The sequence below is a fragment of the Suricata suricatta genome, chromosome 2 (assembly GCF_006229205.1).
Source record: "Suricata suricatta isolate VVHF042 chromosome 2, meerkat_22Aug2017_6uvM2_HiC, whole genome shotgun sequence".
Classification (NCBI taxonomy): domain Eukaryota; kingdom Metazoa; phylum Chordata; class Mammalia; order Carnivora; family Herpestidae; genus Suricata; species Suricata suricatta.
In genome coordinates, this window is record NC_043701.1 from 147,870,280 (window position 1) to 148,001,205 (window position 130,926).

Consider the following 130,926-nt stretch of genomic DNA (forward strand, 5'->3'; position numbering starts at 1 on the left):
AAGAGGGAGAGAGAGAACCCCAAGCAGGCTCCACACTGTCAGCTCAGAGCCCAACACAGGGCTTGATCTCATGAAGCATGAGATCATGACCTGGGCTGAAACCAAGAGCTGGTCACTTAACCAACTGAGCCCCCCAGGTGTGCCAGTCTAGTACTTTTGGTTCCACCGCCTCAATTCTTCATAATAATTCTGCTGTATTATCGAACAGGTTTTTGGAGCTGGTAGAAGACATTTGTTTGGAAAGCTTAAATGCTAAGGAGCTTCAATCTATATTTCAAGTATTAAATGACGGAGCAGCTACCAACAATTTCTAAATACACACCCACACACACATACACATACAGACCACAAAGATATTTCATTTCAGAGCTTATGCATTTTCCCAAAAGGTTTTCCAAAAGACATCCATCCTAGGCAGTAATAAAAACAAATTAAAGCCATACTATAACCTGAATGAAGATGCCCTTTCTTAAATGAGAAGTGATGCTTGGAAAGCCTGCCAAACATGTCCCAAAAAGATATGTAAAAGCAATTCTATGAATGCTGACTGAGGATGTTGGGCCTAAAAATGTAATTTGATCAGATGCTAGTCGTCTCTACAAAATTAACCACACAAGAAGGCTAAGATCCCTAATTTATTAAATATAATACCAAATGTGCACCAGCAGCCTCTAGTAGATGGAGTTAAACATTTACTTTCATTCTTTAAAAACCCCACATAACTTGAAAGAGATTTGGTTCTGCAGAAGTAGAGAATAAAATTTTCCTAATTCTGTTTTAACACTAAGACAAAGAAACACATTTTTAGGGAACCGTGGCCATGACTGAGGAGACACCCTCCACCAACTTACAGGCACCAGGCACCAATTCAAGAACCAGGAGACACTGTTCCCAGTATCCTCACCTGTATCCTCCTCCTCCAGACCAGCATGATCTATTTCAACTTGTACCTCTGCTCCTCCAAGGATGGCCTGGAGACGTTTTTGTTTTGCTGTGATCTTCTTTAACTGTTGTTCCTTAAATGGTAAATATTGAATACAGAAAATAGTCATGATTTGTTACATACAAAAGATAAATTTACAAGCCTTAATCAAGAACAAACTAAAACAGAAATTCCGTATATTACTATTATTAAATAGAACCTTATTTGAACGACCGCCACTTTTCTAGCAGGAAGCAGGCCTCAAGGCATTTCCATCAGGCAGGCATCCCTGTCCGCACCCACTCTCCTGGCTGGGCCGCACAGCCATCTATGAGCCTGAGTACCTAAGTTCACATATACTGACTCTCCGCTGACCTGGGAGGAACCGCTCTCCTCGGTTCTCCCCATTACACACTGGGTAAATTATTAAACTTTGTTTCTGACCTTACCAACCAATGGGCCATGAGGTCAACAGGCTGTGGAATAAGAAACATAAACACAAATGTTCAAACACTTGAAAAAGTCAGCCCCTTTGATAACCTACCGTACTTATAATTGTCCTTTAGAGTATTCTACCCAATCACAAGACTTTAAAAGGAATACAGGGCCGCCTGGCTGGCTCAGTCAGTTAAGCTGCTCACTCTTGGTTTTGGCCTGAATCATGATCTTGTGGTTCACAGGATCAAACCCCATGTCAGTCTCTGAATCAACAGCTCAGAGACTGCTTGGGATTCTTTCCCTCACTCTCCCTCTCTCTCTGTGCCCTACCCCACTCACATTCTCTCAAAATAAACAAACATTTAAAAAAAAAAAGGAATATACATTTTGATATGCCCCTTTATCCTATGTACCCATGACCCCTTTGTCTGGTCTCCCTCTGAATCACCAGAGCTCAGCTATGCAGTCGTTCCTAAGGCCTCGCCAATTAACTAGGCCTAAGTTACCTGGTTCTTCCCAAGGTCAATAATGTTTAAACACTAAATATGAGTGTGGGACAAGAAATGCTGAATATAAATGCCACGTTACAGTAAACTGTATTTCATTTTCTTTCTCTCATTTAATCTCATTTAAACGGATTTTAAATTAAATCTCATTTAAAAGTGAGAAAATCTCATTTCTCAGTGGACATGGCTTGCCTAGTCAGTTGAATATGCAACTCTTGATTTTGGCTCAGGTCATGATCCCAGGGTCATGGGATAGAGCCTTGTGTTGGGTTCCATGTGAGCACAGAGCCTGCTTAAGATTTTTCCTCTCTTTCTCTCCCTCTCCCTCTGCCCCCTCCCCAACTCTCTATACGAACAAACAAAAAGAAACACACACACACACACACACACACACACACACACACACATCAGCTATTCTCAAAAAACAAAACAGTCTTTCTCTTTGAATAGTCTAATCATCAATGGACTTTAGAAACAGAAATATACAACTGAGTTAGATTAGTACCTAAAATGGTCCAATATTTGGTTCTCACTGCTCCTGGAAACCTCAGCTCACCAGAAGCCCAAGATCAGAGGTCTCTGCACATTAATTTGCATGTTCCAACAAGAGGCCAGATGTCCCCAAAGCGGAGACCCAGCTGCCTAAAGCCACTGCGAGCTCTGACCTTTGGGCTGCTATTGTGGTGGCAGGTAAGGAAGATGGGGTGGTGAAGATAATGGACTGGTGAGCAGAAAGCAAAAGGAGGAACCGAGTCTATATGCATCCACTAGTGGAGCTTAAGTAAGAGATTTAAGGACTTTACTCACTGCAGGGGGTCAAGTACAAGCATAAGAATATCTACTAGTCAATTTGGATGACATTTTGGATCAAATGATCAAAACTAGTCATTCCCACCTACTCCAATATATTTTCATAAAGTATATGTATATTCTAAAAACTGTTTCAAACCTCCTAAGTAACAGATCTTCCCTACCCTGAAATTGTACAACCCTTAGTGCAGACCCTTCAGTGTGACTGGGTGATGAGTGGAATACCTAATGCTGGCCTCTCAGAACAGTGAGCTTGAGTGTGTGAGGGGTATGGCTGTAGCAACAGGAAACACAGTGTACACAATAGTACAAGCAGGAGCTAAGCAGAAAAAAAAGAAAATTCATACCACGCAAGGAGACTGGATGAGGCGGCATGCCAAACAGGAGCCTAAACTAGGAAGACTACAATCCTAAACATCAATAAGGCAGCACGCAAAACCAACAAGGGGGTGCTTTCTTTATGAGTATATGTGTGTGTACTTTTTAAAATATTTTAATGTTTCTTTATTTAGTTTGAGGGAGAGAAAGAGAGTTCGTGCAGGAGGGGCAGAGAGAAAATCCCAAGCAAGCTCCACGCTATCAGTGTAGAGCCTGACGCAGGGCTCAATCCTCCAATCCATGAGATCACGACCTGAGCCGAAAGCAAGAGTAGGATGGACTCTTAACCGATGAAGCCACCCAGGTGCCCCTAAAAAAATATTCTTTAACAACAGATATTAAAGGAAAGCAGCTGAAAAATTAAACATACAAAAGGACCTCAAAAATTTTTATTATACATACATGCTTCATATATTTTAACTACTTTTCAGAATACTTCATTAAATATTAAATGAACATAAATGATGACTTTTTCAAAACAGCAATACCTAATTTGTTATTTGGATTCACCTTATTATACTTCTGTCGTTTCACGGAATCTAGTTTCCTGCTGACATCTCTGTTGGTGGCAGCTTGAGGGCTAAGTTGTTCAATAATTTTATTGATTTGCCTTAGCGATGTCCTACATGACCTGAAAAAATAAGATATAGTGTCTGTTTTCCACTCTGGTAACATTTTTTTAATACTGTGAGATAAAAGAAGTGCTAAAACAATGTCCTTTTACTTGTTATTAAGTGTAAGACAGAAGAAACTAAACCAGAATGCATATTCTTTTTGGCCACATATTGAACTTGAAGGGCTGTTACAAGTTAACTGCTAAGTGTTTTCTATGATCTGGCTGATTTAAATCAGCACATTACCATCTGTGAGCTGTTTCAATCATTCTACAAGCATTATAAAGGTCTACTCTATTCAAGAGACTGTGCTAAAACAATGTGCAGTAAGTTATCCTTTTAAATGAAAAAATGCATATACATGGTTTGTTTTTATTTAAAGATTTTATTTTTTTTTTAAGAACAGTTTTAGGTTCACAGCAAAACTGAAAGGAAGGTCCAGAGACTCCCATATACTTCCAGCCCCAAACACACACACCCTTCCCCATTATTAACAACCCATGCATGGGTTTTAAAGTCCCATTATGGAAGTCACCCAGAGTTTGGAAAAGAACTAAAAATGCTTATACATTTTCTTATATAAGTCAGATATCTGTGACAATTATTTTTCTTTCACAATATTGGAAGAGTTACTTGCTATAGCATTACATTTGACAGTGTAAAGGGGGAAAAAAATCAACCTATAATACACTGCTCCTAAAATACACATCGTAGAATGGTAAACTCCCAATTTTCAAAACACAAGTTCAATCTTGACACTTATGTAATTTGCTGTTTGTATCCTTTGTGGTTTTCAGGATAAAAGATGTTATCGATGGAAGTTACTGGCAGTCTAGCCACATGTCACCATTGCTCTACTGTTAACCTGTGTTGTAACTCTGCAGCACTCCGCTGTCACCTATGCAAGCAGTAGGTCAAATGTAAAGGAGTGTCTGTTATAAGGAGTCAAGCTCCTCACACCTGGAAGTCAGAGTACGAGTAATCCAGAATACGTCCTACTCAACAGGCCAAAAGGACCCACCAAGGTCCTGGCAGAAAACATGTCCGTTAAGCTCCCACAGCATCTGTAGCACAGTCTCCCCCACTGAGGGCAGCCAACAGTCCCACCTCTCCTCTACCCCAGCCACCCCCATCCGAGACTGCACTACCCCTCCACCCATTCCTGTCCTCCTTCTTGCTTGCCTGACACAGCCTAGAACATTGGTCATGACAGGGCAGACTGGCAATGGGGAGAAAGTTCAATCTTCCACCTGCCCCACCTTTTAACTCAGGTCCAGGGCCTGTTTCTCCTCTAAACCACAAATGAAGTCTCCACGGGACTTCATCTTTCCTATAGAGTCCCAAGTAGGACAGAAGAAAGGAAAAGCAAGGAGTTGTTTCTCATTATTTCTAGAAATGCAAATCTGAAAAATTACCAAAAGACTGACACTTGGTTTAGACACAGGAAACTGGAAAGAAACTACAGGACAAGAGAAAAATGTGAGGAGAGGGCAGTGGGTATGTTCCTGGCATCCTGAGTAGGACACATCACACCTTTAGGTACACTCCTCCTGAGAACCATTTTGTGCACATGCTTGTGAGTTCTGGGGCACTCAGCACAGTACTTCTCCCCAGGACATAATGCATACACAGGCTAGTGTGAACTGGACTGGAACCCTAACTACCATATTCCGTGCTGCTCCTGAGGGAAAGGGCTAGGGTTCACATACAAGGTGGAAGACTGCCCTGACTTCATCTTTCAAATTAGAGGTTCTACCAATTTTCTAAATTTCTGGACTACAGCTATTATCTGAATTTCTCTGTCACATGTAAACACAAATTCTGCAATCAGAGAAGATGGTCCACACTCACGTGAGGTCATCCAGGACTGATCGATACTCTTTCTCTGCATCAGCAAGTTGGGCCGCACGGCTGGCCTCATGAATGGCGCTGTCCACCTGCCGAAGCACACCCTGTTCCAGCACTTCCTGATCATACACATCCACACCCAACCCCTGCAGTTCAAGGGCCTGCGCGCTCAGCTCCACCGTCTGTATCTGATGTCTGTCGACGTGCAGCAGGGCTGGCCCTCTCCTCAGAACTTCTGATGTACAGCCCTCGACAGAAGTGGATGGTCTGTTAGCAAAGGAACAAGAGGGGAAGCTTTCCTCCACCTCTGCACTGCCATCATTTTCTTGCTTGATTGTCATTTCTTGTTTATCACTGACACACTGACTTTGTAAGTCTTGCTCCTGAGTGTGACTTGAGTGGGGGATTCTTGCATTTTGCATCCTCTACAGACTATCTAAAACAAAACAAAACAAAATGTATGTAATAAGCTTTTTGGTTATAAAGAATTGATTTCTACATAGTTTCTTAAAAATTTTATAATTAAAGGGGGTGCCTGGGTGTCTCAGTTGGTTGAATGTCTGACTTCAGCTCAGGTCATGATCTCATGGTTTGTGGGTTCAAGGCCACATCAGGCTCTGTGCTTACAGCTCAAAGCCTGGAGCCTGCTTCAGATTCTGTGTCTCCCTCTATTAGCCCCTCCCCTGCTCATGCTATGTCTGTCTCTCTCAAAAATAAACATTAAAAAAAAATTTTAAGAATTTTATAAGTAAAGAAGACTGATATCTCAAAAGATCAAATAAAAATCCTCCACTTGGATAATTTCAAGTTTCCAAATACTACTTTTCTTAAAAGGGTACTAGCTATACGTATTCTTGAATTTTGATAACAAAAAAAATAACCCCCCCCCAAAAAAGAAGAAAAAGACAAATAAGAAGGAAAAAATGCTGTAGCAGCAACAAAAGACATTTGGGGAGCCAACCAAGAAAGCTGGCAACCAAAATCTTGACTGACACCCTAAAGGTATTCCCCAAATCAACTGAAGTCATTGAATGCTGCTTTCCAGGTTAGCATTTTCACTGCCTTATGGCAAAAAAATTCCCAATACAGCGACATGATTAACTGTGATATGCAAATTTAGTGATGTAAGGAACAAGCTTCTCTATGAATCTGACACTAGAAACTTTTAGGCTAAACATTTACTCTAATTAACAAAAATTCCCAACAAGACATAAGAGCGCCACTCAAATCTGAATCTGAGAAAGATTAAATACTCTCAAAAACAACCCCATTTCAATGCGCAATACAATTTGCTGCAAATCAGGTTGGTGAAAACAGGTTGGGCCTGACAATAATCCAGTACAGACAAGGAAGATCCACCCTTACATAATGATGATACAAATATAAATTACTAAAGCTCTTTTGCAAAGCAATTTAACAATATCTATCAAGACTTAAAAATGCACATGAGCAGGTATTTATTCCAGAGAAATACTCACTGTAGCATGTCAATAACTTAATACAAGCATTAAGTATTCTCAGTGACAATGATATAAAAGCCTTATAAACTGAAAAAAAAAAAAGCTCCCCTAGTATGAACACATTTACGTTGGATTAAAAAAAAATGTATATCTGCCCGTGTGTGGAGGGAATGTGTTCAAAGTGATCTGGAGATACATATTAAACCGTCGGGGAGGGGGAAGCAGAAGGCATAAGGAGAAATAAAGGAAGCTTTTATATCTTACTCCACATACTCAGGAAATCTTTGAATGAAAATGCATTCATTATATTGACTGTATAACTCTATCTAAAAAACACATCAAAAAGCAATTCAATAACCAACATCCTTGCTTTTTATTTAACTGTGAATAAACGAAGGTTTCTTTCACCACTGAAACTTTATTCATATGAAATGACCAGAAGCTCTCCCAATAAGCCCCACCGATCTCTCATTAAATAAAACCAGCCTGGTGGCCAAGCACTAGGATACAAAGATGTCAGGAACTTAGCATCATCCCCTCCAGAGTAGCTCACTCTCTAGGGGAGGAGAAACATGTGAACAACACTGTAGGGCAGGTCTGTAGAAGAGCCACCAATAAGAGGTCACCTGGATAGAGGAAGGGACAATCCATTGGGTCTAAAGCTAAAACAAAAACAGAAATAAATAAAACCTCTACAAGCTAAGATTTGAACACCTGGCCCAAGGTTTGATACACAGAACATATTCCATATTATGATGAATGGAATAAGGTTCAAAGTGTGAACTATCGTAACCCATCGTAACCCGATGGCTGGGGCTCGTCCCTGGCGATGGGCGGTACCTGTTTCGATGGGCGGTACCTGTTTCGTCTGCCCCGACCCCGACCGACCGCAGGGCGGAGGCAGGGCGGAGAATCGTCGCGGGTCCTCCTCCTGAGGGAGGGAGAGAAAAAGGGGGCAGGAGAGGGAGACGCAGAGAGTAAAGACAGAACTCACGGTTCTCAGATCAGGCGAAAGAGAGCGTTTATTCAAAGAACTGTTCTTTATATAGTCTTCAGGGGGGGGAAACAAGGAAAGCTGACCTAGGCAGGCTACAGAGTCGAATGCATATCAGAGAAGCGCCCCGACTTTGCTTCAGCAATCTTGGGGGATTTTGATCTTTTGTGTGCCTTGGCCACTCACGTCTAGCTCAGCAAGACAGTCGCCAAAGTTATTTTGACCAGGAAATGGCAATCTCCAGCCTCCAGATGCAAATCTTGTTTACTGGCTCACTCAACTGAGTGATAATCCTTGCCTGAGGCAGACTGAACTTGGCGGGCCCGGCAGTGAACTGAGTCACTGGTGAATTCAGTCATAAAAATGAGAATCCCAGAAAGAAAGCAGATGAGAAGCAAAAGGAGGGGCTGGTACAGAGCTCATAAGCCACAGGTAACATGTCCAGCTTGCAGTGAGAGATGTGAATCTGGGCTCAAGAGAAAGGTCTGGAGGAGATGTGGATGCATCAGCAGAGCGAACAGCTCAAAAAAATCTCAAGACTATGTATGACAGGTACCAGAAATGCTTTCAGAGGGTAAGACGCTAACACTGCAAAGGTTAAAAGTGAACAGCAGAGTAAAAAGTTCTTCCTTTTTTGTGCCTCCTGATTACTTTCAGAAGAAAGGATCAACTTGGTCCTCTACCATTAGCTAGGCTGCATTTTCAACACAAAGGGCAGGATTCTGGCTCAGAGCCTTCACACTGGCTAGAATGAACAATTCTGTTTTCAGAGCACCTGGGTGGCTCAGTCAGTTGGGCATCCGACTTCGGCTCAGGTCATGATCTCACAGTTGGTCGGTTCAAGCTCCGCATCAGGCTCTGTGCTGACAGCTAGCTCAGAGCCTGGATGGAGCATGTCTTCGGATTCTGTGTCTCCTTCTCTTTCTGACCCTCCCCTGCTCACGCTCTCTCTCAAAATCATTAAAAAAAAATTAATAATTGTTTCATTGTTCTTATTTGTTCTTTCATTGTTCATTTGTTCTATAATTCTTATTTCATTTCATTCCTTTTTTAGTTTAAATCACAAATCTTAGTAATATTGTAGTACAAAAACAAAATTAAAATAATGATGTTTGGAGAAAACTTCTAATAATAGGAAAGAAGCAATGGTCAAAAATGGGAAATGATATGGCAAGTTCATGAAGAAAACCAGAAGGGAGTTGGAAATAGGTCACAAATTACCTAAGTAAAAGAAGTTGCAGTGGAGCAATGGGGACAAAAACCAGAGAGCAGGGAGTTAGGTGAGTAGATCAGGAAATGGAGGCCTCAAGTAGGTAACCTACCCCTGTGGTAGGGAGACAGCTGCAATGATAAAGTAATAATGGGTTGGGGGAGGGAAATTAAGTCAAGAACAACTACAGAATGCAACAGGAGCGAGGAGCTGTATAGGGAGATAACCTACAGAGAAGGCTGTATTGGGGACAGTAGCAGGGAAAGACCAAGTATAGATGTAAACAAAAGAAACATCTTTCTCCAACTCTGGCAGAAGAATGATCTTGATGTATCTAAATCTGTAAGCGCAGAGGAGGAAAGCTGAGGTCGACCACTGAGAAAATATGCCGCAAGGTAAAAGTCTGGGCATCTCCTGAGCCAAGGGACAAAGCTGAGATGGAGGCTGGAGAATAAAAATCTGGAATAAATGCCCTATAGAAGAGAAAAGGTGATGGGGGACAAACAGTGGTGACTGGTGTAGAGGGCTCCACAAAACCATGGATTGACAACAATCCCCAAGGCTACAATTTCCTCCTTCAATAATTAACATAACAGTCCCATGGGAAATGTCACTGTTGGGGGTTTTCAGAGCAGAAGTAGCAGAGGGCAAAAGGGCATGGATACAGATGCTGAGGCGGAGACATGTTCAAGTAACTGAACTTGGGGTCCAAGCTGTGGGAAAAAAAGAAAAAGTCAGAAGGGACTGGAATAGAAAGAGGGAAGACATCAAAAAGCCACCTGAAGAATGACTGTGGACCAATGAGCAAGCTGGGAATGAGAGCTGAAAACCAGGAGGTTCTCAACAGAAGATAAAGGGTTTCAAGTGAAATAAATCATCCATTCAACAATTTCAATTATATCAGGCAATGTACTAGGTTAACTAGTTTCTGTCCCCATAGAGCTTCGAGTCTCTTGGGGAAGACATCCATTTTAAAAATTATATAAACATATAAGTGTTCACACATATAAAATGTATGTTCATATATAAATTATACACACAAATATTATTATGGTAACTGCTATTAATCAACAGGATTTTTTAGGACAAAATAACAGAGGAACCTAATCGACAGTGCAGAGGTAGGTGTGAGAAGGGAAGCTGATAAAGTGATATCTGAACCCGTATCTGAAGGATGAACAGTATTAATCAGGCCAAAAGTGGAGTGAACATTTTGCAAAGAAACGTGTAATTCCTAAGGCTGGTGAGCTGGAAAAATGAAAGTTGGAACACAGTGAAATTGTTTTACTTTATCCTACATGAATAACTGAGTTAAAGTTGCTGATAAGGACTCCATTCATTGTGCAAATCTTACAGAAAATCTTCTAACACTCTGCAAGGTTTAATCATCTGAGAGAAACAGTATCTTCATTATCCTCCCCTTAAAGCACTGGGGTTCGGTGGGAAGAGCTGAATTTTAGTTTGCATATTTTCTTGCAAACATGCGTAGCCAGGGAGGGAGTGGGGCATAAGTGAAGATGGAGGAGTCGGGAGGATCACAAAGGACCTCGGAAAACACTAACTTTTATTCCAAGTGCAATGGACTGATTTTTAAGGGTTTTAAACAGAGTGATGATGGTTATGACCTAGTTCATGTTTGCAAGAGACCACCCGGAGACTACTGTGGTGATCACGGTAAACACACGGGTGAAAAGTGACGCCAGCTTGGAAAAGGGTGGCAGTAATGACGATAGACGCTACGAAGGAAACCAAGGTTACAGTATTTATATGCGGACTGCTCAATCCTCTACCACACACTCTCACTTGACTATATCAATGCCCAAAGCGCCTGACTTGAATTTACCCAGATTCTATCTTTCAAAGAACAAACTCCAAACAGGGCCGCGCCGACCCTACGTGCCGAGGCCGACCCAAAGGTCAGAAGTTGGTAGTTTGTGGCTAGCTGACTAGCCTGCGGCCAAAGGCTGCGACTGCCCACCGCCCCAGGTGAGCGCGCGCTGCTTCGTCACTTCCGGCCACAGGTGCGCCGGCACGGAAGGCGCGCGCGGGACCCGAGGGCCAACTCTCAGCCGCCCCCGCCGGTGGGATCCTTCAAGGCAGCCAGATGCCTGAGGCGAGGCCGTGGGTGCCTGTGAGTCCGAGCGGGGCCCAAGCATCCCCTGCCCGACGTTTAGCTCAGCCACCCGAACACTCACCCCAGGGCCGCGCGGACACCCGTACGGAAATGTAGAAGCCGCCACCGCCACCAGCCGTGGAAGCCAGACTGCTGGCTGCGGCGCATGCGTCTTCAGTCGGCCGTAAGCACCACCCCCAAGCGTGACCTGACGAGCGTGCGTGGGTGGGGCCTATTGTGCATGCGCCTGGCTGCCTAGAGGGCTGCCTAGAGCAGCGGGCGTGGTCACGTAATTGGAGGGTGCGTTGCGTCCTCCCCTTACTACTAGCCAGTCGTTTGTGAGGGTAGACCTGGGTAATGATTGGCTCTGTGTGTTGGGCCCGCGCTTCACTCCTGATCAAGAAATGCTCCTCTAGGAAAGCGATTGTAGGAATTAAAAGACATGTTTCCAGAGAGAGAGTGAGCCATAAGAATATAAATGCTTGCCATTAACCGCGAAGCCCAAAGAAAGTAAGTTTGGGGAAGGCAGCCGGCTTGAGTGTCACATTTCAGTAGCCACGCGCGGTAGACGTTGTGATCCCTGATGGTCATCTGGCATAGCTGTTGGCACCCCAAAATAGGGAGAGGGCTTATGTATCGCTGTTGCCCCTCCACCTCCCACACACATGTTGGGGCTGGGACGGTGTATATTGGGCCTACATGAATATTTTCATTGCCTCCTGCATCAATCATTTAACATCTGTCCTTGTATCAAAGAGGTAAGAAGAATTTTGAGCCCAAATAACTAGGTTTTTTTGGAACATTTGAAGAAACAAAATGTCCACACTTAGGTTCAGCTGATCTTTACCCAAGGAGTAGCCAGAATGTAGCCCGACCACAGCAGCAGCTGTACCATACAAGGCAACATCACAGCCGGGGGATCCCAGTGCTGGGAGAGGTTGCCAAAGCCAGAAAAGCCCCTGGGAGTAGCAATGAATGGATCTTTGTGTGGTTTTGTGTGAGTGTGTCGCTTTGTTTTGTTTTAGGGAAGGATCTTTGGGTCCTGGGTAGGGAAGTGCCTTCTTTGTTTTGAAGCCTGAAGTCTGACAATTAAAAAAGGGGGCTAGGAAGCTACTTGATGATGCTCAGTAATAACCCCATATCTCTCCCATTAGCAAGGTTAATTTACATATGCCTCAAGTCATCTCACATGAAAATGTAACTCATTTTTTTAAAAAAGGAATAAAGAATTCTAGTGATCTCCTAAATACAATAATTGAGAATAAGGCATTGTTAGATATTAGTTTTAATGCTTGAATATGAAAGCTGTTTCTCCCAGATATATAGTGGTTCCCAACCATTTTGAGAATGAGGCTCTCTTTTCAATGAGCATTATTTTGGTGAGCCCCTATGTAACAATCAGAATTGGGACAGGAAGCAGATGGTACACTCAAACTGGGTTTTTGAGGAGAATTAATAACTTTTACAAAGATGTGGGCAGGGTAAAGAAAACAACTCAAGATTGCACAGTACCCCTGGGGCAAGCAAGACTTCAGGAGCTATTCCCATATGTTATGAGCTGGATGCATCCCTCCAAATTCCATTTGAACCTCAAATGTGACTGTGTTTGGAGAAAAGATCTCTAAAGACCCTAAAAACTTTTACTAAGTTAAAATGAGGTTATTAGGGCAGGCTCTAATCCAATGTAACTGGTGTCCTTATAAGAAGAGGAGATTGGGGCATGGACATGCACAGAGGAAAGACCATGTAAAGACACGGAAGTGACAGCCATCTACAAGTCAAGAAGTACTATGTTATGGCAGCACTAACAAGTGAACACATCAGCCCAGTGCATGAAAAGGGTAAAAGGAAGACATAGGTTCAGAAGTGAATAGTTGAATGGAGAAAAACCAGTTAATGAGAGAAATGCACCAACCCGTGGTCACTCAGCAGGAGGGAATGAGGGAAATAAATACTTTGAACTCACTACTCTTCCATTATTTCATCTGCTGCTGCCTCCCATTGGCCAAAAGCTACTGAAAGCCAAAGGGCAACGGAGCCTGTTGATGCCATTCTGTAAAAATCAGCTTCTTAGAGCAGAGGGCAGGATAGAGAGAGATGGAGAGTAGGTTTGGAGCATCAAACTGAAATATGCATCATACCCCACACAATTGTAATTATCCCTGTAGTATCCCTTTAATTTGGCGAAGGTGTAATGAAACAGAGCTACTATTAGTTCAGTAAAGCTTTTTATATGAATTTGTATTTAGTTAATTAAAATATCTATGCACTTTCTTTAAGCCAAGTTTCTCCTGACCTCTGTGGCCTGAGCGTAGTAATAAGGTCACAATAGCAGCAACAACTCATGTTGACTCCTGTTCCCACCTGAATGCTAAGTAACCCTCTTTTCACTCATGCCCTTATGAATGAATTTAGTGCCCTTATAAAAGAGGCCCCAGAGAGATCCTTCGTCCCCTCTGCCATGTGAGGACACATTTAAAAGAAAAAAAAAAAAGTCCATGAACTAGGAAGTCAGCTCTTACCAGACACTGAATCTGTCAGCATCTTGATCTCCGATTTCCCAGCCTCCAGAACTATGAGAAATAAATTTCTGGTTTTTTTTTAAACCACCTAGTCTGTGGTAATTTGTTAGCAGCCTGAATGGACTAAGGCAGAAGAATATAAGAAAGAAGGTTAAGTAACTTACTTATAATACTCATTTATGAACCTAGGTTCCTGAATGTCAACCAAAACCTCTCTCCCCTCCCCCATATCCACTCAGTCCCCAAGTTCCATTGGTTCTGCTTCCCCCTTAGGTTACACACCTCTCCCATCTTCTCCATCCCCTCTGTTCAGTCTTCTTGACTGCTGCTACCAGCTTCCTACCTCCAGTCTTATTCCCTTACCCATATACTTGCATGTAAACACCAGAGGGATTTCAGACACTTATGTTCATGGCTCTCTTCTGTCACAGATCCACCCCTCCAGGATAAAATCCAAGCTATTAACATATTATCCAAGCCATTTCATTACCCTGCCCAATCTGATTTTTCTGTCCTTTTCTTTCTGGATGCCTATGCTCAACATTTAAGGAAGTATTTACTATTCTAATTGTGATGTGCTGCCGTCAGCTGGACTGGCTAGAAAGCCCATTGTGTGTGCCTCTTCCCAACTGTCTCAGTCTGCTCAGGCTGCCATAACAAAATACCATGCACCGTGTGGCTTACACAACAGGTACGGACTTTCACACAATTCTAGAGGCTGGAAAGTGCAATTCAATCCTGGTGAGGACTGTCTTCTGGCCTTGCAGACAACTACCTTCTCCCTGTCCTCATATGGTGGACAGAGAGTTCTGGTGTCTCTTCCTTTTCTTATAAGGGCACCAGCTCCATCAGATTAGGAGTCACCCCACTCTCAAGTCCTTATTTACCTTAAGTACTCCTAAAGGCTCTATCTTATAAATACAGTCACATTAGGAGTTAGGGCTTCGAAGTGTGAATCTGTGGCCTCACATACTTTCATACTTTAACCTTGAAATTGGCCGTGTAGGACTATTCACACTACAGATATCGCCAAAATCTGTGAACCAAGGGCTTTGGTAGGAGGAGGACAGTTTATCTTTTCCCGGAATACCCTGACTTGTTCTTCTCAGGCCTATGTGACTTTGCACATGGGTCTCTCTTCCTGGAATTCTCTCACCCATTCCAAACTCAGCCCAAAGTTTCTTTTTTCTGAAGCTTTCCCTGACCCTCTAAACAGAATTAGGCCTTTGCATCAGCTTTGCACCCGGAACCAACATTTTTGATATCTCTACTGTAGCACTTATTACTTTGTATTTTAATGCATTTTACATTACAAGCACTTTTACTGCCCTGACTGTAAGCCAGATTTTGTCCTGAGTGCTTTACAAATATTAACTCATTTAAATATGACCAGAATTGTCATTGTGCCTTTACTTTCTACCTAGTGTTTAGTGTAGGAAACTCTTTCCCTTCCCTTACAAAGCAGGACTAAGTTGACTCTCATTTTCAAAACTTCAGTGTATTTTCAGTGCCCCAATTTTGTTCCCCATCCTCCATAAACATGGAAAAACTAATGAAAACAACAATAGAAATATACTGGAAGTGCATTGAGCACTGTCCAAAACTGATAAATCTAAAAATAGCAGTAAAAGCATATTATTTAGAATTATGTGAGCAACCCCTACAAAAAAGTAAAGTTAAATATATATTGAATAAATGAACAAATAATTTTAAAGGTGAATAATATATAACAATGAACAATGGTTATATGATTCCATTGAAATATATACGTGTATATGTGTGTTAATGTGCATGTGTGTATACAGTAGAGGAGTCCAGTACAGAGAAAAGTAATAGTTTCCCTACTTTTTGGTCACACCTCCACCATGGCATTCTATGCCATTATCTTTCTTAGTCTCACCATTTCATATATTCTGCCCAACTTCATCTTTGCCCTGACTTTTTCTCAAATCCCTCCCTGATTAATTTTAGGCACTGCTCTTTTCCTAACCTTTTAGGGCCATTTCAGTAATCTTCAGCAAACATCTTGCTCTCCAAATCTGATCTATAAAAGAAAAGAACAGGAAATCTTGTCATTTGCAACAACATGGATGGACCTGGAAGGTGTCATAATATCATATCTGATAAAGGACTAGAATCCAGAATATATAAAGAACTCTTCCAACTCAATAACAACAACATAATCAATTAAAAATGGGCAAAGCATTTGAATCACCATTTCTCAAAAAGTATATGAATAAATGGCCAAGAAGCACATGAAAAGATGCCCAACATCATTAGTCCTTTCAGAAAGGCAAATCAAAACCACAGTTTTTTTACATGTTTATTTATTGGGGGGGGAGGGGCAGAGAGAGAAAGAATCCAAAATAGGCTCTGCGTTGACAGTGTAGAGCCTGATGCGCAACTTGAACTCATGAACCATGAGATCATGACCTGAAGTTGGATGTTTAACCAGCTGAGCCACCAAGGTGCCCCCAAAACCATTTTAATTAGTAGTTGTCAAGGGCTGGGAAAAAGGGAAGTTGGAGATTGATTTCTAGAGTACAGGTTTCTTCAGGGGGTCATGAAAATGTTCTGAAAATTAGTAGTAATGGTAATGTTTGCACAACACCAACTTTCATACTTTAAATGGGAATTTTATGGCATGTGAATGATATCAGTAATACAATTTTTTTAAAGCTCTAGTGCATTGGGGCTTGATTTTTTTTTTAATGTTTATTTATTTTGAGAAAGAGAGAGAGACAGCAGAAGCAGGTAAGGGGCAGAGAGAGAGAAAAAGAGAGAAGCGCAAGCAGACTCCATGCGTGGAGCCTGATGTGGGGTTCAATTCCACAACCCTGGGATCATGACCTAAGCCGAAATCAAGAGTCAAATGCTTAACCGACTGAGCCACCCAAGCACCCCTGAGGCTTGAATTCTTGTTTTGGAAATCTCGTGACAACTGCCATTTAAATAAGCCAAATGGACATTAGGTTAACTCAAGACGTGTCAGTGAGGTCATCCTAGACCACTCAGTCTCAACTGAGAACGGGCCTTTGGCTGACCTCAGGGATCAGCAGAGCTGACTCAGACCAGAGAAATTCCTCACTGACCTATAGAATTGTGAGATCCAAAAAATATTGACTGTGCATGTTCTGAAGTACTAACTAACATGGAGAGTGGCCCAGAAGGCTGTCAGAATGCTCAGCACCAGAGATGTGGAAAACAACAAGATCGCTCCCTTCTTAGGACTCACCATACCAGAGAGGACCTGTCATTTACACAAAGGTACAGGCAGTTCACAGGTCACTGCACTGTCGCCTTTAGAGTAAGCATACCCACAGGGACTCCAAAGACTGCACAGATAGCTGATATTCAAAGGAGATGCAGGAACGAGCAAATAGAAAGAGAACCGTTCCTCACCCATGGAGAGCAGGTGGCCCTTAAGTGGGGCCCTTCCGTGCACTGCACCTGTGCCAGGCCCGATGGGCACAGACACCCGGGGCCGGGAGGGGTGGCTGAGAGGGAGGGAGGCCACATGCTTTCCTCTGTCAGCAGCCCACTGCTTCTGAAGACTTGGGCAGAGAATCATAACACTCAAAATAAGCTGCATATTTACCTGCAAGGACACAAAGGTTTTAATCCCACATTTGAATACTGGCCAGATGTGACCTGGGTAATACTGTCTGGCAAGAGACCAACTTCTCTTTCTCTCTACTTTCGGGAACAGAAAAAGAACCTGAAAAAGCAAAGTTGGTAGTAATGTTTATCAGAGTGGGGAAGTCACATTTGTACATTGCTAAGTTAAAACTGGACAATTCAGCCTATTACCTTCTGACACTCATTTTTCTCTCCCTAGTATGTGGTGCTAGTCATGTGTCTGGCCCTTGGAAAGCAGAAGAATAAATGTCTGAGTCTTTGCTCATGTCCTGCTCCTTGGTGGTGATGGATATTCTACAAGTCCTCCATGATTTAGCTCAATTCAGCCCTTTCATAAAGCCTTCCTGACATCCAACTTCAATCTGCAGGAAATTCTCCTTGTTCTTTGTTCTCAACTTCAGCACAGTGCCACACACACACCCCCCCACACCACCGCCCAAGACAGCTTTGTAATTGGCTGGGTCACTGTCCGTTTCCCAAGATCTCAATCTCAGCTGCTCCTGAAACCTTGACCCTTTCCCTCCAGGGACACAGATGTCACTCTAAGCCTTGTCCTCTCTCTGAGCCGCAAGGACTGTCAGGTGCTACAGATAAAGAGGCCTGGCCACAGCCTCTCAATGCTGCAGCCGCTTGGGGACCACAGATCTCAAAGCCAACAGCTGTTCTCAGGCCGGAGAAAGTGGTGAAGCTTCAAAAACATGCTTCCTCCAGCCTGGCTGAGCCCCTACCCACAACCCACCTCATTTCTGTGAGGTCTGTGTTTAGAGACCCATGGATTCCTCAAGATGCCTTTTTAAGACTTCCTGCTCTTGGCTTGCAAATTGTTAATCAGTTTGTGGCAGCATAAATAAAATTAGAGGGTTTAATTAAAACTAATGAATGAGTGAGCGGAGACCAGCCTGGCTGCTTTGCTCTCTGAGCCTCGGAGCAGTAAATAATGAAAGTGTCACACAGCGAGTGAGATGTTTTAGCAGAAGAGTAGGGCCAGCAGAAACGAGGCCACAGAGAGCTCCTTCACCCAAGATGCAATTTGCAAGTTGGTGGAAACCCTATTTTTGTGTGTCTTATTAATTCTGCAGAAACTGCTCCAGTTTTCTGGCCTTTCCAAAAAAAAAAAAAAAAGGAGGAGCAGAGTAGCACACAGGATGCGCATTCTCTGTGTGTCCTTGGCCTGTGCTTTCGCAGGGCACTCCTTCATGTCCTAGTCCTTATGGAGGGGAGCCGGGGCATGACAGGCATTTCTGGGGCAGGGATCTGGAATTCTGACATTCTCAACATGTGGGACATAAAAGGGAGAATTGTCCTACATCTCACTTGACTTTTTTTTTTTTAGTTTTTTCTCACATTTATTTATTTTTCAGAGGCAGTAGAGAGTGTGAGTGAGGGAGAAAGGGAGACACAGAATCTGAAGCAGGCTCCAGGCTCTGAGCTGTCAGCACAGAGCCTGATGCGGGACTCTAACTTGCAAACAGTGAGATCATGAGCTGAGCTGAAGTCAGACGATTAACAGACTGAGCCACCCAGCTGTCCCTATCCCACTTGACTTTTGAATGCACTCCTAAAGATTTGTGTAGGTTCAAAAAGAAACTATAATTATTTGGGCTTATACCTGAACTCCATGTAAAATAAAGTCCTTTTTGCAGAATTTCACTGAGGACATGCAACCCACTGTGTGAATGAGGTAAGCTAGGACTTTGCTTGGCAGCATTTTAAAAGTCACATTCTGGGGCACCTGGGTGGCTCAGTGGGTTCAGTGTCTGACTTCGGCTCAGGTCATGATCTCACTGTTTGTGAGTTCAAGCCCCACGTTGGGCTCTGTGCTGACAGCTCAGAGCCTGGTGCCTGCTTCGGATTCTGTATCTCTCTCTTTTTTTTTTAAGTCACATTTCCAGTGGCAACAGCCCTCTTAATGTCTGTATCTCAAGTATAACACCTACATCAGTTCTCCTATAGCCTGTCACTTTAAGGCAATCCCACGTACAGGTACAAGCATGTTACTATTTGTTTGAGTCCAAGTGTAGGCCTGCCCGGGTATTTACATATTGAAATGAATATTATCTTATTATGAATTACTTCCCTTGTATTTTACCCAGCTAGGGCAGTATGCTGATTTTTTTTAACTGTGTGTAGGGGACGTGAAGAAATATTTGTTACAGAAACTGGTACAGTGGGGGCGCATAGGTGGCTCAGTTGGTTAAGTGTCCAACTCTTCATTTCAGCTCAGATCATGATCTTGCAGTTCATGGGTTGGAGCCTCGAGTCAAGCTCTGTGCTGACAGTACAGAGCCTACTTGGGATTCTCTCTCTCCTCCTCTCTCTGCCCCACCCCCACTCACGCTTGCTCCAGCTGTCTGTCTGTCTCTCTCTCTCTCTCAAAAATAAATAAACAATAGAAAAAAGAAATAGATGTTTTTGATCAGATGAGTTTGATATTTTGAGAACGACTGCCCTTGCCAATATGTGAATATAAAGATGGTCAGAGAACTTTGGAGAGTGTACTCTCACTGCGCCTTCCGTTCCTTGTCCCCACCACCTCATCAGAGCTCATTCAAGTTTGAGGAGACTTCCTGAAGCCAATTCCCAGGCCCTGGAGCAGCACGTCAGCCTGGCAAGGAGTGCCAGGTCTAAACCCTTCATCCGGCTGGCTGCCACACTCAGTTCCTTCCCCAGCGCTCTCCCCACATGCCCTACACCCACTCCAGCTTCCGTGACTCTTGAAGAAGCCCAAGTGTTCTTTACTTAGTTTTCCTTATTTTTCCACTCACTATTATGTCCAGAAGTTTGTAGCTGTAGAGGTGGGAGTCCCAGACCGGGCCTGGACACCAGGACAGTGTGATAAGCGAGGATTCCAAGATGACCCCCAGGAATCCCTGACCCTGCTGGATACGTCCTGCATAGTCCCCGGGGCTGTGAGGGTGCTCGGTTTTACCATGTGAGCAGGTTATGTTATACGCCACAGCTGACATTATGATGGAGAGATTTTCTCTATGGGCCTGATATGATCACCTGAACCCTTTAAAAGCAGAGTGTTTTCTTTGGCTGGTGGCAAAAAGGGAAGTCAGAGATTCCCAATCTGCCACTGACATATCCAACCTGTGGACAAGGCCACATGTTGAGGAATGCAGGTGGCCTCTAGGAGCTGGGAGCTGCCTCCAGCCAACTTCCAGCACGGAAACTCAGTCCCACTGACACCTTGATCTTCAGCCCACGCTGCTCTGCACAGAGTCATGGTTTCTTGGTTGTACTGTGCCAGACTTCTGAGCTACAGAACTGGCTGATAGTGGGCGCTGTTTAAGCTGCTAGCAATTTGGTAATTTCTTGTGCTGCGATAGAAAATTAATGCAGACAGGCACAATTTTCCCGAGAACAACGACGCGAGATACTTGGAGAGGGATCTGAAAAGTAGTACCTAAGAGGAGTTTAGGTCAAAGCCTGGCAGAGACAGAAAAGGGTAGTGCCTGGGCACAGGCAGAAACCAGAGGCCAGGAAGATGGAAGGTCCAAGTAGTGGTGGAGGTGAGGGGGTGGAAAGACCAGCCTAGTATATACCACACTGACAGGGTACAAGTAGCAATGGGCAGTTCTCTTTAAAGTGTTTCCTTTGAGGGGCACCTGGGTGGCTCAGTCTGTTGAGCATTTGACTCTTGATTTCTGTTCAGGTCATGATCACAGGATTTGTGAGATCCTAGCCTGAGTTGGGCTCCATGCTGATAATGTGGAGCTTGCTGGGAATTCTCTCTCCCTCCCTCTCTCTGCCCCTCCCCTGCTCACTCTGTCTCTCAAAATAGATACACTTTAAATAAAGTTTAAATAAAATAAAATATTCCCGTGTGTGTGTGTGTGTGTGTGTGTGTGTACACATAACAGCCTTGTTCTAGAAAACTCACCACCAGAAAGTAGTAAGAAAAACCCAGAAATCCCAACCTTGACAGACAACCGTTGTCAACTTTGGTTTACACCCTTGGGGTATCTATGCAGTATGGAGGGAAACAATCTGACACAATAATTACAATTAATTTTAGTTGAAGGCTTTACACATGGTAACATTCGATCCTTTCCACACTTAGGAGTACTTACGTGTTCATATGTGCTGATGAGAAGTATAGTTCTTATCCCCATTTTACAGCACATTCACTGAGGCCCAGAGATACTGAATAATCTTCCCGTGGTCACCTGCTGCAAGCCTGGATTGGAACTCAGGCAGATAGACTCCAGAAGCCGTACTCTTAACTGTTACCTCTCTCCTGCCTCACGTGAACAGGATTTTACAACGGATGCAATTACACAAACCGCTTTTCTCGGTAAAATGTCCTGGGCGGTGTCCTAAGTTGGGTCCCACTGGAAATGATCGGGGAAGCGGAGATTTGTGCGTGGGAGATTGATGGAGAACTAGGGAAATAAGATTGGGCAGAGGGAAAACTGGACCACAGTTTAGGGTCAACACGGGTGTTGGCTCGTTCTACGTGGAGGTTTGGTGTGGGGACAGCCCTCCAGATAAAGCACGAGGGCACTACATTTTGCCTTTGCCCTCAGGACACAACACTGTTTTTGATTTACTGTCTTGCTTCGAGGTAGGAGGCCAGCAGTTTCAGAAACCCCTAGCTGGCCTTCTCTTTTGCAGTAGCTCTTACTCCATAGGCCAAGGAACCAGTGTGGGCATTTTATCAACCATCAAGTATATGCAACCCAACTATGCATTTGGGGACACGGGAAATAACCACCAGTGAGTCTTTCCATAAACAGTGTTAGCTTAGTTGACAGGAGCTCCTTTGTCCAATGTCTAATGACTGACTCCTGCAGTCACCCAAAGGGGAGCCTCCATGCCACGGCCCAAAACATCTACAAAGGGCCAGCCCAGCTCCCGGACTCTGAAGGAATTAGTGCTGCCTTTCTTGCAACTGCGTTTCCAGTTGAACCGCCTCCCTCTGCTTGCTTCCCTCACTTCCATCGTGTGCAGTTACCAAGCGTACTTCCCAATAAATTTCCTCCACCTGAGAGTCTGGTTCCCAGGGATCATGACCTAAAACAGTCAGATTCAGAAGTGATTCAAGGAAGCAGACTCGAAAACAGAGTCTTAGGACAGCAAGAGCCCCATAACTGGGCCAGGAGGAGTAGACAGTCCCTCGGATGCTCACTCAGACAATTTTTAAAGCTTTCACCAGTCGTGCACTGGAATGGGACAGTGGGGACAATGGGACAGGTGCAATGTCTCGGGCTTCTGGGAGGTTCAAAAGAAGTAGTGATCATAAAGACAAGGAAATTGGTTGGCTCTTATTAGGTGCGCAGATTGCATGCTAACTTGGTGACTCATGGTTAAGTACTCGGTCTTTGTTAAGACCCAGTAACAGGCCAAGAGCTATTTCTCAAGAGGAGAGTAGTTATCTGTGGAAGAGGGCAGGGCTTTGCCCCCAAATCCCAAGGTCGTTCTTCTCAATTTGCCCATAGGGACCTGCCAAAGGCTCCAAACCACATCCCGATCTGCCACTCACACTTCAGGTATTTAAAAGTCTGGGTTTTAAGAAACAGAGAAGATAAGTATGGCACTTGTTTTTTCACTTGATTAACAGCTGCTTCCATGATCCGTAAATAATACTTAAAAATACAGCCTGATGCTTATAACAGTGTGAGCACAGACCACAGTTATAAGACCTGCATATGTGTTCCGTCCTTACCCAGCCTGAAGGCAGGGATAAAAAGAACCCATTTTACCTCCATATCCTCCCTGCCTAATAATGCCTCAGATATGATTCTGTTTAGTGTTTATGAGATGGATGCATGGGATGCTGGCATGAGGGGTCCCGGGGGGGGGGGGTCTGTCTGCCAGGGTTTCCTCCCACCTCCTGGGTCTAGCACACTCTTCTTGGCTTGGAGCAGTGGTTCTCAAAGTGTGGTGTGAGATACACTCGCATCAGCATCATGGATGTAGTTGTTAAAGGCCAATCCCCAGGCTCCCATCAGGCCACCAGAACTGGAATCCCCAGGAGTGGGCTGGGAACAAGCCCGTCTCCAGCTCCTTGGCTCTTGCTGCATGCGGGGGGCGGGGAGGGGGCTGCGTTCTAGAGCTCCAGACAGAGGAGCCACGTGTGAATCCTCCTCCCGGAGGGAAACCCCTCTCCTCCTTCCTTCTCATCCTCACTGAGACCCTCCCCTGTTTGGTGGTTTCCTTTCCTCACATTTACCCCACCTCCGGGTTATTTCCCTCCTATCACACCAGAAAAACTATGGTGAAGTCCAGGGGTAACAGAGTTCACAAAGTTACAATATGTCACCACACAGGAAATGTGGTGTTTATTTGCGGCTGGCTGTTCTGGCCTGACTCAGTACAGAACTGATACAGGTAGGGATCCAGGGAACAAAGGTACAGAAATTAGCAAAGGTCCCAGGGTAAATCCCAACTTAACAAAATAACATTCAAGAAAAAAAATGCAAAACCCTCTCAAACAATTAATGCCTTGGGATCACAGCTTTAATTTAAAAATTTTAAATCCTTACTGGGGATGGGAATCACAGCCAGAGTGGTATGCAGTTTTTTTCTGACGGATAGAGGCATTGAGGCCTTTGGTCCAGGGGAGAAAATGCCAGACTCAGCAAGATTCCAAAGTGGAAGCAATTTGGAAATGGTTTGAAGATCAATTCCCTGCCCAAATGGTCTAAACAAACCCAAACCAGAGCTTTGTACACAAACGATTAGAAATGAAAGCAAAAATTTCGTCAAAACAAAGGTGTGTGTGCAACATATTGGCCCCTTGGTGTCATTTGAAGGAAATTAATGTGGAGGGCCAAAGAGATGGAGTCTGCAATATGCAATGCTCCAGAGACCTGCCTGCGATTTTGTTCCTAGTGTAGCAGAAATAAATGCTCCCAGCAAACCTTCAGGGAGAAATAAGACATGTGCATAAGTAAGATTAATCAGTAAAGCTAGCACAGACCTAATGAGTCATCTTTGACATCATAAAACTTGAAAAATACAAGGTTGTAGCTTGTCAGATCTGTGCATGCTCAGAAGAAGCAAGATGGGGGCTGCCCAAGTGCACAGCTGTGGGCAGCTCTGGAGCATATTAGGACTAGCAGAGCAGAAGAAATAGAAAAATGGCTGCTTGGGAGGTTATTGAGCTACTGTAGGTCTGTTTCTATGGATAATTGGGGGGTGCTGCAGTGGAAAAATCGAAGGTGTGGGGAGTGCTTATGCACCTTCTACCCTCAGGAATCCCTTTCCTTCCCTTCACACGGAGCTCCCAGGGAGACCGTGTTTTCGTCCAAACACACCATCCACCAGGATTTCCTGGGATGCAGCAGCAGCTTCTGGGAGACTGGGGAGAGGAGGGTCACAGAGCATGGCCAGGACGGGACCTCCCTAGGGCAGGACCTTCAGAAGTCTCCAGCCCCCAAAGAAAAAGGTTTGTCACAGCCTTGTGACTAACAGAGCTGCTGATTCTCCACTCCCATTTGTCATCAGATCCTGCTGGCCGCCTCTTCCAGAATTAGCCCCTCCTCTCTGCTGTGCACCCACACCTGCTCACACACAGCCTTACTTCCCTTGAGCCTGAAAATCTCTTCACGTCCCTCTCTTTGCAGTCTGATTATCCCTGGACTCAATCAGGAAGAGGATGAGGGCTGTGTGCTATCTTTATAAATCTCAGGCCGTTCGGGAAGGTAGCCTCTGCCGCAGGTTTCCCATTCCTGCCCCCCTTAGCCATCAAAATACCAAACCTCCTCCTCAGGGAATCCTGGTTGCATGGCAAACCAGACCATGGCCTCTTGACCATACATTCCCCTGGTACTTCCTGGTTTGGAAAGCTCCTTTCAACACCCAAAAAGCTGAAATCCACCTTTTCTCTGTTGATGGATTCCACGTTGATGGTGGACCGTACACCCCATCAGTCCTAGAGAGTCCCTCCGTGGTTAAAGCCTCCTGAAGGAACAGCCAGGTCCCTCTGCTATGCACAGCGGGGTTCTGTGGGAGCAGGGTCCTCCCTGCGGGCACCACACCAGGTCACTCCAGCTCTGGCATCTGAACTGGCACCTTGACCTCTCCAGTCCTCTGCACATTCTGCCAGCCACGCTGTGTGTGGCTAGATGCCTGGCTTATTCCACAAGACTCAGCTGTAGTACACAATGTTCTGGGCACACAGCACCCCCACGCCCACTTCGAGTGGCTGATCCTGGAAGTCCTCAGCAAGTGCATCAGATCAGGTTCGCTTTCCTGGACATGCACACACTCCCTGTCCATCCATACAACTAGAGGAGAGGTTTCTGGGATGCTTCCTCATGACAATCATTGAATGTATAAAAAGGCACTGACTTTGAGGCCATATGACAACACGACTAGCCTGACGTCCTGGCTCAGTCATTGATGTGTGCCCTAGGAAAAGAGTTAATATCTTAGAATCTTGATTTCCTCATCTTTTATTCATTCAATGACTATTTACTGTTCCTACTGTGCATCTGCTCTGCTCTAGGCACTGAGGAGACAGCAGCAAGTAACAAAGATACCATCTCTGCTCCCCTGGAGCTGAGAAAAGAGGTCTGAGATAGAAAGAAACTTAAATTTGGAAGTCTTCAAGTGGTGGATGGAAAGTGAAGTGAGGAGATCAGACAAGAAGGCACTGAAGCAACATATAAATAGAAAAGATGGATCAGCGTGCCTGGATGGCTCAGTCCACTGAGCATTCAACTTCAGCTCAGGTCATGATCTCACAGCTCCTGAGTCTGAGCCCCACATTAAGCTCTGTGCTGACAGCTCAGAGCCTGGAGCCTGCTTCAGATTCTGTGTTTCCTCTCTTTCTGTCCCTCCCCTGCTTGCTCTCTGTCGCTGTCTCTGTCTCTGTCTCTCTGTCTCTCCCTCTCTCTCTTTCAAAAATAATAAACGGTAAAAAAAATTTTAAGAAAAAAAACTCTAGTCCCCAACATTTACAGGTCAAGCATGACAAAAAAACAGCAAAGGAGACTGAGAAACGGGTAGGAGAAAACATGGGAGGGAGAAAATGTCACAAAAGCCAGGAAAGAGCGTTGTTACCTCAGGAATTAGGGAGTGGTCCGTTGTGTTCACAGCACCCATTTCATAGTACTGCTTTCAAGCAAAAACCCCTATGGGCCATGCCATGAATGTCCACCTTTTACTATTAAAAGTTCCTATGTTGTCTGCCTCTCATGAGGCTCCCATGTGCCCCTGTGGGCCACTGTGTCCCAAATAGCCAGTGATTTTATAAAAGGAAGAAAAATCACAGGACTGTTTCCCTCAGGACATCCACAAGAAATTGTAGTGATCCTTGGGTAACAAGAAACTTTCAATGAAGTGACCCAGAAAATTTAAATGAGAGAGGAGAATGGAAAGAGAAATGAATATATCAACATCATGCCTGAGAACTAGAATTTTCACCAAGGATGCAGAAAACAAAGAGTAAAGGATTATTCTAAACCTCATTAAAACACTGAGACCAAACATTAGTCCTGATTGCACTTTGGTTGATGAAATAGGTTATCTATAAACAGTCGGGTTGACAGAGATGTCAGTAACTTTTGGATCTTTTGTAAAAGAACATGCAATCTGAAACCATTATTTCAGAAGGTGAAATAGCCCAGTCATTTCCAAACATCTCTATTGTTTCTCCATGTCTTGAACAAACCACAAGAAAAGGTTCACAACAACAATCATGAGCTTTAAGTACTTGACTTGTGTCTGTGTGTGTGTGTGTGTGTGTGTGTCTGTGTGCGCGCACACACGCGGGAGAGGGAGAGGAGGGAAATTCACAAAAGAGTCAAACTGTGTCTTTCACTCAACTTTTTAAAAAAAGTTTATTTATTTTGAGAGAGAGAGAAAGAGAGAGTGAGATCAAGGGAGGCACAGAGAGAGAGAATCCAAAGCAGGCTTAGCACTGTCAGTGCAGATCCCAATGTGAAGCTTGATCCCATGAATGGTGAGGTCATGACCTGAGCTGAAGTCAAAAGTTGGATGCTTAGCTGACTGGGCCACCCAGGTGCCCCTAAATTGTTATTCTTTTTTAAATAATGCAGATTCTTTGCATTCTTATAGATCCCCAGCTAGCCCCAGTGTATGATCTGTTTGAAAGGCCATAGGCACCTGGCTGGCTCAGTCAAAAGAGCATGTGACTCTTGATCTCAGGGTGATAAATTCGAGCCCCACATTGGGTGTAGAGATTACTAAAAAAATAATAAATAAAACTCAAATAAAATAAACAAAAGGTCCAAGGCCGAAGATGAGAACTAGTAGCTGGTTTCTACCTCTTCCTGATGCTTACCTGACCGCCACCTTGGGAGGGGGCACAGAGGTGGCCGTGGAACGGTGCCACCAGGTCAGAAACTTCGCAGAGACTTTGCGCTCTCATGGCCTTGCTCCCCTTGCTCCTTTGTGAGATACCACAGAGCTGCCTGGTTAGTTGTCATGCCCACGCCAGCTCTCTGACTGGGTCTCAGTCGGCTTTTTCTGTTATTACACTGGACTCTAGTGACTGTCCAGTGTTCTCTAGCCTCTTCCCAGTCTTCCGTTCTCAACTTTGTCACCCTGTGCTGGTCCTGGCAGCTCAATTGGACCATGTTCTGCCTTTAGCCAACCAATTATTCACTAACCTATACACAACACAGCATCCGTCCACCCATCCTGTGGGCATTTATTGATCACTTTTTCTGTTCCAGATCCTATACTTGATGCTAAGAAGTCAGGCATAATGAGAAAACCAGAATAAAACAAAACCAGATTTTGAGAGGAAGTAATAAAGACCATATTCACCTCCCCAAATGGAACAGCCAAAAATCGAGTCAAAATTATTTTAAAACAACGGATTTCAATACATTGGACACCAGGCAATGAAATATAGAGATTCTTAAGAGGTGGCAAAAAAAAAATCAAGATAACCCCTACACTTGCCTCAGCTTTCCACCTTGAGACCATTTCCAGGCTGTAATACAAAGAGGAGGGGTCCAAACAGAACCAGAAGACTGTCTGATTTGAGAACACGGAGCTGAGAATCTGGGACAACAAAGGCAGCTAAAATTTAGAGGGCAGAATACCAAAGAAGAATGAGAACCACATGGATGTACAGACCTACAAAAAGTCTCCGTTGAGTGTTTAGCAGAGTGTTGACCAGCATGTTTGTATAAGGAAATTACCCAGGCCTAGGGAAAAAAACACCCAAAAAGATTGGAGGGAATAATGCCTATGCTTACATACTGGCTGGAATAGTGCCTGTTCCTACCAGACAGACTGGAAAATCTCATAATTTCCAGAGAAGTGCTCAGGATAGTCTTGTCTCATAATGCCAAATAGTTAACCCGAGATTGAGTACTGCTCCAGACCCACCAAATAAATCATAAATCAAAACTTAAAGAATCAAACTGTCTCCAAGTAAATTATACTGCATCCCAGGACAAAGCTCAGGAAGATTTATAATAATAAAACATACTCAGCACCCAAGAAGGCAAACTCATAATGTCTGACATTCAAAGATTACCAGACATTCAAAGAACAGGAAAACATGATACATAATGAGGATAAGAAAGTTATAAAAAGACCCAAGTTAAATTTCTAGGATGAAAACTGCAATGCGCAAAATGAAAAATACAATGGATAGGATTAATGGCAGAATATAAATTATAGGGAAAAGAGATTAGTGAACTTGTAAACAATAAAAGCAATCCAAATTTAAATGGAGAAAAATGAACTATAAAAATGAAAAGAGCATCAGTGAGGTATAGGACAAATTAAAAAAAAAAATTTTTTTTGAGACAGAGAGACAGAGTGCAAGCAGGGGAGGGGCAGAAAGAGAGAAAGACACAGAATCAGAAGCAGGCTCCAGGCTCTGAGTTGTTGGCACAGAGCCTAATGCAGGACTCAAAACTCACGAACTGCAAGATCATGATCTGAACTGAACTGAACTGAACTGAACTCAGATGCTTAACCAACTGAGCCACCCAGGTGCCCTGAGTTACAGACAACTTCAAGCAACCTCATCTGTGTGTGACTGGAGTCACTGAAAGAGTGGGGGAGCAGAAAACATTTGAAAAATAATGGCTGAAAAGTTTCCAAACTTGATGAAAACAATGAGCCCGTACATCCAAGAAGCTTGACAAACCCAAACACAAGAAATATGAAGAAAACTACACCAAGACATATAATCAAATTGCTCAAAACCAAAAAAACAAAAACAAAACAAAACAAACAAAAAAAAAAACGAGAGAGAATCTTAAATGCAGAGGAAAACAAAAACATGTTATGTACAGAAACACAACAATAAAGGTAACTAAAGATTTCTCTTTGGAAACAATGCAAGCAGGAGCACAGTTGAGCAACGTTTTAAAGTACTGATAGAAAAAAAAATCAACCTAGATTTTTATACCTAACACAAGCACCTTTCAAAACCAAAGGTGAAATACTTTTTCTGACATAAGAAAGCTTAAAGAATGTATCATGAGCATATCTGCAATATAAGAAATGTTAAAGGAAAACCTTCAACCAGAAGTAAAATAATATCAGATAGAAATCTGAATCTATACAAAGAAACAAATAATGTCATAAAAGGTCATATGAATATGGCTACATGTGTAAGACTTTTTTTTCTAATATTTAAGTTGATTTAAAAGATAACATAATTTAAACAAAAATGATGATAATGTACTATAATAATCATAACATATGTAATGTATATGACAATAGCACAAAGGCTAGGAGAGACAGTAAATACACTCTTATAAGGGTCTTTATCCTATATTTCTGAGTTTATCAGTCATTCCAATATTAACATTTGGGACCAGGAAATTTTCCATTTCACAAATTTTTCATTTCCTTTCAATGCACTTTCCTGTGCATTGAAGGATTTTTAGCAGCATCCTGTCTTCTACTCACTAGTGTCTAGACATTGCCAATTGTTCTTTGGAACACAAAATTGCCCCCAGTCCAAAACCACTGCTGTATGTGAAATAGTTTAATATCACTTGAAGGTAGACTATGATGATTTAAAGACATATACTATAAAACCTAGAGCAACTACAAATATCACAAAACAAAGAGCTAATAGGCCAACAGAGAAAATAAAATTGAATGTTAGAAAACATTCAATCCAAAGAAAACATGAAAAGAGTTACAATGGTACAAAGATAGAATAGGTTAGAAAACAAATCATAAGATTATAGACTTGAACTTAAGCACATAAAAAAAATCACATGAAATGTATATGGTTTAAACATCCAGTTAAAAGACAGAAATTCTCAGACTGGGTGAAAAAGCAATACCAAAACTACAGGATAAAAGAAATGCATTTTAAATATAAAGATAGGAATAGATTAAACATCAAGGGGGGGGGGATACATATCCCAAGACAACACTAGATGAAAGAAGAGCTTTAGTTGGCTATATTAACATCAGACAAAAATGACTTCAGAACAAATGATGTCAGGAGTGGAGAAGGTCATTTCATAAATATAAAGGAGTCACTTAATCAAGAGACCAAATCAATCATAAACATTCATGATTCTAATAAGAGAGCTTCAAAATATATGGAGTAACATCAGTAGAACTTTACTGAGAAATGGATAAATCCACATTGTACTCAGAAATTTTAATACTTCTCCCTCAGTAATTGAAAAACCAAGCAGACAGAAAACCAGCAAAGATACAGTAAACTTGAACATTTTCAACCAACTTGACCTAGTTGACATGTATAGATAGAATGCTCTGTAGCACAGTATTCATTCTTCTCAAGTGCTCCTGGAACATTTACTAAAACATTCTGGGCTATAAAATAACTCTCGGTAGTCCATTTTATTCCAGTGCAACAATCCTGTTTCTGAAGTTTTTTTTAAGTTTATTTATTTGTTTATGAGAGGCAGAGAGAGAGCGAGACGGAGGATCTGAAGCAGGCTCTGTGCTGACAGCAGAGAGCCAGATGTGGGGCTCAAATCCACAAACCATGAGATCCTGACTTGAGCCAAAGGCAGACTTTAATCCACTGAGCCACCCAGGCACCCCTGAAATCATCCAATTTAAAATTACCTTCGGGGGTCCCTAGATGGCTCAGTCAGTTGAGCGTTTGGCTTTGGCACAGGTCATGATCTGGCAGTTCATGGGTTCGAGCCCCGCGCCAGGCTCTGCTGACAGCTAGTTCAGGAGCCTAGAGCCTGTCTTCGGATTCTGTGTCTCTCATTCTCTCTGACCCTCCCCTGCTCTCTCTCTCTCTCTCTCTCAAAAATAAATAAAACATTTTTTTAAAAATAAAATAAAATTACCTTCTACTTCAGTCCCTACCTGTTCCAGACTGAGAACTTACAGGAGGCCTGGAAGATGAGGTTCACAAAGAGAAGAACATAGTCATCTTCAATATTTCCTAGTTTTACACCCACTACAACCAATGGCTAGACTATGTTGAACCAAAAGGGAGAGATAATTAACAGAAGGCACAAAATGCCTGGTCATCTAGTAAAAGTGACCCCTGAATACCAAATATGTAATCGCCAATGTGTTCTCTCATTGGGGGATTGTGTACGTTCATTGGTGGTCCCTTTCAGGAAGAACCATCCTCTTCTGAGCCCAACAGGGGTGTGGAGAACAATGCCTCCCCACCCCACCCCCCAGAAAAAGACTGGATCCTTGGAATCAGGAGAAGTGTCTCTCTTTCACCTTCCCGCAGACTGCGACCCAGCTTCAATCATGAAACTGGAGCATTCATTCTCAAAGTGTGGCTCCAGACCAGCAGCTTCCACATTGCCTGGGAATTTGTTAGAAATTAAATTTTGGAGTGCATAACAGAAAGAACTAGAAACCCTTAAGAGTGGAGACCAAGTCTGGATTCAGGGAAGCCATCCATGATTCTCTCACACCGCAGTAGCTGCCATTTCCCTGGTGCTCAAAAAACAACTTCCACTCCCCACATCTGAGCACCTATCCCACAGATTCTGAGTGGCACGGCCAGGATCTGGATGTCGATTCAGCGTGAGATCAAGGGATGTTGGTTCATAAGTAGCAGTGCTTCCTGTTGTCCGTCCAAGGACCCACGGAGAGGAGGGGTTAGCACCTCTCAGCACAGCCATTCTGCTTACAAACAGCCCAGCTCAGTAGCTCACAACAGAAAGTATTTATTTCTCCCTTCAGGTGGTGGGCATCTGTGACTAATCTGGAATTGGTTAGGGTTGGCTCCAGACTAGGACAAATGTCACTGGGGCACAGTCTTCTCACGGAAGAATACAGAAGCACAAGATTCTATACTACTCCATGCAAGCACATCAAAGCCTCTGATCACAGTTCCATCGGCCAAACCTCACCCCTGGGTGGGCAGAGAAATACACTGGTACAGAAAGCCGTGACTAGAACGGATGGGGGAAGACAGTGTGTAAATAGCACCGTGAAACACAGAATTCAACAAAGAGGTAACCTTGCCAACCCCACTAGATGGTGGGACTGTGTGAAGAGATATGCATATCACACACTTTTGTTGACCTTCCCCTCGCACCCAGCACCTAGCTCAGTGCTCTGCTCATGGTGTGGTTATGAAAGTAAAAGATACTTTCAGACAAGGACAGATGAAGCCCGGCTTCCTTATTTGGGAGACTCACTCCTCACGGGCCATCAAGCATATCTGTTCTTTGAAGCCCAACCCCTGACCTTCTCCCGTAGTAGGAAACCCTCTCTAGAACCTTACAGGAGGGGCTGGGGGTGGTCTATGCAAGGTCATGGATCAGACTGGAAACCTCAGAACACAGAGGGCCCAGAGCAGCAATCCCCAAGTTATTTTTTTCTAACACACCAACACTTATCCAACATTTAATCCCTTAAAATGATTCTCAAGAAAAATAGAAAGGCTTAGTGATCAAATAAATTTAGAAGACACTAGATTAGGGGCACCCGGATGGCTCAGTTGGTTGAGCGTCCAACTCTTGATTTTGGCTCAGGTCATGATCCCAGGGTTGTGGAATCAAGCCCCATGTCAGACTCTGCGCCAAGCAAGGCGTCTGCTTGAGATTCTCTCTCTCTCTCTCTCTCTCTCTCTCTCTCTCTCTCTCTCTCTCTCTCTCCCTCTCTCTCTCTTTCTCTTCCTCTGACCTTCTCCCCCACTCACGCTCTCTCTCTCTCTCTCTCTCTCTCTCTCTCTCTCTCTAAAATAAAAGAAGACAGTTGATTAGTTAATTAAGGTTTCCATGAGGTTCTTCAGTAAAATACATCACAAAAGTAATAGTAAGACTTCCAAATCCAAACTTAACTTCATTGAATGTAGCACAGGACCCTGTTCCTCATTCTCAATCTGAAATATCTTCAGAAAATGATGCACCCACTTCCAGAAGTTGAAGAACTTAGGGAATTATAAACTAGGCAAGCCAATGTCAAATTTCAATCACTAAACAGTTGAGCATTTAGTGTCAGCATTTCCCTAAGCCTGAATAAAATAATATGGTCCTTGCGACGAGATACCTAGGAAAATGCCTTGGCTGGGGCTGAGCACAGCTGGGAAGTGATTCTCCCTCTCCTGGGGAAAGATGGACAGAAGACTGTCCCTTTCCCTTCAGCAAAGCACACCCATCAAGACCTCTGTGTCTTCTGAAGGAAGAGTGGTCTACCAATCTGCTCTGAGGGAGGAGGACATGTGTCTTCTGCTTCAGGTAAATGTGTGAAAGCCCCTTTCTTTAAAACCCTGCTTGTTTTGTTTAAAGATCAGTTTGGGGGCGCCTGGGTGGCTCAGTCGGTTGGGCCTCCGACTTCGGCTCAGGTCAGATCTCACGCTCGTGGATTCGAGCCCCGCATCAGGCTCTGTGCTGACAGCTAGCTCAGAGCCTGGAGCCTGCTTCTAGTTCTGTGTCTCCTTCTCTCTCTGTCCCTCCCCCTCTCATGCTCTGTCTCTCTCTGTATCAAAAATAAATAAAACATTAAAAAATTTTTTGAAAAAATAAAGATCAGTTTGAATGTGTTACATGTAATAAAGGCATACATAATTCATTTTTAAAGACCTGCTTGCTTTGATATATGTCTTAAATAAATTAGGGAAAGAACTTGTTTCTTTATGGTCCAAATAGAACTTTATGGTCCAAAGGGTTGCCTCTGGGGACCTACAATTTTGCCCCAGAGAAGGTGATGTTGGTCAGAACAATCCCCACTTTTTGCTGAAACGGCTGCCCAATTGTCCTTAGAGGGGCCTAATTAAGGCTAAAGGAAAACCCATTCAGTCCTTCCACCCCAGCCTGTGGCCAAGCAATCCCCCCACCTGCTCTGCAGACCAGGGCCATGCGTGTGGATTGTCTCTGAATCCGAGCCATCCCTGTAGATAATGCTTGGATGGCACGTGCTGCTGTGTATGACTGGGCACACAAGAGTGAAATGGTTTCCAGGTGGTACCCTGTTTCCATTTCTGGGAGAATGAAGCGTCAGAACATAGTCTAGCCTGGACAGGGACAGACACAGCCTAGGCCTTCGCAGATCCTAGAACACCTGTAATGCTCCGAGGGCTTTACAGACCTCATCTCACTAAATCCTCAGGAAATGGCAGGTCAATAACTCAACCAAGATCACACCAGCAAATGGTGGATCCTAAATTCAAAACTAGGTCTTCCTACTCTGATGATTTCAGATTTCCTGGGTCATCTCAGAAAGAGGTCATTTCATAATCCTGAAATTACCCAGACAAAGCAGAGCATTTTGACCCTGCCACATTTTTTAAGTTTACTTATTTTTGAGGCAGAGATAGAGCATGCACAAGTGGGGGAGAGACAGAGAGAGATAGAGATTCATAGAATCTGAAGCAGGTTCTAGGATCTAAGCTGTCTGCACAGAGCCTGATGCGAGACTTGAACTCACAAACTGTGAGATCACAACCTGAGCTGAATTCGGACACGTAACCGTCTGAACCACCCAGGTGCCCCTAACTTTGGCCACATTTTGATCAAATTTCCTGCGGGAGGTGGAATAAGTGTGTTAAAAATAGTCAACACAAAATACAAATGGTAAAACAACATAGATAAAAATTGTAATCCATTAAAGAATTGATTAGTCCTCCCCTAAAGTAAATTCACGAAGGTAGAAGTTATACTGGTAAAATTGGACACAAATTATTAAAGCCCAGTGGACTAATAAAATCTTCATAGAGGAATTCACAAAGAAAATAATTCATCCTAGTGAAGATATTTTCAGTGATATAAATATTAAAACCAAGAGCTAGTGAATGGATGCATAGTTGACAGTGAAAGAGGATGCCATTCTCAAGAGTCACCAGACGGTGGCAGCAAAGACCAGTAATGGACTCAAACTGTCCAGGTCTCAAAGTAGTCTCAGAACCAGCAGCCTGTTCAGGAACGGTCTAAGATAATTTCAGGCAAGAGCAAAGAAAGCCCTGCTGGAATTTGTTAAAAATATAGATTCCCTTGGGGCGCCTGTGTGGCTCAGTCGGTTAAGCGTCTGACTTCGGCTCAGGTCATGATCTCATGGTTCATGAGTTAGAGCCCCATGTCAGGCTCTGTGCTGACAGTTCAGAGCCCGGAGCCTGCTTCTGATTCTGTGTCTCCCTCTGTCTGCCCCTTCCCCACTCATGCTCTGTCTCTGTCTCTCTCTCTCTCTCTCTCTATCAAAAATGAATAAACATTAAAAAAATACAGATTCCCAAGCCCACTCAGAAACTGGTGGGACCTAGTACTCTGCATTCTAACAAGCCCTCCTGGTAAGTCTGATGCCCACTCCGAAAACTGCAACCAAACACGAGTCAGTTTCATGTGCCGTCCTGGGGCATCCCTTCCAGGGAGGGGAGACAGAGAGTAAGCCCAATCTGTAAACTATGCGTGTGAGGATTCACACTGGAAGAGAATAAAAGCAGCGAAGGGGGATAAGAAGCGCTGGGTGCAGTGTTAAGCAAGGTGATCTGGGAAGGCTTTGTTAGCAAATGGATTACTTTCCAGAGAGAGGGGTGAGCACATGCAAAGGACCCGAGGTGGGAGGAATAGCCGTGCACCTGCAGAGGTAACCGTGGGATCTAGACCACGGGGCCTGGAGGCCACTGGCAGGACCTGGTGCTGATGTCTAATCATCAGAGGGAAATAATTAAACAAATGACATAGTTCCCCTAATAGATTGCTGGGGTTTCTTTTTAATTTTATTTATTTTTATTTTTGAGAGAGAGATTGAATGGAAGCAGGGGAGAGGAGAAGAGAGAGGGAGTAAGAGAATCTCAAGTGGGCTCCACACTCAGCGTGGCACCCAATGCAGGGTTTGATCCCACAACTGGGAGATCATGCCCTGGGCCAAAATCAAGAGTTGAACCCTCAACTGACTGAGCCATCCAGGTGCCCCAGACCGTCAGTTTTTAAAGGTAATAACTTTGGGTGTTGTCAGTGGAAAGTGGCACCTCACAGTTAAGAGGAATAGAATGTGGCATCACACTTGGAGAAAGCCATTTGGCTTTATGTACTATGAGATGTACAAATGTCCTACTGTTCGGAGGAGTCATTCCACACCTGGGACTTTACCGTTAAAAGACAAATACCATACAGGATTTTATACTGTTCCTTTCAATTAGAACAGAAAGCTAGTTGGCTCCCAGAGCCTTGGCACACAGCCCCTCTAGTCCCTGGGCTTTGCACTCCAGCATCTCACCTGCTTCCCACCCCCAAGGCAACCTCCCACCTGCAGCACCTGCCTCGGGGTATCGCCTCCGTCTTCCACCTGGACAGCACTGCTGAGTGTGCCTCTACCCCCTGACCTCTAGCCTGGGACAGCCCATTCACACTCCACCCCTGTTCAGGAAAGAATTCTCTCTCTGTCTCCTTCCAAAATTCCCAGGACTGATCTTGTAACTGGTGCATCTCCATCCCTCCTGCAAGGGTCTGAAGTTGGGCCTGTTGGACAGAGGCAGAGAGGACAACTTGGGCATCTCTCACTCCCACCACGAATAAAGGATCTTATCTGGTGGTCTTCCATGTGGGGGTATAACCTGGACCCTTCCTGAGCCCCTTGGAAGTGCTCATTGAGTCCCAGGGCTCACTGGGGATGGCTGAGGAGGACTATTCAGAGCAACGCCGTGCCCTGCTGTTCTCTTTCTGGCCACTAGAGGGAGACTAGAGGCTTTCTGAGCCCATAAACTATGCAGACAAACTCACACAGGAGGCGGGAGTTTGCTCATATCTGAGATCAGATCATTCGGTATGCTATCAGATGGCATCCGAGAAGTTGAAGTGAGGAAACGGTACCTGTCATCCTGTCTCTTGTCCATTTACAAACCCACATACTGTCCACTCGTTGTTAGCCTGGCCAGGCATGCAGCCTGCTGATGGCCAAACACTGCTCAGGCCTCACAGGACACGGGACACAGACACAGTCCTTATAAGAGATGTGTTCATTTATCATCAAGAATTAGCTTGAGGGGTGCCTGGTGGTTCAGTTGGTTGGGCATCCGACTTTGGCTCAGGTTTAATCTCACAGTTTGTGGGTTCAAGTCCCAGGTTGGGCTCTGTGCTGACAATTCAGGTCTTGAGTCTGCTTCAGATTCTATGTCTCCCTCTCTCTCTCTCCCCCTCTCCTGCTCACACTCTGTCTCTGTCAAAAATAAATAAAATTTAAAAATTTTTTAAATTAAGAATTAGTTTGAAACTAGCATCTTAATTGCCTAAGGAAACAATACTCTGGTTAGTCTTCCTGACACTCAGGGCTGATCATGTTTTCAACTGAGTCAGAGCGCCTCGCTGTCCTCCCCACAGCTGCCACTCTGGCTGCCCAGTCCCCACACACCCGTGGAGAGGAGGCCACATCTGCAGCTACAGAGTCCCTGTGGCCCTGCCCACGTCACCATCTGGAACTCCAGTACTAGTCGGGGGGTCCCCTCTCCTGCTCACATAGCCCTGAGTCAGGCCTCGCTCTGGACTTGGACCCATGTGGCCAGTATGGTCAGAGTCAGGGTCAATCAGGGGTGTCCCTGGCCACCTGCCCACACCTCATGGGGCCAGTTTTTTCCATGGCAATATAGTTTTTAGCTCCAGGACATCACCAGGAGTGTGAGGAATAGAATTCCCAACTTTCCAGCCCAGACTTGCTCTGTCACCGAGACCTCCTCTCGGGGCCTCATCTTGGCACTTGGCCACAGAGCAGGCCTCTGAGGCTCTTCAGATGTGTGTTAACATCTTCATGCCTCAACAAGAAGGGGTCACTTTCCTCCCTGCAAACACCTGCAGAATCACTTTTTATTCATTTGTTCCACGTGCAGACATGGTGCCCGCTGCTGGGGACATAGTGGTGACACCCAGGGGGTTATAGCTCACATACATGAAGCATTGGCCATCATCAACTGTCCCTGGCATCCCTGCTCGATCTGATCCCCGGGCTCCCTCCCTGAGCATGGCCCATAGGTGAGGAGGGGATCCTGATGCCCCTCACTTGGGCACAAGCTAACTTCCCTCTCACTCCTGGAAATGCAAGAGCAATGCTCTGGACAGAGGCACCCCAGAGCTATAGCTCAACCCTAGAGGGGAGATGATACTCTAGCTCTTACTTTCCTGTTGGTCACTTCCCAAGGCTGTGTAGGGAGCTGAAACTCACCCCTGCAGTGGGCTGTGTGTGGCCTCCTATCTATCACATTTGCACAGCCCCTGGAGTCCTGATCCATCAGCAAAGCCAGATTTGTGCAAGTTGAGAGCATGGGCTCCAGGGTCACCTGCCTGGGTTCTAAGCCTGGCTCGTGCTTCCTAGCTGTGTGCTGTGTCTCTCTCTCATCAAATATGAAATGGGAGAAAGTAATAGTATCAACATGATACGATTGTTGTGAGGAATAAGTGAGGCAGCACAAACTTTTCAAGCCTCAAGTCACCATCCATTTGCTGGTTATAAAACAAAGTTAGTGGGTTGTGACCAGCACTTAATGTAACTAGAGTAGAAATAAGAGTACGCCTCATTTTGGGAAGTAGTCACTATATACATCTATATGTGTGTGTGGCAGAAACCATTCCCAGATGTTTTTCTTCCTGTGAGGCCCCTTTGTGGGCTTGGGAGATGTTAGATGGATTAAATACAGGCTAAGGTGGGGAGAAGACATGCAATCAAACCCTAGAATCCCTCTTGCCAGTGCCAGGGTAAAGGTATGTGTACATAGGCCAGGTTGTTCCCCGTGGTTAGTGATCCATCTTGCTGGGGAACGTGGACAGCAGTGGGACTGGGCATGGCAAGGCCCAGGTGTTCTGGGTAGGCAGCCAAGTGCGCGTGGCAGGGAGTGTTAGTAGAAGCAGCATGAGGAGGACCTGGGCACATACACGGAGAGTCTTGAAAGCCATGGCTAGCTTGTGAACTTGGCCATAGGCAATGGGAATTTAAAGCAAGAGGATGACCAGTTTAACAAATACCTATGAAGTGACTACTGTGGGGAAGATTTGTTTTTAAAACTTGACTGTGAGAGCAGTTAAGGGGATCAGGAGCTGGCGGTAACACCAGAGGCAGGGGCAATCTACCAAGAGGCTACTGCAATAGTCCTAGCAAGAGATAATAAGGACAAAGGTCAGAATGTCTCAAGAAGGAGGAAACAGGTATAGCATCTCTGCCTGGAGTTGGATGGTCCTCAATACCTGGAGGAGGATGGTAGCCATGACCCTGCACACAGGATTTGTGGGACAACAGTGCTTTGAAGACCACAGAGAAATGCCACAGGCCTCCAGAGAATGGAAGCCACATAGCCAAATGGATAAACCCACGGACATGAATCAGACAGCCGGGTGACCTTGGCACATTACTCAACTCCCTACTCTGCCAATTTATAAAATGGGGCCCAGAAGAGGACTTAGCTCATAGGAATTTTATTATATTGAAAGCTAATAATGGTAAAAGCCTTTCACAATGTCTGGTATAGGGCCAGGGCTCCCCTTGGGGCTGTTTGCTGACCTCTCTCTCACATCACGGACACGCCTGGAAAAAGCCCTGGCAGCCAGCCTGGGAAAGGACAAACTTTTGGCCACTCAGACACAAATCAGAGAAACCGGGCTGACTTTGTAGTGTCCCTGCTCCCTTCCAGGCCCATGTTTGAAACTCAGACCCATCCGTCCACAATGACGTGGAGGCTCAGGGTGGCAAGCGACAGGCAGGCCCTGAAGGGCCAGCATTCTTACCAGAATGCTTCTCCACCACCTACACCAGGGGCCCTCTGAGAAGGAACCTATTTTCAGAGACTTTAAGATGAATGATCTTGAACCAGTGGCCACACGACCCAAGCACAGGGAGTTTCCACAGTTCTCAGTGAAGACGGTCACTACATACCCATTCAGAATAATTCCCTCCCACACAAGCATCTCCCTTGGATTTTCACTGAACCTTTCTACATGCAGACAGTGCGCTAGGAGCTGGGGATATACTGACGCAGCATGCGTCCACGAGGGACATCTTCTGGGGTAGTCCTCTGCCCTCGTTCTGTTCAAGGCTCCGAGGTTTCCCCGCCCCAAACATATACTTTTCAAGTCTGAAAATCGGAGGGACCCTGAATGATCAGTGCTTGTTGTTCTGATCAAGATAAGCCTCTAAAAACCAAAAGGGATGTCTGGCAGCCTTGGTCTCTCTTCCTGATTTTCCCAGTCATGCCAACCTTGACTGTAAAATGTAGAGTTTCCCTTAAATATCATTTTGCCTACCCGGACTGGTCAATCAGGGGAGTTTTCAGCTAGGCTCAGTATCGGTGTGCCTTAAGGCAAACCTGCTTCCTGGCAAATCTGCTTCCTGGCTCTCTCCAAGGTACATCTAGGGCATTTTTCAGGTGCACTTTAGCTTTTCCCTAAGTATCCCTCTGTCCATTCCAAGCTCAACACAATTTTGGCAAAATGAGGAAGCTTATTCTTTTCAAAAGCGACACACAGGCGAGTTCTTCCATTGCACAGTCATCTACGGGGTGTTGTACCCCCCCCCCGGCGCTGAGCGCAGCAACCCCCCCCTCCCCCAGCCTCAGACCCCACCCTCTGGCAGAGGAAACAGACACGTGAACACACCCTCGTAATACAGGGTGACAAATTTAGTGATAGACACATGGTTTTGGCACAAAGAAAAAAGGAACTAGTTTTGTTTGGGGAATAGAACAAAGAGGCTTGATTTGACCACAACAGGTACATAAGAATCATCCAGACAGACAGGAGGAGGAATAACTAACAGCAGCATCAACTTACTTCACAAGGAACCTGTGCAGCATTGTCAGTGCACTTATTTTATAGATGTATTAGTAAGGTTTGGGAAGGATAAGTAACTTGCAATTAATGTCAGAGAGTTAGAAATTTGTAAATAAGTGACAACTGTATGCTTTTTAAAATGACAGAACCTAAATCCAGAGCATTTGAGTAGATGAGTTCAAAGTTAGACAGGTAGAAAGCGATGGAATCAGGAATGAGATCTGGGTATCATGCGGAGTTCGTGGAAGTAGATGGATTACAGGGGGCCTGTTAAGTCGAGCTAAAGAATTTGGACTCTCTACCATTGATGAGGAGGAGGCTGTGAATAGTTTTAACTGATGTTTTAACTTCATATCCACCCCAAACTATCCTGCCCAATAAATATAAACCATAAATTCTAGTAGAGAAGAAGTAACAACAGTTTTCAGCCACAGTGGACATGTCCAAGGGAAATATATTTAATCAAGTTATTCTATTTAATAGTTATATTCTACATAACAAACATTCCTACAACTCAGGAAGAAAAGAACATACAACCTAATAGAAAAATGGGGAAAGTGACAGACAATTTATGAAAAAAGAAACACAAATGGCTAATAAACATAAGAAAAGTTACTCAGCCAATTAAAATAATTATCTGACTAAAACAATATTGAATGCCATTTTTCTCCCATTAGATTGACAAAAGGGGAAAAGATAAAAAAAAAAGAACACACATTGCTAGGGTGTTGGGACTTGTGTACTCTTATACACCACTTGTGGGTGTATACATTTATGTAGCTGCTTTGGAGGGCAATTTGGAAACTTCTTTTAAAACTTAGAATGTGCATAAACTGCTGGGACTGGCCAAGGTGTTTGTATATCTCCTGAGGGAAGTACGTCTATCCAAGCATGAGGAAATCCACTGCAACATTGTCATGCCAAACATTAGAAATAACCTAAATGGGGATGATGGGGATGCCTGGGTGCCTCAGTTGGTTAAGTATCTGACGCTTGATTTCTGCTCAGATCATGATTTCATGGTTCGTGCATTCGAGCCCCACATTGGGCTCTGTGCTGACAGTGTGGAGCCTTCTTGAGATTCTCTCTCTCTCTCTCTCTCTCTCTCTCTCTCTCTCTCTCTCTCTCAATCTCTCTCTGCCCCTCACACACACAAAATAAACTTAAAAAAAGAAATAACTGAAATGTTTATCATAGGGAGGAAATAGCTGTAAACATGGGGTATGTTCATAACAAAAAAAATACTACATAGCAGCTAAGAAAATTGAGTTACTTTTGATGGACTAAAGAGGATATATTCTTTTTTTTTAATAGTTTATTGTCAAATTGGTTTCCATATAACACCCAGTGTTATATGGAAACAAGTGCCCCCCCTCCATGACCATCACCTCCTTCCCTTTTCCCCCTCCCCCTTCAGCCCTCAGTTCATTTTCAATATTCAATAGTCTCTCATGATTTGTGTCCCTCTCTCTCCCCAACTCTCTTTCCCTCTTCCCCTTCCTATGGTCCTCTGTTTGGTTTCTCCTGTTAGACCTATGAGTGCAAACATATGGTATCTGTCCTTCTCCGCCTGACTTATTTCGCTTAGCATGACACCCTCAAGGTCCATCCACTTTCCTACAAATGGTCAGATTTCATTCTTTCTCATTGCCATGTAGTACTCCATTGTGTATATATACCACATCTTCTTGATCCATTCATCAATTGATGGACATTTAAGCTCTTTCCGTGATTTGGCTATTGTAGAAAGTGCTGCTATGAACATTGGGGTGCATGTGCTCCTATGCATCAGCACTTCTGTATCCCTTGGGTAAATCCCTAGCAGTGCTATTGCTGGGTCATAGGGGAGTTCTATCGATAGTTTTTTGAGGAGTCTCCACACTGCTTTTAAAGAGGATATATTCTTGAGTGGAAAAGGAGAGAACTGCAGAATGACACATTTATAACAACCTTTATGTTAAAATATACATATTTAAACATAAAGCCTGCTTACATTGCATTTTATATGTGTTCATAGATAAGTCTGGAAAAGAGTTTAGAAAGATTTTGGAAAATACTCATAAAAACAGTTAATGGTAGGAGCTTCTGAGAGGGGGCAGAGAGGACCAGGATTGGGGGCCCACAAACAAATATTCATAACGTTGTAGTTTCTATGAGTATCTCTATGAGGAATTTCTACTTATGTATATTTACATGATTATTTTTCATTTTAACAAATGTAGAGTTAGATTGAAAAATCACTGACATATCCATTTCTATGCAAAGTGTGTGGCTGGTGCTCTGCAGAGTGCATGACAATCAAATCTTGTTTTTAGACACACTAGGTAGATAATACCTTCAAGAAGCTCTCAGGCTGGCAGAGGGCAGGAGGAATAGGTCCAATTGTGTGGGATAAATTCCTGAAGAGGAGTAGAAAAATGCAGTAAGAGTCATGGTGGGGGGAAGGAGAGAGTGTTTACAATATATTAGGAATCAGGGAAGCATTTATTGCAACCAAGGAAATGCAAAGCAAGGGGTACCTGCATGGCTCAGTTCATTAAGTGTCAGACTCTTGATTTCTGTTCAGGTCATGATCCGACATCATGTGATCAAGCCCTACCAGGGGCTCTGCACTGAGCATGGAACCTGCTTAAGATTCTCCCTCTCTCTCTCTCTCTCTCTCTCTCTCTCTCTCTCTCTCTCTCTCTCCGCCTCTCTCCTTCTCTCTCTTAGGGAGAAAGAAAGAAAGAAGGAAAGAAAGAAAGAAAGAAAGAAAGAAAGAAAGAAAGAAAGAAAGAAAGAAAGGAAGGAAGGAAGGAAAAGGAAGGGAGGAAAGAAAGAAAAGGAAGGAAGGAAAGAAGGGAAAAAAGGAAGGAAAGAAGGAAGGAAGGAAGGAAGGATGGAAGGAAGGAAAGAAGAAGGAAGCCAAAGCTGGACATGGGCTAAAAGGACTGTTGGTTCAAAGGTGTAGACGCAGGAGCTTCAGGGGTCTCTTAGGGAAGACAAGGAAGACAGGAAAAGTTGGGGACTCATTGTGGAAAGCCACAATGCTGGAAGAAGCTGGAGTCCAGTCCCAAGCAGCAAGGGGCCCTGCAAGGTCTGTAATCACATGGGAACTTCCCTGAAACTTTACAGAGAAGAAGTTTGGCATCCATGCATAGGTGGATTGGCCAGGTCAGGAGGCAAAGGACCAACTAGGAGGTGACTGACTTCCCCAGTGTGGGGGAAGATCAGGTTTAGGGGAGGATTAGGGGTCTGGGCAGGAATGGTCTCAATGGAAGAGGGAAATGAACCTGAGAGACTCCTTTGGTTGGGATGAGAATACAAGAGAAAGCAGAAACAGAGTGATTTTGAGGCCCTGCTTCCGTTTCATAAGAAGTGTCAGGAGTCAGGAGGAAAACAGGTAAGGGCAGGTTTTTGTCTGAGAGCTGTAGAGAAGTGTTCCAAGTCCTGCTCACAGTACAGGAGCGTCAGCCCCTGTGTTCCCCCATTGGAGCCCAGATATGCAGTGCACAAGACAGGTCTGGGTCCTGAGGATGCACTAGCCAAGGGCAGGCAGGCGGGCACGTAGTCCTCCTGGCTTCTAGCCACCAGACTCACAGGCTTCCAGGAAAGGCTGACAGGGACTGTTCTGTTCCTTTGAATCTAAGAATATGTGATGGAGGAAACCTAAATTAATTAAGTGATTCTGAGGCCCTGAGGCCTTTCTGAGGAAGCAAACAGGGTGAATAGTGAGATCAGGGTAAACAGCACCCCCTCCCCAGTACTGGAATTCAAAGAGGCTTCTGAGCTTCACTGGAACTAAGCCTGCACTTAAGTGCTTCCAGGGAGACAAAGAAATAATAAATCAGAAGCAGGTGCCCCGCCCAGACGCTGCCACCAGCACCATCAACCTGCTTTCTCTACAGAAACATGGTCATTTCGAGTCTCTGAGCCCAGATGTCTCAGTGAAGGACAAAATGGCATGGCCCTGGAATTATCTTGGCCCATGACTTTCTTTACAAGATTCCAGGATGGGCTGATGCCTTCCTCCAAAGCAGCACCCACATATACAACTCCCTCAAGATCCACCCTGGCATACACACACCATACCTCACCCAGGCACAGCTACAGGAAAGCTATCCTTCCACACCTTCCTCAAGCTCCCATACACCACGGCTCCCCAGATCCACAGCAAGCAACACTGGGACACCAGTCCCAGCTTGAGGAAAGGGCTGTGTTTAGCAGACAGAGGCCACAACTGTATCCAATGGATAAAGGAGAAAAAAGTTGTCAGCAGGAAATCACCAAGCTGACTTTATCTACACAAAACAGTAATACTTAAGCTCCTACTAAGTATCAGGTGTTGAGCTAGATAGTTTCCCATAAATTGACTCATAATCTTCAGCCACCCTGGAGTAGGACAGCATGCCAGTTGAGAGCTGGATGCTGGAGCTAGATAGCCTGCATTTGTTTTGTTTTTTGGGTTTTTTTTTGTTGTTGTTGTTTAGCTTTTATTTCATGATCATAAATTTCACTCTGCAATCCAGCTAAACTTGGATGGGGGTAAGGAGGACATGGACCCACAAAACTGCATCAGGAGCACAGGGATTCTAGGGAATTCCGAGCAGAGGGGGGCAGAGGGGCGCTCTCCCGAGCTACAGAAGCCTGCATTTGAATCCTGTCTCTACCATCTATAAACTCTCTGACTGTGGATAAACTACTGCCCCTCAGTGTCCTTGCCTATGAAAAGGTAATATGAAGTTTGGTAAGAGTACTAAATGAGCTAATGTTTGTAAAATGTTTAGAACAGTGCCTAGAACTTTCAGACACATAAGTACTTCTATGTGTCTAAAAAATAAAATTTTCCTTTACTCATTTGACTTACACTGAGTAGCAGATAGGTACTCTGTAGCAATAGTTCCTATATCTAATTGAGAAAGGAGAGAAGAAAATGTTACCCTTTTCTCCAACAGAATTGGATGAGTTCTCTTTTGTCTGTAAGTTATGATCAAATAGAGAAGTCTCTGGAAAGGAATTTACCAAGGGTTCTATTGAAAAGCAAGCCACAGACACAGGAAGACAGGAGGAGCAGGTCCTTTGTGTTAAGGCTGGTTGGCCAGTGGAGGAACAGGGACCAGGACCCTGGACAGCTCCCCGCCAGCCAGGGAGGGGAATCTGCCCAAGTTCTGCCAAGGCTCAGGCAGAAGATCCTTTACTCCCTGAGGTGCCTGGCCCCTAGTTATTGGGGCTGCTGATGAAAGGGGGGAGGGGATTGCCTTCTGAGCTGGACGTTGGAGGGTGAGGGAGTTTAGTGTCCCAGGAGCTTCCTTACGAACCAGCCAAGGACCTTCCTCCTCTCATGGAGCTTGATCTGTCCCTCTCCCCTACACTGCCAGGGTGTGGCCGCCCTTGCAGATGGAGTGGCAGAGGCACAATGAAGCACAGGGAATAGGAAGGCATCATGAGGATCACAAGACATGTGGTTTAAATCCAGCCTCTAATGTTGGGATCTTGGGCAAATGAACTGGTTTCTCTCTGCCCAGCTTCCTCATCAGTAAGACAGGAGAAAGAACACCTACACTGCGCCAGGACTGAGTGAGATTAAACAACACAGCACACATAACACCCTTGGCACAGAATCCTCAATAAACGAGTCTGTTTCCTGCCTTTGGTGATGGAGGACTGGAGAATTGGGCATGATCTCAGAGATAACTTGGCTCCATGCTCAAGAATAGTCACGATTTATGAGGGCTAGTGGGCTGGGAGAGGTGTCTGCACCTTGAAGTTCCTGGGAAAGTTTCTTTTCTGTAAGATTCTGCTAAGTTCTAAGTTCTTCAGCCACTAGACAGAAAAGCATCTACTTTAAACTCTGTCCTGTTACATCAGACAGGGCAAACAACATATGCATAAATAACAATTGCTCTGCAGGCTGGAGGACTGACTCTTTATTTTTTTACTTAATTTTTTAAAATATAATTTATTGTCAAGTTGGCTAACATAAGGTGTATACAGTATGCTCTTGGTTTGGGGGATAGATTCCCATGATTCATCAGTTACTTACAACTATCCCGTGCTCATCCCTACAAGTGCCCCCCTCAATGCCCATCACCCCTTCTCCCCCTCCCCTGCCCCTCTGCCCATCAACCCTTTGACCGTCTAAAAGCCTCACAATGGGAGAGTCAGAAGAGACCAGAGGTCTGCTTTGGGAAGCTGGAGCTGGTGTACTGAACTAAGAAGATTATGATCTGCTGAACGAGAAAGTATAAGCCACCCACACAGGGGCAGCACATAGCCCCCCCGCCCCCACCCCAACATAAGAGCTCTCACTCTGGGAAAGCGAAAGCCATGGGATCACCTCAATTGAAGGTGCGATTTCAACACACACATACAAAGAAGGTAGAGTCACAGATTTATTACTTACAGATCTCAGAAGCAGGGGAGAGGTTGCAAAGAGCAATGGGGGAAAAGCAGACCCCTGTCCCAGGTCACCAGTGAGCAGGAGATAGAGTAGGATAGCACTTATAATAGTACTTATTATTTATAAAGTGGTTGGGGCAGAGGTGACTAACATTTTGTGGGCTTAATGTTAAGTGGTTGTTTTTAAAGGTGCACCAGGAAAAGCCAAGTGGGAACTTAAGTCAGAAATCGTAAACTCAAGTCTTTTTCTAAATGTCCAGATTCTGGAGGTGCTTGGGTGGCTCAGTTAGTTAAGCATCCAATTTTGTCTCAGGTCATGATCTCATGGCTCATGAGTTTGAGCCCCATGTCAGGCTCTGTGCTGACAGCTCAGAGCCTGGATCCTGCTTCAGATTCTGTCTCCGTCTCTCTCTGCCCCTCCACCTCCTTCTCTTTCAAATATAAATAAACATTTTAAAATTTTTAATTGTTTAAATGTCCAGATTCTAGGTATGAGTAGGGCTATCAAACTGTAAAATGCCTAGGTACTTAGCAAAGCAAAAGTTGTTTTTCTCAAAAGTTGGTTTTCCTCACCCCAAAGTCTCAAACCCAAATGGCTGGAAAACCAGGTAGGTGACATAAATGTGCAAAATCAGTTGGAGGGACACTGTGATAAGCTGGAGAGTGTGTGCTGACTCAAGGCCTTCAAATAAAATGTAAAGTAATTCTGTCACCCAGAAATGCCCTTCTCCAGTACCCATTTCGCCAGAGAATGCAGTGAGGGGGCTTTCCTCTCAACCCTTACTTAACAGAGACAAGGGCTGGAGTTCAGAGAGAAACTGTGCCTTGCCCAAGGTCAATCAGAGCCAGATCTGTCCCCATACGGGAACTTTTTTCCTGTCTCAGAGGGCAGGTTGGCCACTGCAGAGCAGGTGCTGGAAACTCCTTAAGGGGAAGAGTTTCTCCTCCTCTCTGGGGTGCCTGGGCAGGTGGAAAGATTGAGTAACAGGTACCAAAGCCGCTGGCTGTCATCCTGACACCATGGTCTCTATCGCCTTGTCCCCCAGCCATCTCAGGGACAGAAGCAAACTTCCCAATGCTCTTGGGCCTCCCATCAGCTAGGAGAGAACCTGGAATCACAATGCCCATCTAACCACAGGACTAGACAGGAAGCCAAGGTGTCCCTGTACCTTTTACCTGCTCTTTACAAGACCCACTACCATGAAAGGAAGATAAAAGAACACATTTTACAGTTAATAATGACAATAGCAAGCATTGCATTACATCATTCTTACTGTGTTACGGGCAGTAGGCACAATGATTACCCCATTTTACAAGAAACAGGGGGACAGAGAGGTGAAGTAATTCCCCGAGGCCCTAACTAGTAAGTGGCAGAGGTGGGGGGAATCTCAGTCATCTGTCTCTAAAGCCCAAGTTCTTTGCACTGCATCACCAGTGCCTCCCTCAGGGTGGGGAACACGGTAGAGAAAGAAGCTGGACCTAATGCTAGTTTGCTTTTGAGATCAGAAGAATGGGAATATTCCTCTCTGATTCTGGAAAGGACACACTGTAATCTCAACAACACAAGTCTCCCAATCTCAGCTGCCTCAGGGCCTTTCTCCTGCCAGCCTTCAGACTGGAACACGGATTCCGTGTGTCATCTAGGGTCAACGCTCTTTGGGGGAAACACAATAGGCCCAGCGCACAGCCAGGGCGGCTCTGCCGCCAGCCTGCAGAGAATGGGGTGTCTGAGCGGTGCAGCCTTCTTGGCAGATGAGCCTCCCTTAATCCAAAGATGCTTGGTCCTGCGTGGGAGTGGGCGCCGCACCCACTCCCACGGGCTTTCTTACAGCTTCCAAGAGAGGACCCCGGACATGTTACTCCCAGAGTCCACTTGGGACTTGGAGGCAGTTCTGGGGTTGGGGGACGGGAGAGAGGGTACGGAAGGGGGCGGGACCTCACTGAAACCGAGGCAAGGACTTGTTCTAGGGCTTAGAGGCCGGGAGGAGTTAGAATGGGGAGGGGTCGGGAGGTGGGAAAGGAGAAGAGGCGGAGCTGGGGAAACCCGGACAGTTAAAGCTGAAAGGGGGAGTACTGGCTGAGAGAGGGTGGCGAAGCTGTAACGGAGGGTAGAAGGGGCCAGGCTGATATTCGGGGCCCCGGGTAGGAGCAGGGTGACTTCTCCCCTCGATCCCCAAAAGCTCATAGTCAGGGATTCTCTACTGTGACATTCTCCCGAAGGGCCGGTCTGTCGGAACCTGGCCCAACAGTCTCCGAGTCTCCCCCTCCCTTCCCGAAGGTGGAAGGGGCCAAGGGGGTGGGGCCAGAGAAAGGGTTGGGGGGGATCTATACCCGGCCCCCCACCAGTCGCAGCCCCACATTCCAGCTGCGAGAACAGATGGACGCAGCTGCGGCTCACCTCGGGGGCTCTTTGCCGGCTGTGCGCGGAGATCCAGGCTGAGGCGGAGATCTGGAGTCCCCGGCGCCCTCCTCTCTAGCAGGGCTAGGGGGTAGGGGGAGGGCCGCTATGCGACCCTCTGGGGCGGGGAAAAGAACGGGAGAAAACCCCTCGGGCCCTAGAACTGAGAGAGGGCGGGGGAACAGACCGCCTGCTCCTCGCGCGGTGCCTCCATCCTCCAGGGCTTGACCAGCACTCTTCACACCAAGACCCCTTTCTAGGGTTTCCAGTCCTGGCGCTTCTAGGAAGGGGACCCCTGCCCGGCCGCGCCCCGCCTCCGGCCCCCGCCCAGCCGACGTCGCATTAGCATGAGCGACGCAAGTGGCCCGGGCACCACTCGGGGGCCGAGACTCGCCGCGTCACAGCCCCGAGTGGAAAGGAAAAAAAGAGGAGGCGGAGGAGGAGGAGGCAAGAGCCGACGCTAGGGGAGGGGAGAGCGGCGGCGGGGCGAGCGAGCCAGCGGGCGGGCGGCAGCAGCATGCCCTTCGGTCCGCGCGGGCGGCCTTTCAACGCTTCGGGGACGGCGCCTGGCGAGCCCGAGGCGCAGCGCGCTCAGTCTCTGGCCCCGGCTGCTCGGCGCGCCCACCTTCCCTGACAGCCCCTGAGCCCAGCAGCGGCGCGTCCGGGCTTGGCTGCGAACAGCCGGAGGCGTCTCGCCGGACAGGGTCTTTGCCTTTCCCGGGACAACGGGCCATGAGCCCAGCGGCCACCTGAGACACAGGGGGCGCCGCGCCGCGCGGACCGCGCCCGCGAAGTTCCGTGCGCTCGTCTTTGCACTGCAGGGCGCCCGCGCCCGGCCCCGGAGGAGGCGTCCTCGGAAGAGCCGCAGAGTAGAGGCAATGGAACCCGCGGCGCCGGCGGGCCAGGCCCGGACGGCGGCCAGCAAGCTGTCGGAGGCGATGGACGCAGTGCTGCAGGATCCCCGGCGGCAGCGGCGCCTGGTGCTGGTCATCGTGTGCGTGGCGCTGTTCCTGGACAACATGCTGTACATGGTCATCGTGCCCATCGTGCCCGACTACATTGCTCACATGCATAAGGCCGGTAGGCCCACCATGAGCCCCAAAGTGCACACCCTACAGGCGTCCACTCCAGCCAGTGGCAGTGACAACATGGGCAACACCTCAGCGTCCCCGACGGAAAGTGAGGACGTGAAGATCGGGGTGCTATTTGCCTCCAAGGCCATCCTGCAGCTGCTGGTGAATCCCCTGAGTGGGCCCTTCATTGACCGCATGAGCTACGACGTGCCGCTGCTAATCGGTCTGGGCGTCTTGTTTGCCTCCACAGTGCTATTCGCGTTCGCGGAGGACTATGCTACGCTCTTCGCTGCACGCAGCCTGCAGGGCCTGGGCTCGGCCTTTGCGGATACGTCCGGAATTGCCATGATTGCGGACAAGTATCCTGAAGAGCCGGAGCGCAGTCGCGCGTTGGGCGTGGCGCTGGCCTTCATCAGCTTCGGGAGTCTGGTGGCTCCACCCTTCGGGGGCTTCCTCTCCCAGTTCGCGGGCAAGCCTGTGCCCTTTCTGGTGCTCGCCGCAGTTTCGCTGCTCGACGCGCTGTTGCTGCTTGTGGTGGCCAAGCCGTTCTCCGCCGTGACGCGGGCGCGAGCCAACCTGCCGGTGGGCACACCCATCTACCGCCTCATGCTGGACCCTTACATTGCCGTGGTGGCCGGGGCGCTCACCACCTGCAACATCCCCCTTGCCTTCCTCGAGCCCACCATCGCCACGTGGATGGAGCACACGATGGCGGCGTCTGAATGGCAGACAGGCATGGCCTGGCTGCCAGCTTTCGTGCCCCATGTGCTAGGTGTCTACCTCACCGTGCGCCTGGCGGCGCGCTACCCACACCTGCAGTGGCTGTACGGAGCACTAGGGCTGGCAGTGATCGGCGCCAGCTCGTGCGTGGTGCCTGCCTGCCGCTCCTTCGCGCCTCTAGTGATCTCGCTCTGCGGCCTCTGCTTCGGCATTGCGCTGGTTGACACGGCACTGCTGCCCACGCTCGCCTTTCTCGTGGACGTGCGCCACGTCTCGGTCTACGGCAGCGTCTATGCCATTGCCGACATCTCCTATTCCGTGGCCTATGCTCTCGGGCCCATTGTGGCGGGGCACATAGTGCACTCGCTTGGTTTTGTGCAACTCAGCCTTGGCATGGGCCTGGCCAACCTGCTCTATGCACCTGTCCTGCTGCTGCTGCGCAACGTCGGCCTCATGAGGCGCTCCCGCTCCGAGCGCGACGTGCTGCTGGATGAGCCACCGCAGGGTCTGTATGATGCTGTGCGCCTGCGTGAGCGCCCTGTGGCAGACCCAGACGGCGCCCCTCGAAGCCCTTCGGGCCCTTTTGACGAGTGCGAGGACGTCTACAACAATTACTACACCCACAGCTAGCAACCCAGCTACTCCCCCAGGCCATCCCCTCACCCCACCCCCCAGCCCCTGGGTCAAGGTGGCTACTCTGTGAGAGTACTGGCCAGCTTAGGCTCAGGGCCCACCCCTCCAACGAGTATCCTACACTCTCGCCGGTCTTGACTTGTCTGCCAGGATCCCCTCACTTTGACCCTTACTGTGTTTCCCTCCCTCTCGTCCAGTGGGGCGTGGAGCACGGAAGCATACAAAGCGATACACTCCTGGCAGATAAAGAGGTGCGCGAGCAGCCACCTCGGGGCTCCCCAGTGTAGAACCCGTGCCTCTGTCTGTCTTTCCTTCGGTTTCTCTCAGTGCCAACTTGGCCCCCTGCACCGCGGTGCTTCCGGCCAGAATCAATAAACTATATCTGTTCGAGACCGAGTCTCTTTACTGATGAAGGTGGGCGGCCGGGCACAGGGCCAGGGCAGAGGGAAGGGCAGAAGGGAGGGCTAGCTGATCTAGACCGGATGCAGCTCTGAGGCAAGCATTTGGGAAGCCTTTGGCTCTTTTGTTACCTGGTAAAAGAGATATGAAAGAAATAAATCCAACAAGGCTCCCACCCTCGGACACCTTGTTGTACACACTCCCTAGGCTCGCGACAGCCCCTCCCTCCCAGCCCCAAAGCAGCGCCCCAGGGCGCCGCCCGGGGGGCGCCTCAGGATCCGCTCCTACCGGGTACACTAGGCCCCGCCCCTTGAGGACGCAGCCAGTGTCAGCCACTGAGCTCTGAAATGCCTGGGGTGGGCTTCCCTTGGAGCCCGGCATCCTGCCCTGTCCAGGCTCCAGTGAGGAGTAGGGGCCGAGCTGTTCCGGGTGGAGGTCCGCACACAGAGAAAGGCGCTTGTGTCGTGTGTGCTCGTTAGAGAGGCTCTATCCTTCGAGGAGTGGGGGGACTTGATGTGTCAGCTGTGTCCTGGCCGTGCGGGTCAGAGTCGTGCCGGAAGGGGGGGGGGCCAGTGTGGGAGCTGGTGCCAACCCCCCACCCTTACCCCCACCCTTTCCCTGGCCTTGATGGGAGCAGCTGGCCAAGGTTGGCAGAATTCTCCCCACCGGAGCCACAGGCATCTCCCCCGCCCCCACTTGCAGGCCACTCCCAGTCCTGGAGCCTGCGGCCTGATGAAGGTCGGAAAGCCCTCCAACTCTGGCAAGGAGGGGCAGCGGAGTCGGGGTACGCCTGTGTGTTAAACAATGCCTGTGAGAGTCTTCACTGCTGGCGTGTGCACGGCTGTCCTCGTCTGTGTGTTGGGCTGTGTGCGTTTGTCTGGGCAGGGTCTGTCTTCGTGGGTCTGTCTGTGTTGGTACGTGAGGATTTGTATCTGGGTTGGGGGAGGAGTGCTTTGTCTGGGAGGGGTGGCTGCCTCTGGCTGCGTGTCTATAAGCATCCCCAGGCCTGTATCTCCACTCCCTCACCCCATAGTGCCAGCCAGGATGGGGTGGGAATAGAAAAGGAAGGAGGACCTGCAGTGATCAACAAATAGGATGATGAAGAAGAAGATGATTTTGAAAGAAGTTGTGATATGGTTTGAGCCTGGCCTAGACGGCGGGGAGGGCAGATTTCCCCAGACAAAACCCTACCCAGGATGGTGCAGACGCAACCGGCGCTAGGATAATGGAGTTGAGAGAGTGCAGGGACTGGGGATGGCTGGGCGGGGGGCAAAGAGCAAGGGGGGGGGGCAATGTTCAGCACGCCCTCCTGGAGCCGATTCTGCTCCCCTTACACAAACTAATCCGGGAAGCGGTCGGAGCCGGGGCTGGGGGCCGGGAAATGGGATCGCGGTAGGGAGCCGCGGGGGCGGGGGCAATGAGGAAGAACGGGAGAGACGGGGTGGGGCTGAGGGAGGGAGGAAAAGGGAGAGAGGGGAGGGAGGAGGAACAAGAGGAGGGAGAAGACAGGAGCGGCCGGTTCGCCGGCAGCCAGTAGGGAGGCCGCTGGGACTCGGCGACGACGGAGGCTCTCAGGTGGACAGAGGCCCCCACCTCCGTACTGCTGACGCGCCCCTGGATCCCTTCCGGCTCATACTCGCGCCCCCAGTCTTGCTTGGTGCTGTGGAGCGGCGGCAGAGGCGGCAGATCCGAGGAGGGCAGGTGAGAAGGGCTGGGCTGGAGACCCGGTGCGGGGAGCAGAGCGCAGGGACCGGAGAGCCGTGGAGGAAAGCTCCGTCCCGGGACCGCGCCGGGTTCGAGAGACCCCAAGATCCTCGGAATTTTCCAAGACCTGGACTGAAGCGGCCGTCGGGGAACTGCCAGGAGCCTGGGATTCCGCGGCTCTGGCTCTTCCCCACCGGGAGTGGGGGGGAAGGGCTTGGAGACACTTGACCATCAGGCTCCGAGGCTCCACGTGGGTATCCTCACTTCTCTCTTCTCCTAGATCCCCATCTGCTAAATGCCAAGGTCTGCACTTTCTGTGCCCAGTCAGGGCGTTGGCAGGTCTCACCCACCCAGATCCTGGGGCGGGAGGTGGGGAAGAGCCGCAGGTGGCAAGTATGAGCTGGGTCCCAGGGAGTCTCTAGAGAGCACGAACTGCCTGTGTTACCTGGGCGGAGCTGGGATTGGGCCTCCTGGGCAGAGCAGAGACCCCTCCTGCCAGCCTTCGGAACCTATGCTGGTGGCAGCAGAGAGTGGAGGACACCAAATTGAGACAGATAGAAAGATACACACACACATACACATACATCTCAGAAAAGCAGCTGGGTGCCCCACAAGGACCAGGCCCTCCCATTTGGTCCCCAGGAAGCTGTCTCTGTTCCAGTCTCACACCTTCCCAATATATGGGGTTTCCAGCTGCACTAGGGCCTTTACCAACTTGACCTTGCCCTCACCGATCTTTCCAAACTCTGTGGTGCTGGGATGGCCCCTAACTTGGATGCTGCTGCTTTTATTTTGCAAGGAGTGGGAGCAGCTACTACCCTTCAGGGAAGATCTAGGGACCACCTAGTCTGTAGCATCCTAGCAGAGTGTTTGCATCAGTTCTATATTCCCTGGCTAGCGCTGCCAGGAAGCCCCAGGCTCCTCCATTCTGGAGCCTGATTCATTCATCTTTCTGGATGCTCTGCCCTTGGGTCAACTGTGCCTGGACCCTAGCTCCCACCTGGGCTGTGCTTGCCTGAGGATGAGTGGGGTGGGGGATAAAATGGGCTAAGCATCAGCTTTCCGCTCTTGGAAGAGAATAGGCAATGGGTGAGTAGAAACCATGGGTGCATGGCCCTGAGGCTTATGCTTAGGGCATTCTCTGAAGGTAGAAAGTAGCCTTAAAATAGGCCTTTGCCCACTCTTATCCTTGATCACTTCTACTGTCACTTAAAAATTAATACTCTTCTCTCCATGTTGAGTCAGCTGGCCCCTAGGAGCCTGGACTGTGCAGCTGCCCTGTCTCATCTCCCTCAGCATCCCCATGCCACCTGCTCTAGGTGTCTGTGAACCAAAGTCACAGTCCGTCCAGCAGGCTCCAGGATCCTCCACCCCTACCCCTGCCTTGGCCAGAGACCATGCTCCCTGTCAGCCCAGAGTGCTCCTGGAGCCCACAGCTTTAGAGGACCTGTATTCATTTACCCATGCGTTGATGCATGCATGCATTTCTTTTATTCAGCTACCCAGCACTGATCCTATTCCATGCTAGTCATGCAGCTAGGTCCCAGTGCTGAAGCACTGAACACAACAGGAGAAGCTCGCAGTCTAGTGGGAAAAAGAGGTTTTAATCAGCAAAACGGGCATCTGTTGGGTCCCAGGCAGAAACAAAGCAAGTGCTCAGTCAATAATCCCTTATGGATTTGGAGTGAGCAACCCCAGCCCTGCTCCATCCCACTCTGCTCTGGGGTGTTAGGTTGCATTTGGGTGACAGTCTTATGGAGCAGGGACCAGTTAAAGGCTCACTCTAGACCCCACTCTATCTCATTTGGGGACTCAGAAAGGACACTGTGGTCAGGGGGGCTGGTCCAGAGATTGGGAGATTGGGAACCAGGTCTACAATGAGGCCCTGTGTATTTGGGGCCCATGTCTAGTTCTAGCCCCTTCACAGGGTGAGGCTGAAGTGTCAGGCTGTGGGAGGTGAAGGGTCCATGCAGTTCTATGTGGCTCTTGTGCTGATGTCTCCCTGCTTCTTGGTCCCTAGGTCTGCACCTCTGCTTCCCCAGCCAGGAGTCACCAAGATGCCTATACTGGAAAAAGCTCCCCATAAGATGGCAGCAAAACCTCCCAGCAGTGAGGAAGAGTCTGTGAGTGACTTTTGGAGCTCTCTCTCATCCCTTTTCTCCCTACTCACACAACCTTGCTTCCAGATTAGTCCTATGTGGGATTAGCCCCCAGCCCTGCATTCCCCTGGGCATGAAGCCGAGGCTTCAGCCCTGCCCTGAGCCCACTGAGGAGCCTAGGAAAGCTTGGAAGGGCTGGGAGAGGTTTCAGGGGATGTTGAAGGAATTCTGATAGCCACCCTTCCTCACCCCCAAGGCCAGGAAGAGAGCTTGACCCTGGCCAGGTACTCTCTCTTCTCCCAGGGCTTTTCCTCCTCCCCAAGTTCCACTTCCAATGGCTTTGAGGCCTGTGGAATTGCCTTAGGGCGAGGCTGAATTCTCTACCCTAAGCCAGGTCACATCCAGCCCCGGCTACTGTTACTAGTTCAGCCCTGGAACCTTAGGCACCATCTCCCCCCAGTGGTTTAAGGCAAGGCCACCCCTCTTTAGATAGGCATCCTCCCTCCTCACCTTCCTAAGTGATGGAGCAGCTTTTCTGCTCTCTTGAGTTATTGAAGTGCTGGCCCCTCTGCTACATTTGTCTTCTTGCCACTTCTTTACCCAGGGCGTCGTTTGAAATCCTAATCAAAACGTTTTGGTTTCTACCCATGAAATTGTTCACTATGTTGTCCTGACCTTTGCAGCCAACAAACATCTCTGTTGCTGAGTCTTGTCCATGGCATGTCCCTCGCATTGAAGTGTGGCTTCTTTGAGAGCAGGCCTTTTCCTTCCATTGTCCCTAAGTCCAGTCCAGGGCCTGGCTCACATGAACTTCCCAGGAAATGTGTACTGACCTGGGACTCTAGTGTCCAGAGACCCTCATTAGTACACATCCTTGCCTCTGTTTAGCCCCAGGTGTTGGTCAGAAGCCCAGAAGAGTCAGGGCAGGAGGGAGCCCCATGGGTGTAAGACATGTGAGCAGAGATTTCCTGCCTCATTCCATTTTACACTTCGCTGACTCCCCACAACTGAGTCCCATCACACTGTCAGAGCCCTGAGGAAGGATGGCCTGTTTTTGGCGGGAGCCCCAGCGAGGCCTGCTGGCACTCTTGGAAAGGCCACCTGGGCTGGGCTTTCTGCAGGTACTTGCCCACTCACCCAACACACAGGCCTCCAGACCCTAAGAGAGGGAAGGGGGAGCTAGAGCAGCTGAATGGGGGGTGGGGGGTCTAGACATGGCTTTTGTGAATTGGGATGGGCAACTTGGAATACTATCCAAACCACCCTGGTCGTTGAGCGTTCCCAGGGGCAAGACAGCCCATAGTTGGCACCGACACCCTCCTCCCTCCACCTTGGGTAGTGAGCTCTAAAGACAGGATCAGGCAGGCAAGAATTTCCATTCATTCATCAGCAAAGGCTCCCGTGGCTGGTCCCTGTCTGCCAAGGGCTGCTTGGGGAGGGCTCCAGCCCATGCAGCAACAGGAGCAGAGCAGAGGCAAGCTTCGAATGGGCCCCTTTACTCCACAGCCTGCCAGGGGTTGAAGTTCACTGCCGCCCCTACCCTAAGAGGAAAAACCCCAGAAAGAAGGTGTCTCCCTACTGTCAACTTTGTAAACTCTAATTGGTAATATGAAAAGCCCTGGTTTCCAACTGTGACTAGCTCAGTGAGGAAGAAAAAGAAGGAGGGAATGGGAAAAGGACCAAGAAAACAATCTAGGAGGAAGGAGCAGAGTGGATGTTGGATAAAGACTGATTTCAGGTCCCAACTCTGCCATTGCATTGCTGGGTGACCATGGACTAGTCTCTCTACTCTTTGGGCTTCAGTTTCCTCATCTGAAAATAGAAGGAAAATCCCTGCCCAGGCTCAGCCATAACATGGTTGAACACAAGCTGGCAAATTAGGAAGCACGGTGCCCAGAAAGGGGAGACATTGGTGGAGAGTTCTATTCAGACTCTCTCCACATTTTGAGGGTCCCCAGAGATTATGAGTTTCCTTTTAGGAATCCCTTTTAGGGGGGGACAGTAACATCATAACATTTTATGACATGCTTATCTGGGGCCAGTGGTTTCTCCCATTTAGTTCTGTCTGTGCTCCTCTCAGGTCGGGATTGTCATTCATGTTTTAGGATTAGGAAGCTGATGAGACTCAGAATGGTTAAGACAGGAAGAACATCCACAGCACTGCCTGTCCTCCCTCCCCTCCCCATACCCACATGGAACAGAATGGTGCTCCCTGGCTTTCAGAACTGGGAAGGGCTTAATAAGGAGCCAGGGCATGAGTCACCTTCTCAGGAAACAACTTGCAGAATTCTGAACTATGCCTCCTGCCGTCTTTTACCTGTCCAAATCTCTCCATTAGTGTTACATCCTTTGGGTCCAGACATCATCCGGATTCTGAAGCCCCAGCTGGAAACAATTTCTAAATTAAGAGTGATCAGCAGCCAATATCAATAACAGATCGGTTTCATCTTAGACCCACTGGGCTTAAAAGCACTTTTCACATAGAATCTCTTTGATCCTATGAGACATGGAGGTTACTATCCCTATTTTACAGGAGTGGAAACTGAGGCACAGGGGTGGGGTGGTTTGCTTAAGATTACAAAGCTGGTCAGCAGCAGGCTCAGTGCATGAACCCAGGTTTACCTGGTGCCACCATAAAGGTGTTTTCCTCTACACTTTATCCCCTCCTAGGAGCAGGGCTGGGGTACCAGAAAAAAACAGAAGCTTCCTAAGTTCATAATTCTGCAGAGCTGAGCCCTGGAAATAGGCAAGACCCAGGATGTAGAACAAGGATAGGGTCAGATGGAGACACACTCTGGGGATCATCTCGTGGACAGGTATGGACCCCACACCAGAAGAGGCATAGCAAGTGAACTCTCTCTTCCAGGAGTTGCCCAAACTTCCAGTGCCCCCACTGCAGCAGACGCTGGCCACTTATCTGCGGTGCATGCAGCACCTAGTACCTGAAGAACAGTTCAAGAGAAGCCAGGCCATTGTGCAGCGGTTTGGGGCCCCTGGTGGCCTTGGTGAGACCCTGCAGCAGAAGCTCCTGGAACGACAGGAGAAGACAGCCAATTGGGTAAAAGTTGCTGAGAGGGAGCAGACTATGGGATGGGGGAAGACAAGGGGCCCACAGGGTGGGGGGCAGGGAGCAGACATGAAGACAGGGATTTGGATGAGGGACAGGTAAGTAACAAAGATGGACAGATGAAGGAATAAGGATGAGAGGAGAAACGGGGACGGTAAGGGGCAAACAGGATGTGGGATGGGAGATGGGGATGGGGACCAATGAGGGACAGATGGGGGTAGAGGTGAGGTGCTGGGGAAAGGCAGGTTATATACATGGAAGACAATGAAGGTTGGAGATGGGAAACAGAATCAAAAATGGAGGACAGATGGCAGACAGGGATAGGGATAGACATGTGGCAATAGGGAAAGAAAGAGTACAGAGATGGAGACAGGGTACCAAGATGGAGGCATCAGAGGATAGAAATGGGGCAATAGGGAAAGACAGGGTACAGAGATGGAGACAGGTGGGGGATAGGGATGGCAGACAGGGCTGGGGCAGCAGAAGATAGAGGTAAGTTCAGGGAAGCAAAGAAAGGTGAAAAGCAAGAACAAGACATGCATAAGGATGGGCAGGGAACAGGGGTGAAGTACGGAACAACCACCATGGGAAACGGATAGAAGGGAGGGATGGTGTGGGGCAAAGATGAAGGATAGTCATGGTGGACTGGAGAGCACACAGGCCCTAGCACATAACTAAGACTCTGTGTGTATTTGTGGAATAACTGAATGAAGTGCATGATCCAACAAAGTGTCTCAATTGTCCCTTGGGGCCTCCACAATGGGACTAGGTGCTCTGGAGAGGCAAGGTGCCTTTGTTCAGAGGGGTGTGTGTGACTTTGGGGGAGGTAATGGCGCCCCCCCATTCTTCCCAACAGGTGTCTGAGTACTGGCTGAATGACATGTATCTCAACAACCGCCTGGCCCTGCCTGTAAACTCCAGCCCCGCTGTGATTTTTGCCCGCCAGCACTTCCAAGATACAAATGACCAGCTAAGGTGAGGCCACCATGCTCCTGAATTCACAGCTTGAGCATCTGCCTGAGGTCCTACCAGGAAGGAAAGGTCAAAGCTTGTGCCTTGGCTGAGCTTTCTGAGGCCAAATGCCTCTGAGACAGAGGCCGTCCAGGCCGCAGGTTCAGGAAGTTGGTTAGATGAGACTGCAACATGAGTGACAAACACAGGGTCTTCCTTGGAACATATTTATTTGAGGTGAGGTGGGCAGTAAAAGGAGGTCATGGGCCTCCAGGTGTCCCCATGGCATTCTTGACCTGGCTGAGGCCCCGGAAGGAGGTATGTACCTCTGACCATACCAGTACTTGAGGTTTGGGCTTGTCACTGGGACACGCTGCACCAGGCTATCTAAACAGAGGCTCCAAAGGGGGTGGAAATGGTTCCTTCCTGCCAGCTGCCACCGCCAGAGTCTTTGCCATCTGCTGCAATTTCAGGGCTCACTGAGCCACGGGAATGGCCTCTGGGCCTACTGATGTTGATGGGGGAGGGGGGGTGTTTACACAGGGATGTGGCAGAGAGGAAAGGTCTCCCTAAAGGAGTCTCTTAGAGCCAAACCCAACTGGCATAGCGACTGTTCATAGAGGAAAAACCAAACAAACAAACAAAAGAGGCAGGGCCTACCTTGACCTCTGGGCAGGGCTCAGCTATGCTAGGAAGACCCCCATCACCAACTTCCTCACTGAAGACTAGCCCAGCCAACTGCTGGTCAAGCATCCTGCAGCCTGGCCCTCCATGGCAGCAGGAAGTATGCAGATGGATGGATGAACAGCTTCTGAAAACAGTTCTCCAACTGCTTGCAAGAGGACATTTTTCCTCCTTAAGCCAGGGTCATCATCCGTGGGCAGTTAAGATGACATGGCCCTGTGGCACAGTTCTCTGGTGACATTTTTCCCCTGGCACTTGCTTTCGTTTTCATTTGCACTGAATGAAATTGACTTTTCCCAGGAGACTGGATTTCCCCAAACACAGGCTCCTGGTCCCATCCAGCCCCAACATGGGCCTGTCCTAGAGAGAACCCCACCCCTGACCATCCAGTCTTCTCCTGCCTGCTCGGTGGCCTCTCCTGGCTTTCTCTCCCTCCTCCTCCTCCTTCTCATTCACCTTGTGCTCTTTTCTCCTCCTCCCAGTTATTTTCACAGGATCATTTTTAATCCAAGGCTTGTGAAGGACTGACAGCATGATGAGGGGGAGGGGTTAGGAAGGCAGCAGGAATCCCATCAGATTAGTGCACCACTGAGTCCTGGCAACTGGAGGGTGGTCCTTAAGTTTGGGAGAAGGGAGGTGGAGGTGAGGATGAGGAAGGTTGGAGAGGGGGAAGGAAGCTGAGCCCCTGAGAGGAGAACCTAAGGCTTCATCTCTCTCTCTGCAGGTTTGCGGCCAACCTTATTTCTGGTGTGCTCAGCTACAAGACCCTGTTGGACAGGTAGGATGGGGCCCAGCCTGGGAAGGGCAGAGTCCTGTTTTGGCACAGCCTGTTGAGTCATCTGTCTCCCTGCCATGCTAGCCAAGGAGCAACCAGAAGACAGAGACCTTGCCTTTTTCCAGCCCTGTGTTCTTGGCTCAGGTCGTAGAGCATGTGGATGCCCCCTGCCCCAACTCCTCCAGCATCAGGATAACCTTTACCCCAGCAGACCCAACCATTAATGGTTCCTCTTCCTAGGGTGAGCACTGTCCTTCCTAGATCTTTTTAAAATTCTCCCCCTTCCCAACCCACACGCTCCTCCAAAATGAATTTGCAGAAAAATGGTACAAAGGTACAAAATACACAACCACATATTTTATTTTTACCATAGATTCAATAGACATAAAATTCCTCTGTCAAATTGCTGAGAGCTCCCGCTGATTCCTACAGTTTGGTGTGGCACCTGCACGTTGAGCAGCAGGGCGCTGAGACGCCCTACCCTCACTCTGCTCCAGCTAATCTCAGGGCTTCCTCTTCCCCTCAGGGCTCAGCTCCCATGTCTGGCCTTTGTCACCCTGTCTCATTACCCAAAACTCTCCCATCTGTCAGCTTGCTGCTTGTTGTCTATGCTCCACCTACACATCCCGGGACCCGTGCCCCATTAGAATAGGAGACGAAGGGGTGCCTGGGTGGCTCAGTCCATTAAGCGTCCAACTTTGGCTCAGGTCATCTAATCTCATGGTTCATGGGTTCGAGCCCGGCATCGGGTTCTCTGCTGACAGCTAGCTCAGAGCCTAGAGCCTATTTCAAATTCTGTGTCTCCCTCTCTCTCTGACCCTCCCCTGCTCGTGCTGTCTCTCTGTCTCTCAAAAGTAAAGTAAAAAACATTAAAGAAAAAAGAATAGGAGACTCATATTTTGTTTGCCACTATAACCCCAGATCCCAGAAAGGTGCCTGGCACGGAGGAGAGCTCAATAACATTTGTTGCCTGAAAGGGAGGGAGGGAAGAAGGAGAAGGTGAGATGGAGGGAGAGAGACAGAGAGAAGAAGGAAGAAGAAGAGGAGAGGGAGAGAGAGAAGAAGAAAGGAAGGACAGAGGAAAGAGATAGACGCAGAGAAAAGGGAGAGAAAGAGTGGAAAGAAGTGGAGGAAGGAAGGAAAGAGGGAAGAGAAAGAAGGAAGGAGAGAAGGGGAGACAGAGAAAGGAGAAAGGAGAAGGATGAAGGGAAGAAGAGGAGGGAGAGGAAGAGGAGGAGGAAAAGGTCAGGGAGGGAGTAAAGAAGGACACGAGATATGCTGAGACCACAGGAGAAAGAGAACTTTCTACCTTGAATTTAGAGAAGGCTTCTGGAAGATGTGATGGAAGAGTAGGCTCTTGAAGGAGTGGAAGGAGTTTTCCTGAACACATTAGTTGAATGCAGAGGTGGGGTGAAGGCAGAGGTGATCAGGCAAAGATCAGCAGAAGCGAAGGCGCGAGGACTAAAATGCAAGCTCTGCACAGGAGTGCCTGAAGCGGGAGTGAGGGAAACTATGGGAGGCTTGAAAAAAACCCTGAGGGTGTCCATGGGCCATGGAGATAGGGCACGGGCCACTGCTTTGGAAAGTGGGGAATACAGATCTTTTACTGCCATTCTAATGCAGTTCTGGTTTTTGTGCCCTGCTTTGCTTAATCAAATCAGGTAGAAGCAATTCTAATTCCTTGCCTCCCTCTCTGCTCTTCCTCTCCAGCCACTCCATCCCCACCGACTGTGCCAAGGGCCAGCTGTCAGGGCAGCCGCTCTGTATGAAGCAATACTATGGACTCTTCTCCTCCTACCGGCTCCCCGGCCACACCCAGGACACACTGGTGGCCCAGAAGAGCAGTGTCATGCCCGAGCCAGAGCATGTCATTGTGGCCTGCTGCAACCAGGTCAGCGGCCCCCTCTCTGCTGCATCTCAGGCTTGGGGAGGGTGCATGAGTACTTATCCATTCCCGTTTCACCAAGGGTCCTCAGCCCTCATTCAGAGACAGCTAGCTGGGACAACATGACCCCAAAGTGGGGTCTCTTGACTCCTACTCAGTCTCGTTTCTCTCCATGAGTTGGCTTTTAAGTACAGGGAGAGTCATCAGTTGAGAATGACTTAATGTGGGCTCTCATATTGGCCCTGACCAGCCAGGTCAACTCAAAAGAACTGCCTGGATGTACGGAGACCCTGCATGGCCTCAGAAACTCCTCACAGGAAGGCCGTGGCCTTCCTGGAGACCACATGCAGACATATGGGCAGCTTGACAGACTGACTGTCAGACCTCCATGTCCAGGCCATAGGCTCAGCACTTACACGTGTACACCCCACCTGGTTCTATGGTAACCTTGCAGAGGGACTTTGAAATCTCCATCTGACAGAAGAGGAAATGAGACTTAGACAAATTGGGTGGCCTGTCCCAGGCTGAGAAGGTCTCCCAGTCCTGGCCAATGCCCCATGCTCCATCTCCTGCAGCTCAGGTCTTCAGACTGTTCCGGGAACCAACAAGGACTCATGGGCTCCCAGGGAGCCTGAGGGCTCCTGACCCCTCACCAGTGCCCACTAGGAGACACATTCTGTTTATTGAGCCTCCACCTCATGATTTCATCTGAAAAAAAGCGGTTTTGTTTGGGATTTGGTTGTGTTTTGGGTTTTTTGTTTTGTTTTGTTTTGGTTTGGTTTGGTTTTGGTTTTGGTTTGGTTTGCTTTGGTTTTTGAGTTTTGGTGGGGTTTTTTGGTTTTGTTGTTTGTGTGGTTGGTTTTGCTAAAACCCAAGATTGACACCTACCCCAGGGATTCTCCTGCTATTTGTGCTACAATGGTTTCTTCATGGGTTCATCTGACATTTTCAGTTTAAGATAGAAGCTCAGCAAAAGTCTGCCATCCTAGGTTAGCTGTTCCCACTGGAAGCCCACCTGACAGTTTAGCCACAAACAAGAAACTTTCTCCATTTTCATTCAAAAGTCAAACTCAGCATTTCCCAGTCCCCACATGCTACAGTATACACCCATTTCAGAAATGCTCTCGGGACTCCTGTTCAGAACCAGGCCACATGTGTGCTGCTCAGGGCATGAGACCAGGTACTCATCCACCAACAGAAAAGGGACTTGACTTGGCGCTAGTTAAGACTTTTCACAAAGTAGCTTCAAAGCTACTGAATGATAGTTCACAGGCCTCACATACAAAGCACATGCTTGTACACATGTATATGTGCACACATAGAGATAGAGCATTTTGTGTGTTGTTTTTCCATTTTAATCTTCCTCTGCTTATTATTTCCTGGCTTGCCTTTTTTCTCCACTCAACCAGTGTGTTTTAGATCTATCTCTGTAGCTGTATATAGAGCTAGTTCATTCCAATTGATGAGTCTATTCATGAGTCGACATACACTAGACAAATAAACTCACTTAGCCATTACCCTTCTGAAGAACACTTACACTGCCTCTACCATTTTGCTTTTGCAAATAAGGCTTTTCTGCCCACTCCTTCACATATCATCTGGGCATGAGAGGGTATGTTTCTCCAAGCCTAAGGCTAACATACATATTTATAAGAGTAATTGCTGAGTCATAAGGTATTCACATTTTTAGTTATGATAGACACTGCCCTGCATTAGCAAGTGTACCAATTTATGCTTAATTCCTCACAAACATAATGGTTTTGCATGAAGTAAGAACCATACAGGTTTTAATTTAGCTAAGGTTAATCTGGTCTTCTTTGATTTGGGGAAGCTTAGAGTCCAGCACAGTCGACAGCATTTGGGTTAGTCCCCAACATGTGACTGTTCAGAACCCTCACATACCTTGGGCCTGAGGATCCCCTATCTGTACTCACGTGTAAAGGCTCAGTGAAGGCCCTTCTTCTTGGGCCGGCTGCCATGAGTGACGTGTTTGACCTGTTTCCCCCACAGTTCTTTGTCTTGGATGTTGTCATTAATTTCCGCCGTCTCAGTGAGGGGGATCTGTTCACTCAGTTGAGAAAGATAGTCAAAATGGCTTCCAACGAGGATGAACGCTTGCCTCCAATCGGCCTGCTGACGTCAGAAGGGAGGAGCGAGTGGGCTGAGGCCAGGACGGTCCTCGTGAAAGGTTAGCAGCAGTGCCCAGCGCGTCTCCACGCTCATCTCATCCTCATGCCCATTGGCTTCCCTTCCTCCAGGGTTGGGCACCATGCCTCATCCCCATTTGCCATAGCATGGGGAGCTCAGGCCTCCCTCCAACTCAGGACACTACAGCAAGTCAGCTGAGGCATCTGGAAGTCACAGGCACGTTTTGTACCCCCGTTTTTCATCTGACGATATTCTAGATTCCTGGGTGAGGCTGATGAGCACTGGAATCCTGGGAATATTGGGGGAGGGAAGGTTTTGAGCTGGAGGAAGCCTGGCTACAATTAAGCAGTTGTGTTTTATTGGTGGGCAGGGATCATACCCATTTTAGACGTCTGAGTCACTGGGAGAGCTGTCACATGGAGATTTGGGATGGAACATAGCTCTGAGAGCATGGCTGGTTGCCTCCTTCATGTAATTTCTTAGTCCTAGAACTTTTCATCTTCAAGCTGACCTATCCTTTTGGCTGGCTTGCTGCTTTTATGAAAGTTTCCAAGCATTTCCATAAGAAAGCTGGTGATAGTCATAATAATTTTCAATCATTCTCTGGAAACAAATTTTCAAACCTAAAGCCAACCTTATTCTTGGGAATTGGATGGAGTGCTTTCCTTTTTTGTCTACATTATGTGGACCTCCGTCTGCCACTTAGGCTCTCATTCGGCCAGATGTCCATTCGGACTTCCTGAGTGTCTATCACCTGAGGAGCTGGGCTAGGCCTGGAAAGTCTAAGAGGCAGAGAGGATGAAGCCACTGCTCTTGAGCATCCCACTGAACAGGGAAAGTGGAGGCATGGGGGAGCAGGTTCAGGTATGCAATAAAGCAGCATCTACCCATGTAAAGCAATAGAGACATCCGGTACCAAATAAGTGCTCCGGGACCTCAGCGAGGGGAGGGAGCTCCTCCACTTGGGAGGCTTTTGAAAGATTTCATTGAAAGAGGTGCAATCTGAGCAAAGCTCTCAGATGTAAGTGAGAAGAGCAGGAGGGAGGGATAGCAGGCCAGCTGTGGGCAAAGCCAACTGCCCAGCAGAGACATGCCTGCCCTGCCTGGTTCCAACAAGGAGACCAACCAGCCGGCAAAGACGGCCATGCTGGACATATTGAGAGAATGAAAAGGTGGTAGGGCCTGGGTCTCTGGCACTACATTTTAGGCACTTGCATTTTCTGATCCTTCTCCTTAGAAAGTTCTTTGGCCAGGGTTAACTGGCTCCTTGAACCATCCAGAGCTCAGCTCAGGTGTCACTGGCTCAGACCCTCCTAGTGCATGCCCAACGCAGGACACTCTGTCACTATGTTCTATGTTCTGACTTTGCTTGCATTTGTAACTCTCTGAAGCCAGCTTCTCATCTGTTTGATGCATGCTGATTATCTGCCTCTCTCCCCTAGTCTATGAGTTCTAGGGGAACAGGGGCCTTATCTGTTTGGATTAACTTTTTAATCTGCTGCGCCAAACACAGTGGGACCCCAAAGATATTTGTTAAATAAAAGAATTAAGGGTTACTAATGATACTAGGCCCTCGGCCTATTGCCTACCTACCAGTTAATTCTTTTTCATTCGATCTTTGGGTACCCAAGGAGTGCTCAGTCCTAAATCAGGGGCTGCATGGGCCACAGGAGGGTATGAGAGCTGACCCCATTCTCACAGACCTAACCACTAAATTAGGGAATTAATAACTTGTCATTTGAAAGTGAGTTAATTCCCTCAGGAGACCATAGTGTAATCAGATCCTACCCTCCTTCCCTCCAGGGACAGAGACAGGCATCAAACAATTGCCTCTGCTTCTAATACAGCTTCCACTTTATTAGCAGGCCAAGCTATCTCCCTGCAGGACTGACCAGCATTGCCTTGAGGTTTAAGTGCTTGGGCTGTGCTAATTGGACTTAATTTGTTAATGGCACTTGATCTGGCTTTCTGAATGGAAGTGCTGTTTCTGAGGGAAGTGTGACAGAAAAGAGGGGCCCACACGCTCTCCCTTTGGAAATCCAATTAATCTGGTTAGGACTGACTGTGTCATCTGCACAGCAGGAAACCAGTCCTTCACAGAGCCCTCCCCTCTGGAGCATCCCCTACCCACAGAAAGGAAGCCATTTAAGAAATAATTTCAGTATAGATGTAAAGATCATGGCAACTTGGACTAAGGTTGAGAGTAAAGATAGAAAGACATGGGTGAGATCCAGATATATTGCAAAGTAGAAGTAACAAGGAGGAAAAGAGAAGTGAGAATGGCTCCTAGGGTGTTTTTTAAATGTTTTTTATTTATTTTTGAGAGACAGAGAGAGACAGTGTGAGCAGGGGAGGGGCAGAGAGAGAGGGAGATACAGAATCTGGAGCAGCCTCCAGGATCTGAGCTAGCTGTCAACACAGAGCCTGACGCGGGGCTCGAACCTATGAACCGTGAGATTAAGACCCGAGCTGAAGCCAGACACTTAACCGACTGAGCCAGCCAGGTGCCCCCAACTCCTAGGTTTTTGATTCAAGCAACTGAGTAGATGGTAGTACCATTCACCGAGATGGGAACCAGTTTGTAGAAGTGGGTGCAGAATGAAGTCTTTTCTAAGTATGTCAGGTTTGAGATGCCTTGAGTCATCTAAGTGAAGATGTCAAGTTAGATCTATGTGTCTGGAGCTCAAGACAGAGGTCAGTACAAAGACATAAATTTGAGAGCCATCAGTGATATTTAAAGTCATGGACCTGGGTGAGATCATCTAGAAACAGCAGAGTGGGTCCTCGAAGGTCAGGTAGAGAAAGATGCAAAGAGAATTGAGAAAGAGCAGCCCATGAAGTCAAGAGCAAATCCAGATGAGTCACAAAGATCCAAATAGAAGGAGGAAGCGGCCAACTACTTGGAATGCTGCTGATAGCTCAAAGCAGAGCTGGATGAGAGGGGACTCAGAGCTTGGCAGCCCTAAGTCATTGGTGACCTTCAACCAAGGTCAGGCTGCGGAGTAGGAAGAATGAATGGTTGTATGCTGATGAATGTGATCCAACAGCAGGAAGAAATTGTTGATGAGATTGTCAGTGAGTAGAATCAGTTAAGTGTGGATGACTATTTTCAGACATTTTGGTATTAAAGAGGCAGAAAAATGGAGCTGTTGCTGAGGGTTGATGGGGGTCAAGGAAAATGTCTTTAATGGGAGAGGCAAATGCGTCATTGTATGTAGACAAGCGTATGCAAGTACTTTGGTAAGAGAAATCATTAATGAGGACAGAAGAGAGGAACAGAGGCATGAGATTTTTGCAAAGGCAAAATGAGATGTTACCGAGAGAATAAAAGGCTTTTGGTTGGTACTGGGAAAGCCAAAAGCTGGGCCTGTGGTCCATGGGTCTGTAGCTGTGGTGGTAGGAATACAAAAAGGTTCCTGACTTGTGGCTTCTGGTCTCAGATCAGTAGAGCTATGGCCTTGAGCTGAAAGAGGCAGGATGGGATTCTGAAGACAAGAGAGAATGCATGAAATAACATCTTGGAAAACTTGAAGAGATTTATGGACTGTGTTGAGCTCATATCTGAGGGCTTAGAGGTCATACATTGTAAAAGAAACTAATTAGCATTGTTTTGCAATTTTTTCCCTCACAACATTCAGCTTCTCAGGTTCAGGCAAAGAGAAAGGGGGTTACCAGGTTCAGCCAAGGTAGGAGAATATAACCAAGGGAGAGAGGGGGAAGATATGGCAAGAGAATGGTTACAGTGTTGGAATCTCAGATGAGTAAGGAGGTGTAGTAGTTTGCTTGGGCCACCATAACAAAGTACCACAGACTGTATAGCTTAAACAGCAGAAATGTATTTCTCACAGTTCTGAAGGCTAGAAGTCTGAGATCAAGGTGTGGACATGGTTGGTTTCTTCTGAAACCTCTCTCCCTGTACTGTCAATGGCCATCTTCTCCCTGTATCTTCCCAGGGTTTTCCCTCTGTATGCATCTGTGTTCTAATCTCTTCTTAGGAGGGCACCAGTTATGTTGGGTTAAGACCTCATTTTACTTTCATTACATTGTAAAGACCCCATTTCCAAACACAGTCCTATGCTGAGATATTGGGGAATTAGGACTTCAACTTGGGGACTTTAAGAAGACACAATTCAGCCCATGACAGGAGGAAAGTAAAAGACAGAGGTGGATGATGGATAGTGGAAATAGGTAGTGGGGTCGATGGTTTTGAGGAGTCAGTAAGATAAGACATATTGCAGAAGGGGGAATAACAGAGCATGTGAATCAGAAAGTCAAGAGTGTGGTCTGAGTGTGGGAGGCTTGAAACTGAGACTTCAAAGGGGGGTCCATTCCTGGTAGTGATGAGTTCCCAGGTGTTCCACATCCCTGGGAGTGGATGTTGAGGTTGGACTGCCAAAGGTGGAAGATTGAGGGACTGAGAGAGGAGGGTCCCTGTGAGCTGGGTCCTCCGTACAGGTGTTCAGGCTGTAGGAAAGATGGCTGGAGCAGTTATGGGGAGGAAGAAGGAACCAGGACCCCAGATCTACATGACGGGGACTTGTGAAGGAGTCAGGGGAACACAGCAACGGGAGGGTGATAATGATGAGGGTTGGCAGGAGAAGTCTAATAGCTATGGCTTCAAAGGAAAAGCAGAGAGGAGCTGTTCAGCATCAGGAACAGGGAGAAGAAAGCCACCAACCCCATCTGTTCCTGAGGTGCATGAATGTGAAGGAAAATAGTCTCCTGTGAGAGGAGACAGGGAAGTGGTTCCCTCAAGGGGTGCCCCTCTCCTCTCGGGGCAGAAGGTAAACAGACACTTTCAGAAGAGATTGACAATGCAAGGGGACCTGCCATCACTGGCCTGACGTCATAAGGGTTCAGAAAGGGAGAGAGGTGGGGGGGGTGAGGGATGAGCCCATAGAGGGGACACTAGAGTGGAAGGGCAAAGGAGTGCCAGCGAGAGACCCAAGAATGTTGGCGATCATTGCAAAGAATGCTCCCAAATCCTCAACTTCTGGGGAGGTACTCTCCCGGTTCCAAGTGTGGTTGTAAGGACTGAGGTGGGGATCTGACCGGCCCACAATAATATCACCATTAGCACAATGGAAAACCCGAGTCCCAAGGTCTCCACCTCCCTTCCTGGGACCTGGGCAGACACCAATGCCTGTGGGCACTGGGCCCAGGCAGGTGCTGCCCAGCAGAAGGCTTCAACCAAGCTGAGATCCTCTTGTCATGGTGGAGGTCTGGACCAAGGCACCTGAGCTCAGACAATATCTGCCCCATAATTCTCATAGGGCCAACTGAGGCCCAATGGGGCAATTGATTTTATCAACCTTCTCTCCTTAGAAAAAGGGACCCTGATCCTTCACCCTGCCCTCTAACCAAGACAGCTCCCACTGCCAGCCCACAGGCTCCCCCATCCAATCCTCTGCTATGACATTGAGAGGGTGGAGCTCACAGAGGAGGGAAGTTAGCTGTCTGTCATAAAGCCCATGCTCCTTCTCTGTAACCCATGTTCCCACATCCCCTAGACACTGCCCCCAGCGCTTCTCACAAGAGATCTCTGAGAATGTGGTACAGGACAAGTGTGTGTATTGTGATCTATGTCTTCAGCCTATTCATCTATAGCCAACACAGAATGCCCTCCTGGGGGTCCAAGAGCTGAGACCCGGCAGGACCATCACTGACCCACGGAAGCCTGAGGTCTTTTGGGGGAGACTGGAATAAACAGAATTGTTAAGACAGAATAAAACCAAAGGAGTGTTTCCAACAGGAACCCAGAGGGAATTTGGGGACCTCACTCATCCCATGTCTTAGCTCAGGAGGCTTCCTTTGCCACTTGGGACATGAGGCTAAGTCCAGGTGGGTGGAGGTTGGTGTGACGGGGCTGGCCGACAACATCAGGATCATCCAGGAAGCCTCTTAAAAAAGATTCTTGATCCAGGGATTTTGCAAGGGGATAAAAATGAGACCAAGGAATTTGTATTTTCTTAAGTTTATTTATTTATTTTGAGAGAGACAAAGATAGCGAGAGCAGCGGAGGAGGGGAGAGAGAGAGAGAGAGAAAGAGAGAGGGATTGAATCCCAAGCAGGTTCTGAAATGCCAGCACAGAGCCTGAGCCTCACAGACCCCAGTGTGGGGTTTGAGCTCACAAAACTGTGTGATCATGACCTGAGCAGAAACCAAGAGACAGGTGCTTAACCAACTCAGCCAGCCAGATGCCCTAGGAATCTGAATATATATTTTTTAAATGGTCTTTGCACCACAGTTTTCTTTTTTTTTAAGTTTATTTATTTATTTTGAGAGAGAAAAAAAAGCACACAAACTAGGGAGGGGCAGAGAGAGAGGGAGAGAGAGAGAATCCCAAGCAGGCTCCACACTGTCAGTGCAGAGTGAGACACAGAGCTCGAACTCATGAACCGAGAGATCATGATGTAAGCCAAAACCAAGAGCCAGACAGTTAACCAGCTGAGCCACCCAGGCGCCCCAGGAATCTGTATTTTTAAAGCACCTTCCCATGCAGCTCAGATTGGGACCAACTTCTGCAGATATTAGCAGCTCCTATGCATGGAGGTCCCCCTTGATGCTGGTCTTATCCTGGGCCCTTTCTGTCCCTTGCTGCTTTCAGTTTTCGGTATAGCCTTTGAGGTGTCATAGGAGGCTGTGTCTCCAACAGGCTGAGGTAATCTTCACCCTTAGAGGTGGTCAGCGGTGGAATCAAGGCATCTGTCCCCAAAGACTGAGATCCTCAGGGCCCAGCAGTCAGGGTGGGATTTGGGGCCTCAGGAAGGACATGCGTAACCTCTCAGGACCTCCCTTCCTGCACAGCCCTGAAGCTTTGGCCTTCCTGAACCCAGGAGGACCAACACTGTTATCCTGGTCTGGAAATTTAATTACACATTCTGCCCTGAGTCTGGAAGACTACAGTGCTTGTCAATTTGTAGGAAAAGGATAGCCAAGTCAGAAAGCCCACACCCCCACCCTGGTGCCCACTGGCTTTCCTGGGTGCTGCGTGGAGATCCTGTGAACAGACTTTGGGCAGATGCTTCTGTTTACACAGCGCCGTAAATATTTATCCCCAGCAGCCAATTAGAGCTGAGCCGCTGCTTTCAAGGAGGGAGCTGACAGAAGGCGGCTGCGTCTGGAGAAGGCCTCAGTCATGGTTTACAAGAACCACTTGGGATGGGCATTTTGCTATTTAAATATTGTCATCCAGAGATAGGCAAGTCTGCTGATTTTAAAACCAATTACACATTAGCAGTAACAGCCTCTCTGATTTAATTGGCCCAGAAATACCTCCTGGGCTCCCAAGCTGAATGCTGGTTTTCTTCCTTGGGGATAGGAGGGGGGTGTTGCCATGGCCATCATCTCCTGCCCACAGTGGAAACATGAAGGCTCCTGTGGATGAGGACATCCAGACAGGGAAAGGCACGAGGTCAGGGGCAAGAGGCCTAGGCTTGACCTGGCCCTCCCTGCTGTGCCTTGGAGCCTGGCTCCCTAGGCCAGGACATGGAGACGGTAGCCCTGCCCTGCAGACAGGACCTAGGGTTTGCAGCGAGGCTACAAAGCAGGTGGTCTGGTGCCTGGCACACAGAGACTGTTCGCTAAATGATAATTCTTATTCGATTTGGGAAAACACTCTGGGGATGGTTTGTCCAAGGCCCACACCCTTTCTGGAAAAATCTGATGAACTGCAAATGGGCACCTGTTGAACGTTCATTTGGCCGGTGACAGTGACTCATGCATGGCCTTAGACTGAATGGTCTGTACGCCTTGCCTCAGAACCCTAACCCTTATTAACTCCAAGGTGCCCTTTTGCTTCCCCTGGGCTCCCCACATTCCACATGCTCTGTATGCTCACACTTAGACACCCTGTTCTTTCCTTTCTCCTCAGATGCTGTCTCTCTGCCTCTCACTTTCTGTTCTATGATATTTGGGGTACAAAGCAGGTGGAAGGTGTTTTTTTTTTTTAATCTGTACTTCTCAGCCCACCACCCCTCCCCTTATTCTGGAAGTGTGATAGCTTTTTAAACCGGCCTCTGGGGGAAGGGTGTTTCAAACCCAGAAGAAAGAGCTATGCTTGGTTTTTGAGGGTTTAAAAAAAATTTTAACTAAACTTATTTGGGAATAGTTATAGATGCACAGGTGCTTGTAAAAAATAATCTCACCTGGGGGCACCTGGGTGGCTTAGTTAAGCGTCTGACTCTAGGTTTCAGCTCAGGTCACGATCTCACAGTTCGTGAACTCAAGCCCCACACCAGGCTCTGCACTGACAGCTTGGAGCCTGCTTGTGATTTTTCTCTTCCCCTCTCTCTACCCCTCCCTGGCTTGCTCATGCTCTCGCTCTCTCGCTCTCTCTCTCTCTCTCTCTCTCTCCCTATCAAAAAATAAAAATAATCTCACTCGTACCTTTTCCCCCCTAATGCTAATATCTTATAAAATTCTAGTACGATATCACAACCAGGATATCACAGCCCACTTCCCTTCCACCCCCTCCCTCCATAACCCCTGGCAACCAGAATCTGTCTTCATTTCTGCAATGTAATTGTTTTTGGAATGTTATACAAATGGAATCATATAGTCTGTAACCTTCTGAGACTGGCTTTATTTCACTTGGTATAATTCTCTGGAGATTCACATTGTCCCATTCTCAATAGTTCATTCCTTTTTATTTATTCCTTGGTATGTAGTTAATATCATTCATCCATTAAAGGACATCTGAGTTGTTCCTATGTTTTGGCTATTCACATAAAGCTACCATCGTATATAGTAGCTATAAACTATATAGTAGTTTATATGTTATAGTATATTGATATATAATTATATATTATATAGAATTATATTTATATTTATAGGTTTTTGTGTGATTATAAGTTTTCATTTTAGGAAAAATGTCCAGCAATAAAATTGATATCTGCATGTTTAGGGGTTTTTTTAAGTGCTTATTTATTTATTTTGAGAGAGAGATAGAGAGAGAGCACTAGGAGGGGAGAAGCAGAAAGAGGAAGAGAGAGAATCCCAAGCAGACTCTGCACTAACAGTGTGGAGTCTGATGTGGGGCTCAAAGTCATGAACTGTGAGATCATGACCTGAGCTGAAATCAGGAGTTGGATGGATGCTTAACCTACTAAGCCACCGTGGCGCTCTGGTAGACTGACCATTTTGTTTTATGTGATGCCCCTCAATGTCTCTGGTAATTTTCTTTGCTCTGAAGCTTACTTAATCTGATATCAATACAGCAACTCCTGCTTTCTTTTTATTAACGTTTGCTTGATATATCTTTTTCCTTTCTTTTACTTTCAGCAATCTATATCATTATATTTGATGTGAGTTTCTTATAGATAGAATATAACTAGATGTCTTTTAAAATTTACTTTGTCAATGTCTCTCACTACAATTATTGATATGCTGGGATTTCATGCTGCCATTATTTTTTGTCACCTCTGTTTTTCAATTTTTGCTTTCTTTTCCTTCCTATGGGTCATTTGAATATTTTTTAGAATTCTACTTTGATTTATTGTAATGTTTTTAGTGTACCTATTTAGTTTTCTCTAGTGGTTTCTATAGGTATTTGTGTGTGTGTGTATATATATATACATATATATGTATATAATTTATCACTGTCTACTGGTGTTGAAGTTTTGCAAGTTCTAGTGAAATGTAGAAAGTTTATCACCTTTTATTCTCCACTATTTATAATTATCTTAAATATTTCCTCTAATATAAATTTAGAGCCACATCAGGCAGTGTTATAATTTTGCTTCAACAGTGAAATCTTACTTTAAAAACTCAAAAAGAGAGTGAAAATTTATTTACTACAATATTTATTCTTTCTGCTGTTTTTTTTCCCTTCTTAGTGTTTCCACCTTCCTTTCGTTATATAACTTCCTTTCTTTGGGTGGAAATTCCTTTAGCTTTTCTTTTAGGGCAGGTCTGCTGGAGAGAAATTCTCTTAGTTTTTCCTCATCTAAGAATGTCTTGACTCTTGATTTCCCCTTCCTTCCTGAAGGATATTTTTGTTAGATATAGAATTCTGGGTTGACGGTTTTCTCTGAGTATTTGAAAAAGATTGTGTCAGTTCCCACCAGTCTTCATGGTTTCTGATGAGAAATTAGATAGTAATTTAAATTGGTTTTGTGGGGGGCGCTTGGGTGGCTCTGTTGGTTAAGTGTCCAACTTCGGCTCAGGTCATGATCTCATGGTTCACAAGTTCAAGCCCCACATCGGGCTCTGTGCTGACAGCTCAGAGCCTGGAGCCTGCTTTGGACTCTGTGTCTCCCTCTCTCTCTCTGCCCCTCCTCCACTCATGCTCTGTTTCTGTCTCAATAATAAATAAACATAAAAGACATTTTAAAAATGTCTTCCTATAGATAAACCATCATTTCTCTCTGATTTCAAGATTTCTTCTTTGTCGTTAGTTTTCAGAAGTTTGACTATGATAGTGTCTTGATGTAGGTTTTTTTTTAAATTTATCCTCTGTGGAATCAACTGAATCTTGAATCTTTAAGTTTACGTCTTTTGTCAAATTTAGGAAGTTTTTAGGCCATTCTTTCTCTGAGTACTTCCTTGCTCTGCTCTTTTTCCTCTCCTTCTGAGACTCCAGTGACATGAATGATAAGGTCTTTGGTCCCACAGATTTTCAGTATTATGATGATTACTTTTAAAATATTTGTCACATAGTTCTAACATTCCAGTCATGTCAGTAGTGGGCATATACTGATTGTCTTTTTACATTCAAGCTGAGATTTCCCTGGTTCTTGGTATAAGTGATTTCCTACTGAAACCTGGATGTGTTATATTGTAAGACTCTGGATGTTATTTATTTATTTATTTATAAATTTTCTTTTATGCCCTTATTTTATTTTGAGAGACAGAGAATGAGCAGGAGAGAGGCAGAGAGAGAGGGAGAGACACAGAATCTGAGGCAGGCTCCAGGCTCTGAGCTGCTTCACAGAGCCCAATGCGGGGCTCCAACCCACAGACTATGAGATAATGACCTGAATGAAGTCAGACGCTCAACTGACTGAGCCACCCAGGCACCCTTCTGGATGTTATTTAAACCTTCTGTTTTTTATTTTTTATGCCTTTTTATTTTATTTTTGAGAGACAGAGAGACAGTACAAGCATGGGAGGGTCAGAGAGAGAGGGAGACACAGGATCTGGAGCAGGCTCCAGGCACTGAGCTAGTTGTCAGCACAGAGCCCGACACGGGGCTCGAACCCACGAACCGTGAGATCATGACCTGAGCTGAAGCCGGATGCTTAACTGACTGAGCCACCCAGGCACCCCTAACCCTTCTGTTTTAGCTGGCTTTCTCCGAAACCACTCTAGCAGGAGCAGTGGGTGGGTGCTGCCTTGATACAGTCAGGTGGAGACAGAAGTCCAAGTTTCTCATGAGACCTATATTCACACGTTACTTGTAGTGGGAGTAGGAATTCACAATCCCCACATGTTACCGACTAATGCTGTGTGTGGAGCAATTGAGGTGATAGATACTGCCCAATGGAAATGGATGTCCCGGCTTCTATCTGAGACCATGCCTTCGCTGATACTCTCAGAGGCTGATATGCTTCAGTACAGACTGCTGATGGTAGAAGTCTAGGCTCCCCACTCTGCTTTTGTTGGCACAGAGGAAAGTTACTCCATAAAAGTTTTCCTGTCTTGCTAGTATGCCTCTTTCCTGGTCCTTTGGCTAAAGAAAGTAGGCTTTTACTAGGGTTTTTTTAATCTACATTTGTTTGCGTTTTATGTTATTGGCTATTTGATATTTAAGGTAAAGCCTGGAATACTTAAGGTAAAACAGAAAACCCAGTGTATTCATCTGAGTGGCTTAAACAACATAAATTTATTTCTCACCATTCTGGTGGTTAGAAGTCCAAGGTCAAGGTGTTGGCAAGGTTAGTTTCTCCTGAAGCCTTTCTCTTTGGCTTGCAGATGACCACCATCTCACAGCATCCTCAAATGTCTTTTCTCTGTGTACACACATCTCCGATGTCTCTTCCTCTTCTCACAAGGACATGGCCATATCGGTGTAGGGCCTCACTCTTATGACCTCACTTAACCTTAATTATCTCACTAAATAAGACCTCATCTTTAAATACAGTCACATTGAGGGTTAAAGCTTCCATACATGAATTTCAGGGCAGATGGGACACAATTTAGTCTGGAACAGCCAGGGAATTCACCATCATGTTGTTCCTTGGGTCCTGAGGTCCCCAGCTCATCCATCTGTCTCCATCGTTCAGAGTCTTCTTATGTTTGTTTTAAATAGAATATGCAGGGTTTTTAGTAGAAGGAACAGGGAAGAGTCCACTCAATGTTTCTGCAAGCAGAAGTCCCTCCTTTTGAGCTCATTCAAGGGGATTTTGTAACTCAAGTCAAAGCAGTTCTGCTGTGCAAGTGCCAGGTCTTATTGAGCAAGAAATACTTTTGTTGGACTTTTCATAACCTTTGGGAACTGGGAGCATAACGATCATTCTATAAGCCATGGAGTAGAGAAGAATATGGGATGTGTGATAGCAAATTTCCATCCCAAAAGGAGAGATAGCCCCTTTATCTAGGCAGAAAAGTTGCTCAGATGGAATTGATAAAGGTTTAGAAGCTTTAAGCCTCGGAAAAGGAGCCCAGGGTCTCCATCTCCCTAGACCACATGAGGCAGGACAGTAGGGATCAGACTTGAGCCACCTTCCCAGAGGATAGACCAGAGAAGGCAAGTGTCCGAAATAGAACAGTGTGTGTGCATGTATGTGCACAGGGGGAGATGTTGGGGAGCAGCGCCTGAGTTCTGCAGCCCTCCACGACGGAGGTGCTCTGTTCTGTTCATTTTTGCTCACTTTAGTCACAGTCTGTAAGCTTTCGGTCTCCAACAGAAGCTCCGGGGCCCTCCAAGGCCTTGTGGCCTCTGGAATTTCCGCGTCACCGAAGCTGTCAATTCCCCAGGCGTGGGTGGCAGAGCTAGCTCCTCCTATTACTCAACTCTGACTTCTCACTATTAAGCAGGGGCTCCTTGAGGAAGATTGATTTACCACATTAAACGAACCTCCATGTGCTCAATGAGAATGTCACAAGACAAACGGCTCCTGCCGCATGCCTCCAGTCCACCGCCTCCCGTTTCCATTACATTTGGGCCAGAGTCATGGTGGATGGGCTTGGGGGTAGTTCATTTTCTGCCTTACACGATAAACTTGTCAGCCTTTGACCGATCAGCTACTTGTATGCAGGGAGTTCATTTGCAAGGCCACCTGGCATCCCAGCTCTGCTGTCCTGCTCCCATCTCACCCTGTTTAATGAGCCAGGACCTGGTTACTGTTGGTTGGTGCTGAGCTCTGGGGCTCTGCACAACCCGCATGCTCAGCCCCTCCTCGGGGTCCATCTCTCTCTTTCCTGGAGGCGGCTGTAGCCCTGATGCCTGGGGAGATGTCTCTGTCTGTTGCTGGCTTCTTGTCCATCTGGGAAGGAGTGCGCAAAGCCTCTGCTCTCCTGCCCAGAGGATGTGTTAAGCCTACGCCCCAGCATCCTGGCTGAACAGGCCTGCCTTGAGTTTCCAGGGGAAGCTATAGCCTGCCTGCTCCACTTTAGGAGCCATTCTAAAGAAATAGCTTTGGGGCTATTTCTAAGGAAATTTTAGTGTAGGCAGATACCCAGCCTGGGCTCTCAGAGCTCATTGAGACATGGCCAACAGGGCCAAGGTATGCAGCATTGGGGCTACCCATGGCCCTTTACCTGGCCTCCAGACCCACACCCTCCCCAAGCTTCCAGGCATCCTAGACTCTGCTCTGATCATATCAACCCCAGCCCATGATTCTTTGGTGGCTCCTTATTGTTGCTGAATGAAACCCATGCTCCGGATCTGTTCCCAGCCTGGGCATTGTGGTTGCATGCCTGGGATCAGGTCTAGTTCCCTCCGTTTACTGGGTGACCTGATATAAGACATTTAGCTTCTCTGTGAATGGGGATGATAAAAATGCCTATCTCCTGTTCATCAATATAAAGGCTTCAATAGATGCCTGGCACATAGTAGGTGCTCAACAAAGGTTAGCTAATAGCATCACTTTACTACATTCTTCAGGCTCACCTACATCTTACATGCTTTTACCTATAATCTGGGGGTAATCTGCTTACCCACAAGCTCCACCCATAAGCCTGGGTGTCTACACCCCAGCCCTCAGAACCTTTTCCAGCACTGTTATCTCCACTTGACATGTTTTTCCCTTCCTCTCTGCCTACTTAAATTGGATCCCAGCCTGGCCAAGGCTTCTCCATGCTCTGAAGTCACCAGCCAGCCTGGGAGCCCAAAGGAACCCTCAGAACAGTCTCCTAGGGCAGGGCTGGGCACCAGAGCCATTGGCCAGGGACTCCTATTGGAGCAGAGAGGGGCGGGGCTGGGAGCTTTGCAAAGGGTAAGTTATCCCTTCCCTATCTCCATCCACTCCCCACCTCGTATCATTGCCCCTTCCCATGAGGCTTCGTGCCCCATGGGTAGTGGTTTTCTGACCCTCAAGGGGCCATGGGCCTTTCCTGTTTGCCAGATGGGCTCCTCCAGGCTCCCACTCTGAGCTGTGTACACAGATTTCAGCCTCACTGTTCATGTACACTCAAATCCACTGCCAGTCATGGACACTTTCCTGTGCCCACCTGGACTGGGGACCCAGGCCTCACCCTCTGCAAGCTCACAGACATGGGAGAATGGATCAGCTCAGGGTTTCTGGAGCTGGACTGGTGTGACTGCCTGAAGCATAGGGAGGTCTGAGGTCAGAAGCATAGTCTTGTGCTATAGGGTCATGCAGAGTGCAGTAAGAGACAACAGGTATAGAGGGGACTGGTCCAGCCTTGAACTCAGGTGCTATGAGGCCAGCCTGCTCAACTGAGCAGAGGCTCCTTGCCTGCACTGAGCAAGCAGCCAAGCCAGCATGCTCTGAGTGTGAAGGGTTCTGAAGCACAGGAATTCTGTCTGGGCTGCACGCCCCCCCCCCCCTTATCAGGCACAGGACTAGCCCTGTTAAAGGATTGGGGAGCTTGGGAAAGGTTTATAATAAAGCTTTGATAGGCAGAGTAGGAGAGGAGCCCTCATCCAGGGACAGCCTATGCTATGTTGTAGAGATGAATGAGCCCAGATGTCTAGGGAATAGCAGGAGGTATGAGGTCCATGCAGGGATTCAAGGGAGGTGACCCCAGAAAGGTAGCATGATGAGCCCATGGGGCTCAAAGGGCTATATTTAGATTCAACCTTGTGGGCAATAGGAGTCAGTTCAGGCTGAAGAGGGTAACCCAGTGACAGCACCACACTGGGGAGTAGAGAAAAGAGCAATTCCCCAGGGCTTAAACTGGTAAACTCTTAGATCCTCAGGACATGGCCTAAAGCCTGGAAGTTGATCAGACTCCAGGAAATTCCAGGAGGCCATGCAGAAGCTAATGAGTCATCTTGGCCCCATTGAGATCAAGAGGGGTTCTGAAAGTGCAGTGCTCTCTCCAAACCCTCATCTAGAAAGGAAGTGGGGAGCAGATGACCCAAGGATGGGCTGGCTTGCTTGTCAACCTCCTTCCCAGAGTGAGACTTGCTGTGAGAGGAATTTGCAAGAATTGGGAGGAAGGGGATGGGTGGGGACTGCAGACTCTCTTCACATGAGATTATGTGTGGACACCTCTAATGAACTGGAGAAATCACGTGGGCAGAGCAGGAAACACCCAAGTGGCCTTGACCTCCATGTGCCCAGGACAACAACCCCACTCGGGGCTTGTTGCTCTGGGGTGGGGGAGTGAAGGTGCAGCCCAGAAAGGTTGGGGTGAGGCCAAGAGCCAGGAGGAATAGACAGAACCATATCAAGGGCCCTAGCTGGACAGAAGGAAGGACAAGCTACCATTGGCAGCATCAGGCTGTGTATGGACTCAGCCTCCCATTGACTTAGGGAAGGTGCTGTTGGCCTGGCTCCAACCCACAGGCAGGACCTGGCTGGCAGACAGAGGCTCTGGGGAGACCTCGAACCTTAGGGTGTGGAAGCCACACCTGCTCCCACAATTCCCTGGACTTCAGAGAAACAGATTCCAGAGGGCTCTGAGAGATGATGGGCATAATTTTTGGCTTGAGGCTCTGGAAGAAGAGAAGCTTTCAGAGCCAGGGGCTCTAAAAGAGAGAGTACTGACCCAGCAGTAAGTGGATCCCAATAGGGAAGGGAAAGATAGGAGCAGAGAGGTATGTATGGCTGGATATATAGAGAGCTACGTGCTTCAGCTTGAGCTGACTACAGGAAATAGAAGGACCAGCACTCAGGACCAGGGCCTGCCCAAGTGCCTGTCTCGATGGGACAAGAGGGAGGGGCATCCTGACTGTCATCTTGGAGGGCTCTTCAGCCCCCAGAATATTTCTCTCTGACAAACAGCCTCCTGGACAGGGACCTCAAATTTCAATACCTACAGGGATCAAGGGGATTGAATGAATGAGAGAGGACTATGATAAACCAAGGGTGCAGCTTCTCAGCTCTACCTAGTTCTTGTAGCATGAGAATGTGAACCCAACATCACCAGATGGTATAAGTTAGGATTCGATTTGGCCATATGTGACAGAAAACCCAAAATAATAGTGGCTTAAAGAAAACAGGTTTCTCTCTCGTGTACACCAGAAGTGAGCCATCCAGAGCTGACACATGGTGCCTAGGGTTCTTCCATCTCACTGCAAGGATGTAGCCTCAAATCCATATGGTCCGAAATGGAGGCTAGAGGTCCAGCCATCACTCCCATGTTCCAAGCAGTGGATAGAGGAAAGTGGGAAGAGGGGCAAAGAGCACATGCTGGTTATCTTTAAGGAAGTCTCCTAGAAGATGTCACATTGTGTTGCTAAATGCTGTTGGCAAAATTTAGATGCACAGTTACCCCTAATGGTAAGGGAGGCTGGGCAATGTAGCTTAGTTCTGGTTCTCCCTGTGCCAAGCTAAAAGCAGGCACTCCGTGACTAAAGGGAGAATGGACATTGCCATCTGCGGCCAGCAGTCTCTCCCACATGGTGCCCCTTTGCCTCCAAATACCTTGCACCCCATCTTCCATGCACAGAATACTGTGGGACTTGGAGGGAGGGGTAACTCTGCACCTCATCCTGTTACAGCATCCAACCCAAAAGTCTGGATAGAGGAGGCAGTGGCTGTCCAGGTCAGCTCATCTGGCTGGCTCAGCTCTATTCCAGGAGAAACCCCACACCCAATGTCCCCCATGGAGAAGTCAAGCTGCCTTGGTGACACTTCTCCCACACAACCCAGTGGCTTTTAGCCTATTTGTCCTGATGAGTTCCACACCCCTGAAATGGCCCCAGTGGGCTCACCTGGATTTGGCTTCAGGGCAGCCCGGCCCTTCCCTGTGCCCTCTGCATTGGGATAACTGCCGAGGTGGCAGGGGGCAAGGAGGGCAACATCTTGAATCCCTCACTTCAGCTTTCCATGTGAAACTGACTGATTTTTAAATTTCAGCAACGAATATTCAAAAATCATAGTTCAGGACAAATAAACCTGACTATGTGTCAGATGTGGCTCTCAAGTGCCATAGTGGGGTGGGAGGCTTGGGGGGGGGGTATTGGAGCTCCTCCCCTGGCAAAAGCTGGCCCGAGGGTCTAACATCCGTGGAGAAGGTCCCGCATGAGCTCCCACATCCTGGAAGGCAGGGCCAGTGACCACCCATCTAGGGGGAGAACTGGTCACAGCTGAAGAGTGAGTGGGGCTCTTGCAGAGACCCAGAGAGTCAGCTGGCTGCTGGTGTTCGCACAGAAGCTCAGGACAGTCTGGCTGACTTCACCCCCTGCCCGCTGGGGTTTCGAGAGGGGTGGGGACTGGCTCAAGGGGTGGGTGTCTTCCTGTGATATGTGGGGCTCAATGGAGGGGACCTCAAACCTAGGGTTTGGGGAATAGGTGGTAAGGTATTGTTTGCCTGGCCTGCAGACTCCACCAACCGGGATGCACTGGACATGATTGAACGCAGCATCTGCCTGGTGTGTCTGGACGCCCCGGGGGGCGTGGAGCTCAGCGACACCAACAGGGCACTGCAGCTCCTTCATGGAGGAGGCTGCAGCAAGAATGGGGCGAACCGCTGGTATGACAAGTCCCTGCAGGTAAGCCTCCCCAGTGGCGTGGCCAGGGGGCCCGAGCTGGCACATGGTCACATCTGGCAGGCTCGCTCGCTGTCCTGTGTTCCCCAGGAAGTTGCAGTGGGGGCCAAGGGAGCTGAGCCCCTGGAAATGTGCCACTGGCCGGTGTGAGCCCCTGGACTGGCCAGGACGCTTCTCAGGAGCAAATGCCCAAACCCAACTCAAACCCCTAACCTTCCTGCAGCCTGTGCCAGGCATGTGGGACCTCCAAGTCAGACCTGGGGCTTGCTCCCCATCCTTCTTCACACACTATAAGGTAAGAGACATCCCAGGGGTCCCACTGAACACATCCTCAACACATTTGGCACGCATCATGTCCAATGTCCAGAGAGGCCAACTTTTCCAAATCTCTATCACTCTGGCCTGGCTGTTTCAACACACCTCCCTCCATCCCTGAGAAGTAGAACAGCCCAGCATCTCCACAGGAGGGAAGTCATAAAGTGAAATAAAGCAATTCATATATTTTTTGTTCACATGACATCAACCCAAAATCAAGACATTCACTTGGAGTAAAATACTCATGCAAGTGTGGATGAAGTGGGGGTCGGGCCATTCCCTCCTGTTTCTCCATCCTTTTTTTCTCCAGGCTATCACTGAATCTAACCTTGTTTATTTTTAAAATCACCCCACTCTCACAATGACCATGGTAAATACCAGCGATCTCTATGCTTTGGGCTAACATTGCTCATACTGAGAAGCATTTCTAGGCAACATCTCATTTTTCTCTTACTCTGGCCCCTCCATCTGGTTATGCTTTTTATTGGTTTGCATATTGATTCTGCTATTTCTGATGAGTTCTCTTGCTGTGGCACTGGCTGTCTTAGCCTCCACCGGTGGTGCTAATGGCTTGTAATCTTTCATGGAGCAGCTGTGGGAATGAAATGATATAATGGATGTACAGGACCGGAAACATAGCGAGCCTCGGGGGTGGTTTTTAAAAAGCACTGTTTTCCTCCCTTTCTCTTAGTGACAGGGATAGAAACTCACTAATGCGTGAGTGGGCACAGCCTTCCCTTCCTGCCTCACATGGATGACTGTGCCTACCTCTGGGCTCTTTTTGCAGGCAGGACAGACGATCAGGTGAGCTGGAGGACCCCAAAAGGCAGGGACCTGAATTGAAAGGATTAAGAGCTGTCTCAGGACAGGAAAGCAGGGGACACTGGGTAAAAGAGAAGAGAATCTGCAAGGTATGAGTTTTGAGAAAGACAATGTGGGAAGATTGAAGAATGGGAGGAAAGATTCGGGTCACCAGCACGTCGTGTGAGACATGAGGAGAGTCAGCTCACATGTAATTGAGAGTTACAGCACCCTGGAAGAGTATCTGTAAAAATCAGTAGCTTGCGTGTTTCCTCGTTTGTTTTTGGACGGTGGACCAGACTCTCTGGAGTGCGATGCCGTGCTGAGCCGCTGTGGGCAGCTCCACCTTATCTGGGGTCTTTAACCATCAGGTCTCATTCTCCTCATTATTTTCTCCCAGCACTTCTATATATGCTGAGTGTGTCCTTTTTCCAAGTCGGCTAAGTATAGTCTTGGTAAAATCTTCACAGTTCATGTAGACCTCTCCTATACCTTCTCTCTAACCCTCATAGCAATTCTGTGAACTGGGATCCATTCTAAATGGGAGCAAACTGAAGCCAGAGAGCTGAAATGCCTTGTTAACTGTGGCCCGGCTGGCAGGAGGCAGTGGCAGACCTGGAATCCAAGTCCCTGACTCGAAGCATAGGCAGCAGGGAGGGAGTATCCTCAGAGCACCTTTCCTTCACTCCTAGCAAGAGACTGTTTCTCCCTAGGGGATCCGCACACCATCTGAATTGGATCATTATCTTTTAGTCACTCGTTCAACAAAATCATTGAGCACCTACTCTGGGGTAGACACTGGTCTGGATCCTGGGAATAAAATCAAAGGTGGCCAGACACACAGCGTGGACTCAGACACATAACCACACAAAGCTGTACAGGCTTGTGGCCTCAGTGTGCACCGTGATGGGGAAACAGGGCTTAATGGAAGCTGAGGGAACTTGCCCACGACCTGAGGAAGGTATGTACAGCTTCAGTGTGAGCTCTCAGGGATGCCTGGGCCACTTCAGCCAGAGAACCTTGGGCACTACCTTCAAGGCCCAGAGCACTTCTGGGAAGGAGGTCACACAACAGAGCTGCCTTGAGGCCCGCATATTTCTCAGGTCATGGCAATTTCCAGAAGCATTCTTTTTGGGGAGATGTTGTGCTTTCGTGTCCTTGGAGGAGAGTCTCCTCCAGGTCACCTGGCCTGGAGCTAAGAGGCCAGTTTGAAATGCAGACACCACTGGACATGCCCTCACCTCTCTCTTCTCATTGCAGTTCGTGGTGAGCCGAGACGGCACCTGTGGCGTGGTGTGCGAACACTCCCCTTTCGACGGCATCGTCCTGGTGCAGTGCACAGAGCATCTGCTCAAGCACATGTGAGTCTGGGGGCGGGGCCCCTTCGCACAGCCGTAGAAGGCAAAGCCAGACTGCCAAGGGGCTGCCGAGCTAGGCCAAGAAAAATTTAGGTGTCCATTCGGGGGGCTGCATTCGTCTGGAAAGTGTCTTAGCAAAAGATGGATTTGAAAACGAGCTTGACATCATACACTTTATCTGCCACGGACAGAGCCGGGCATACTGCACAACAGGTTTGGGGCAGTTAGGAGAAAGCTTGACAAAGAATTCTCAGCCAAAAAAGAATGCCTGCTTTGGCCCAGCGAGGCTCAGAGCAACACCTAGTGCTGTTCTGAGTCAACACTGGGCTGACTGTTGACCCAGCCGGAGGAGAGCAGCTCCCACGTCCTTCCATCCCCTTGGGCTGTGTCTCTTTCCTAGCTTCCAAGCTGGCCAGGCTGGGTGCTTCTCTATCCCTTTAAACACAATGACTCCTCTCCTCTCTTCATGGTTTGCCCATTCTCTCCTTCCAGAATCTTCTCTGTGAATCTAAGTTCTAAATCCTTTCCACGATTTAAGAACTCTTTAAGATCCCTAAAAGCCCTCATGGACAAAACAACACAATTTGCTTCTTCAGTTTCCCTCTTAGGGTTTCATAAATGTCAGTGGTGGAAAGCAGTGGAGTGGGAAAACATGAGAAAAAATACTGGGCTCTGGAGCCTGGCAGACTGGCTGGAATCCTGGCTCTGCCCTGTGCTCATCTAAGTGGCTTTGCTGAGCCTCAGACTGTTTCCGGGGACAGCTCGTGCCCACTGAAACTCCAGCAGCTGAGAACCGAGCTGCCGGCAGCCTGCAGCTCCCAGGGCCTCGGGAGGTCACCTCTCTGTGTCTGCAGGGTGAAGAGCAGCAAGAAGCTGGTCCGAGCCGACTCCGTCAGCGAGCTCCCGGCCCCCAGGAGGCTGCGTTGGAAATGCTCCCCGGAAATTCAAGGCCTCTTAGCCTCCTCAGCAGAAAAACTTCAACGGTACAAAGTCCAAGTCTCTTTTAGGGTGATGCTCTGGAGTCATCCTGTGCCCACCCTCACCACAAACCCCTCCCCCTGGGGTTAATGAGGCAGTCTGGAAGTTTCCAAAGACCCCAACTCTTTTGCCTCCCCTCGCCCACCCCCACTACCCACCCCCCAATCATGGAAATGTATTCAAACTAAAGGGGAGTTATAAGTCTCGGGGAAATAACCTTGCTGGAGTATCCATCATTTCCATAAAATGCAAATATGAAGCTATTTTTTTGTGGGTTTCACCTGACTGAGCAGAGTCAAGGCAGGGAAATCACTCCCCTGATTTGGTGTGGGGGAGTAGTAAACAACTGGTTTGAATAGGTCATTTGAATCCAAGCTATTTTGATTTGCTTGCATTTACACTGCAACTTGACAAGGAGGCCTTTTTCCCCAAGGGGAGGGAGGCAGTCCAGACCCTTAACAGGACCATGCAGGAGGGCCTGGGATAGGTGTGGGCATCTCTGGGTGGGCCAGTGCTAGAATGTGGCAAGTTGTGGAGTGAGCTGTAGGCTGGCAACTAGGTCTGGACCTTGGTTGTTTATTACCTCATTCGCTAAGCAAGCATGATGCATTCATTCACTCATTCATTCATTCATCAAACATGTGCAGAACTCTAAAGTGTGCCAGGACTATGGAAAGGCTGAGGACACCAAAATGAACATACCCCAAAGCCTGCCGTCCATGCTCCCCCAGACTTCCAGACCAAATGTCCAGTAAACCCCCAAACCAAAATGTGTGCCACAATAAAATGCCAAAACCAGAGAAAGGCATACATACCTGAACTCACAGAGGATACAGGAGTGGAATTCTACCAGGACATTGTGAGACGCTCTGCAATGGTGGGCTTTGAAGGACAGATAGGAGTTCGTGGTGCAGGCAGAGGAGAAGAGGTAGAAAGGCAGCTTGTTGAAGCTTGTACAGGTTCCTAGAAGATCCGGGCAGGCTTGGAAGCCAACTAGTGAGAGAATTGCCAGAACTGAGGCACTAAAGGGAAGTTGAGGCCATATTGTGAATACATTGCTCCTCTTGTGTTATGGGGCAGGGAAGTTGTCCTGCAGTGGTGAGGAGCCCCTGGAGGGTTTTGAGCAGGGGGATTCAGGGAGCCAATGAGGAGACTGTGGGAAGAGCATGCATGAGCGGGACACCTCATGGCCAGGCTCAAAGGGTAGAAAGGACAAGCTACTGCAGGCTGCCTTAGAGAGTGACTGGCTGTAGGGGGAGAGCAAGAGAAGCCCTGGGTGTTCATCTATAAATGGTGCTGATCTCTCAACCTTACGGGGTTGTTCTTGGAATGAGCAGGCCTCTAGGAGAGTGAGTTGGTGGACCAGCCAACCTTGGGTGGAGAAAACCCCTACTCACTTTCAGAGATCTGAGTGGGGCCCCCAAGGTTCTCTTTCCAGAGGTGGGGAGCCAGGAGAGGCCTGAGGCTGGGAAAGCAGCGGGAGCCTCAGGGGTCCTGAGCTGCCTGTGGAAGGGTCTGCGTGGGCACAGCTTGGGCAAGAGGCAGCCAGGTGGCTGTGTGGCCATGAACTCAGCCTGTCCAGAGACAGGCTAATGGGTTGGACTGAGGGGTGAGTCTCTCAAAGTCCCCGGAACCTGCCATGGCCCCACTGAGAGCTGAGCTCCCATGAGGAAGGGAGAATAGTTCAAAGAGGGGCAGGCAAAGGACACCTGCGTCCTGAGGAAGTACGTGAGTGGGGGCTTGGGGTTGCCTGCCCAGGGCTCTGTGTTCACATACAGTCATTGTAGACCCTGCCAGATGATATTCCAACAGCAGTCAGCCCAGACCCCAAGCTCATGAAGGAAGATACTGGTCATTCGGGGAATGACAGGTACTCAGGGGTCTCAGTGTAGCGCCGGGGAATCTACTTGTTTCTTGGACAGTGACCCACGGGCAGTAAGGACCTGGGTGTGCCACGGGAGGCTCAGTAGTAGTTTCCGGGCTTTACAGTCACCAGCCAAGCCCAGAAGAGCAGCCCTTGCTGGTGCAGCCGTGACCAGCAGGGCGGCCCCAGGTCTTTCCTCTCATAGAACAACAGGGAAGAGTCTCTGTGAAGAGACATGCCTTACAGCCATCTGAGAGGCTCTTCCCTGGGCAAAGGTGGTGTGCCCAGTCTGGCAGAATTGCCAGGATGCCAAAGAATCTGAGGATGGGGGACACAGCTTCCCAGACAGGTCACATGAATGACCTCCTTCAGAGCCGCTTCTGTGGGCAACCGGCTTCTAGGATTTTGTTTGTGGGCACAGTTCTCCCTGCCCATGCAAATGTCTCTCAGATCCTGTGCCCCCAGCCCCTCCCCCACTGCCCCTGCCTGGCCAAGCCTCACCTTCAGCTCAGAGGAGCCCCAGTCTGGCGTTCTCTCTGCCACTTCCATATGTCAAGGCCTGTCTCTGACATCCGGCATGTTCCTGGTGGGCAAGGACTGTGTCCTCAACTTCCAGAGTGCTAGGGTGTAGACCCTGCTTGAGCAACTTGGTTAGACTCTGTGGTGTGTGCATTCCATATTGCACATAGCAGCACCTCTTTTTTTTCTTCCACAGAATAGTCAAGAATCTCGACTTCACTGTTTATAAGTTTGACATCTTCGGGAAAGCATTCATTAAGAAGCAGAAATGCAGTCCTGATGCCTTCATTCAGGTGGCCCTCCAGCTGGCCTTCTACAGGTGAGCAAAGCCTGCTGGCAGAACGACTCTGCCCAGGTGGGCTGACGGACAAGCTGCTCTAGGCTCTAGAGTCTAGAAGCATCCTGGAGGGAGGAATGACTCTCTGCGGGCCCAGGAGATGGGAGGACCAGGGCAGGCTGGCTTTGAAAGGAGGTGCCATCTGACTGGGATTCAAAGTGTGAATCCAGTCTCAGAAAAGAGAAGGAAAAGCATCACAGTCAGGAATTTGCCGGCACAATGGCCCAGGTACACAGAGCTCCAAGGGCCAGAATGCTGAGCTATCAACGCAGGTGATGGAGGCTGATGCCTCCACCCTCTGCCCTCACCCAGCCTCTAGCTGTGCCCTGTTCCTTGATAAAGACGTGGAACCAGCATGCCCCTCGCCTCCACTGTGGGTCACATCAAAGAATTTGAGCTCATCTTTGATTTGTCCCTGTCTCTCACCCCCCACCAGTGACACCACTAGGTCATCCTTCAGGTGTCTCTCAGACAGCACCCCCCCCCCACTGTCCCCACCCCCTCTTCCATCTCCATCGCATTTAGCTCCTCCCCAGCCCCCATCATCTTAAACAACAGCTTAGCTGAAAGCACGCTCCCCCGGGGTCTCTGCTTCCACTCCCATCTTTGTAAAACCATGAAATATGCAAATCAGATTCTATCACCACCACCTTGAACCCTCCCAGTGGCTTCCCACCATGTTTAGAACAAAGTCCAGGCTTAGAAAGGCTCCCTGTGAACTAGCCTCCACTGAGCCCTACTCCCGAGCTCTCTCCCTCCTCCAGCCTTTTGCTCTGGCTGTGCCTCCGCCCACCCACCCACTGCCATCACCAACCTTCACATGCCACCTCCTCCCTCCACCCCAGTCTCTGCCCTGGTGTGAGCCCTCAGAGGCCTCCATGACCCCCTTTTCTAAAGCAGCCCTCGCCACCCAGCTCTCTACCCTATCCCGTGTGTCCTCTTTTTCTGTCATGGCAGTTGTCATTCGTGTGAGCTACCTTGTTTGTTGATTTGTTGATTTTTGTTTTCTAGCCTGTCTCTCCCAAGCCTCTCACATACCTGGCACAGAGTAGGCATCAGGGGCCGCGCCACAGACATGAGAAGACACGACAGGAGTTTTATCTGGGAGTGGCACAGTCAAGTCTGAGGCTTAGAGAAGTCTGCGGTGGTAGCTCTCTGCTGGGGGAGGGGTGAAGTGAAGGTAGTAAGGGAGTAAGGGTTGAAGGCAGTGACCCAAGCAGTCTTTGATAAGAGGCTGAAACTAAAATGCAAAGTGGATCATCCTGAAGACGAGCCTGGCTCCTGTAGGTTCTAGTGCTCCTGGAGGAGCACTCATCAACCAGCATAGGCGATAAATAGCACTACTCCACCAGGACTTGCTTGCATTTTGCAGTATATACAGGGAGCATAAAGTGACCTGTCACAATAAGGCCCAGGCAGGGATTGACAGTCCCCGTGTGGACACAGCATCCCAGTTTCCCCCAGAGGGGTGGTAACTCACAGGGAAGAAAAGTGGCTGCGGCCACTCGGAGCACTGGAACTACTGGGGAAGGCTGATGTCACCCCACACGAGGCCTGTGCTTATTATGGGGACAAAGAGACCTCGCTGGCATTGAGCTGAGGCAGGACCTGGTGTCTGGAACCACAGTCACCATTCTGATACTGGCACGTGGCTTAAATGGGCCATGTGGTCAGGGTCCTGCTGGAACCACAGCCAAAGACACTGGCAGATGTTACTTCAGAGAGCACTTCAGACCCAATGCTGGGAGGGGGCTAGTGGACCCCGCACAGAGCTCCACATTCTCCACCCTTAATGATCTTTGTTGCACTGGACGTGGCCAGCAGTGGATATGGCCAGAGGCTCCTTTAGTAGCCCAAATAGGATCTGCTTCCCATGGAGAACAGTCTTCAGAGTCTAAACCATAATCAAAAAAATGTTTTAATCTGCCCCTAGATTCTGCAGAAGCCTGGAAGCTGCCCAAATTGGGGTTGATCAGTGACTAGCCAGTGATGGCATCTACTTCTGTGCTCAGCCTGGTGTTTGCCTCCAGGGGCCATAGAGATAGAAGAAACTAGCTCCCTGCCAAAGTCCTGTCTCCCAGGGAAATGAGACCTAAGTGTACCGGAAGTTGATTGACCTTCTCACCAAGTTATAGGGCCAAGCACTGTGCTGAATCAGACTTGGCCTTTCTCCCCCTAGAGTTCACCCCGCATGGGAGGTACATGCCCTGACAAGGCCAAGATGCAGGACCATGACTTGTGTGTGACTTTGGGCTGTCACTGCCCCTCTGTGATTCTGTGTCTTTCTCCTCCCCACCCCCAACACCAAAGACTTTACTGACTGGTAAGAAAGATGTGTGCCAGCCAGGTATGCAAGCCTAGGCATGCTCACGGCTCACATGCCTAAGGAAAGGACTTTTCCTGGCTGGTGTGGGAGTGGCTCCCGTCCCAGACATCAGGATGGTGTCCAAGGGTCCCCTGGCCCCGGACCAGCGGGCCTGTGCAGCAGTTTCTGCTCATGACCACTGAAGCCCCCTCCCTGCCTCGGCCCATGGGTCACGCTTGAATTGTTCTAAATAAAACAGGATTCCCTCAAGGGTGTGAATGATTAATTGCACAGTTATTCCATTCTGTGCTATTAATCAAACACTCATCAGATCTCGAAGAGAATTCTAGGTTTCCCACCAGACTGGGAAGTTTTGAGAAGTTACCAGTCACTTCTTTGTTTTATATCCACACAGTGTCACCAAATGTATGAAAGTCGTATTAGCGACTCCCCGGCACTCCTCTTTGGGAAATCTCCTCCAGAATTCTATTAACATTAAAATGAAATACTATGTCACATAGAGACAGGACTGTAAAAATAAAGCCTGCCGAGGCCATTTTTCTTTCAGCGTTTATGGTTTCCTGAGACTGCAACCGCGGTTCCCATTCATCTTTCATCTTATGCAGGCTCCACGGGAGACTTGTCCCCACCTATGAGAGTGCCTCCATTCGCCGATTCCAGGAGGGCCGCGTGGACAACATTCGGTCGGCGACTCCAGAGGCACTGAGTTTTGTGAGAGCCATCACTGACCACAAGGCCACTATGCTGGTAAGTCCTGCTCTGTCTAAAGAGTCTCCAGCGGGAGAGGGGAGGGGAGGCGGGGGGAGGGGCGGCAGAGAGGCAGCTGTGAGCTGGGTTCCAGGACAACCACCTCCTGCAGCTTGGCTGTCACTGAGTAGCCCCATCTCTGGTCTGTTGACAGGCTTCAGAGAAGCTGCTGCTCCTGAAGGATGCCATCCGAGCCCAGACTGAGTACACAGTCATGGTGAGTGAGGTGGCGCCCCCCTCAGGTGAACTCATGGCTGTGGGCTGTGCCCAGAGCTGGGCCTTCAAGAGCAGGGTCATGGCACAGGACATGGGTGAGAGCTGGCCCAGCGACTTGGCCAAGGCCACGCCTCTCAGACCCTCTTTTTTCTTAGTTTTAGAACCTAGGTAACACAGCACTCATTTAATCTTTATTTATTTATTTATTTTTTAGAGAGACAGAGCACAAGTGGGGAGGGGTATAGAGAGATGGGGACAGAGAGTCTGAAGTGGGCTCTGTGCTGACAGCAGAGAGCCCAATGCAGGGCTTGAACTCACAAACTGCGAGATCATAACCTGAGCCTCAGTCGGACACTTAACCTACTGAGCCACCCAGGCGGCCCAACACAGCCCTTGTTTTTACATGGATTTTACAAGAATACAATGAATGGTCTTTGGAGGAAAAGTGATAATAATAGCACCAAATGTGTTATAGCACGGTAGAGTTTATACAAGAAAAGTTAAATGTGAGAGATGGTGGCCAAGCTTGGCAGACTGGGGTGGCTCGCCCACCTTGCATGTTCGCAGGTGAGGCAGTATTTATTCCCACCTAGGGCTGGTTTTGCCTTCTCGTTTTCTATTTATTCATATTGCCTATGAATGAAAAGTCTTGGCTGAAAACTAATAGTGAAATCAACATTTTAAGGGGAGATGTTCCCTTATTTAGAGAAATGGTTTCTTTCCCAGCATGGCAGGGCCATCATTTGCATACAAACAACAGAGGATAAGCTTGCACTGGTGATCAATATATTAATTGACCATCATTCTGGGATACCTGGGTGGCTCAGTTAGTTAAGCATCTGACTCCTTTTTAATTCATTTGCTTTTTATTTATTTTTTTAATGTTTCTTTATTTTTGAAGGAGAGAGAGGCAGAGCGTGAGCACGGGAGGGGTGGAGAAAGAGGGAAACACAGAATCTGAAGCAGGCTCCGGGCTCTGAGCTGTTGGCACAGAGCCCGACTAGGACCCGACTCGAACTCACAGACTGTGAGATTATGACCGGCGCCCAAGTCAGATGCTTAACCAACTGAGCCACTCAGGCAGCCCTATTTTTTTTTTTTAATATGTATTCATTTTTGAGAGAAAGAGTGAGCATGAGCAGACATGGGGCAGAGAAAGGCAGGGACAGAGGATCTAAAGCAGGATCTGCGCTGACAGTAGAAAGCCCAATGCAGGGCTAGAACTCATGTACCATGAGATCATGACCTGAGCTAAAGTCGGATGTTTAACCAGCTGAGCCACCCAGGTGCCTCACCTCTGACTCTTGATTTTGGCTCAAGGCATGATCTCACAGTTCGAGTGCTGCATCTGGCTCTGTGTTCACAGTGAGAGCCTACTTGGGATTCTCTCCTTCTCTCTCTGCCTCTCCTGCTCTCTCTCTCTCTCTCAAAATAAATAAACTTTTTAAAAAAAAATTTAAAAAATCCTCTAGAGCATTGCCCTAGGGTTCCACTGTGTTAACTAGTTTAGGTTGATGGAAACAGCTAAATAAGAGACGGAGTGGTAAGGGGAGAGCTATACAGATGCTTTGCAGGTGAATCCGCCTGGTTGGCGACGCGGGGTAAGGGACAGAGGAAAGAAGCAAGGGTGGCTCCAGCTCCCCGGCAGGGGTGTTTGGGACTGGTCGTGGAGAAAGGACATCCCAGTGAAGGAGCAAGTGTGCTCCAGATGCCCCATCACAGACTCTCACAGCACCTTATGCTTTTCCTTCAGCACGCACACCCCCAGCACCCTGTGGCTTGGGCACATAGTGGGTGCTCAAGTACGAGTCCTTGAATAAAAAAAAGACTGAGCGATGAATCATTCTACTCATTACTACTTGTGACCTTAATCCAAACAATCTGTTAAATCAACCCCAGTTGCTACAGTGAGCTTGAGGCAGTGAAGACGGGTGGGTGGCTGCTGCAGAGAGCGGCTGCTTCTATAGATCTACTACCAATCAGCAATGAGACAGAAGTAACCAGAGAAATTAGAAGTATGCCCACTTCATAGATGGGCTCAGAGTTCCTCCCCTGTGTCCCAACAAGACACGTCTAAAGTGAGCCAAGGCTGTATAACATGTCCTTTTAACATATAATTAGGTGCATTGGAAGAGACGGGGGCCTCTGAGTCATCTTAATGCATTCGTTCTCTACTGATAACAAACAGCTGTCAAATCCCAAAACGTGCCTAGTAAACTTGAACAAAGTTCACTGTGATGGAGGTTTCCTCCTCCGTGAGGCTCTAACAGCTAAGTGGGCATCGTAAATAACTTTGAACCCCCGAAAATTTACAATCACCCTGATGTGGTCCCAGAGGTCACTATTATGGGCCAGAGGTAGCCCCCAAGTCTCCATCATCTCCCATAATTGCCCCAAATAAACATATAATCCAAGCAAAATTAGTGTGCATGCTACACACGCCACCTCAAGTGGGAAAGATATGAAATGAGTGCCCCGCCCCACTGCCCCACTTCCGGCCATACCACCACTTCTGAGTTCCTCTTACATAGAAATCCTGGAGTCCCCACTGCTATTACCTTATCCTTTTATAAGAATTCAAGTGTCTTATGATAAAAAGAAAAAAAATCTTTCTTCATTCAACCAGCTTTCCCCTTGCAAACATCAGCAGAGCCTCTGCTAAGATGTCTAGTTTCTGTCTCAAAATGATTTCTCAGATAATAAATCCTGTTTAGTTAAGCTGATTCTGGGCCCATGAAATAGCAACCAAGATTTAGGAACAGACCTTAATGTCCTCTATCACTCATTCATTGGACTTCTGCTGGAGGATAAAGTATTAGTTGTGGTGAGAGTCTGCCCAGTGATATCCCAGGGCCCCCCTCCTCACCTCTCCACGGGGCCAAGCACCCATCCTTCTCCCCAGACTCCTCCCCTACCTAAGAAGTTACTGGGGATGGCCTGGCCCACCCCTTCCATTTAAAGCAGTGACCATGCTGGTATCGAGAGGTGAGGGATACTCAGATCATAGACCTTTAACTCAGACATGCTCATGTTAGAACTGAGCCTGCTCTGGACTCACCCTGTGCATGCAGGAAGGGTCCAAGGTACAGAGGCTGAGTAGTAAAGTGGTCAGTCCTGGAGGGCCACCCATGTCCGCTGTCCACAGCAAGCCCTGGATAAGTGCAAGCCTTGACCTTGCAGTTGTCATTAGCATGGTGGACTAGAGAGAAGGGGGAGGCCATAGGAGCCCATTCTCATGTCCTGTTCTTTGTCCCTCACTGCCCAGGCCATAACAGGGATGGCCATCGACAATCACTTGCTGGGGCTGCGGGAGCTGGCCCGGGACATGTGCAAGGAGTTGCCCGAGATGTTCACGGATGAAACATACCTGATGAGTAACCGGTTCGTCCTCTCAACCAGCCAGGTACAGCCCTAGTGCAGCTGTCGCCCAAGGAGCCATTTAGTATAACCAGTTCGTTTTCTAAAAGGCCACTTAGTGTAACCAAGTGACTACAGCACACTGGTTGGAGTCAGGCAAGTCCCAGCCCTGCTTCTTACAAGCTGTATGACCGTTAGTAAAATGACTTAAACTCTCAGAGTGCTGGTTTCCCCACCGCCTAAATGGGTGTAATCATGGGTGCCACCCTGGCACAGGTGGACTGGATGGGGACTGGTGCCCTAGCCATTATGCTTATTACCTTTCCATCTGTTACCGGAGGGGTGGTGTTCCACCATGATGACCACAAGATCTGATGCCCAGTAGGTCTAGAGTGACTCAACTAGAAGCAACGATGTGGGTAGAAAGCCGAGCCAAGTGCCTGGCATGGACAGGACCCTCTAATCAGGTCACAGTCATTATTATAAAGGTCTGTGTGACCAACAGCAGGTGATAAGCTGCCAGGCAGCATCTCATCACTAGTGCCACGGGCTCGTTGTGTTGGAGGGCCATCATCAGAAAGACAGAATGAAATCCACTAGAGAAGGCAACAGTTTAGGAAAGAAAACAACCCCCCAAACATCAGTTTACTAAAACTGCACCTTATCGGCTAAACGCTGGACATGGGCAATAAAAGGGGCTGACAAAGTTGTGTCTGAGGATAAAAGCCCATTCAGTAATCTGATTTTGTCATTACGGTAGTGAGCTCACAGACGTAAATAAACAAGGGCAGGACACAACAGCATAAATTCTTCAGGAAACCATCCACGGGCAAAAAGTGCTTTGGAACAGTTTTACAGCCTTCGCCGTCGCACGGCAAATTTATCTCACAATGAGGTGACTCTATTAGCAAGACTAACGGTTGGTTCTGCCCCATTAAAATGGCCGATGCCATTTTCTGAAGGCCCAACTACAGAGCCCCAGAAACCTCAGGTTTAAAACAAACCCCACTCTGCAGGTGCTCAAGAATGTGTTTTATTTTCCCTGTAAGACCAGAAAATAAAATTAATTTGGGGTGTGGTGGTTTGGTGTTTTTTTTTCCCTCCCAACTGGAAATGAACATTTATGGCTTCAATGCCTTCAGAGACACATTTTCCTGATTTGTGATCCTGATTACAAAATCTCAGCACTCTGAATTCAAAATGTATTAGGTGCGTAACTAAAACTCCAGTTTCATGGCAATCGTTGAAATGTCCAATGCTGGGTAATTGTGCATGGCAGGGCCGTGGGGAGAAAATCAGACCAGCCAGGCAATACTGACAGTAATTAAGGATGGGGGGGGGAATCGACAAAGAAGACAGGCCAGATTTCCTTCTGTTCATAAATGACTCTCTCCGGGAGCTAGACTCCGGGAAGTCTAACTGTTGGGTGCCACCAGGGTGCCATTGAGTTAATTACCCTGATTGCCTCGGTACCTCAAACAGCCCCCTGGTGAAGGAAAGACTCAGCCTGAGCCCCAGCACAGGTCACTCTGGGAGATTTTGACTCCCCAAGTACAGCAGACTTCCAACCAGGGAGTGGCTTATGGACCCTCTTCTTCTGATACCGTGCGGTGAGACGGGTTTGTTTTTATGACTCTGGCTGTCGCCATCCATGCTGAAGCAATTGGTTCATTTGGTTAATTCAGTCAAACGCCCAGGTGGGAAAGAGAGAAGCAAATATCCCGTCGAGGCCTCCAGGGTGTTGAAACGCCCTGCATTCTAGCAAGTTCAGGGGTTACATTTCAGAACAAGCAGCTTCTGACCTGTCCTCTCCTCCAGGTGCCCACAACCATGGAGATGTTTTGCTGCTATGGTCCCGTGGTGCCCGACGGGTACGGGGCCTGCTACAACCCCCAGCCGGAGAGCATCCTTTTCTGCATCTCCAGCTTTCATGGCTGCAAAGAGACCTCTTCGACTAAGTTTGCAAAAGCGGTGGAAGAAAGCCTCATGGAAATGCAGGACCTGTGTAGTCCACCCCAGTGTACGGTGGGCAAGCCATTGGCAACAAAAGAAAAAGCAACAAGGCCCATTCAAGGGCACCAACCTTGACTCCTGCCTGCCACTAGGTTTCACCTCCCCAAACCCAGCATTCTGCCGCTGCTAGACCCTGCCAAAGCCCTGCTCCCCACCCCCTTTCCTGCTTCCAGTAGCTCCTATCCTCCAAGCCCTACACAGAGACCGCACTGAGGCATCACACAAAGCAGGAGTGTTAGGAGGAACGTGTCCCTCATTACTCATGGAAATTGTCGTTATTTACCAAGGTGCCCTCTGGCCTGTGTACTGGAAAATAAGACTGCCTGGCTCTGAGGCAGCCTCAATGAGATGGCGACGTCTATACTGCCTTCCCTCCGTGGTATCAGAAGCTTAATGTTGGTGTTTGCTACCCGAGCAGGACCTAGTGCGTCCAGGTGATATTTCCGTCCAACAAAAGAATGAGCCACCCTGTTACATGCAGTGTACCTACATTAATCATGAAGAAAGAGGCTAACTCCAGGTCATTACCTCTTTTGGGGGAGGAAGATTGGGGGCTTTGTTTTCAGATTCACAGCAATCTGATCATGGCATCCACATCCCCGAGGATACTGCCACTCACATTTTTTCTAGTTCCTTCCCCCTCCCCTTCACAGGAATCATGCCCTTATAGGTGGCCTGCCTTCTAGAGAAGAGAGAGGGTTGCTTTGGGGTTTTCTGTTGTTGTTGATTTGTTTTGTTTTGTTCATCTTTTTAAAAAATGTTTAATGTTTACTTGTTTTTGAGAGAGTCAGAGGCAGAGAGGGAGACACAGAATCCGAAGCAAGCTCCAGGCTCTGAGCTGTCAGCACAGAGCCCAACGCAGGGCTCAAACTGTTGAGCCCCAAGATCATGACCAGCCTGAGTTGCTTAACTAACTGACCCACTCAGGCACACCTTGTTTTATTCATTTTTAAGAGAGGATTTTAAGAAAACCACCATATAATTAATTTCAGAAAATGATCTCAGTGATCCAAGCAGGACACCTGCAGACAGCTGGGCTTCTTTATGTGGAGGATGTTACCCAGGGATTCTAACTAAACCCCGTGTGGAGGAGTGCAGAGGACTCTCCCAGCCCCCAGTGAGGAGGGCAGGTGAGGAGACAGCTGGTGTGGAGTAGGGCCAGGAGGAGGGAATGGCTATATCCAGAGCCAACCCTGATGGAGGGGCACACCATGCACAGAGCCAGAGTTTAGGATGTTCCAAGAGGTTGTGATCATCAAGAAGATAGGAGAGAGGCACTTCCTGTTGGGGAATATTTTCATACTAAGTCTAAAATAGCAAGGGAGTGGGAAAGCAACACTGCAAATAGCTGAAGCAGCCTATCTCTGTCCAGAGGAAGCACAGAGCTCGGCTTTCACCACTAACTTCTCCTGTCCTACTAGTGAGAGACTCCTGAAAACACCCCTCGCCCCATTCTCACTGTGCTCTGAGGCATTCTGAGCTCTGCGCTCTGGCCCAGGGACCCTGCACATGTCCCTTTGGACAACTGTGCAAGCTTTCTGCACTTTGACCTCTATTGAAGTAGGCAGGGCTGAGATGGGGGACCTTTGTTCAGCTCTTTGAAAACACAAACAGCCCCAAAGGGTAAATTCCTTGAGCCCTGGTTTTAGATTGAGGATTTCTAGTGGATGATCTGGGAGACTTTGGCATTGCCCTTCAAAGCCTCTGGTCTGTAGGTGCAGTCCTCCAGACCTCCACCTTCCTGCTCCCCTTGGGAAGGAGCAGCCTAAGAGTCCTGGGAATGTCTGGGGAATTTCTGTCCACCTGATGTAAGTTGACCCCAAACCACCTGTCTGTTATCACCAAACAACCACAGTAGGGATGAGTTCTCTTCTGATTTCCCTCCATGGATTTCTGGACATTTGATTTTTGGGGTCTGGCTACCCCACTGACCTTGACCAAAAGACCTAAATACCCAGAGACTCAAGTCCCTCCATCATCAAATGGGGACAAGAACGTCCCAAGTTTGCAATGCTATGAAGATTGCAGATCGTGTCTGTCAAGAGCCTTGCACAAGCAGGTGGCACTGGTGTCCATTGTCAGGGTGATGTTACCCCAGCAGGCAGTGCTCAGGTGAATTTATTTCAAACTTTTTACACTGATTTGAAAGAACCAAACTCACATCTGTCATTCTTTGAGCATATGGAAAGGAAACTGACTCTGTATATTCAGATATCAGCCATACACGGTGAGGGGTTAAGAAGTGCTGGGTTGTGGACATGTGGCAGGAGGGAACACCTCCTCTTTCTGAGGAAGAATCTGGAAGCTGGTCTTCCCCCTCCAAGAACAGGTGGATGCACTGAGTCTTTATGCAAAGGCAATGCTGAGCCATGGCCATGGGCATCTCTGGGGGACCCTTGAAATGGAGACTGTTTCAAGCATCCCCAAAGAGATGGAACACAAAATCTAGAGATAGTCATTTCAGGGCAGTGATGCATAATAAAAATGCTTGTGGCCACCTTACAATACTGCTAAGTTGCCAAAATATATAAAGTTGACATTTGAGTTCTATTTTTATAAAATTGTTCTAGATTTATGGCAATATATACATGTGTATTTATAGTCTTTCAATTTTAAGTTATAGTTTTGTGCTTTAAAGAAATATATGTATGACTAAAGAACTGTATATTGAAAGCACTATATTCAAAAAATATTTAAAGACTGTAAGCCCGTATTCAATAAAAAGTAGTGCCAAGAAAGATGGTGTTAGCCATTGTTTCTACCCAAAAATGCTATAAAAATTTTGTTGTAAATTCTGTGAACGGGGTCAGTGATTCATTTGGCATGGTCTGAGGTCTGTCCGCAGCAGCAGTGGATGTCTGAAAGGTACAGGAACCAGGAGAGAAAGGGAGGAAGGAACTTAAGTCTCTCCTACTGTGTGGCATGGGGAGAGGACAAGGGGCAGAGAGACTTCCCGGGCTGTTTGTGAGCAGGTTGGCAGAAACAGCCAACCACTTAAGCCTCCACAAACATGCATAAGACAGAATGGAGTGGGCAGAAAAGCACCAGGCTCAGAGATGGGGTGCCTGGACTATAAATCCAGTTCTATCTCTAATTTGCTGTGGACTTTGGGGATGTCACTTCACCTCTGTGGCCCTGTTTCTTCATCTGTGAAATGGGGATGTGGATTTCAGCACTACCCACTTCCAGGACTGTGGTGAGATGACATACATGGTCCTTGTTTGAAAACTTAGAAAGTGATGTAAAAATCTCTCATTGCATGCTCATGGCTACATGCACACAGGTTCCTTCACCCAGCACAGCCCAAAGATACATTCCAAGCTGCGAGATTGCCTCTGCAGCCACAAAAATCCACAGAACCAGGACTGAGATTCCAAATGCTTTCAAATCAGAGCCTAAAAGGAATCTTAAGTGTCTGAATTTGTAGAATTGGGATGCAGAAAAGGCATTATCCAAAAAGATAATGGCTAAGAATATTCAAGGAGAAATGGTGGGATTAGGAACAGGATCAAAGTAAGGTCAGCTTGCTCTTATTTATCACATAGATCACATATGGCCCTAAAATAACAAGATGAAGACAGCAGAGAGACGACTACAAACAGGCAAGCCAGCCCCCAACGTATAAAATAATGCAACCCCTCGTTGTCTCTGGAGGTTCTGTGGGGTAGATGTTGGCACATTTAGCTAAAAAGGCACACGAGAGTCCCTCCCAGGTTCACAAGAACAACCAGAAGTTTCCAAACTAATCCTTGGTAGCAGGGAGGACCAGTGTATTTCATTCCCTTTATAAATTCAGCTCATCTCCCTCCTTTTATAGTTCTCTGAGTTTTCCTTCCAAGGAGGCCTTTTGAGTCTGCAGGATAAACAATATGCCAGCTCTGGGAAAATCTGGTCTCATCTCACATAAGAGAGCCCGTCTATAGCTGTTCTCTCTGTTTCCTAAGGGCTAGGTCTCTCCTTGTTTTATTCCTTCTGTTTCTTCTATCTCCTTGTGGGATTTCACTTCCTATTTCTGTCCCTTATGTGATATTGGACCCCAAGTTTCTCTCCTTGATCTCTATTTTTTTTATGTTTAATCATTTTTGAGAGACAGAGCACAAGAAGGTAAGGGGCAGAGAGAGAGGGAGGGAGACACAGAATCCGAAGCAGGCTCCAAGCTCTGAGCTGTCAGCACAGAGCCCAATGTGGTACTGGAACCCACAAACCATGAGATAATGACCTGAGCCAAAGTCAGACGCTAAACTGACTGAGCCACCAAGGTGCCCTATCTCTACTTCTTATATTAGGGAGCAGCAAACTGGGAGACTGAACTGATACAGAAGGGCCCCTCTACCTATAAAAACATATGCACAGGGAAAATTCTTTTAAACATATAGTCCAATTCAAAAGAAAGAAAAGGAATCCTCACATTACAAAAAATTTAAAAAAGCAGAAGAATGTCGAAAACAGAAGAGTGAGCAGGAGTTAAAGATGTGTCAGACCAGACACAAACCCCAGTGGCTAACAGCAGGGTTTACCACCCCTGCAAGTTGAGAGAACTTGATCTCAGCTCATGCAAGATGGGAGATGCAGCTAAACTCCCTGCACAGAATCAGAACCTCAGAGCAGTGTCCCAACTCTAACAACAACAAAAAGAAAAGAAAAGAGAAAAATCTAGAAAAACTCTTCCCATCAGCCCAGGGGAGCATTGAGGACCCATGCCATTCACTTCACTCAGGGCTGTAGATGATGGAAAAAAGACATCCATGAGAAATTAAACTAGAAATATGTGCCTTATGTAAATGTGGAGGCTGTTTATACAACTGATTTGCAAAGCAGGAATTCTAAGCCAATAATTTTTTTTTTCCTGGATCAATAAGATCCAAAGGGCCTTGGCAGAGTCCAATATAAAACCATCTTCCTCAAATGTGGAAACACCAAACACCCAGAGAGGAAAAACACTTTATTAAAGATGAGCTCACAGTCAAAAACAAAACAAAACAAACCACCCCCCCCAAAAAAAACAGCAAAAGAAATAGTTCACAAGAGGGAAAGAAGCAGATAAAGCAAACAGGAGAGTTAATATCACAAAGATTGGAGAGAAAATATGACTCAGACAGAAGCTGTAAAATAGGTATGTTTAATATTATAAAGAAAGAAATAAAAATACAAGGAAGATACATGTAGAAGTTCAGGAAGAAGAGATTTGGAAGAATGGAGGAAAGCACTATTCAAAGAGAAAATTGTTAGGAATATTCCAGAATCAAAAAAATACGTTACTCTAAAATCCTTGGGTCAAAGAAGAAATAAAATGGCAATTTAGAAATACTTAGATCAGAATGATAATAAAGATACTACATATCAAAATCTCTGGGATACAGCAAAAGTGATACTTTGAGAAAAACTGATACCTTAAAATAGTTACATCAGAAAAGAACAAAGACTGAAAATTGATGAGCTAAATGTACACTTGGTACAGCAAGTGTACTTTTTTCTTAAAAAGTAAGAAGAGGTGGGGCACCTGTGTGGCTCAGTCGGTTAAGCATCTGGCTCTTGGTTGTGGCTTAGGTGGTGATCTCGCAGTTTGTGAGATGGAGATCCATGTCAGGCTCGTGCTGACAGCATGGATCTTGCTTGGGTTTCTCTCTCTCTCTCTCTCTCTCTCTCTCTCTCTCTCTCTCACTCGCTTACTCTTTCTCTGCCTCTCCCCATGCACATGTGTGCGCACACCCTCTCTCTGTCAAAAATAAACTTTTAAAAAAAGGTAAGAAAAAAGAGCTAAACAGTAAACTCAAATTAAGAAGCTAAGACAACTATCAAGGAAGGAGAAAACATAAAATAACAGAGAAGCTAAAAAAAAAAAAAAAGAAGCAAAAGTTGGTTCTTTGACCACATGCTCATGTTCTGTGGAGGCCAGGGAGCTTAGCCGGTCATGGCCAGGACAGGTGCAGCAGTCGGACTGACCATTGCTGCTGCAGGATTTGCAGGCTGTTATGTTTTGCAAGCCATGAAACATGGAGCTTCAAGCAAAACAAATTTTTTGAAGTCTACCAAAATCTGCCTTTCGTGGTGGCTATGATAGAGGTGCATTTGAACCCAAAATGACAAAATGAGAAGCACCATTAACATTAGGCATAAGCCCTACTGCCAATAAAGGAAAAATAAGAGATGCTTGTTGAAGTGTCCTTTGAAATCACCCAGACTAGAGAGGATCTTCTTATATAGAAGCCAAAATGAAGAAAGCTAAAGATTTACTAGAATGTCAAGCTTAAGAATGACATAAATGTGTAATGAATTTTAAGTTCTTGTTAGTTTATGTAGATGAGTGCCAGGTTCTTATAATGAAATGCCTCAAAATTACAAGCTTTCTAAATGATTTAGCACAAGCTGAACCAAAGCTTTGGTATAAATTTCTTCTTTGAATTTGAGGATTTTAAATCAGATTATAGAATATTTGGAGATTCTGGAAAACAGTGTGGAGGTTCCTCAAAAAATTAAAGATAGAATTGCCCAAGACCTAGCAATTGCACTGCTAGGAATTTATCCAAAGTATACAGGAGTGCTGATTCAAAGAGGCACATGCACCCCAATGTTTATAGCAGCACTATTAACGACAGCCAAAGTATGGAAGAGCCCAAATGTCCATCAACTGATGAACATATAAAGAAGATGTGGTATGTACACACACACACAAACACACACACACTGGAATACTACTTGGCAATGAAAAAGAATGAAATCTTTGCAACAATGTGGATGAAACTGGAGGGTATTATGTTAAGCGAAGTAAGTCAATCACAGAAAGACAGATATCTAATGATTTCACCCATATGTGGAATTTTAGAAACTTAACAGATGACCACAGGGGAAACGAAGGAAAAATAAGATACAACAGAGGAGGCAAACCATAGGAGACTCTTAAATATAGAGAACAAATTGAGGGTTTATGGGTGTGGAGGATTGGAAGGGTAGAGAAAATGGGTGAAGAGCATTGAGGAGGCACTTGTTGGGTTGAGTGCAGGGTATTGTATGTGAGTGATAAATCATTGGAATCTACTCCTGAAGCCAGGACTACACTGTATGTTAGCTAACTTGACAATAAATAAGTAGGATAGATAAACACATACATACATGCATACATATTTGGAGATTTAACACTCAGTAATCATGGATAAATACAATTTGAATAGAAATATTTTTCATTATTAATTTAGCAAATAATCTGCTACCTACTTTCAGGCAAAATGAGTGACTCTCTGGCTTTCAAGGAACCCCCAATCAAATGGGATACTGACAAACTGGTAACTAAAATACAATGTGATAAATATATATATTTTTTAACTTGGTTCTTTGAAAAGAATAACAAAATAAACAAGTCTCTGGTAAAACCAATGAAAACAAGAAAAATTCAGAAATATATAATATAATTAATAATAGGTAGATATAACCATAGTAGACATTATAAAGATAACAAGGGAATATATCAACCACTTTGTGCCAATAAATTTGAAAACTTAGATAAAAATTCTTAGAAAACTATAACTTACTAAAACTAATAAAAGAAGAAATAAAATTTCTGAATAGCCTTATAAATCTTAAGTTAAGAGAAGTAGTAATTTAAAATCTTCCCACTCAGAAAAATAAGTATGGGGGTGGGGGTGAGGAATGTAAAATGTTATAGACATCGCCTACTAAACGTTCAAAGAAATGATCGTTTTAATTGTATATAAAATCAATAAGGGAATATTCTCTCTTTGTATAAACTCCTTTATTTATTCTCTGAGTCTAGTATAACTTTAGTATTCAAACCAGAGTTAGATATCCAATAAAGAAAAACTAAAGGCCCATTTTCCTCATTCATAAATATCCAGAAATCTTAATGAAACTATAGCAAACAAATTCTAGCAGTATATTAAAAAGATAATGCACCCATGACCAAGTCAGGTTTATCTAGTAATGCAAGATAGTTTAATATTAGAAGATGATCAGCACCAGGTGATATATAAAAGTGTTGAATTATTGTATAGTACACCTGAAACCAATATGACATTGTCTGTTAACTAACTGGAATTAAAATAAAAACTTAAATAAAAGAAGATAGCTAAATGTCATCTACCCATGAACATGTTAAAGAATAAAAATATAGGACCATTCTAATAGATCACTGAAATTGCATTCAGTAAAATTCAACAGTCATTCATAATTTTTAAAAAGTCATAGTAAAAGGAATTAGAAAAGAACTTAGTTTGACATAGAACATCTACATAAAACATACAATATACATCATCCTAAAAAGGGAAATGTAGGCTAAAAGGAGGATATGCACTATTTCCACTTCTATTCATCATTACACTAGAGGTTCTAGCCTGTGCAACAATAAAAAGAAAGCCTTAAAAAAAGAAAAAGGAAAAACTAATATTGTCTGCAGACAAAGTCATTGTCTACATAGAAAATCCAAAAGAATCTATATATAAATTAACAGAAATCAACTAAAAAGATCAGGATTGCTTATATAAAATCAACATATAAAGTCAATGTTGTTTTATACACCAGCAACAAACAATAAAATCACAATACAAAATACATGCTATACAATAGAACCCAGCAATAAATTTAACAAAAAACATGAAGACCTATACACTGATAATTACAAACTGCACTGAAAATACACTGAGGAAAATCTAAATAAAGGAGAGGTATTTCAAGATCATGAATATGGAAGCCTCAGAAAGATGCTAGTATTTTCTACATTGGTTTCTAGATTCAATGCAACTCCAGCAAAACTTCCACAGGGGGATCTTCTGCCTCTGACAATGGTAAACTAGCTAATTCAGACTGAGCAGCCTACAGAAGACATCTTTAAAAATCTGGCATATATGTTTTTAAAAATCTTCTTGAAATCATAAAAGAGCTAGCTAGATCAAGATCAGGGAGAGGATGGGAGTAAGTAAGCATAGCACTGGAGATGTTTTTATTCTGGAGCTGTTCAGTGATCTTGAATAGGCAACTAGAAGGTACGATGCAGTGTTTGTCTTTGCAGCATTAGGCATATAAAAATTGGAGCCCAGCACCACTGGGGGGAATCCTGGCAAGCCACCACCCTCACTGGGGCAGATATGAGAATAAAATATAAATGAACCCAACTCCACCTGGCCTGCATTCTAGTTATAAGTCATCTGGGTGACTCAGATGACCATAAGCCCGGAAGTCATATTAAGATGATCCTGGGTTGCTGGTGTTACTGGGAATTGGCAAGCAGTGAAGAAGAAAAGAAAGTCTTCTACAGAGGAAGATAACATCACCCTTGGCCTCAAACTGTTCCTACAGATAATTTTTCTAATACCATGTCCAGTACACATTTAAAGTAAACCAAGAGCTCTAGACAAAATAAGCAGACACTAGTAGAAATAAGAACAGAAAGAGAAACATGGGGTCTCCAGATAGTGGAATTCTCAAACACAGATTATAAAATGAGTGTCTTTACTATGATTGAGACGAAAACCTCAAAACCAAAACATTTGGCAAGAAACTGAAAACTATAGAAAGTGTTACAAAAAAGTAAATTTAAAAAAGGACCAAAGTAAAGTTCCAGAATTAAAACATAAATAACTGAAGAAAAAAAAAAACAACCCAACCATATTGATGGCTTTAATAGCAGTTAAGATACAGCTACAGAGAAAATTATTAAACTGGATTACAGGTAAAAATGAATGAATGAATGCATACATACATATATAACCCAAAAGAAGATCGAAAAGAGAAAAACACTGAAGAAAAGAGACATGAAGAATACAGTCAGAAGGTCTAACATACATTTAACTGAAGTCCCTAAAAAGTGAGAAAATGGGACCAGAAGCAATAGGTGGAGAGATAATGACTTATATTTTTCAGAAAACAGATGAAGGACTTAACAAATCTCAAGCAAGATAAATAAAAAGAAACCTGTACACACACACACACACACGTGTGTGTGTGTGTGTGTGTGTGTGTGTGTGTGTGTGTGTGTGTGTGTAGGCACCTTACAAGGGTTTCCAATGCATCCTATACCACTGAGTTGCCTTGGAAGGTTACCTGGTCCCTCTGGGTCTTAGTTTTGTAAATACAAAGTACAAAATACAAACTACTCCATAAGGATGGTAAAAAGACTAAATGAGATAATATATGGAAAGTATTTAGCATGTCACTTGGCACATACTTTCTGTAACTAGCTATAAATGTTGGCTCTTGCTATTTATAATTAACGCTTGTCATACCAAGTAGAAATCCTGCATTTACCTGGCTGTCGCCTCCACCTACCACCGCACCTTTCTTGCACCCCAGTGGTGGTGGTGCAGATACCCAGAAAAGAAGAATCCTCATCCTTACCCCTGACACAGGCCTTGGCAGGGGACTTCGGGTGGAGTAGCCTCAAGTAGCCTCCCTTCCCGCCCTGGCTCCGCCCACCCCGGCGTGGCCACACCCTCTCCCAAGAGCGTGCTGAGCGGTTGCCTAGCAGTGTGTGTTGCGCTTTGGCCCACCCTGGCGGCTTGGCTGCCATGCCGAAGAACGCGTTAGTCATCGTGCGCTACGGGCCATACAGTGCAGTGGGCCTGCCTGTGGAGTACCGCACCTTCCGCCTAGAGGGCCTGCAAGGTGGGCAGCCGAGCGCCATAGGGACACCTAACTGCGTGTGCCCAGGTGCACCCGGCCTCTGAGCACCGGTGCAGGCGGTACCCTCTGCCTATACCTCCTTCCTTCTGCAGACCCAGACTAAGTACCATAACCTCTGGAAAGTCTTCCCTGAGCCTCTACTTCCCCAGGATGATCTAGCATCTTCCTCTGGTTTCCACTGCTTTGAAATAGGAGTGGAAACAAACATGCACTGCGAGCCCACTGAGCACCAGGCAGTTTACACAAATTATTTGGATAGGAGGGATTCACGTAACCCTGCTTGAACAGAAGATCAAGAATATTAAGTGACTTTTCCAAAGTCGTGTGGCTGGAAAACGGTGGGGAGTCTACACTTCCAGCATTCAATCATGCAACAACCTCTACTGAGCTAATATGTGTTGGACACTTTTCAGGTACCAGGGACTTACTGGCAAACAAAGATATATGTCCTTAAAATGACCTTCTCATTGTTGACTACTAGTTAACAGTTGTGCTGAGCCTCCAACAGAGGGATGTAATCATAGTGGGGCCTGCCACTGGCTATAATTGGAGGGAGAGGGGAAGATCTGGAAAGGTTTGTTTGCTGAAATTATACTCGAGTTGAGCTTTAAAAAGTAAGGAGGAAAAAACTAGGTAAAGAGAAAGAAGAGCATGCCAGACAGAGAAACTACAAAGGCTGGAAACATGAACAAATGAGGTAGTTGTTGAACTGTGGGAAGGATGAGGCTGGAGAGGTAGTCGGGGCAGATCCCGCACGGCCCTTTGCAAGTTTCAGGCAGGGGGATAAAGCTGTGACTGTCTGAGGAGAACAGAGCAGAGGGGGCCAAGAATGGAAGCAAAGAGACAAGTTAAGAGACTCCAGGTGGTCCAGGAGAGAGATGAGGGTATCTTGGGCCAGGACAGCCATAGAGGGGCAGTGGATTAAAGTAAGAGGAAGGAGATGGGAGGCAAGGGTCAGGAGGATGTCCTCCAGATCCAGTCGGCGTCTGGCTTGATCAAAGGGCTGATGAATGGGGGTGCTCTACACTGAAACTGACGACAGACAACACAGATGGACTGTAACCTGGAGGAACATGCTCCATTTTGACTGTATTAAACTTCATGTGTTTTCAGCTATGTAGATGGAGGTACTGAGTCAGCTCTGCAGTTCTGAAGCTCAGAGAAAAAGTCTGAGCTAGAGATAGAATGGTCTGAGTCATGGACTTGGGGACAACACATAGAATGAGAAGAGAGCCCAGGCCTGGGCCTTCCGTCTTCCGTGCTTTCAAATGCTCTAATTTCCCATCGGAAACTTCTCACCAGCTTTCTCTCCCTGGCTTCATGACACTTATTGTATGTCTCAACAATCTTTTGCCCAGACAGCTATGCATTTTTCATTTGCCTGTGCGCTGCCCACGGCTTTTCCACCCTGTGTGAGTTCCACCCTGGGTGAAACAGACGAGGGCCTTGTGCCAGTCCCTAGGTAGCCCCCGAACAGGGCAGAACAGACAAACACGGAATCTGCAAAACATGATTTTCTCTGTTCCCTCTAGACACGGGGACCAGGGCCCACACCGGAGTCAAGGGCTATTACCTTCAAGGCTGCCAGCAAGGGAGGGAAGAGGTGGGGCAAGGGCAAGTAAAGATGCCACAAAGCTGTCTTAGCATCTTAAAGTTGCCTTGGTCTTGACCCTGTATTCACTCTTTTGCCAACTTTGACTGTTTTCCAGAGTTCTGACAAAGTTTGTTCTGACAATTTCTGTGTTTTTTTTAATGTCTCTGTGGAGGAACGGGAGTGGGAGTACCCACTCTGCCATTTTGCTGTTGCCTGCAGACCCTTTTTAATTATGTTTCTTGCTGCTGCATAATCAGCATGACTGTTTCAACTAGGTCATTTCCCTACCAAGAATTATATTAAAGGAGAACGCACAAAATAAACATTGTGTTATAATGTACAAATTACAAGTATTGACGTAGGGGATACTTCCCATCCAGTTTGTACACAAATCCCATGGACTCACCTGGTCACCGCTGGTCACTTGTCTCCTACTTGTGTTCTTGGCACTGTTGGCAGAGAGAATGGCATGAGCAGAGACCAAGTGCAAGGACTCTGAAGTCCAACCAATCTAATTTTGAATTGGTCTCCACTATTTAGTAGCTCTGTGGCCAAAACCAAGATCAAGTTATTTCACTTTTGCAAGCCTCAGTTTACTTATTTGTAAAGTGGGAGCAGATCCCTGCCTCACCGATGTGAGATTCCAATGGGAAAATGCACACAGAGTCATGAATACCATACCTGCGCATAGTAAATAAGCATTTGTTCTTATTAAATCTGGGCACAAAGTTACTAGGAAGGGAAGGAGGGGGCCGAGTGGGGCATGCTGGGAAGCATGGGTCTCACTGTAGGGTGCTATGCAACAAGAGAGTCAGACCTGTATTACCCTTGGCAACAGAGGGCCAGCGAAGTTTCTTGAGCTAAAGAATCATGAGATTAAGGATGTGCCTTAAGAAGCCAATTCTCAGGGAAGAGATCTGGGGAGGGAAAGTGAGAGAAGATGAATTATTAAGAGATATTAAGAGGTTAGAAATTACATTCTGAAATTCAGGGGGAAAACAAAGGCGGATTTGAGTCACAAGTAGTTATGAGTTTGAATAATGTCTATGTGCTGATGGCTTCCAGATTTCTCTCTCCCATCAGAACCTCTCCTTGTCACTGGGGTGTTTAGTAGGCATCTCAGACTAACGTCTGAAGATTCTAAACTGGCATCCTAATACCCACCCCAAACTAACCCCTCTGTGTTCTCTCCCTCTCAGTTCACATAGCTCTGTTCTTTCAGTTACTCAGGCCAAAAACTTTACAGACAACTTTCTGTCCTCTCTTTGCTTCACACTCATCAGACACCATCATCTCCTGCCTGGATTAGGGTCCTGATGTCTCTACTGAGCTCCCTGTGACCACCCTGTCCCCTGCAGTCCGTCCTTAGCACCTAAGCCAGATGATGCCTTTAAACTTGAGTCAGAGCATGGTCTGTGCCTCCAAGAACATCCTGGTGGCTCCCAGCTCACTTAAGAGAGAAGCCAAAGGCTTACAGTGGCCTACAGGCTCCTGGTGTCCTCCCTGACCTCATTTCCTCCGTCCCCTCTGCCCTCAGTCACTGGGCTGCAGCCAACGCAGAGCTCCTCACTGCCCTTGAATACCCTAGTGCACTTTGACCTTGGGGCATGGCAGCTGCTCCACCTGGAATGCTGTTTCTCCAGATTTCTGTAGAGTCCTCACTCTTCACTCCCTCGCAGTCTCTGGGTGTTTCTCAAAACTCACCTCTATCAACAGGCTTTCCTTGAGCATCCCCATCAAAACTGTCAGCACCTCCCTCTGCCTCTCTCTTTCCTATCTCCCTTCTTTCCTTTTTTAAAAACAATTATGTTTTTACTTATTTTTGAGAGACAAAGAGAGACAAGCATGAGCAGCGGAGGGGCAGAGAGAAAGAGGGAGAAAGAGAGAGACAGAGGGAAGGAGACACAGAATCCGAAGCAGGCTCCAGGCTCTGAGCTGTCAGCACAGAGCCTGATGTGAGGCTTGAAGTCATGTGCCATGAGATCATGACCCATAAGTTTGAGCACACTGTTTATCTATGCCCTCATTAATCACAAATTCGTCTTTTTCTAGGCGAAACGAACACTTCACCTACTTGCCTCATTATCCATCTCTTCTCCTGGGATGTATGCTTCAGGGGAACTAGGATCCTGGTCTGTCCTGTTCTCTGCTGTGTCCCAGTGTCCAGAACTGTGCCAGGTATATCTTAAGGGCCTAAACATTAAATAAATAAAATTAACCTGAATGGAGCTGAACACTGGATCCACAGGAGGTAAGACGTGGGGAGAAATCAAGGAAAAATAGAAATCAAGGAAAGACAGAGGGACAGTGGCTCCTCTGAGGGGCACAGAGGTAGGAAAGACTCCAGAGACAAAGGAGGCAAGTGAGATGATGATATCAAGAAGAAAGTGGCTAATGGGCACCAAACTGTTAAATAGGAGTCATTTCTTTCTTTCTTTTTTAATGTTTTATTTATTTTTGAGAGAGAGAGAGCATGAGCAGGGGAGGGTCAGAGAGAAAGAGGGAGACAGAATCTGAAGCAGGCTCCAGACTCTGAGCTGTCAGCACAGAGTCTGACACAGGGCACGAACCCACAAACTGCGAGATCATGACCTGAGTCAAAGTTCGATGCTCAACTGACTGAGCCACCCAGACCCCTCTATGAATGATTTCTAGTAAAGGCGAATTCGTGGTTAATGAAGGACGTAGAAAAAAAAGTGTGCTCAGAGACTGGGAGAGGAAGGCAAAATGGTACAGAAACTTTAGAGGCCAACTTGGCCATGTCTTAAAATGTAACTGTAGACTGTAGAATCAAGCTATTCCATTTCTCAGTCTCATGTATATGTAAACTCGCACATGTACACAGAGGCATACCCAGGAATGTTTCCTGCAACGTTCTTGCTGATAGTGGATAATTGAAAACAATCGGAGAAAGAACCAGCTTGAATACATTGTAGTACAGTTGTCACATGAAATGCAGTGCACCTGATTCATGTATATACTGACAGATCTGGATCACCACGACTTGATGAATAAGGTATATTCCTGAAATCTTCATACACTGTGATCCACCTTCCATTGAAAATGACAAAGAGGGGCTCCTGGGTGGCTCAGTCAGCTAGTCTCCAACTTTGGCTCCGGTCATAATCTCACGTTCGTGAGTTGCAGCCCAACATCGGGCTCAGTGCTGACAGCTCAGAGCCTGGAGCCTGCTTTAGATTCTGTGTCTCCCTGTCTCTCTGCCCCTCCCCCACTCATGCTCTGTCCCTCTCTGTCTCAAAAATAAATAAAACCTTTAAACAAAAAAAAAAGGAAAGAAAATAACAAAGAGAGGGGGAGGAGGAAGAATAATGGGTGATTTAAAATGTTTTGCCCTATAATTATAAAGTTTTTAAAAAATCGTGGGTCTGCATTACATTTATAATCTGATAAAGTTTTATGGGGCGCCTGGGTGGCTCAGTCAGTGAAGCATCCATCTTCCGATCAGGTCATGATCTCACAGTTCATAAGTTCAAGCCCTGCATCAGGCTCTGTGCTGACAGTGTGGAGCCTGGAGCCTGCTTCGGATTCTGTGTCTTCCTCTCTCATTGCTCCTCCCCCACTTGTGCTCTGTGTCTCTCTCTCTCTCAAAAATAAACATTAAAAAATTTTCATCTGATAAAATTTTCGAGTTTAAAATAGTTGAGGGTAGTTTATTTTTTTTTTCCAGCAAAAGTGCTTTAAAGAAGTAAGAAAGGAGATGAGTCAGACTGTCAATTTACTAAGAGGGGCAGGAAAACTGTGTGAGCCGCTGAATGTGCTGATGGTAGTCCATCTCTGAGAGCACAGGGCCAGGAGAAGGTGGGCTGAAGCCTCCATCTGCAGGAGGTTAAGATGCAGGGAGAGATGAGCAAGCCGAGGGCACAAGCAGCTCTTCTCGCAGTAGGGGAGGGGAAGGAGTATCTTGAGAAGATCAAGGGTAGAATTTTTATGGTTGAAGGAGAAAAGCATTGCAAGGCATCAGCAGGTGGTTGATTTTTAAAGTTAGTTTGTTTATCCCTGAATGATAATTCATATAGTACCAGCAGCCAACATTCACTGAGGGCTGGCAAAGAATGCCGAGGTATTAGCAAAAGCAAAGCAGGGAGTATCTGGTCTCCCCCCTACCCACCCACTCTGTTCTGTCTCCCACTCCTCCCACCACTTTAGAATCAATACTAACATCACACTAAGCAGAGTGGTGCATTCAAAGTCCTCTTCTGTAAAATCTACATCTGAATTCTATATGTTTCTTTAAAAATCATAGCTCTTTATCATTTCCCAAAGTCCTGCTGGCTTTGGAAATATGCCTGATATTTCCTGAACTTACTGCACCTTAAGGAATCTGAAAATGTTTGTTCTTTCTTTATTACCCACAAATTATAATAGTTCAGCAAAAATGTCTCTATTATGGCCTCCATATTAATGAAACTAAACTATGCAATGTTTAAGAAAAAGTCCTAAGTGATCTCCTGGCCAGGATTGCTCCTTATCCACTGGCCCTAGGTCTGCCAAATGAGCTGCTAAAGGGAACTAAAAGGAATTAAAACCAACCTATAAAAATTGGAACCACGCTTATTTAGCGACAGCACCCTGGGTGCCATTCTCCCATCCCTAGCAATGCGTTAGCTGCGCACATTAACGGTCATCGGCATTGCCTCTGTGCCGAGTAGAGGAGGGGGAGATGTCTGTCTGTCTGTTTGCCTTGACTTCCTAACTAGTAGAGTGTAAATTACTCCCAGATGGTGCCCAGTTCTCCGGCACTGAGAAAGGGGAGGCTTTTCCGTGTCCCTTCAGTTTACCCAGATCCCCCTTGAAGGATGAGGTGCCACTTCAAAGAGGCAGGCATTCTGCGGGTGGCCCTACAGCTTCTGTTTGATTTATGCTGGAGTTTGGCTGCCGCCTTTGGAAAGACTTTGTTGCAAGGAGTATATTTATCTGACCTTTCTTTGACTAGACAACCCCACAGCAGCTCGTAGGAAGGAATGGGTCCTCCATGTGGAGAGGCGGCATTTGGACGAGCTGCAGGAATTCCGGTGCCTCTCCAAGTTTGATCCCTTAAGCCCGCACTGACCACCCCATAGCTGGGCTCAACACACCCCGACTGATGAGAAGGGGGCAGGCACCCTGCGAGGGGATACATGACGTGAAGTCTGGGGTGCCTCACTGCTTTAATAAGAATCAGACTTAGGTCACTCAGGATCCAAAAAAGTCATTGGAGATTCCCAGCACCATTAATGAGTTTGTTTATTTAACAAGCTATACTAACACTGGGCATCTGGTGGCGTTGGGTGAGGGGATTACGGTCCCTGAGGAGATGTCCTCCCAGGCTTTGCGAACCACGTAGAAAGTGAAGTGAGAAGTGGTATGTGTGCTCTCTTAAGAAGGTCTCTCTGTAGGGCTTGATTTGCCCAAGTATGAAGTAGACTCTCCAATTCCAATAACCCCCAATTCCACAGGGTGGGTTATTTGGGGCATCACATCCTGTTTCTTAGATACACCTTACCACGAAGGAGTGCTGCCATTCTCATAAAAGAAACCCCAATCCCAGATGTTATGTGAGACTCAGTCAGACAGAGCTCTCCCCTCTGGGGAAAGGAAAGGTTTGTGGCCCGCTGAAGGGTGCACACCTTCCCAGGGTGTGCAGAGTCCCTCCCCACTGACATGGTGTCACAGTGAGCAACTCCAGACACAGCCTGTGCCTCCTTCTCTCCCGAACCCCCAGGCCTTAGAGAGTTGCTGTTGTGTGTTAGTTGGATAGAGGTAACACCTTGCCTCCAGAGATGGGGTAGGACAGAGAAACTGTTTTATTCCTGAGTTCTTCCTATCAAATTAAAGTACATTTCCCAAGAACATCTTCCGACAAGCAAAGCCAAAGTCCTGGAGGCCAAGTTGCCCCCTCACTCACTTGCAACTTTTCCCTCTCAGGCTACACATCCCCTCTCCTGAGGGGGTGCTGCTGGGAGAGTGCCCGATTCCCAGAAATCTCTGCCTATAGACTGCCTTTCTGCTTCCTGGAATGTCCACTGGCCATGCCAAACTGCATGGACTGCTTCATTTCAACAAGGCATTAGTCCAAGCTGAGTGTCTTTCCTCCAAAGATGTTTAAGACAAGACACTTAAATAGGATACAATAACATAAATATGCTAGAAAAAAAGATGCGGGTGTTCCGTAGAGAGAGGCGTTAGCCGACGCAGGGTCAATTAGGGCTCCCGCTGGGTGCCCAAGGAGCACTATCTTGTTAATGGAGATCCTCACTGAGTTACTCTCTGAAGTTCCTTGACAGAAGTGAAATTAAAATCACGCAATTAAAATGTTCACAGTTGGGGCTGGATGTTCTTGAACTGATTGAAAGAAGAAGAAGTGGACATGCCAACATTTTGAACCAGCAATTGTCTCTGTAATCAAGTGCAATTAACTGACATAATTGTCTGCTTTTCTGCACATAAGACTGATTGCAATGCTAAGACTTTCAAAAAATAATTTGCCCTTCATTGGGTTCCTCATCCCAACTTAACCAAAATTCTCACTGATGCATGAAGATCGCACACTGACTCTACTACCAATGTTATAGGGTGAAAACTTCAGGAGGATGTAGGGCAGACCTGTTAAAGAAAACAGAATTCCATGCTGTTCATGCACATCATTTCTCCTAAACTCCTACACTTTTGTGTTTCCACAATAGAGAATAGATCTAACGACATTTCCATGGCTATCTGCAGGGAAGTGATAACCACAAAGCAACTTCCAAAGGTGTGAACAAAAATTCAGTTCATTAGCTTTAAAAAAAAAAAAAAAAGAATTTTGTTTCTTCTTATTCTAGAAAATCTGGAAAATACTGGAATAATAAAGACAAAGAAGTTTCACATTCTTACCAGAGAGATGACCACTGAGTATTTCTTTTCTTTTCCTATTATATATACATCAATTAGTAGTGAAGATGTATTTTCACATATGCAATACACGTATCCTGATTGTACATATTACAAATATTTTACTTGCTATTAAAAAATTAATAAACATTTTTGAAATGTTCAAAAAAAACCCCTCATCCTATGGACCTACCACCTTCTTACAATTAAACAATAGGTTACACAAAGTATTTTCTATCATAAAACTGCAGAAAGGAACCGCTCATTACAAAAGCCTGCCTGTATTTCTGACTTTTTTCCTGAGAAGACTTTCTTACAAGTGCAATTTCCCTGGCCAGAGTTCATTTTGTAATTCTGAAATTTTGAGGCTTGTACGGCCAAATTACCTCCAGAAAAGTGACCAATGTATATTTCCAACAACAGAATAAGAAGTTACCTAATTCCTCCCATCTCCTCCAACATTGAATATAATCTCTATAAGAAAAGTTCAAAAACTCTTCCTAGAGACATCCCCTCTTTTCACACATCCTATGAGTCTAGGGCAAATCGCAACCTAAATCTGAATTGCTCAGGTCTCTGGCTGTGCCAGCATTGGGTGGGTACTCAGCAGGGCAATGGAGTTATAGCCATGGACAACTGGAGAGTGAGCCTGCTGCTGGCATTCATGAGAACATCCACATCGCAGGTTAATCTAGACCCTGTCCCCAGGCCACCCACACCCCCTTCCATCTTTTCCAGCTGTGTTGGCCAAAGATGGACACAAAGTCACCCTACAGAAGATACAAGACTGGAATGTAGTAGAACTCGTGGTGAATGAAGAAGTCGTCTTTTCCTGCAACATCAAAGACCTGGAATTTGGTACGTCCTTCAGCGCTGCTCCCAAGCAACATTTTGCCTTCTCGGAAGTGTGCTCAATTTCTAGTTGAAGTGGCCAGTGGGTTAGGATCAGATTCAAATTCGTCCTGACCCAATTGGTTTCTGAGTCTTGAATTCTTACTCAAAGCCCTGTGCTCTGTGTTACATGAGTGAGCACATCCTGAACCACACAAAATGTTTGATCCTCCTTCCCAGAACACTGGACACAAAAGAGGGACAGAAGGAAAAATTAAGTTTTAGCGTCAGATTTCAAATGATGTAACAGGCACTTAGGGGTAATAGGTTTGGGGGGGGGTTTCCTTTTTATTTTCACATTTTAACAATGTGTGTTTTATTATTATTTGTCTTCAAAACAGGTTTGTTCCATCTGATTATTCTACCTAGGTTTGCTATCCCCGCAGTGCATGGCATTATCAGTGACATTCTAGGGATTTCATTGCCCTGGAGAGCTTCCGGCCTCACAGGCTGGCATCGCCCATACCACACTCTGCTCAGAAGTAAAAGCTTTTGCTTTTATTGCTCTGTTAAAGGCTAGTTAACAATTTACCGGACTATGTACTATGAGACTTGTCTTCTGGTGGAAATCATGCGTGTGTCTTACATGACATGAAATTCTACAGAAAGCTGGTCAAAGGAAAATTGTATCTCTTTCCCTAGGAGGTGATGGTAAACTAGACCCACTGTGTGAAAAGGCCAGGATAGCCGTCCTAAACGCCTACTGATCTCCTACCTGGACAGGCCCTTGTCTGAGGTAAACAAAAGCAGTCATTCCAGGATCCTGGGCTCTGTCGGTCCAAGGTAATGTCAGCCTGTCCTTCAGCATGCCCACCATAGGGTCTCTCACCTGGGTGCAGGCGAACAAGACCCCCCCAAAAATAATAAAAGCACGTCATCATTTGCAGCGTCTTTCAATTTCAACCCACAGGGCGAGACCTCCAATATCAGGTATGTGTTGAGCTGAGGAAAATGATAAAATGCAATCTAATAACAGAGAGCCATCCTGTACTAATAACAGAGTTTGCCAGGAGCATCTGAGATTCCATTTTCTAGTAAGGAAAGAGCTGGGAACAGGTAAAATTAAAGATTTGGTGGGGGGAGGGAGGGAAGAGAGTGCTCCTTGAAAATCTGAACCCAGAATTAATGTTGGTATCTGGAAACCGGGCTATTTCTACAGGTTGATTTCTTGCTTCTGATGCAATACTATTTTAAGTGTTCATATACCTAAAGTCAAATCGTTGGTTATTCTTCACAACAAGAAAAGTATCTGGCCTGTTTTGCATTCGCCTGTCCAACAAGCTGTTCAGAAGAAGACGGGGAAGACCCCAGGGCAGACGGGTAAAGCGGCTGCTGGGCCCTCTGGAGAAACACACAGCCCTGCAGGGTTAAAGAAAAACGTTGGTCACAGGCATTGTAAAAATCAGCCATGTCAGAGTGACATTCTTTGTACGTTCAGGTCCTGTGCACCAAATTTTAGCGCCTGTTCTTAGCGGTAGAGAAATGCAGATATCGATCTAATGACGTTAACTGTGAAGTCATGGTAAAAACACATCACACCTTGTAGGGGAAAGATGGGTTCCTTCACAGAAGACTCTGGGCGCCCTGGTGAAAGAGAAGGGCTTTCAGGGCCTCAGCAAGGCCACCAGCTGGCTCCTGCGCAGCCCCCTTGGGGAGGCGACCACTCTGCTCCCTGCGGCCTCACTGCACCTGGGAAGCCACCCTTCCCATAACTCCAGGTGGCCTCAAACCTGCACCCCAGAACTTCAAAGGCATCTGGGAGGCGATGAAACCACCCGTACAAGTTCTTTCTCGCGTGAGGAGGTGGGGGATAAAATTTTCATTTTCAGCCCAAGCAGCACTTACCAGATTTTGTTCAGAGATTACAATGCTCCAGGATTCTGGAAATACTTAATCATCCTCACTGAGAACCTGAGGCTAAAAGAATTCCCCCCTGGCGTCTGGTGCCCGTTCTCACACGTCTTCTAACCCTAGCTTTAGTCTCTCTTTCTCAAAGATCTGTTTAAGTTAGTATAGATGAAGAATTCTGCTTTCATACATACATTTTACTCTAAGAGAAGTACATTTTCACTACAGTCAAATGGAAAAAATACAAGTGGGGATAAGGTATAAATCTGATAACACTTTGGTATATTTCAATTTGAGTTTCTTATATTTATGTTTGAATATTCATTAAGAGATAGATATAGGGGTGCCTTGGTGGCTCAGTTGCTTAAGCGTCCGACTTTGGCTCAGGTCATGATCTCACAGTCCATAGGTTTGAGCCCTGTGCTGGACTCTGTGTTGACAGCTCAGAGCCTGGAGCCTGCTTCAGATTCTGTGTCTCCCTCTCTCTCTCTGCCCCTTCCCCGCTCATTCTCTGTCTCTGTCTCTCTTTCTCAAAATAAAATAAAGACATAAAAAAAGAGATAGAGAAATTGATTTTATTAAGTTGAGACCACGTTGTATGTACCTAATTATGTATCTATTTTTTAGCTTAGCATTTTATGTTGACCCTCTTCCTGAGGGACTAAAACATTTGTCCAAGTATTCTATCATGAAACAGGAAATTTCTTCCTCCTTGAAGAGTGATTACCACTTTCATTAGCATAACTTTTTTGGCTAAGAAATAAAATGGCAAGCTTTCCCATCGACATTCCATGCAATAACTTCAGCTCGAAGGACTCTGGCCTTTCCTCGGGCTCTGCAGCCCCCTGTTGGGCAAGGGCCCCACCAAGCAGCTGCCTTGCCCTCCTCTGACATGCACCTCCAGCTTGTATTTGTGCCCTCCGAGGAGCCCCCACCACCCAGACCTGCTCTCCTTCCTCCCTGACCAGAGCCGAAGGGCACGTAAGGCAAGATTGCACACAACTCCTAGACGAACTTGAGTGTGCAAAGCTGCCAGGAGATGCCTGTGCCCCGGGTGCTGTGTTCCAGTTTCAATCAGAGTTAAATGAGGTATGAATCAGTGTCACCAGAACAAGTCACAAGGTTACCTCTGTGCGGTAGGCTTGGTGGGGCAGGGCTGCAAGATTTTCCTTTCTTTCCACTATGGAGAAATGTTTTTCAGTGGTGGGATTTTTACTCTGTGTGTGTGTGTGTGTGTGTGTGTGTGTGTGTGTGTTGGGCTTGAAGGTACTTTTCAAACATTTAAAATAAAATCAAGAATGTGGGGTGCTTGGTTGGCTCAGTCAGTTGACCCCCAACTCTTGATTTCAGCTTGGGTCATGATCTCACAAACTCATGGGCTCTATACTGACAGTGTGAAGCCTATTTGGGATTTTCTCTCTCCCTCTCTCCCTGTCCTTCCATGTTCTCTCTTTCTCTCTCTCTCTCAAACTAAATAAATGCATTTAAAAAAATTTTTTAATAAAAATAAAATCAAGAATTTGATATAGACGTCATCTGTCGGTATAACCTAGCCCTTCTCTGTCATTAAAAAGAGCTTTCTCTTTGGAAAAGTAATCATTTTTCAGTGACCAAAGAAATGTGCCCAAATCCTCCTCCATCTTCCTCTGTCTTATGTCTTCTTGAACATCTGTCTCCCTGCAAAGAAACAGGAAACATGGCTTGCTCCTAATTGAAGACAAAAGCCCTCTGGGCTTCAACAAGCTAGACATTCAGGTGCCTTTTAATGCTTTTTAAATGCCACTTCGTTAAGTCACATTTTAACTTCATTAAGATGCCAAATCAATTTCATTGTGTAACATGAGAATGTGTAAAGAAGGCCTCTTTAATAAAAGACATCTTTACTATCTTTTAATAAAATTAGAAGCATAGCTCCAACTGATTAGTTTTTAAGTGAAATTTGGAATCTCTAAGCTTATCTCTTCTAGTTTTAAAATTTAAAAAGAATGGAGTTTTTAGGGGCCTCCCTGGGTTTGCTGCCTGGGGCCTCACTGGTTGTATCTGCTCTCTTGATAATTTCACCCTTAAAAAGATTGACAGACAATATGTGAAAAGTCCACATATAAGAGAACTGCATTAAAAATTAGTTTCCAAAGTAAGCTGCTAGGACATTTGAGCAGTCAGTGTATGGAGGAGGGACCCCAAGGGACTCTGCGTTCCCTCACTAGCAAAGGCTAGCGTGGACACATATCCCAGGCAAAGTAATACTGAGATTTGATGCACAAATGCCCCCATGTTTTGCAGACACCATGGGGGAGAAAAGTTCAGACGAAACGTGTTCACCCTCTGGGTGCCGTGTTTTTTAAGAGAAATACACCGGTGGCCAAATCCAAGTGAAAGACAAGAAAATGCTAGCCCGGGTGGCTGGGCTGAAGCACAGAGAAATTTTCTTTCCACGCTGTTTGAACATTTGGGAAAAGACTCTATTTGTGGTTATTTGGTTTTGTTTTGTTTTTTAACGTTCATTTATTTATTTTGAGAGAGAAAGAAGGAGAGAGAGAGGGAGAGAGAGAGCAAGCGTGTGAGTGGGGAAAGGGCAGAGAAAGAGGGAGAGAGAGGATCCCAAGCAGGTTCCAGGCTGTCAGCACAGAGCCTGGGCTTGAACTCACGACCTATGAGATCATGACCTGGTTGTGGTTATTTGGATGGCAGTGTGACCAGATGCTCCAGTCCTGGCTGTAAGCTGATGTTCGGAAAGGAAGGGAGACCTGAATTCTCCTCCGTCTGGGCCAGAGGTCCACAGCCCCACTCCCCACCCCCATCCTGGAGGCCACCGAGTGAGGACAGCACAGGCACTAGGTAGGTAAAGAGAAACAAGATAGCTAACAGCATAATAACAACCTGGGATGGGACACGTGCCCCGAGAGGGACACTGTGGGGAGGAGGGGCTGGGGTGGCCTTACAGGGCCCTGCTGCTGCTATGCAAGAAGAGGCAGGCCCAATAGTCTCAATGCTCTGAATTTTTACAGAATAGTGGAAATCTAGAGTTTTCTTTAAAACTTTTGGTTTTAAAGTATGGGCTCAGGGTTCCTGTTTGGCTCAGTTAGTTAAGTGTCTGACTCTAGATTTGGGCTCAGGTCATGATCTCACAGTTCGTGAGTTCCAGCCCCGTATCGGGCTCTGCTGTGGCAACATAGAGCCTGCTTGGGATTCTCTCTCTCTCCCTCTCTCTCTGCTCCAATTGCATGGTCTCCGTCTCTCTCAAAATAAATAAACTTAAAAAAAATTTTAAGTGTGGGCTTAATTCTTTGAAAAACAGTGCCCCCCCAAAAAACAAAAAGAAAACAGAAACTACCAAATCTGGCCCATTAGCAGGATGATTATCTGTTCCTGGTTGCCTCAAATGGCTCCAATTTACACTTACAGTGTAGCCGTGATTATCCCCAAAAATGACTGAGGTCACCCTTCCCATGAGGCCCACGGCCCTCCCATCCTAGTGAAACCACTTGACCCTACTATTTGCTTATGCAAATGAAAAGCAAAGACTGTGAAATGAAGACATTTGAGAAGTTGGGCCTCTTAAGTTGCGGGTAGAGCTGCATGCCCCCGGTCACATTTCCTCGTGGGAAGTACTCCTCTGAGCGAGGTGTTGGACCACATTTGCCAGCATCCTGATGGACTTCTTTGAAAATAAGTGTTCCTGTTTGAGTAGCTGTTCAGAAGAGCTCAAGAATGGAGACCCAGAAGACTAAAGAAGAGTGGTAAGCCCCAACCTTTGCTTTGCATGGGAGAATCAAGTTAGGGGATGCTCAGTCCAGCCTGTATTCATCATGCCCCCAGTATATCATATTTCAGACCAAAACCTTCTGACTCCTTCAAGGAATGCACTGATGTTATAGTCTCTGATGCTCTCCTATGCTCTGATTTAATGAGTTTGCCATGGGACCCAGGAATCTGCATCTTAACACAAGAGTCCATTGATGCCAGTGCACGTAAGCCAACTGCACTCTGAGAAAGGCAGTACTGGCGTGTTAGGGAGGGACCACATCTCTGTAGGGAGAGGTGAGGACGCCCCTGTGAAGGGAATGGAACTGCCCTCCCTCAGTCGTGCTGGGCAAGAACAAGAAGGCAGGTGAAGGGTGCCTGGGTGGCTCAGTCAGTTAAGGGTCCAGCTTCGGCTCAGGTCATGATCTCCTGGCTCATGGGTTTGAGCCTCACATCAGGCTCTGTGCTGACAGCTCAGAGCCTGGAGCCTGCTTCAGATTCTGTGTCTCCCTCTCTCTCTGACCCTCCCCTGCTTGCACTGTTCTGTCTCTCAAAAATAAATTAAAAAACACTTAAAATTTTTTAATAAAAATTAAATAAAATAAAAATTAGAAAAAAAAGAAGGCAGGTGAGATGGAATATTCCTTTCATCTCGGCCTCACAGATTCCAAAGAGACTTAGGAGGACTTAGAGATCCTCCTGGGGTGTGAGCGAGGCTGGTCCCCGAACTAGAACTAGTTAGTCCAGTGGCCGGAGCTCTGTGAGCGTGACCAGTTAGCCCCCCGCCCCCAGCAAGCTCTTGACGTCTTAGCTGTGACGTAGGGAGAGGGCTCTATACTTCTCAGTCTGTGTCTACTCTTGGGCTGCAGGGACGGGGAGGGAGAAGGGCATATACCCCGAAGGCATGTACAGCCGCAGCAGAGGCCTTAGAAGGTGGTGGCTCTGGAACCTTCTAGAGGTGACTCCATATGGAGAAAAACTACGAAAGGCCCAGAGCAATGGGAGAGACCACTGAGGTGCACCCCCCCATCACTCCTGTCCAGAGAAAAGAGCACTTTGAAGGGCATTCGTCCTTCAACTACGTAGGAAGACACTTTTGAGCAAACGACCTTCTGTTGCTAATAGTTTAATTGCCCTCATGAACCAAGAAAAGTCAGGCAGCATTTGGGTTATGCATATAAAGATAAAATAAAATATAAAAATTACTTGCCCTTCTCTATGTATATCTGCTTATCAAAAACCCACACTCACGTTAGTAGGTCTTTTACTTTGGATAAAAGTCAATCCAGGTTCCTCACTTGGCTGAAGAGGCAGGGTCCAGCCCAGTAGTGATTCTGAGGACAGAGGAGGATGGGTGAGGGACAGACCACATCTCCTGAAGGCTGTAGCAGGCTTCAGCCTTGCTCAATCTGCAGACACCTTCTGTGGAGACTGAGGTGGAATGCTGTGTCCCTGAGGGTGTGAACCTGTAGCCAAGTGAACCTCTCTCACTGATGTGAGCATATCCTATATGAAGACACTTCGTTGAGAGAACCCCAGCTAGAAATGTATTATAAAGTGCTTCTTTCTCCATTAACATTTAAAAGTGGGGGCACCTGGGTGGCTCAGTCGGTTAAGAAACTGACTTTAGCTCAAGTCATGATCTCACTGCTCATGGGTTTGAGCCCTGCATCGTGCTCTGTGCTGACAGCTCAGAGCCTGGAGCCTGGTTCAGATTTTGTGTCTCCTTCTCTCTCTGCCCCTCCCCACTTGCATTCTGTCGCTCTCTCTCTCAAAAATAAACGTTAAAAATTTTTTTTAAAACCTAAAAGGGTGTTTCTGAACTTACAGTAATTATTTTACTCCAAGTTGTGCCCCAAATTCATTATGATTTTTCACACCTTTTAAGTCTTACCACTGACCTAGACCTTAGCCTATACACACCCAATCTGGTTACCCCAAATTTCTCACAGTTCTTGATGTAAACCACACCTTTCTTGTTTCTGCCTTTTTTGTGCTTCTTTCTCCTGGAATGCCCAGGCTGTGTTCTCTGGCTGGGAGAATCTTGCATAGCCTTCAGGTCCTACTTAGCCAGCAAGCCCTGCTTGCAGCCTTCCCTGCCCCCTTTAGCAGCAGGTCTAACCTCGGGGGCGCTTCCTGTGACACAGCGCTCCATGCTGAGGATGCCTGCCGGTCCCCCAACTCCTCTGCGGGAGGACCCCCTCAGTGAAGACGCTCTCATTTCTTGCCTGTGTGCTAGTGATGAATGGAATCAAGTTCAGTGGCACATCAGAGAAAAACCCAAAGCAACAACAGTTGAAACAAGTTAGGAGCAGAAAGTCGTGGTGGTTAATTTTATGCATCAACTTGGCTGGGATACACGGTGCCCAGATATTTGCTTAAAAGTTATTATGGGTGTGCCTGTGAGGGTGTTTCTGGCTGATATTAACATTTGAATCTGTTGACTGAGTAAATGAGACTGCTCTCCCCAATGGAGGTGGGCCTCATCCAATCTGGTAAAGGCCTGAATAGAACAAAAGGCAGGGGTGAAGGAGAATTCACTCTCTCTGCCAGACTCTCTTTGACCTGGGGCGTCAGTCTTCTGCTTCACCTAGAACTTACACCAGTGGCTCTCCTGGGTCTCCAGCTTGCGGTTGGCAGATTGTGGAACTTCTCAGCCTCCAATAATCACATGAGCCAATTCTTTATAATACATATACACAAATATGCATATATATTCTCTGGTCCTGTGTCTCTGGAGAACCCTGACTAATACAGTCGTCCAGATTCTGGTTGATTCTCAGTCATCAGAGATCCTGACTCCATCCACCTGACCACTCCACCATCTTAGCATTGAGCCTCCTAGTCCATGATGGCTTCTGAGTCGCAGCCATCAGGTTTGTGTTCCGGGCAGCCAGAAAGAGGAAGGGACAAGAAGAAGGGTTTTCCCCTTACTTTTAAGAATTCTCAGAAGCCTCACATGATCCTCCATTCACATGGACAAACCTTGCTGCAAAAAGAACAGGAAAATGGAGAGGTTTAGCCAAGTAGTAGCATGCACTAAAGCATCTTATTGCAAAGATGGGAAGAACAGCTATTACGAGGCCTCAGCCATACATGGGCACAAAACAGATGCTCACAGGTTGTCCGCTAAACACATTAAAGGGGGCTCAGTCATCACTGAGGGTTTATCATGACTGCTCTGGTAACAAGCTGAGTGCTAAGATCTGGGAACATTTCTAGGCAGTTCAAAAGCCCCTTTCCTCATACCTCCCTCTTTGTCCTAGACATACATTCAGGCTCATCATAAAACATCAACTCTCCCTAAGTTAATCTATAAATGTCATGTTAAATGAAATTAAAATGCAAACAGGCCTTTTTAGAAACAAGAAAAACTGATTATAAAGTTTATATTGAAATATAAAAAAGTTGTCAAAAATAGAATAGCAATCTGAAATTGACAAACAGAGCAATGTAGGGTATGATAAAGGGCTTTTCCAATCAGTGGAGAAGAGTGTTTCTTCTAAAATTGTTATTTTAGACAATTGGGTAGCCATCTGGAGGAAAGCTGGATGCCTATCTAGCCTTATCCTAGAATAAATTCCAGATGGATCAAATATTTAAATGTAGTAAATAAAATCACAAACTTGAAATATTTTTTAAGCTTGGAATCAAGAAGGACTTTTTAAGTATGACTCAAAACCCGAAGACGTAGAAAAACAAATGGATAAATTCAACTTCATAAGAATAAAAATGATTTTGTGTTTTTTAAAAATGCAAATAACATTGAAGTTAAAATGCATATAGGAAAGAGCATTTTCAACTTGTATCTTTAATCTATATGGAGCTTCCACAAATCAGTGAGAAAAAGGCCAGAAACCCAACAGAAAAGAGGCAAAGGACATGAAGAGACAATTCACAGAAAAGGAAATGTGAAGGGTCCCTGAACACAGGAAAAGATGTTTAACTTCACTTAATAGATTCATGGTACCCCGAAGACATACATTCCCACATACAAATTCTACATGTACAAAAATTCTTTACAAGATGGCTTATAATAACAAGCTGTCCCAGGTCTACTAACAAGGGACTGATTCAATAAACCACAGTTCATTCTACCATGGAGTCCTGTGTGTCCTAGAAAAAGACCTTTGGAGTACTCTTATGGAAAGATGGTCAAAAAATCATGAAAAACATGGTTCAGAAGAGTATATGTGCTATACTACAATTTGTGAAAAAAAGAAAGAATGTATGTATAAACATATATATATATATATATACATATGTGCATAAAATAGCAAGAACCAGGAAGTAACTACCTCTAGATTAGGAGGCCTGGGGTAATGGAGGGACAGCAGTGAAAGGGAGACCTTTCCACCTTTCCACTATGCAACCTTTTTATCTATTAAATTTCTATTTAAATTTAAATTTGCACATATTACCTATTCAAAAATAACATTTAAAAAATAAAGCAGTTGGCTTTAGATCAACAGAGAAACCATATCCTAGCATACCAGAAGGTCATTGGAAGCATGAAAAACAAATAATTGGAAGAAAAAAATCAACTGAAAGAGTGTTTGGACTAAAGAGAGAATTCAGTATAGGGAGAAAGATCCAGAAGTCCCTTAAGAAATGGTGCTGGGACAACTGGATGGCCACATGCAAAAGAATGAAATTTGATCCTAACCTCATACCATATACAAAAATTAACTCAAAATGGATGAAAGACCTGTAGGTCAGAGCCAAAGCTATAAAACTCTTAGAAGAAAACATAGGGTAATTCTACACAACTCTGGTTATGGCAATGGTTTCCTAGATATGATATCAAAAGCACAAGCAAGTAAAGAAAAAATAAATTGGATATCATCAAAATTAAAAACTTTGTCTCTAAGGACAGCACCAAGAAAGTGAAAAGACGATCTACAGAATGGGAGAACATATTTTTAAATCATAAATTTGTTCAAGGATTTGCACGTAGAATACATGAAGAATTCTTACAACTCAATAATAAAAAGACAACCCAACTTTTAAATGCACAGAGAATCTGAGCAGACCGTTCTTCAAAGAAGATATACAAATGGCTGACAGCCCATGGAAAGAGGTCTAACGTCATTAGTCATCAAGGAAATGCAAATCAAAACCACAGCAAGATACCACTTCTCACCCATTAGGCTATTATCAAAAAGTCAACAAGTGTTGGTGAGGCTAGAGAAATCAGAATTCTCATAGACTGTTGGTGGGAATGTAAAGTGGTGCAGCCACTTTGGAAAAAAACCTGACAGTTTCTGAAAAAGAAAAACAAAGACTTACCAGCAATACTACTCCTAGATATATATCCAAGAGAAGTGAAATCATATGTTGACACAAAACGCCATACATGAATGTTTATAGCATATTTATGCATAATAACCAGAAGTTGGAAATAATCCAAATGTCCATCAACTGATAAGTGGATAGACAAAATCTTGTGTATCCATACAGTGCAATATTGTTCGGCCATAAAAAGGAATGAAGTGCTGATACATGCTATAACATGGACGGACTTTGAAAACATTATGCTAAGTGAAGTAAGTCAGTTATAAAACACCATATATTATATTATTCCATTCAAATGAAATGTCCAAGTAGGCAAACATAGAGAAATAGAAAGAAAGTAGATTAGTGGTTGCATAGGGTTGCAGGATGGAGGATTGAGGGTATGATAGAGTATGAGGTTTTTTTTGACATAATGAAAATATTCTGTAATCGATTGTGGTAATGGCTATACAAGTCTGTGCATACACTGGAAGCCCTTGAATTGTACACTTTAAATGGGGGGATTGTATGACATGTGACTTATACACCTATAAAACTGTTATCAAAAGTGGAGTGTCTGGGTGGTTCAGTTGGTTAAGCGTCCAACCTCAGCTCAGGTCATGATCTCATGGTTGGTGGGTTCAAGCCCTGCATCGGGCTCTGTGCTGATGCTCAGAACCTGGAGCCGGCTTTGGATTCTGTGTCTCC

General features: G+C 46.6%; 4 protein-coding genes, 2 long non-coding RNA genes and 1 pseudogene across 18 annotated transcripts in view; 5 read left to right on the top strand and 2 right to left on the bottom strand.

Moving 5' to 3' along the window:
• The window catches only part of ERCC6 (ERCC excision repair 6, chromatin remodeling factor), a 73,918-nt gene extending 62,435 nt beyond the window's left edge, over positions 1–11,483 (bottom strand). For 2 of the 5 annotated variants that reach the window (XM_029932118.1, XM_029932116.1), the window contains exons 1-4: positions 11,376–11,483; positions 5,520–5,952; positions 3,565–3,685; positions 905–1,016 (exon numbers count right to left, since the gene is read on the bottom strand). In XM_029932118.1, coding sequence (XP_029787978.1) covers positions 905–1,016; positions 3,565–3,685; positions 5,520–5,938 — 652 coding nt within the window. In that variant the 5' untranslated portion in view covers positions 5,939–5,952; positions 11,376–11,483. Of the gene's footprint in view, positions 1–904; positions 1,017–3,542; positions 3,686–5,519; positions 5,953–11,375 lie in introns of those variants that run through there. The other 3 variants (XM_029932117.1, XM_029932120.1, XM_029932119.1) reach the window with 3 other exon arrangements.
• On the top strand, positions 11,056–17,815 carry LOC115285632. Its single transcript, XR_003905618.1, has 2 exons — positions 11,056–11,477; positions 17,654–17,815. It is a non-coding gene; the product is annotated as an uncharacterized LOC115285632 (long non-coding RNA).
• Positions 17,816–51,212: 33,397 nt separating this feature from the next.
• On the top strand, positions 51,213–53,150 carry SLC18A3 (solute carrier family 18 member A3). Its single transcript, XM_029915943.1, has one exon. It carries the CDS (start codon positions 51,213–51,215, stop codon positions 52,755–52,757), a length of 1,545 nt encoding a protein of 514 aa, XP_029771803.1. The 3' UTR covers positions 52,758–53,150.
• A 3,785-nt stretch (positions 53,151–56,935) lies between these two features.
• Positions 56,936–99,443, top strand: CHAT (choline O-acetyltransferase). Its single transcript, XM_029915953.1, has 14 exons — positions 56,936–56,986; positions 59,832–60,020; positions 60,886–61,004; positions 62,389–62,442; positions 64,150–64,330; positions 66,335–66,512; positions 84,371–84,540; positions 86,914–87,014; positions 87,866–87,994; positions 90,569–90,691; positions 93,641–93,782; positions 93,937–93,999; positions 97,264–97,401; positions 99,174–99,443. Exons 1-14 carry the CDS (start codon positions 56,951–56,953, stop codon positions 99,441–99,443), a joined length of 1,893 nt encoding a protein of 630 aa, XP_029771813.1. The 5' UTR covers positions 56,936–56,950.
• On the bottom strand, positions 78,287–109,774 carry LOC115273081. 7 transcript variants are annotated; one of them, XR_003900658.1, is made up of 6 exons: positions 109,713–109,774; positions 91,748–91,867; positions 90,355–90,880; positions 88,805–88,982; positions 85,621–85,686; positions 85,018–85,444 (listed from the first exon to the last, which is right to left on the bottom strand). It is a non-coding gene; the product is annotated as an uncharacterized LOC115273081 (long non-coding RNA). The 7 variants fall into 7 exon arrangements; XR_003900664.1 differs by lacking the exons at positions 85,018–85,444; positions 85,621–85,686 and adding an exon at positions 78,287–78,700; XR_003900660.1 differs by lacking the exons at positions 85,018–85,444; positions 85,621–85,686 and adding an exon at positions 78,287–78,703.
• On the top strand, positions 105,280–105,619 carry LOC115273075 (annotated as a pseudogene).
• Positions 109,775–109,866: 92 nt separating the features above from the next.
• On the top strand, positions 109,867–120,235 carry C2H10orf53 (chromosome 2 C10orf53 homolog). Of its 3 annotated transcripts, XM_029916003.1 has the most exons (4): positions 109,867–109,979; positions 113,644–113,769; positions 119,200–119,319; positions 119,995–120,235. In XM_029916003.1, exons 1-4 carry the CDS (start codon positions 109,883–109,885, stop codon positions 120,057–120,059), a joined length of 408 nt encoding a protein of 135 aa, XP_029771863.1. In that variant the 5' UTR covers positions 109,867–109,882; the 3' UTR covers positions 120,060–120,235. The 3 variants fall into 3 exon arrangements, 2 of the variants coding, with proteins under 2 accessions (XP_029771863.1, XP_029771870.1); XM_029916010.1 differs by lacking the exon at positions 113,644–113,769; XR_003900678.1 differs by lacking the exons at positions 109,867–109,979; positions 119,995–120,235 and adding an exon at positions 109,987–110,410 and having other exon boundaries at positions 119,200–119,286.
• The last annotated feature ends 10,691 nt before the right edge of the window (positions 120,236–130,926 follow it).

Bases quoted from the DNA above. Each gene is read 5' to 3' on its own strand.
- SLC18A3 (XM_029915943.1), top strand. From the start codon at position 51,213: ATGGAACCCGCGGCGCCGGCGGGCCAGGCCCGGACGGCGGCCAGCAAG.
- CHAT (XM_029915953.1), top strand. From the start codon at position 56,951: ATGGCAGCAAAACCTCCCAGCAGTGAGGAAGAGTCT. The intron at 60,021-60,885 runs GTAAAAGTTGCT...TCTTCCCAACAG, and splicing joins AGGAGAAGACAGCCAATTGG to GTGTCTGAGTACTGGCTGAA. The intron at 94,000-97,263 runs GTGAGTGAGGTG...CTCACTGCCCAG, and splicing joins AGACTGAGTACACAGTCATG to GCCATAACAGGGATGGCCAT.
- C2H10orf53 (XM_029916003.1), top strand. From the start codon at position 109,883: ATGCCGAAGAACGCGTTAGTCATCGTGCGCTACGGGCCATACAGTGCA. The intron at 113,770-119,199 runs GTATATCTTAAG...CATCTTTTCCAG, and splicing joins AGTGTCCAGAACTGTGCCAG to CTGTGTTGGCCAAAGATGGA. The intron at 119,320-119,994 runs GTACGTCCTTCA...CTCTTTCCCTAG, and splicing joins CATCAAAGACCTGGAATTTG to GAGGTGATGGTAAACTAGAC.